The sequence below is a fragment of the Somniosus microcephalus genome, chromosome 3 (assembly GCF_052327205.1).
Source record: "Somniosus microcephalus isolate GS21.2 chromosome 3, FLI_Smic_1.0, whole genome shotgun sequence".
Taxonomy (NCBI): domain Eukaryota; kingdom Metazoa; phylum Chordata; class Chondrichthyes; order Squaliformes; family Somniosidae; genus Somniosus; species Somniosus microcephalus.
The window spans coordinates 213,005,365-213,149,543 of NC_140989.1; the positions used below are offsets into that span (position 1 = coordinate 213,005,365).

Here is a 144,179-nt window from a genome sequence, read left to right on the forward strand (position 1 = left end):
ACTGAGTGTCCAGACACAGCAATCACCAGACACACTGAGTGTCCAGACACAGCAATAACCAGACACACTGAGCGATTAGCCACAGCAATCACCAGACACGATGAGCATCTAGACACAGCAACCACCAGACACACTGAGCGTCTAGAAAACAGCAATCACAAGACACACTGAGCATCTGGACACAGCAACCACTAGACGCACGGAGCGTCTAGACACAGCAATCACCTGACACACTAAGCGCCCGGACACAGCAATCAGCAGAAACACTGAGTGTCTAGACACAGCAATCACAAGGCACACTGAGCGTGTAGACAAAGCAATCACCAGACACACTCAGCATCTGGACACAGCAATACCCAGGCACACTGAGCTTCTAGACACAGCAATCACTAGACACACTGAGTGCCCAGACACAACAATCACCAGACACACTGAGCGTCTAGACGCAGCAATCACCACAGACATTGAGCATCTAGAAACAGCAATCACCAGACACACCGAGCGTTTAGACACAGCAATCACCAGACACACTGAGCGTATAGACACAGCAATCACAATACACACTGAGCATCTAGACACAACAATCACCAGACACACCGACCATCTGGACAGATCGATCACAGGACACTATGAGTGTCTAGACACTGCAATCACCTGACATGCTGAGCGTCTGGACACAGCAATCACCAGACACACTGAGCATCTAGACACAGCAGTCATAAGACACAGAGCGCCCAGACACAGCAATCACAAGACACACTGAGCCTTTAGACACATCAAACACAAGACAAAATGAGACTCTAGACATAGCAATCACCAGACACACTGAGCGTCTAGACACAGCAATCACAAGACACACTGAGTGTCTAGACACAGCATTCAACAGACACACTGAGTGTCTAGACACAGCAATCACCAGACAAAACTGAGTGTCTACACACAGCAATCACCAGACACACTGAGCGTCTAGACACAACAATCACCAGACACACGGAGCGCCTGGACACAGCAATCACCAGACACACTGAGTGTCTAGACACATCAATCACAAGACACACTGACTGTCCAGGCATGGCAATGACAGGACTCACTGAGGGTCTAGACACAGCAATCATCTGACACATTCAGCATCTAGACACAGCAATCATCTGACACACTAAGCGCCTGGACACATCAATCACAAGACACACTGACTGTCTAGACACAGCAATGAAAAGGCACACCAAGGGTCTAGACACAGCAATCACCAGACACACTGAGTGTCTAGACCACAGCAATCACCAGACACACTGAGCGACTAGCCACAGCAATCACCAGACACACTGAGTGTCCAGACACAGCAATCACCAGACACACTGAGTGTCCAGACACAGCAATCACCAGACACACTGAGCATCTAGCCACAGCAATCACCAGACACACTGAGCGACTAGCCACAGCAATCACCTGACACACTGAGTGTCCAGACACAGCAATCACCAGACACACTGAGTGTCCAGACACAGCAATCACCAGACACACTGAGCGATTAGCCACAGCAATCACCAGACACAATGAGCATCTAGACACAGCAACCACCAGACACACTGAGCGTCTAGAAAACAGCAATCACAAGACACACTGAGCATCGGGACACAGCAATCACTAGACGCACTGAGCGTCTAGACACAGCAATCACCTGGCACAATAAGCGCCCGGACACAGCAATCAGCAGAAACACTGAGTGCCTAGACACAGCAATCACAAGGCACACTGAGCGTGTAGACAAAGCAATCACCAGACACACTCAGCATCTGGACACAGCAATAACCAAGCACACTGAGCTTCTAGACACAGCAATCACCAGACACACTGAGTGCCCAGACACAACAATCACCAGACACACTGAGCGTCTAGACGCAGCAATCACCACAGACATTGAGCATCTAGAAACAGCAATCACCAGACACACCGAGCGTTTAGACACAGCAATCACCAGACACACCAAGCGTTTAGACACAGCAATCACCAGACACACTGAGCATCTAGACACAACAATCACCAGACACACTGAGCATATAGACACAGCAATCACAATACACACTGAGCATCTGGACAGATCGATCACAGGGCACTATGAGTGTCTAGACACTGCAATCACCTGACATGCTGAGCGTCTGGACACAGCAATCACCAGACACACTGAGCATCTAGACACAGCAATCAGCAGACACACCAGGCGTCTAGACACAGCAATCACCAGACATACTGAGCATCTGCACACAGCAATCACCTGACACATCGAACATCTAGACACAGCAATCACAAGACACACTGAGTGTCTAGACACAGCAATGACAGGACACACTGAGCATCTAGACACAGCAATCACCAGACATACTGAGCGTCTAGACCACAGCAATCACCAGACACACTGAGCATCTAGACACGGCAATCACCAGACATACTGAGCATCTAGACATAGCAATCACCAGACATACTGAGTGTCTGGACAGAGCAATCACCAGACATACTGAGCGTCTAGACATAGCAAACACCAGACATACTGAGTGCCTGGACACAGCAATCACAAGACACACTGAGCATCTAGACACAGCAATCACCAGACACCTGAGCATCTAGACACAGCAATCACCAGACATGCTAAGCGTCTGGACACAGCAATCGCCTGTCACATCGAACATCTAGACACAGCAATCACAAGACACACTGAACGTCTAGACACAGCAATGACAGGACACACTGAGCATCTAGACACAGCAATCACAAGACACACTGAGCGTCTAGACCACAGCAATCACCAGACACACTGAGCATCTAGACACTGCAATCACCAGACACACTAAGCATCTAGACATAGCAATCACCAGACACACTAAGCATCTAGACACAGCAATCACCAGACACCTGAGCGTCTAGACACAGCAATCACCAGACACACTGAGCATCTGGACACAACAATCAGCAGCCACACTGAGCGTCTGGACACAACAATCAGCAGCCACACTGAGCATCTAGACACAGCAATCACCAGACACCTTGAGGTGCTAGACAGCAATCACAAGACAAACTGTGCGTCTAGACACAGCAATCTCCAGACACACTGAGCGTCTGGACACAACAATCACTAGACTCAATGAGCATCTAGTCACAGCAATCACAAGACACACCAAACATCGAGACACAGCAATCACCAGACACACTGAGTGGCTGGACACAGCAATTACAAGACACGCTGAAAGTCTAGACACAGCAATCACAAGACACACTGAGCGTCTGGACACAGCAATCAAAAGATACAGAGCGTCTGGACACAGCAATCACAAAACACACTGAGCATCTGGACATAGCAATCACCAGACACACTGAGCGTCTAAACTCAGCAATCACTATACACAGTGAGCGTCTAGACACAGCAATCACCAGACACACTGAGCGTATAGACACTGCAATCACCTGAGACGCTGAGCATCTGGACACAGCAATCACCAGACACACCGAGCATCTGGAAAGATCAATCAGAGGACACTATGAGTGCCTAGACACTGCAATCACCTGAGACGCTGAGCGTCTAGACACAGCAATCACCAGACACACTGAGCCTTTGCACACAGCAATCACCTGACACATCGAACATCTAGACACAGCAATCACAAGACACACTCAGCATCTAGACACAGCAATCACCAGACACACTGAGCGTCTTCACACAGCAATCACAAGATACACTGAGCGTCTAGACCACAGCAATCACTAGACACACTGAGCATCTAGACACTGCAATCACCAGACACACAGAGCGACTGGACATAGCAATCACCAGACATACTGAGTGTCTGCACAGAGCAATCACGAGACATACTGAGCGTCTAGACAAAGCAATCACCAGACACCTGAGTGTCTAGAAACAGCAATCACAAGACAGACTGAATGTCTAGACACGACAATCAGCAGCCACGCTGAGCTTCTAGACACAGCAATCACCAGACACCATGAGGTGCTAGACAGCAATCACAAGACACACTATGTGTCTAGACACAGCAATCACAAGACACACTGAGCATCTGGACACATCAATCACAAGACACACAGTGTCTAGACACAGCAATCACAAGACACACTGAGCGCCTAGACACTGCAATCACCGGACACACTGAGCGTTTGGACACAGCAATCACTAGACTCACTGAGCATCTAGGCACAGCAATCACAAGACACACCTGTTGTGTATGTAACCTGTTCCACCTTAAGAGAGCTTAAGCCTGTTCCACCTTAAGAGATGTACTACTTTCTCAGGCTGCTGTAGACGTAATACCGGGGGTGAACACACCGGTATATAAGCACTGTGCAGTAATCTTGTATTCAGTATAGTCCCTACCTCCAACCAGTAAAGACCTGTTTTTATTGTTACTCATTAGTCTGTTTTAATTAACTAAATAATTCACAGACTTAACACTGGCGACGAGTCAGGTTCTTACCCTGCGGCAGTTATTCCACGGCGGTTGAAGAGAGGTTTCAAACCTCACCACTCACCACCCCACTGGAAGTGACAGGCATTAGGACCCTGAAGCCTCCACCAGCTTGTGAACCGGAGTAGAAGACAGGACTGGGGAAGAGAGAGGTATAGGGCGATAGCGATCGGCAGATAAGGGCCGGGCCACTTTCAAGTGCGAGGCGCAGCCGGGCTATCGATCGCATCCGCTGATAAGGGCCACACTCGGGGGCTGAAGGGAGACGGCGTCGGGGGACGGGTGAAGACCGCCAAGCGCGGGAAAACCGCCATTTTGTGGGCGGAGGACGACGGCAAGAGCGGGAAGCCGCCATCTTTGATAACAAGTAAAGAAAATAAAATCTGAGAAATTGCAAATCTACAATGCCTAAACACGGGAATATTAGCACCTTTGATAGTGACCTCGAAGATTGGGCCATATATGTTGAAAGAGTAAAAAATTATTGTAAGGCCAATAAAATTCGTGACCAAGATAAAGCTCTAACATTATTAAATTTAATGGGTGCGAAGACATACGGGCAATTGAAACACCTGTTATCACCAGATGAACCGGCGGATAAGACGTTCGATGAGATTGTTACTGTCCTGAAAGATCATCTAAACCCCACGCCGCTGATGCTAGCGGAACGATTTAAATTTTACGACAGAAGGCAGCTACAGCATGAAAGCAATGCTGAATATTTGCTGGAATTGCGTAAATTAGCGAAATATTGCCAGTTTGGAACGGGACTGTCAGATGCACTTCGAGACAAATTTGTGTGTGGTTTATTTAAACAGGATACACAAAAGCGACTGCTCGAGGAGAATGAGCTGACGCTTGAGAAGGCGGTCACTATGGCAGCAGCACACGAAGCCGCAGCGAGAGGCACGGCAGTAATGCAGCTACGGTCACCGGAGCTCAGTGCACACAAATTGGGTGTGAGTTCTGGCAAATGTTATCGTTGTGGAAAGACAACGCATGATCAGAACCAGTGTTGGTTTAAAAACCAAGAATGTAGAACTTGTGGTAGGCTTGGACATATAGCTAGAGTATGCAGGTCAGCGAAGAAGACCAGCAACAAGAAGTCACCGCAAGGGAAATACGCAAAGGTACACAAGGTGGCCGAACAGGAGTCCGATTCAGACGCAAGCAGTATTGAACTGGCTAGCTTAAGGGTACTCAACGTTGGTAAGGGTGCAGACCTCCAGACAATTTGGGTTACTCTTCAGATAGAAGGAGTCCAAGTAAAAATGGAATTGGACACTGGATCGGCATTGTCGGTCATGAATAAGAAAGATTACAGAAGGTTATTCCAACATATTCCCCTACAGGATACGGAGATTATATTGACAACCTACACGGGGCAGAGAGTGTACCCCATCGGGACAATAAAGGTTGCAGTGGCCAACAAGGGCGAAGGAAGTCAAATAATGGACTTATATGTGCTACCGGAGGGAGGTCCACCACTACTAGGCCGGGAGTGGTTTAGAAACATAAATATGGACTGGCATTCGCTAAAAGCCATAAAGAGTGAGAACTCGGTGCAGATAATCAGCCCAGACTCTAGAACTGATGATGGTAAGACCAACCCATGTGCAAAAGACAAAGTTTCAGCACAGAATTCCACTGAGCAACAACAACATAGTTTAACAGAGAATTCTGAGTCTGTCAAGTCTACTGATATGCACATTCTTGAGGGACACTGGGCTCGAACTCAACTCCATTTCAAACTACAACAGCAATTAGAACAAATGATTCGCCGTTTTGAGCAAGAGATGAATGAAATAAAAAAGTTCTTTGTTACAGAGTGGGAGAATCTGGAAAAGTAAAAACAGAAGATGACCCATCTGAACCATTATCACCTCTACCAGATCACACACGTGGTCCCTCCGAACGGAGCCAAATCAGTTCGGAAGTTCAAGCTGTTAAATCCATGAAAGGACTATTGAATGAGTAACGTGAACCGACTACACCACAGAGATTGAATCTGTGAACTGTTTTCCGCAGAGACTGAATCTGTGATATGTTATGTTAAACATGAAGTTATATATGTATATATGTTATTACGTTATGTTAAATGGGGGGGATGACTATAAAGCTAAGAAGGGAGGAGTGTTGTGTATGTAACCTGTTCCACCTTAAGAGAGCTTAAGCCTGTTCCACCTTAAGAGATGTACTACTTTCTCAGGCTGCTGTAGACGTAATACCGGGGGTGAACACACCGGTATATAAGCACTGTGCAGTAATCTTGTATTCAGTATAGTCCCTGCCTCCAACCAGTAAAGACCTGTTTTTATTGTTACTCATTAGTCTGTTTTAATTAACTAAATAATTCACAGACTTAACAACACCAAACATCTAGACACAGCAATCACCAGACACACTGAGCGGCTGGACACAGTAATTACAAGACACGCTGAAAGTCGAGACACAGCAATCACAAGACACATTGAGCATCTGGACAATGCAATCAAAAGACACAGAGCGTCTGGACACAGCAATCACAAGACATGCTGAGCATCTAGACACATCAAACACAAGACACACTGAGAGTCTAGACACAGCAATCACCAGACACACTGAGCGTCTAGACACAGCAATCACAAGACACACTGAGTGGCCAGACACAGCATTCAACAGACACACTTAGCATCTGGACACAGCAATCACCAGACACACCGAGCATCTGGAAAGATCAATCATGAGTGTCTAGACACTGCAATCACCTGTCACGCTGAGCATCTGGACACAGCAATCACCAGACACACTGAGCATCTAGACACAGCAATCAGCAGACACACCGAGCGTCTAGACACAGCAATCACCAGACACACTGAGCGTTTGCACACAGCAATCACCTGACACATCGAACATCTAGACACCGCAATCACAAGATACACTCAGCATATAGACGCAGTAATCACCAGACACACTGAGCGTCTTCACACAGCAATCACAAGAAACACTGAGCGTCTAGACACAGCAATGACAGGACACACTGAGCATCTAGACACAGCAATCACCAGACACACTGAGCGTCTAGACCACAGCAATCACCAGACACACTGAGCATCTAGAAACTGTAATCACCAGACACACAGAGCGACTAGACATAGCAATCACCAGACATACTGAGTGTCTGGACAGAGCAATCATGAGACATACTGAGCGTCTAGACAAAGCAATCACCAGACATACTGAGTGTCTGGACACAGCAATCACAAGACACACTGAGCATCTAGACACAGCAATCACCAGACACCTGAGTGTCTAGACACAGCAATCACACGACACACTGAATGTCTAGACACAATCAGCAGACACACTGAGCGGCTGGACACAGCAATCACAAGACACACTGAGCATCTGGACAATGCAATCAAAAGACACAGAGCGTCTGGACACAGCAATCACCAGACACACTGAGCGTCTAGACACAGCAATCACAAGACACACTGAGTGGCTAGACACAGCATTCAACAGACACACTGAGTGTCTAGACACAGCAATCACCAGACAAACCAAGCATCTGGACAGATCAATCACAAGACACACTGAGCGTCTAGACATAGCAATCACCAGACACACAGAGCATCTAGACACAGCAATCAGCAAACACACTGAGCGTCTGCACACAGCAATCACCTGACACATCGAGCATCTAGACACAGCAATCACAAGACACACTGAGCATCTAGACAGAGCAATCATCTGACACACTGAGCGCCTGGACACAGCAATCACCAGACACACTGAGTGTCTAGACACAGCAATCACCAGACAATAGTGGTTAGCACTGTTGCCTCGCAGCGCCAGGGACCCGGGTTCAAATCCGGCCTCGGGTGACTGTCTGTGTGGAGTTTGCACATTCTCCCCGTGTTTGCGTGGGTTTCCCCCGGGTGCTCCGGTTTCCTCCCACAGTCCAAAGATGTGCGGGTTAGGTTGATTGGCTATGATAAAATTGACCCTTAGTGTTAGGGGGATTAAATACGGGGATAGGGTGGGATATGTGTTGGTGTAGGGGTTACGGGGATCGGGTGGGATATGTGTCGGTGCAGGCTCGATGGGCCGAAATGGCCTCTATCTGCATTGTGGGGTTTCTGTGATTTCTGTGAAAACTGAGTGTCTACACACAGCAATCACATGACACACTGAGCATCTAAACACAGCAATCACCAGACATACTGAGCGTCTAGAACACAGCAATCACCAGACACACTGAGCGTCTAGGCAACAATAATGACAGGACACACAGAGCATCTGGACATAGCAATCACTAGACACACTGAGCGTCTAGACAGGGCAATCACCAGACACACTGAGAGTCTAGACACAGCAATCACCAGACACACTGAGCGCCTGGACACAGCAATCACCAGACACACTGAGCATCTAGACACATCAATCAAAAGACACACTGACTGTCTGGACACAGCAATGACAGGACACACTGATGGTCTAGACCACAACAATGACAGGACCCACTGAGCATCTGGACATAGCAATCACTAGACACACTGAGCGTCTAGACAGAGCAATCACCAGACACACTGACCGTCTGGACACAGCAACCACCAGAAGCACTGAGTGACTAGACACAGCAATCACAAGACACACTGTGCGTGTAGATACAGCAATCACCAGACACACTGAGCATCTGGACATAGCAATCACGAGACACACTGAACGTCTAGACACAGCAATCACTAGACACAGTGAGCATCTAGATACAACAATCACCACAAACGCTGAGCATCAAGAAACAGCAATCACAAGACACACTGAGAATCTAGACACAGCAATCGCCACAGACACTGAGCGTCTAGACACAGCAATCACCAGACATACTGAGCATCTGGATACAGCAATCACCAGATAAACTGAGCGTCTAGACACAGCAATCACTAGACACACTGAGTGTCTAGGCACAACCATCACCAGACACACTGAGCGTCTGGACAAAGCAATCACCAGACACACTGAGCGTCAAGAAACAGCAATCACCAGACACACTGAATGCGTAGACACAGCAATCAACTGACACACTGAGCGTCCAGACAGAGCAATCACCAGACACACTGAACGTTTAGCCACAGCAATCACCAGACACAATGAGCATCTGGACACAGCAATCACCAGACACACTGAGCGTCTACACACAGCAATCACAAGACACACTGAGCGTCTAGACACAGCAATGACAGGACAAACTGAGTATCTAGACACAGCAATCACCAGGCACACTGAGTGTCTAGACCATAGCAATCACCAGACACACTGAGCATCTAGACACGGCAATCACCAGATACACTGAGCGACTAGACATAGCAATCACCAGACATACTGAGTGTCTGGACAGAGCAATCACCAGACATACTGAGCGTCTAGACATAGCAATCGCCAGACATACTGCGTGTCTGGACACAACAATCATCAGCCACACTGAGCTTCTAGACAGAGCAATCACCAGACACCTTGAGGTGCTAGACAGCAATCACAAGACACACTGTGTGTCTAGACACAGCAATCTCCAGACACACTGGGCGTCTGGACACAGCAATCACTAGATACAGTGAGCGTCTAGACACAACAGTCACCACAACATTGAGTGTCAAGAAACAGCAATCACAAGACACACTGAGCGTCTGGACACATCAATCACAAGACACACTGAGTGTCCAGACACAACAATCAACAGACACACTGTGCCTCTAGACACAGCAATCACCAGACACACCGACCATCTGGACAGATCGATCACAAGACACACTGAGCATCTAGACACAGCAATCACCTGACACACTGAGCGTTTGGACACAGCAATCACTAGACTCACTGAGCGTCTAGGCACAGCAATCACAAGACACACCAAGCATCTAGACACAGCAATCACCAGACACACTGAGCGGCTGGACACAGTAATTACAATACATGCTGAAAGTCTAGACACAGCAATCACAAGACACACTGAGCATCTGGACACAGCAATCATAAGACACAGAGCGCCCGGACACAGCAATCACAAGACACACTGAGCCTTTAGACACATCAAACACAAGACACAATGAGAATCTAGACATAGCAATCACCAGACACACTGAGTGTCTAGACACAGCATTCAACAGACACACTGAGCGTCTAGACGCAGCAATCACCAGACACACTGAGCATCAGGACAGGTCAATCACCAGACACACTGAGTGTCTAGACACAGCAATCACCAGACAAAACTGAGTGTCTACACACAGCAATCACCAGACACACTGAGCGTCTGGACACAGCAATCACCACAAAAACTGAGGGTCAAGAAACAGCAATCACAAGACACACTGAGAATCTAGACACAGCAATCACCACAGACACTGAGCGTCTAGACACAGCAATCACCAGAAACACCGAGCGTCTAGACACAGCAATCACCAGACACATTGAGCATCTAAACACAGCAATTACAAGACACACTGAGTGCCGAGACACAGCAATCACCAGAAACACCGAGTGACTAGACACAGCAATCACAAGGCACACTGAGCGTGTAGACAAAGCAATCACCAGACACACTCCACATCTAGAGCACAGCAATCACAAGGCACATTGTGCTTCTAGACACAACAATCACTAGACACACTGAGCGATTAGCCACAGCAATCACCAGACACAATGAGCATCAAGACACAGCAATCACAAGACACACTGAGTGTCCAGACACAGCAATGACAGGACACACTGAGCATCTAGACACAGCAATCACCAGACATACTGAGCGTCTAGACCACAGCAATCACCAGACACACTGAGCATCTAGACACGGCAATCACCAGACATACTGAGCATCTAGACATAGCAACCACCAGACATACTGAGTGTCTGGACAGAGCAATCACCAGACATACTGAACGTCTAGACATAGCAACCACCAGACATACTGAGTGTCTGGACACAGCAATCACAAGACACACTGAGCATCTAGACACAGCAATCACCAGACACCTGAGCGTCTAGACACAGCAATCACCAGACATGCTAAGCGTCTGGACACAGCAATCACCAGACACACTGAGCATCTAGACACAGCAATCACAAGACACACTGAGCATCTAGACACGGCAATCACCAGACATACTGAGCATCTAGACACAGCAATCGCCAGACATACTGAGTGTCTGGACAGAGCAATCATCAGACATACTGAGCATCTAGACATAGCAATCACCAGACATACTGATTGTCTGGACACAGCAATCACAAGACACACTGAGCATCTAGACACAGCAATCAGCAGACACACCGAGCATCTAGACACAGCAATCACCAGACATAATGAGCGTCTGCACACAGCAATCACCTAACACATCGAACATTTAGACACAACAATCACAAGACACACTGAACGTCTAGACACAGCAATGACAGGACACACTGAGCATCTAGACACAGCAATCACAAGACACACTGAGCGTCTAGACCACAGCAATCGCCAGACACACTGAGCATCTAGACACTGCAATCACCAGACACACTGAGCATCTAGACATAGCAATCACCAGACATACTGAGTGTCTGGACAGAGTAATCACCAGAAATACTGAGCGTCTAGACATAGCAATCACCAGACATACTGAGTGACTGGACACAGCAATCACAAGACACACTGAGCATCTAGACACAGCAATCACCAGACACCTGAGCGTCTAGACACAGCGATCACAAGACACACTGAATGCCTAGACACAGCAATCATCAGACACACTGAGCGTCTGGATACAACAATCAGCAGCTACACTGAACGTCTGGACACAACAATCAGCAGCCACACTGAGCATCTAGACACAGCAGTCACCAGACACCTTGAGGTGCCAGACAGCAATCACAAGACAAACTGTGCGTCTAGACACAGCAATCTCCAGACGCACTGAGCGTCTGGACACAACAATCACTAGACTCAATAAGCATCTAGTCACAGCAATCACAAGACACACCAAGCATCGAGAAACAGCAATCACCAGACACACTGAGCGGCTGGGCACAGCAATTACAAGACACGCTGAAAGTCTAGACACAGCAATCACAAGACACACTGAGCGTCTGGACACAGCAATCAAAAGAGACAGAGCGTCTGGACACAGCAATCACAAAACACACTGAGCATCTGGACATAGCAATCACCAAACACACTGAGCGTCTAAACTCAGCAATCACTATACACAGTGAGCGTCTAGACACAGCAATCACCAGACACACTGAGCGTATAGACACAGCAATCACCAGACACACTGAGCATCTAGACACAGCAATCACCAGACACACCGAGCATCTGGACAGATCAATCACAGGACACTATGAGTGTCTAGACACTGCAATCACCTGACACGCTGAGCATCTGGACACAGCAATCACCAGACACACTGAGCATCTAGACACAGCAATCACCAGACACACTGAGCCTTTGCACACAGCAATCACCTGACACATCGAACATCTAGACACAGCAATCACAAGACACACTCAGCATCTAGACACAGCAATCACCAGACACACTGAGCGTCTTCACACAGCAATCACAAGATACACTGAGCGTCTAGACCACAGCAATCACTAGACACACTGAGCATCTAGACACTGCAATCACCAGACACACAGAGCGACTAGACATAGCAATCACCAGACATACTGAGTGTCTGGACAGAGCAATCACGAGACATACTGAGCGTCTAGACAAAGCAATCACCAGACATACTGAGTGTCTGGACACAGCAATCACAAGACACACTGTGCATCTAGACACAACAATCACCAGACACCTGAGCTTCTAGACACAGCAATCACAAGACACACTGAATGTCTAGACACAGCAATCACCAGACACACCGAGCGTCTAGACACAGCAATCACCAGACACACTGAACATCTGGACACGACAATCAGCAGCCACGCTGAGCTTCTAGACACAGCAATCACCAGTCACCATGAGGTGCTAGACAGCAATCACAAGACACACTGAGCATCTGGACACATCAATCACAAGACACACTGAGTGTCACGACACAGCAATCACAAGACACACTGAGTGCCTAGACACTGCAATCACCGGACTCACTGAGCGTTTGGACACAGCAATCACTAGACTCACTGAGCATCTAGGCACAGCAATCACAAGACACACCAAACATCTAGACACAGCAATCACCAGACACCGTTAGCGGCTGGACACAGCAATTACAAGACACGCTGAAAGTCTAGACACAGCAATCACAAGACACACTGAGCATCTGGACAATGCAATCAAAAGACAGAGCGTCTAGACACAGCATTCACCAGACACACTGAGCGTCTAGACACATCAAACACAAGACACACTGAGTGGCTGGACACAGCATTCAACAGATACACTGAGCATCTAGACACAGCAATCACCAGACACACCGAGCATCTGGAAAGATCAATCACAGGACACTATGAGTGTCTAGACACTGCAATCACCTGACACGCTGAGCATCTGGACACAGCAATCAGCAGACACACCGAGCGTCTAAACACAGCAATCACCAGACACACTGAGCGTTTGCACACAGCAATCACCTGACACATCGAACATCTAGACACAGCAATCACAAGATACACTCAGCATATAGACGCAGCAATCACCAGACACACTGAGCGTCTTCACACAGCAATCACAAGACACACTGAGCGTCTGGACACAGCAATGACAGGACACACTGAGCATCTAGACACAGCAATCACCAGACACACTGAGCGTCTAGACCACAGCAATCACCAGATACACTGAGCATCTAGATACTGCAATCACCAGACACACAGAGCGACCAGACATAGCAATCTCCAGACATACTGAGTGTCTGGACAGAGCAATCACGAGACATACTGAGCGTCTAGACAAAGCAATCACCAGACATACTGAGTGTCTAGACACAGCAATCACAAGACACACTGAATGTCTAGACACAGCAATCACCAGACGCACCGAGCATCTAGACACAGCAATCACCAGACACACTGAACGTCTGGACACGACAATCAGCAGCCACGCTGAGCTTCTGGACACCAGACACCATGAGGTGCTAGACAGCAATCACAAGACACACTGTGTGTCTAGACACAGCAATCACAAGACACACTGAGCATCTGGACACATCAATCACAAGACACACTGAGTGCCTAGACACAGCAATCACCAGACACACTGAGTGTCTGGACACAGCAATCACCAGACACACTGAGCGTCTAGACACAGCAATCACCAGACACACCGAGCGTCTGGACACAGCAATCACCAGACACACTGAGATTCTAGACATAGCAATGAAAAGACACACCGAGCATCAAGACAGAGCAATCAACAGACACACTGAGCATCTAGACACAGCAATCACCGGATACACTGAGCGTTTAGACACAGCAATCACCAGGCACACTGAGCATCTAGACACATCAATCACCAGGCACACTGAGCATCTAGACACAGCAATCACCGGATACACTGAGCGTTTAGACACAGCAATCACTAGTCACACCGAGCGTCTGCACACAGCAATCACCTGAAACATCGAGCATGTAGACACAGCAATCACAAGACACACTGAGTGTCTAGACACATCAATCACAAGACACACTGACTGTCTAGACACAGCAATGACAGGACACACTGAGGGTCTAGACACAGCAATCAACAGACACACTGAGCATCTAGACCACAACAATGACAGGACACACAGAGCATCTGGACATAGCAATCACTAGACACACTGAGCGTCTAGACAGGGCAATCGCCAGACACACTGAGCGTCTAGACACAGCAATCACGAGACACACCGAGCGTCTGCACACAGCAATCACCTGACACATCGAGCATGTAGACACAGCAATCACCAGACACACTGAGCACCTGGAAACAGCAACCACCAGACACACTGAGCATCTAGACACATCAATCAAAAGACACACTGACTGTCTGGACACAGCAATGACAGGACACACTGATGGTCTAGACCACAACAATGACAGGACTCACTGAGCATCTGGACATAGCAATCACTAGACACACTGAGCGTCTAGACAGAGCAATCACCAGACACACTGACCGTCTGGACACAGCAACCACCAGAAGCACTGAGTGACTAGACACAGCAATCACAAGACACACTGAGCGTGTAGATACAGCAATCACCAGACACACTGAGCATCTGGACATAGCAATCACGAGACACACTGAGCGTCTAGACACAGCAATCACTAGACACAGTGAGCATCTAGATACAACAATCACCACAAACGCTGAGCGTCAAGAAACAGCAATCACAAGACACACTGAGAATCTAGACACAGCAATCGCCACAGACACTGAGCGTCTAGACACAGCAATCACCAGACACACTGAGCATCTGGATACAGCAATCACCAGATAAACTGAGCGTCTAGACACAGCAATCACTAGACACACTGAGTGTCTAGAAACAGCAATCACCAGACACACTGAGCGTCTGGACACAGCAATCACCAGACACACTGAGCTTCTAGATATAGCAATGAAAAGACACACCGAGCATCTAGACAGAGCAATCAACAGACACACTGAGCGTCTAGACACATCAATCACCAGGCACACCAAGCATCTAGATAAAGCAATGAAAGGACACACAGAGCGTCTAGCCACAACAATCACCAGACACACTGAGCATCTAGACACATCAATCACCAGGCACACTGAGCATCTAGACACAGCAATCACCTGACACACTGAGCATCAAGACACAGCAATCACCTGACACACTGAGCGTCTCGACACAGCAATCACCAGGCACACTGAGCATTTAGACACAGCAATCACCTGACACACTGAGCGTCTCGACACAGCAATCACCAGGCACACTGAGCATTTAGACACAGCAATCACCAGACACACTGAGCGTCGAGACCACAGCAATCACCAGACACACTGAGCATCTAGACACAGCAATCACTAGTCACACCGAGCGTCTGCACACAGCAATCACCTGAAACATCGAGCATGTAGACACAGCAATCACAAGACACACTGCCTGTCTAGACACAGCAATGACAGGACACACTGAGGGTCTAGACACAGCAATCAACAGACACACTGAGCGTCTAGACCACAACAATGACAGGACACACAGAGCATCTGGACATAGCAATCACTAGACACACTGAGCGTCTAGACAGGGCAATCACCAGACACACCGAGCGTCTGCACACAGCAATCACCTGACACATCGAGCACGTAGACACAGCAATCACAAGACACACTGAGCATCTAGACACATCAATCAAAAGACACACTGACTGTCTGGACACAGCAATGACAGGACACACTGATGGTCTAGACCACAACAATGACAGGACTCACTGAGCATCTGGACATAGCAATCACTAGACACACTGAGCGTCTAGACAGAGCAATCACCAGACACACTGACCGTCTGGACACAGCAACCACCAGAAGCACTGAGTGACTAGACACAGCAATCACAAGACACACTGAGCGTGTAGATACAGCAATCACCAGACACACTGAGCATCTGGACATAGCAATCACGAGACACACTGAGCGTCGAGACACAACAATCACCAGACACCTGAGCGTCTAGACACAGCCATCATAAGACACACTGAATGTCTAGACACAACAATCACCAGACACACCGAGTGTCTGGACACAGCAATCACCAGACACACTGAGCGCCTGGACAAAACAATCAGCAGCCACACTGAGCTTCTAGACACAGCAATCACCAGACACACTGAGTGTCTACACACAGCAATGATAAGACACACTAAGCATCTAGACAGAGCAATCACCTGACACACTGAGCGTCTAGACACAGCAATCACCAGAAACACTGAGTGTCCAGACACAGCAATCACAAGACATACTGAGCGTTTAGACACAGCAATCACCAGACACACTGAGCGTCTAGACCACAGCAATCACCAGATACACTGAGCATCTAGACACAGCAATCATCTGACACACTGAGCGCCTGGAAACAGCAACCACCAGACACACTGACTGTCTAGACACAGCAATGACAGGACACACTGAGGGTCTAGACACAGCAATCACCAGACACACTGACCGTCTAGACCACAACAATGACAGGACACACTGAGCATCTGGACATAGCAATCACTAGACACACTGAGTGTCTAGACAGAGCAATCACCAGACACACTGAACGTCTGGACACAGCAATCACAGGACACACTGAGAATCTAGACACAGCAATCACTACAGACACTGAGTGTCTAGACACAGCAATCACCAGACACACTGTGCGTCTAGACACAGCAATCACAGGACACACTGAGCGTCTAGACAGAGCAATCAACAGACACACTGAGAATCTAGATATGACAATCACCAGACACACTGAGCGTCTAGACACATCAATCACCAGGCACACCGAGCATCTAGATACAGCAATGACAGGACATAAGAACATAAGAACATAAGAAATAGGAGCAGGAGTAGGCCAATCGGCCCCTCGAGCCTGCTCCACCATTCAATAAGATCATGGCTGATCTGATCCTAACCGCCAATCCACTATCACAGAACCATCTCCTGAATCTAACAGAATTAGACACATGAAATAGGAGCAGGATCAGGCTACATGGCCCCTGGGCCCGCTCCGCTACCCACAGGGCCATGTCCGATCCGAACCTAGACTCATGTCCAAATTCCTGCCCGCTCCCCGTAACCCTTAATTCCCTTTACTTCTAGGAAACTGTCTATTTCTGTTTTAAATTTATGTAATGATGTAGCTTCTACAGTTTTTTGGGGCAGCATATTCCATGGACCTACCACCCTCTGAGTGAAGTACTTCCTCCTCATCTGAGTTTTGAAAGAGCAGCCCCTTATTCTAAGACTATGCCCCCTAGTTCTAGTTTCACCCATCATCGGGAACATCTTCCCCGGATCCACACGATCCAACCCCTTCACAATCTTATATGTTTCAATAAGATCGCCTCTCATTCTTCTGAACTCCAATGAGTAGAGTCCCAATCTACTCAACCTCTCCTCATATGTCCATCCCCTCATCCCCGGGATTAACCAAGTGAACCTTCTTTGTACTGACTCGAGAGCAAGTATGTCCTTTCTTAAGTATGGACACCAAAACTGTACGCAGTATTCCAGGTGCGGTCTCACCAATACCTTGTACAACTGAAGCAATACCTCCCTATTTTTATATTCTATCCCCCTAGCAATGAAAGCCAACATTCCATTGGCCTTCTTAATCACTTGCTGCACCTGCATACTAACCTTTTGAGTTTCGTGCACCAGGACCCCCAGATCCCTTTGTACTTCAGTACTTTCCAGTTTCTTGCCATTAAGATAATAACTTGCTCTACGATTTTTCCTGCCAAAGTGCATAACCTCACACTTTCCAGTATTGTATTCCATCTGCCAAATCTCTGCCCACTTACTTAGCCTGTCGATGTCCCCTTGCAGGTTTTTTATGTCCTCCTCACTCACTACTTTCCCTCCCATCTTAGTATCATCTGCAAACTTTGATATGTTACACTCGGTCACCTCCTCCAAATCGTTAATATAGATTGTAAAGAGTTGGGGACCCATCAGTGACCCCTGCGGAACACCACTAGTTACTGATTGCCAGTCTGAGAAGGAACCATTTATCCCAACTCTCGGCCTTCTGTTAGATAGCCAATCCTCTATCCATGCCAGAATATTACCCCCAATCCCGTGATTTTTTATCTTAAGCAATAATCTTTTGTGTGGCACCTTGTCAAATGCCTTTTGGAAGTCTAAATACACTACGTCCACTGGTTCCCCTTTATCCACCCTATACGTTACTTCCTCAAAGAACTCCAGCAAATTTGTCAAACATGTCTTCCCCTTCATAAAACCATGCTGACTTTGTCCTATTAAATTATGATTGTCCAAATGTCCTGTTACTGTCTCCTTAATAATGGACTCCAAAATTTGACCAACCACAGATGTTAGGCTAACCGGTCTATAGTTTCCAGCCTTCTGTCTACTGCCCTTTTTAAATAAGGGTGTTACATTAGCAGTTTTCCAGTCTGCCGGGACCTTTGCCGAGTCCAGGGAGTTTTGGAAAATTATTACCAATGCACCCACAATCTCTACCGCCACTTCCCTCAAGACCCTAGGATGTAAGCCATCAGGTCCAGGTGATTTATCCGCCTTGAGTCCCATTATTTTACCGAGTACCACTTCCTTAGTGATTTTGATCGTGTTTAGTTCCTCCCCCCCTTTAGCCCCCTGTTTGTCCAGTGTTGGGATATTCTTAGTGTCTTCTACTGTAAAGACTGATGTAAAATATTCATTCAGTGTTTTTGCCATCTCCATATTTCCCACCATTAATTTCCCGGTCTCATTCTCTAAGGGACCAACATTTACTTTAGCCACCCTTTTTCTTTTTATATAACTGTAAAAACTCTTACTATCTGTTTTTATATTTTTTGCTAATTTACTTTCATAATCTATCTTCCCTTTCTTAATCAATCTTTTTGTTATTTTTTGCTGTCTTTTAAAGTTTTCCCAATCCTCTATCCTCCCACTAGATTTGGCTACCTTATATGCCCTTGTTTTTAGTCGAATACTATCCTTAATTTCTTTACTTAGCCACGGATGGCTGTCTTTTCTTTTACACCCTTTTCTTCTCAGTGGAATATATATTTTTTGGAAGCAGTAAAATAACTCCGTAAATGTACACCACTGATCATGTATCGTCTTACCCTTTAATCTATTTTCCCAATCCACTCTACTCAATTCCGCTCTCATACCTTCATAGTCTCCTTTATTCAAGCTTAGCATGCTTGTTTGAGATCCAACCTTCTCACCTTCAAACAGCGCGTCTCGCCACAGCAATCACCAGACACACTGAGCGTCTAGACACTGCAATCACCAGGCACGCTGAGCGTTTAGCCACAGCAATCACAAGACACAATTAGCATCTAGACAAAGCAATCACCAGACACACTGAGCGTCTAGAAAACAGCAATCACCAGAAACACTGAGCATCTAGACACAGCAATCACTAGACAAACTGCGCATCGAGACACAGCAATCACCAGACACACTGAGCATCTGGACACAGCAATCACTAGGCAAACTGAGCATCGAGACACAGCAATCACCAGACACACTGAGCATCTGGACACAGCAATCACCACACTCACTGACTGTCTAGACACAGCAATCACGAGACACACTGTGTGTTTAGACACAACAATTACAAGAGACACTGAGTGCCTAGACACAGCAATCACCAGACACACTGAGGCCTAGAAATTCAGTTGGCTGCACCAGCCGTTAGCACCTTAGGAGGAGCAGATCTCGAGCGCTAGGCGCTTAGCGCCCGGGCGCAGCGCGATCTGCGCCTCGTCCCAACTTCAGTAGACATTTAGCGCCGGTGCAAAGTCATTGCGCGCACTCATCTGCGCGCGCAGATCATGACGTCATTTCGTCGTGCAACGCCCTTTGTGCGCCCAGAACCGGAACTTCACTCGCGCCGCCCCATTGTGCGCCGGGCGGCCCTAACGACTGTTGAGTGGAACGGTACACAGCCGAGGCGGGCCGTGGGCACTTACCCTGCACTATAAAGGGCAGCCATTTTGCAGCACTCACTCTTGTGCAACGGATTTTTGGAGCGAGACCAAGGAAGAGAGCTTACTGCTTTGGCCCAACACTGGGACAGGTATTTTTGGCTTCAGGCCAGAGCTTTGCAATTCTCTTTGCCTTCATTGAGATCTCAGTGTTTGCCAGCATATTATGGGGCTGCATTGGGTGCCAACGCTGAGTTCCAGCATTATGTCGGAAGGGCTTACAGACGCCGTGAGAGAGTGGCAGCCCTGGCTAGACGCAGAGGGGGCAACAGGCGTCGCCAAGGGAGGCCTTACCCACCCAGGGTATACCGCCAGCAGTTCTCCTATCTCAACATGTCTGCCGCGCAGTGTGTTAGGAGGCTGCAATTCAGAAGGGAGGTGGTTGCAGAGATCTGCCAGCTGCTTCACAGAGATCTGCGTCCACAGCTGAGGCGCAGGACGTCTCTGTCGGTGGCAGTGAAGGTGACGGTGGCTCTCAACTTCTATGCCACCGGCTCCTTCCAATCCGCTGCTGGGGACATCGCTAACATCTCCCAGTTCGCCGTGCATTGCTGCATCCGCCAGGTGACCAGTGCCCTTTTCAGAAGGAGACGTCAATTCATCTCCTTCCCCATGACCCTGGACAAGCAGCAGCGTGCAGTGGGATTTGCAAGAATAGCGGGCTTCCCCATGGTGCAGGGCGCCATTGACTGCACGCATGTGGCTTTGCGGGCACCTCTGGAGCATGCCGAGGATTACCGCAACCGGAAGGGCTACCATTCCCTCAACGTACAGCTGGTGTGTGACCACAGGCAGCGCATCCTAGCTGTCAATGCCCGCTTTCCAGGCAGCAGCCACGATGCCTTTATCCTGCGACAGACAACTGTGGCTGACATGTTCCAGGCACAGCCTCACCGAAGAGGATGGCTTATCGGGGACAAAGGCTATCCTTTGTGTACCTGGCTCATGACCCCGCTCCGCGCGCCCAGGACCCCTGCTGAAGAGGCATACAACGAGAGCCATCAAGCGACCAGGAACATCATCGAACAAACAATCGGCATCCTGAAGCAACGGTTCCGCTGTCTGGATCGCTCCGGTGGAGCCCTCCAGTATTCGCAGGAGTGAGTCTCCCAATTCGTCGTCGTTTGCTGCATGCTGCACAACCTGGCTATCCGCAGGACTCAGGCACTGCCACCTCACGATGGACCACCACCTCAGGAGGAGGAGCAGGAGGAGCATGAGGAGGAGGAGGAGTACCAGCCCAGGAGGGAGGCAGAAGGTCTAAGGGCCGCCCGTCGGCGGCTTATTGAACGTCACTTCTAGGCCCCCTGTCAGGGAATGGCTTGTGCCAATGAAGGAACATGATTGCAGCCGCTCCGCAAGCCCTCAGCCGGTTAAGGCAACAAACACTTCAAAGATCAAACATGGACAATCTGAATAAATAAAATGGTTTATTGTACAAACTCAGGGCCCTTCCCACATGAAAACCAAAAACAGACGAAACCCCCAAAAAACACTCACACACATGACTCACTCCCACAACCTGAGGAGGATTAACAAAAGATGTAAACAAAAATGGCCTTCATCCTCGGCCTTCACAAAACACCCATTCCAAAAAACAAAACATTTGGCCACACCCTCTACTTTGTGGCCCGTGAGGGCGATGCCTTCTGCAAACTTTGGCGGCCCCTGCACGCCCTGCTGCTCCTCCTCAAAGTGAGGCCAGTGGCTGCTGCAAGGCTGGGGGCAGGCTCCTGAGGGGCACATGTCGTGACGGCAGATGCCCTTGGGGGTCGGCCTAGACGAGGTCTGGCCCTCGAGGGACCGGCTGGTGAATGCTGCAGCTGTGGCTGGGCAGCATCAGTCGCTGCAGCAGCTTGTGGCAGCTCCACTGGGGGAGTGGCAGTGGTGGCTGGAGGAATGGGGACAAGCTGGCGGATGGCAGGCGCTCGCTGGTCGCCTGAGACACTGGCACTCGCCCGGGCCAGCACTGCAGCATGCGCAGCAATCTGCCGAGGGACAGACCGCTGTGCTGCTGCAGCGCGGCGGGTGCCCTGGCGATGCCTGGCTGACACAGCGAGTGTGGCAGCAGTGAGTGCCCGTGTTGCCCTGTTCTGTGACCGCATCAGAGCAGCCAGTGACTGCACGGCACCACTGATCACCTGGCCAGTCGCTGCCTGAGCTGCCCCGAATTCCGCCCGACTCGCTGCCTGATCTGCCCCGAATTCCGCCAAACTGGTGGCCTGTGAGGCCCCGAATTCGGTCACACTCCGAGACAGGGACTCAATGGCCTCAGGCATCCATGCCACTACCCCCATGAGCTGCGTGTGCCGGCGCTCCGAGTCCGCGGACATATCCTTGAGGAGGCGCAGCTCCTCGGCGGTGACCGTCTCCGGACTGGAGGCCGGACTCTCCCTCTGGGGAGAAGGCCGCCGAGCTGCCCGACCCTTCCTGCGTTGCTGGACGCCGCTGGGCCCAGCAATTGGACTCCCCTCCGACCCTTCCCCCCTCTGGGGAGAAGGCCGCTGAGCTTCCACCCCCCTCTCGCGTTTCTGCAGGCCGCTGGTCCCAGGAGCTACACTCCCCTCCGACACTTCCCCCAGGCTCCCCTCCAGGGAAGACGTGTCCCCTACATTGGCATGGCTTGCCGCGGCTGAGGGTTCCCCTGATGGGCCGCCTTCCTCTTCCTCCTCCTCCTCCTCCTCTTCTGAGGGGCTGTCACTGGCAACTTCAGGGACCTCCTCCTCACCATCTGAAAGCAGGAAGGCACAAGAGTAGCTTTAGAGTGAGGAGAGGGCGTCAGCGAGGGATGCATGAGTGGTGGCATTCAGCGCATTGGTCGGACAGTGGCAAAGGATGTAGATCTGATGTGCAAGTGGGACGAGAGAGGTCCAAAGGGTGATGTCCTTACCATTGGTGCCCAGAACAGGGTCGGCATCTCCAGATGCAACGGGGCCAATCACCCGGGCACCCATGATGCGCTCCACGCGCTATTGCAGCTCAGTGAGCTGCTGGATCTGGAGTCCGCTTCCCCCGGTCTCAGTCCGGCTCCTCTTATTATTGGCCAGCTTGGCCTGCAAGAGAAAGGACGGCCTCTAAGTACAGTGTGTAGCCCTGATCTTGTGTGCACTGCCTCTCATGCTGGAATAGCCTGGCCAGTGTGTAGCCCTGATCTTGTGTGGACTGCCTCCCATGGTGGAATAGCCTGGCCAGTGTGTTGCCCTGATCTTGTGTGCACTGCCTCCCATGGTCGAATAGCTTGGCCAGTGTGTTAAGTGCAGAATGTGCAATTGATGTTCATGACTGTCCCATAGCTGCTGCATGAGGGCTGGCCATTAGGGCTTTCAGGTCCCTTTGCCCATAATGTGAGGTGCACATGCAAGGATGAGGAGGACACTGGAAAGGGTACTCACCCTGACAATCCTGGCGAGGTCATTTAGCTTTTTGCGGCATTGTACAGAGCTCCTGGGGTCCTCACTGTTGGATGTCACCCTGGTGGCGACATGCCTCCAGGCTTTCCGGTAGACACGGGCCGCCGGCTTCTTCCCATTGTCCGGAAACAAGATATGGCGTCTCTTCTCCACAGCGCCAACCAGCACCCTCAGATCATGCTCTGAGAAGCGCTGCGCTCGTTCACGGGCCTTCTCCATCCTTTCAGGCGCTATTTAGGTCCAGCAGCAGTGTTCAGGCCTAGCTGGAGGGCTGCAGTGTCCAGGGCGTGGCAGCAGACCAACTCGACCCTTCCCCCTTAAGAGCTGGCCGGCGCCAGGGTGTCTGCTGTCAATCAAGAAATGACCGCACCTGCGCTGCGCCCGGCCTCGGCGGTAACGCTCAGCACCGCTGGCTTAGCGCCTAAAGAGAGTCGTGCATCGCCAGTTTTAGCGCTCGAGCAAACTCTTAGGGCGAAGCTACTGAATATCGGCGAAGTGGCCTCGACTTTGCGCCGGGCGCAAACTTTAGTGGCCGCCCGACTTTACCGCCCCAAAAGTGGCTATAATGAATTTCTAGGCCCGAGTGTCTGGACACAGCAATCACCAGACACACTGAGCGTCTAGACACAGCAATCACCTGACACACCGAGCGTCTGGACACAGCAATCACCAGATACACTGAGCTTCTAGACATAGCAATGAAAGGACACACCGAGCATCTAGACACAGCAATCACCAGACACACCGAGCATCTGGACACAACAATCACTAGACACACTGAGCATCTGGACACAGCAATCACAAGGTACACAGAGTGTTTAGACACATCAATCACCAGACACACTGAGCGTCTAGACACAGCAATCACAGGACACACTGAGCGTCTAGACAGAGCAATCAACAGACACACTGAGAATCTAGACATGACAATCACCAGACACACCGAGTGTCTAGACACATCAATAAACAGGCACACCAAGCATCTAGATACAGCAATGACAGGACACACAGAGCGTCTAGCCACAGCAATCACCAGACACACTGAGCATCTAGACACATCAATCACCAGGCACACTGAGAATCTAAACACAGCAATCACCTGACACACTGAGCGTCTAGACACAGCAATCACCAGACACACTGAGCGTCTAGACCACAGCAATCACCAGATAAACTGAGCGTCCAGGCACAGCAACCACCAGACATACAGAGCGTCAAGCCACAACAATCACCAGACACACTGAGCATGTAGACACAGCAATCATCTGACACACTGGGCACCTGAAAACAGCAACCACCAGGCACACTGAGCATCTAGACACATCAATCACAAGACACACTGACAGTCTAGACACAGCAATGACAGGACACACTGAGGGTCTAGACACAGCAATCACCAGACACACTCAGCATCTAGACCACAACAATGACAGGACACACTGAGCATCTGGACATAGCAATCACTAGACACACTGAGCGTCTAGACAGTGCAATCACCAGACACACTGAGCATCTGGAAACAGCAACCACCAGAAACACTGAGTGTCTAGACACAGCAATCACAAGACACACTGAGCGTGTAGACACAGCAATCACCAGACACACTAAGCATCTGGACATAGCAATCACCAGACACACTGAGCGTCTAGACACAGCAATCACTAGACACACTGAGCGCCTAGACACAGCAATCAACTGACACACTGAGCATACAGACAGAGCAATCACCAGACACACTGAGCGTCTAGACACTGCAATCACCAGACACACTGAGCGTTTAGCCACAGCAATCACCAGACACAATGAGCATCTAGACACAGCAATCACCAGACACACTGAGCGTCTGGACACAGCAATCACCACACACACTGAGCGTCTAGACACAGCAATCACTAGACACACTGTGCGTCTAGACACAACAATCACCAGACACACTGAGTGTCTGGACACAGCAATCACCACAAACACTGAGCGTCTAGACACATCAAACACCAGACACACTGAGCATCTAGACACAGCAATCACCAGACACACTGAGCGTCTAGAGACAGCAATCACCTGACACACTGAGTGTTTGACACAGCAATCACAAGACACACTGAGCGTCTAGACACAGCAATGACAGGACACAATGAGCATCTAGACCACAGCAATCACCAGACACACTGAGCATCTAGACCACAGCAATCACTAGACACACTGAGCATCTAGACACAACAATCGCCAGACACACTGAGCGTCTGGACACAGCAATCACCACAAACACTGAGGGTCAAGAAACAGCAATCACAAGACACACTGAGAATCTACACACATCAATCACCACAGACACTGAACGTCTAGGCACAGCAATCACCAGACACATTGAGCGTCTGGACACAGCAAACACAAGACACACTGAGTGCATAGACACAGCAATCACCAGACAAACTGAGTGCTTGGACACAGCAATCACCAGACACACTGAGCGTCTAAACACACCAATCACCAGACACACTGAGCGTCTAAACACACCAATCACCAGACACACTGAGCTTCTAGACATAGCAATGAAAAGACACACCGAGCATCTAGACACAACAATCACCAGACATACTGAGCGTCTAGACACAGCAATCAGAAGATACACTGAGTGTCTACACACAGCAATCACAAGACACACTCAGTGTCTAGACACAGCAATGATAGGACACACTGAGCGTCTAGACACAGCAATCACCAGACACAATGAGCATCTAGACAACAGCAATCACCAGACACACTAAGCGTCTGGACACAGCAATCACCAGACACACTGAGCGTCTGGACACAGCAATCACTAGAAACACCGAGTGTCTAGACACAACAATCACCAGAAACACTGAGCGTGTAGACACAGCAATTACCCGACACACTGAGCATCTGGACATAGCAATCACCAGACACACTGAGCGTCTAACACAGCAATCACTAGACACAGTGAGCGTCTAGACACAACAATCACCAAAAACACTGAGTGTCAATAAACAGCAATCACAAGACACACTGAGCATCTGCACACATCAATCACAAGACACACTGAGTGTCTAGACACAGCAAACACCAGACACACTGAGTGTCTAGACACAGCAATCGCCAGACACACCAAGCGTCTGGACACAGCAATCACCAGACACACTGAGTGTCTAGACACAGCAATCACAAGACACACTGAGCGTTTAGACACATCAATCACCAGACAGACTGAGTGTCTAGACCACAGAAATCAGCAGATAAACTGAGTGTCTGGACACAGCAATCACTAGACACATCGAGCATGTAGACACAGCAATCACAAGACACACTGAGCATCTCGACACAGCAATCATCTGACACACTCAGGGCCTGGACACAGCAATCACCAGACACACTGAGTGTCTAGACACATCAATCACAAGACACACTGACTATCTAGACACAGCAATGACAGGACACACTGAGGGTCTAGACAAAGCAATCACCAGGCACACTGAGCATCTGGACATAGCAATCACTAGACACACTGAGCGTCTAGACACAACAATCACCAGAAACACTGAGCGTGTAGACACAGCAATTACCCGACACACTGAGCATCTGCACACATCAATCACAAGACACACTGAGTGTCTAGACACAGCAAACACCAGACACACTGAGCGTTTAGACACAGCAATCACCCGACACACTGAGCGTGTAGACACAGCAATTACCCGACACACTGAGCATCTGGACATAGCAATCACCAGACACACTGAGCGTCTAACACAGCAATCACTAGACACAGTGAGCGTCTAGACACAACAATCACCACAAACACTGAGTGTCAAGAAACAGCAATCACAAGACACACTGAGCATCTGCACACATCAATCACAAGACACACTGAGTGTCTAGACACAGCAATCGCCAGACACACCGAGCGTCTGGACACAGCAATCACCAGACACACTGAGCTTCTAGACATAGCAATGAAAAGACACACTGAGTGTCTAGACACAGCAAACACCAGACACACTGAGTGTCTAGACACAGCAATCACCAGACACACCGAGCATCTAGACACAGCAATCATCAGACACATTGGGGGAGAAATTCAGTTGTGAGCGCCACTCGTTAGCACCTTAAGAGGGCGATAAGTGGGGCACTAACCAACTAGCGCCCGGGCGCGGCGAGCCCTACGCCTCTCGTGAAATTGAGCGGACATTTAGCGGCGGCGCTAAACCCTACCGCCCGCTCTCCTGTGCACGCAGATCTTGACATCATTCCAGAGTGCAACGCCCTTGGGGCACACTGGACAGGAAATTCAGTGGCGCCCCCCCTCCTTTCCGCCTGTTGCTACCTACGACTGGTTGACTGGAACGCTTCCCAGTCGCTGTGGGGCTGGGGGGGGTGCTATTTAAAGGGGGCTCTTCCTGTCTTCTGTGTGGTAGCCATTTTTGGACCACTCGTTCTGAGAGAGAGAGATTTGCTGAGAGACAAAGGGAGAAAGAGAGACTTCTGCATTGAGTCAATGCTGTCTGAGGTAGTTTTGGCTTCTGCAAATAACTTTGTGGTTGCTTTGCTTTTTCACCGGCATAACTTTGATTGCCCACATATTATGGGGGCTGCAATGGATGGGCACGTCGTGCTTCTTCATCACATTGAAAGGGCACAGAGACGCAGAGATAGAATGGCAATCATGGCCAGACGGAGGAGGGCCAACAGGCGTCGGTACAGGAGACCTTACCGTCCCAGGGTTTTTCGACAACAGTTCTCATACATCAATCTGTCTGAGGAGCAGTGTTTGCAAAGGCTGCGATTCAGCAAGAGGAGGTGGTCACTGAGCTCCGCCACCTCCTCCAGCCAGATTTGCAACCTCAACTGAGGAGCAGGCCGTCTCTGTCGGTGGCAGTGGCTCTCAAATTTTATGCCACCGGCTCCTTTCAATCTGCTACTGGGGACATTGCCAATATCTCCCAGTTCGCGGTGCATTGCTGCATCCGTCAAGTCACAAATGCCCTCTTTAAAAGGAGACGAGAGTACATCTCTTTCCCAATGACCCCCGACAAGCAGCAAGATCACGCAGCGGGCTTTGCAAGAATAGCGGGCTTCCCCATGGTGCAGAGCGCCATTGACTGCGCCCATGTGGCTTTGCGGGCGCTGCAAGAGAATGCCGAGGATTTCCGCAACCGAAAGGGCTACCATTCCTTGAGCGTCCAGTTGGTCTGTGACCACAGACAGCTGATACTCGCTGTCAATGCCCAATTTCCAGGCTGCAGCCACGATGCCTTCATCCTGCGCCAGACTTCTGTGGCAGACCTTTTCGAGGCCCCGCTTCACCCAGGAGGCTGGCTTCTCAGGGACAAGAGCTATCCTCTGTGCACCTGGCTGATGACCCTGCTCCGTTCGCCCAGTACCCCTGCAGAAGAACGATACAATGAGAGCCATCAAGCTACCAGGAACATCATTGAGCACACAATCGGCGTGCTCAAGCAATGGTTCCGCTGTCTGGACCACCCTGGAGGAGCCCTGCATTACTCGCCTGAGCGAGTCTCTCACTTCATTGTTGTCTGCTGCATGCTGCATAACCTGGCAATCCTCAGGACCCAGCCAATGCCAGCGGGCCTTGGAGCACCAGCAGAAGAGGAGGAGGAGGAGGAGGAGGAGGAGGAGCAGCAGCACCAAGACGGGAGGGAGGCACAAAGTGCAAGGGCCATCCGTCAAAGGCTTATCGCAAGTCGCTTCTAGGCCCCCTCTGAGGGAATGGCTTCTGCCGTTCAAAGAACCTGAATGGAACCATGCCGCAACCCCTAAGCCGGTCAAGGCAACAATGAGTGCAAAGGGCAAACATGCACATTTTGAATTAACACACTTCTTTATTAACAAAACTGTGTATCCTTCCCGCATGACAAAGTAATAGAAAGAAAGGCACAAAGAAACAGTCAATCACATAACTGGCTCTCACAACCTGGAGACAATGTCCAAAACAGTAACAAAGATATGACCACGATCCTCGGCCTTCAAAAAAACAATGAACCACATTTTGCCACACCTTCTACTTTTTGCCCTTCGAGGGTAATCTGCTTCCCTTGCGAAATTGCCCCCTTCCCACCCTGCAGCTCCTCCACAATGGGACCCCAGTGGCTGCAGCAAGGCTGGAGGAAGGCTGCTGAGTGTCGGAAACTGAGACTGCAGATGCCCTTGAGGGACGGCCTGGACCAGCTCTGGGCCTGGAGGGCCCGGCTGCTGACTGCTCCAACTCTGCATGGGCGGCAGCAGTCTGTCCTACAGGTGGTGGCAACTGCAGTGGAGAAGTGACAGTGCTGGCAGCAGGAATGCTGTCATCCTGAGAGAGGACAGCAACTCCCCTCTCGACCGACACACTGGCACTCCCATGGGGCAGCACTTCAGCATGCGCAGCAATCTGCGGGAGCACAGATTGCTGGCCTGCTGCGGCACGGTGAGAGCCCCGGGGAAATCTGCCCGATCCAGCAAGGGTGGCAGCAGTTTGTGCTCGCGTGGCCTCAATCTGCGTCTGCATAAGACCACCCACTGACTGCATTGCAGCACTTAGCATTTGCGTGGCAGATGCCTGTGCTGCACCAAAGTCCTGGACACTCCTTGCCAGTGACTCAATGGATTCGGGCATCCTTGCCACTGCAAAAACATAGAAACATAGAAGATAGGAGCAGGAGTAGGCCATTCGGCCCCTCAAGCCTGCTCCGCCATTCAATGCGATCATGGCTGATCATCCAAATTCAGTACCCGGTCCCTGCTTTCTCCCCATACCCCTTGATCCCTTTAGCCTTGAGAAATATATCCAACTCCTTCTTGAATATATTTAATGAATTGGCCTCTACTGCCTTCTGTGGTAGAGAATTCCACAGGTTCACCACTCTCTGGGTGAAGAAATTCCTCCTCATTTCTGTCCTAAATGGCCTACCCCTTATCCTTAGACTGTGACCCCTGGTTCTGGACTCCCCGACCATCGGGAACATCCTTCCAGCATCTAGTCTGTCTAGTCCTGTTAGAATTTTATAAGTTTCAATGAGATCCCCTCTCATTCTTCTAAACTCCAGCGAGTACAAGCCCGATCGATCCAATCTCTCCTCATACATCATTCCTGCCATCCCAGGTATCAGCCTGGTGAATCTTCGCTGAACTCTTTCCATGGCAAGAACATCCTTCCTCAGATTGAGCTCAGTGTGCCTTTGCTCCGCCTGGGCGCTCATTTCTGCGAGGAGCCGCACCTCTTCTGCGCTCACTGTAGCAGGACTGGAGGCCATACTCTCCCTCCGGGGAGAAGGCCCCCGAGCTTCCCTACCCCCCTCGCATTGCTGCAGTCCGCTGGGTCCTGGAGCTTCACCCTCATCAGACCATTCCCCCCTGCTCCCCTCCAGGGAAGGCTTGTCCCCAATATGGCCATGGGCTGCCTCGGCAGAGGGTTGCGCTGATGGTCCGGCTTCCTCTCCCTCCTCGCCTTCAGATTCACTCCCAGTGGCAGCTTGAGGGCCCGCCTCCTCACCTGGTGAGTCAGCATCTGAAAGCAGGGAGGTACAAGAGTGGCTTTAGCGTGAGGACAGGGTGGCAGCAAGGGAGGAATGAGTGCAACGATGTACTGATTTGGATCGAGAGTGTCAAAGGATGCTGTTGTGAGGAACAAGTGGAAGGAGAGAGGTCAAAAAGGTGATGACCTTACCATTGCTGGCCAGAACGGGGTCGGCGTCTCCAGTGGCGACGGGGCCAAGCATCCGGCTTGCCACAATCCGGTGGACTCACTGCTCTAGATCGGTCAGGGCTTGAAGGTGAGGCCGGCCTCCTGCGGTCCGTTGCTGCTGTCTCCTATTATGTGCCAGCTTGCCCTGCAAGAAAAAGGACGGGGTCTGAGTAAAGATGCAGCCATGATCTTGGCTGAAATGCCTCCCATGGTTGAATAGCCCGTACTGTGTGCAAAGTGCTGAATGTGCATGTGAGTTTCCTGAAAGGGCCAAAGGTGTTGGAGGCGTGCTGGGCATTGGGGCTTTCAAGACCCTTTGGCCATAAAGCGAGGTCGAGATGGAGGGGTGAAGAGGTTTCTGAAAAAGGCACTCACCCTGACGACCCGAGTGAGGTCGTTGAACTTCTTCCTGCATTGCACAGGGGTCCTAGGCACCATGCTGCTGGAGGTCACTCTGTGAGCCACCTCTCTCCAAGCTTTTCGGTACTCACTGGGCAGAGGCCTCCTGCCACTCTCCGGGTACAGGAGAGATCGCCTGTGCTCCACTGCGCCAACCAGAGCCTCCAAGGCCACCCTCGCTGAAACGCTGCGCTCGCTCCCAGGCCCTCTCCATGGTCCTTGGCTACAGGATTTGGCAACAGGTCTGTCCAAGCCGAGATTCAGGGCTCCGATGCGCAGGGTGCGGCTGCAAATCAAGATCAACCCTCCCCTTTAAGAGCTGACCGGCGCCAGCATGTCTGTGTGCAATCGCTAACTGACAGCACCTGTGCTGCGCCCGCCCTCTGAGTTAGCGCCTCGCTCCTCCGGCTTAGCGCCTTAAGAGAGTCGTGCAGCGCCTGATTTAGCGCTGCAATCGGCTCCAGGGGCGAGACAGACCAATATCGCAGTAGGTGGCGATAATTTGCTCCACTTTGCGCCCGGCCGAGAATTGCGCCCCAAATGAGGCGATACCGAATTTCTCCCCCATTGAGCATCTGGACACAGCAATCACAAGACACACTGAGTGCCTAGACACAGCAATCACCAGACAGACTGAGCGTCTAGACATAGCAATGAAAGGACACACCTGTAAAGTCTGTGGGTTGTGCAGTTAATAAATACACAGACTTCAGAAGTAACAAACAAACAGGTCTTTACTATTCGAAGGTCCGGGCGAATCTGCCCCAGCAATCCTGCCACAACACTTATATACTGGTGTGGTCACTATCGGTACTACAGTATACAGAAGCCAAACAAATAGTGCCACACCTAAAGTAGTTCTCTTAAAGGTGAACGTTAACATTCAATAGTTCCCTTAAAGGTAGACGGGTACATACACTACAATCCTCCCTTTTTAGCTTATTACTTACAGAGTCTCCGTTAAACATACATATCTTCAACTTCCTATAAACAAATTACAGATATAATCTCGGTGGAGTCAATGTCATATAAAACAATTTACAGATATAATCTCGGTGGGAACAGTTCACAGGTTCAGTCTCTGCGGAAACAGTTCATAGATTCAGTCTCTGATCTTGACTCGTTCCGAACAATATTTCTTTGGTGTAGCCGGTTCACCTGGCTAGCGTGGCTCCTCCATAGCCTTTTTCTTGACGTAACAGCTTGAACTTTCGTCCTGTTGAACCAGCAGTGCGGACTTTTACAACCAACTGGCTGTCTTGACATTTTCCAGTTTTTCAACTAATTTAGCTCCTTTCGTAGTGTCCCGCCTGAGATGGTAGAAGTGCTAATATTTTAGACAGTTATTATCTTCTGCTTCTTCTTTTTCTTTTCTGCCTTTTTGAAACTCTCGGAGCTCCTTTCTCGGCTGCCAGCTGTAGCGCCACCAACTCTCTATGTTCCTTAGACCTTAAGTGCTTCCTCCGGATTTCAGCACTTTGGGAGTTTTCATCACAAGCTGGGCAGACCACATCCTCGTAATATTCAGTGTCACTCAACAGGTCATGGTAATATTCGGGTTCGTCCTGAGTTAGGCCAGCGAGAGAGCCTTCTTCTTCCTCCTCACCCGTCTGGACGTTAGCTGACGGTGGTTCCTTCCCTAGACATCTTTCTTGAAAAGACTTCTTCATGCATTCATATTCATCCCGCTCTTCCTGGGTTGTCTGCCATTCCTTCACTACTGACCTCATTTGTGAGTTCAATACCTTCCCTTCCACCGGGGATTGCGGTATCAGGCTATTTAATCCTTCTACTGAAGCAGCTGTTTCAACATTCTTCTGTTCACATTGACGTGATTCAACGAACTCTTCATAGAGTAAACTGTAACACAAAATCTGTGTTGCCACCTCAGTTATTTCTGTAACTTTTGGGAGCTCCGAATTCCTTCCCTTTGCAGATTGAAGCTCGTGTTCCCATTGTGGAGTCTTGTCTCTCAGCATGTGAAGGAGTTGGCTGACCGTTAACTCTTCCGCGGGGACTCTGTGGATCAGAGTCTTCACCATTTCATCCACCTTTCCCTCCAATGCTTTCACCTTCCTTTCCTCTTGTACTTCGGTTTCAAGCGCTCGAAGAAGTTGCGCCTTGATGCTCCCAAGCTCATGTTCAGAGCCCATTCTTACAGTCTCTGTGTTTCTTACAGTTTCCTTCCCTTCCACTGAAAGGATTCCCAGTTGACTCTGCTCTTCAAGTCGTTGAACCTCGGTCATTGCCGCCTCATATTTGTCTTGGGTTTCCTCCAATATTTTTATGAGTTCTTGGACATCTTGTCTTTCATGTTCTGCCATGTCTTTCACTGCTAAATTCTCATCTATGGATGGAACTTTTACCTATGAGTCTGTCTTGGCCTTGAGCTCATCAAGAATTTCCTGCAGCCTTTGGACTTCTTGCTCATGTTCAACCTTTAGTTGTTCATATGCTTCTACTGAAACTAGCTTTTCGGAGGTTGCCGAGTTAATCCCCTCCAGAATTGTAGCCTGGGCCTGTTCATACTGTTCTTTCCACTTCTCACACTCTGCTTGTAAGGAGTCGTAGAGAAGAACTGGAATAAAATCCCGGCTTCCTGAAGATTCCTCTTCATTTGCTTCTTTCGCAATTTCCTGTTGGAGTTCAGCCAAGGCTGCTATGCTATCTGCCTCTTGAAGTCTCACTGCCATCAAATCTTCTTTATTCTTGCAGTCTATCTCAGTCATTTTCCCTTTATTTTCATTTAACTGAGTGATAAGCTCCTCTTGCAACATGGCCACATTATTCACATTAGGTAAAGAAGCGTTTCTCTTTTCCATGTCCAAGATTTTTTTCTGCATCTCTTTAAGTGCACACTGCGATTCAGCTTCTCTTAACCTTGCCTGCACTAGCTCCGTCTCCAATTGCAGAACAAAATCCTCAGTGTAGCGTGGTTTGCCTTTATGCTGTATCTCTAGATCATGCAAATATTCTAACTCCTGAACATCATAAGGGAGGTGTGATCGGTAATTGGTCACGATGGCTCTATGGTCGCTCTCTGCTTGAGCCAGCAGGTTCTGTTGTCTTTCCAGACTCTCCCATTCGGTGTCATAGAACTTTTTCATTGTTTTCATCTCTTGTACGAGACGGTAACTTAATTGTTCGAATTGTTGTAGTACTTTGAAATAACGTTGAGTTCGAGCTCGGTGTTCCTCCGTAATGCATATGTCTGTGACTTGAACAGACTCAGAATTCTCTGTCTTTATGCACGCCATCGTTTTTCCAACCTTAGTCAGTGAGTTCATGTTAACCTTGTTTTTCATATGTGGGCTGGACTTATCGTCTTCCGGCTCAGAGTCTGAGCTGCTTGTCTGCACCGAGTCCTCACTCGTCATTGCTTGTAGGTAGTGCCATTCCATGTCTATTTTCTTGATCCACTCCCGTCCTAGAAGTGGTGGTCCTCCCTCATGTAATACATACAAGTTCATTCTTGGGTGTTCTTTACCCCTATCTCTCACCTTGACTCTTATTTTTCCCATGGGGTATACTTTATGCCCCGTGTATGTCTGCAATACGAACTTGGTATCTCTTAAGGGTATGTGTGAGAATAGCCGGTGGTAATCCCCTCGATTTATGACTGATACAGCTGATCCAGTGTCCAACTCCATTTTCACTTGGACTCCAGCTATTTTTAGCATGACCCAGATAGTTTGTAGGTCAGCTTCCTTACTCACATGGTGGATACTCAGACTACCCAGCTCCTGGCCGTTTGGATCTGAGTCTGGATTCTGTTCGTCTGAACTCTTCTCAGCCCCCTTGTATACCTTGTTGTACTTTTCTTGTGATGGCTTCCTTTGGTTGTTGGTCTTCTTCCCTGACCGGCATACCTTAGCGATGTGACCCAGTTTGCCACATTTCCTACATTCTTGGTTCTTAAACCAGCATTGATTCTGGTCGTGTGTTGTCTTCCCACAACGATAGCATTTTGTTGTACTCGAGGTAATTTGGTCCACCCCGAGCGCCGCCGCCTTTAGTTGCATTTCCGCCGTTCCTTTCGCTGCGGCTTCGTGTGATGCGGCTATAAGGACAGCCCTGTCAAGTGTAAGGTCGTTCTCTTCTAGTAGGCGCTTTTGCATCCCTTCCTTGGACAATCCGCCTACGAACTTGTCTCGCAGTGCCTCTGTCAGATTCCCTCCGAACTGGCAGTATTTCGCTAGCCTACGCAGTTCGACCAAGTATTCTGCGTTGTTTTCATCTTTCCGTTGCGTTCTTGCATAGAATTTGAATCGTTCAGCCAACATCAACGGTGTGGGGTTCAAGTGGTCCTTCAGAACAACCACAATCTTTTCGAAAGACTGATCCGCCGGTTTAGCTGGTGCTAGTAAATCCTTCAAGAGCCCGTATGTCTTTGCGCCCATCGAGTTTAACAATGTTATCGCCTTGTCGTCTTCCTCTATTTTGTTGGCTTCACAATAGATCTCGATGCGTTCCACGTACGTGGCCCAGTCTTCTATCTCAGAATTAAAATCATTAATATTCCCTCGCTTAGGCATCTTTCTTCCCTTGGGAGCAGCACCAGTATTTCTTTAAGTATTCTTATTTATTTGTTTATTTCTAAGATGGCGGTTTTCCCGCGAATATGGCGGTTTCCCGCTCTTCCTTTCTCTCCCCGCCCACTTCAATGGCGGTATGTCAATCAAGATGGCGGTTTTCCCGCGAAAATGGCGGTTTCCCGCTCTTCCTTTCTCGCCCCGCCCACTTCAATGGCGGTTTCCCGCTTCTGGCGTCTTCTCCGCCTAATGGCGGCTTCCCGCGTTTCTTCCCGGTGGAAGGGGTACGCTTCCCCCCACAGCGGACAGGTTCAGCCGCTGGCTGGCTACCGCACAGCTCCCCTTACTCGGCTATGTCTTTTCCTCCCGCCTGCACGGTTCTACCGGCGCTGGGTACACCCCGTTAACGGAGGACAGTTCAGCCGCTGGACTGGCTCTCGCGCAGTCTCTCTCTCCATACCCGGCTCTGTCGCTCTCTCACCCGCACGTTCGGTGTTACCGGCCCTGGGTACCCCGTTGGTGGAGAACAGCTCAGCCGCTGGACTGGCTCTCGCGCAGTCTCTCACCCCGTTTTCGGCTGTGTCTCTCACCCACTCCCGCACGTTCGGTTTTGCCGGCTCTGAGTACCCCGTTGGTGGAGAACAGCTCAGCCGCTGGACTGGCTCCTCGCAGTCTCTCTCTCCGCACCCGGCTCTCACCTGCACGGTTCCCTTTCGCCTCCCCAGCCCTCTCGCAGACCGGTGTTTCCCTCCCCGGCTGCGGCTGGGTTTCTCTTCCCGCGCCTACTCGCAGGCTCAGCGCTTCGTGGCTGCGGTCGCTGCCCGGATTTTTCCCGCCGATCGCGGTCCGGCTGTCACCCGACGCCGTTGGACCCGACTTTTGGCCGGCACAGCTCCCCCTCGACCGAGGTCGAGTGCTCTGCCCTTATCCTCCGGATACTTCTACACCTTCCCCTACTCACAGTCTCTTCGGCCGCCTTGTTTCTTGCTGGTCGGCTCACTCCGCACCGTGGCAGAAGGGTAGTCAGTGCCTGTTGCTGATACAGCTTTTGTTGTTAGTCTTCCTGCTTTCTGTTGTTGCAGCCTCGTGTTTTCTTTTGGTAGCACAACGAGGGCGGTTGTCTCTCTTCGACGCTCTTCGTTGCTTTTGGTAATCTTGCCGCAGGGTACGATCGGACTCGTCACCACTGTAAAGTCTGTGGGTTGTGCAGTTAATAAATACACAGACTTCAGAAGTAACAAACAAACAGGTCTTTACTATTCGAAGGTCCGGGCGAATCTGCCCCAGCAATCCTGCCACAACACTTATATGCTGGTGTGGTTACTATCGGTATTACAGTATACAGAAGCCAAACAAATAGTGCCACACCTAAAGTAGTTCTCTTAAAGGTGAACGGTAACATTCAATAGTTCCCTTAAAGGTAGACAGGTACATACACTACAACACCGAATGTCTAGACACAGTAATCACCAGGCACACCGAGCATCTGGACACAACAATCACCAGACACACTGAGTGTCTGGACACAGCAATCACAAGATACACTGAGCGTTTAGACACAGCAATCACAGGACACGCTGAGCGTCTAGACAGAGCAATCAACAGACACACTGAGCATCTAGACACGACAATCCCCAGACACACTGAGCGTCTAGACACATCAATCACCAGGCACACCGAGCATCTAGAAACAGCAATCGCCTGACTCACAGAGCGTCTAGGCACAACAATCACCAGACACACTGAGCATCTAGACACATCAATCACCAGACACACTGAGCATCTAGACACAGCAATCACCTGACACACTGAGTGTCTACACACAGCAATCACAAGACACACTAAGCATCTAGACAGAGCAATGGCAGGACACACTGCGCGTCTAGACACAGCAATCACTAGACACACTGAGTGTCTAGACACAGCAATCACCAGACACACTGAGCGTCTGGACACAGCAATCACCAGAAACACTAAGCGTCTGGACACAGCAAACACCAGGCACACTGTGCGTCTAGACACAGCAATCACCAGACAGACTGAGCATCTGGACACAGCAATCACAAGACACGCTGAGTGCCTAGACACAGCAATCACCAGACACACTGAGTGTCTGGACACAGTGAGCGTCTAGACAAAACAATCACCACAAACACTGAGCATCAAGAAACAGCAATCACAAGACACACTGACAATCTAGACACAGCAATCACCAGACACACTGAGCTTCTAGACATAGCAATGAAAAGACACAGCAAGCGTCTAGACACAGCAATCACCAGACACACTGAGCATCTGGACACAACAATCACAAGACACACAGAGCGTCAGGGTAAGGGGCAGGAGATTTAGAGGGGATTTGAGGAGGAACTTTTTCACCCAGAGGGTGGTTGGAATGTGGAACTCAATGCCTGAAAGGGTGGTAGAGGCAGGAACCCTCACAACATTCAAGAAGCATTTGGATGAGCACTTGAAATGCCATTGCATACAAGGCTATGGACCAAATGCTGGAAAATGGGATTAGACTGGACAGGGATGGATGGGCGGCGCAGACACGATGGGCCGAAGGGCCTCTTTCTGTGCTGTAAAACTCTATGACTCTATGACAACAATCACCAGACACACTGAGCATCTAGCCAGCAAACAATAACTAAAAGATTAATTAAGAAAGGGAAGATAGATTATGAAAGTAAACTAGCAAAAAATATAAAAACAGATAGCAAGAGTTTCTACAGCTATATAAAAAGAAAAAGAGTGGCTAAAGTGAACATTGGTCCCTTAGAGGATGAGACCGGGAAACTAATGGTGGGGAACATGGAGATGGCAAAGACGCTGAACAAATATTTTGTATCAGTCTTTACAGTAGAGGACACTAAAAATGTCCCAACACTGGATAAACAGGGGGCAATGGGGGGGAGAGGAGCTAAACATGATTAAAATCACTAAGGAGATGGTTCTCGGTAAAATAATGGGACTTAAGGCGGATAAATCCCCCGGACCTGATGGCCTACATCCTAGGGTCTTGAGAGAAGTGGCGGTAGGGATTGTGGATGCATTGGTGATCATTTTCCAAAACTCTCTGGACTCAGGAAAGGTCCCGGCAGATTGGAAAACTGCTAATGTAACACTCTTATTTAAGAAGGGAAGTAGACAAAAAGCTGGAATCTATAGACCAGTTAGCCTAACATCTGTGGTTGGCAAAATGTTGGAGTCCATTATTAAGGAAACAGTAACAGAGCATTTGGATAAACATAATTTAATAGGACAGAGTCAGCATGGTTTTATGAAGGGGAAGTCATGTTTGACAAATTTGCTCGAATTCTTTGAGGACGTAACATACAGGGGATAAAATAAAGGGGAACCAGTGGATGTAGTGTATTTGGACTTCCAAAAGGCATTTGACAAGGTTCCACACAAAAGATTACTGATCAAGATAAAAAATCACGGGATTGGGGGTAATATACTGGCATGGGTGGAAGATTGGCTATCTAACAGAAAACAAAGAGTTGGGATAAATGGTTCGTGTTGTGTATGTAATATGTGTGCTACTTTGAACCTATGGACAGGACTGCACTACTTGTAGGGCGTAGTGATACGCAGTACCACTCCTGGCCATAGGGGTATAAATAGTACTGTGGGTACTGATCCCCCTCAGTTCCCGCCTGTGGGCATGAAGTAAAGACCTACGTATAGTCCCTACCTCCAACCAGTAAAGACCTGTTTTATTGTTACTGATTAAGTCTGAGTATTAATTACTTGAACAACTCACAGATTTAACACTGGCGACGAGTCTGATTCGGACCCTGCGGCAGTCACTCCACGGCAGCTTCGTCCACAGCCAGGACGTTGCAGAGAGGTTTCCACCCTCTCCACCCCACTGGAAGACATCCTGACCTCGGAGCCTCCATCGGCAACCGTCAGCTTCTTCTCCAGCTTGGTGGCGGGTAAGCCGTTGTCTGAGCCGGGCAGCGACGCGACAGGCAGTCGACCGAGTTGGCCGCACGAACGGGGCTGGGGGAGCTGGAGGAATAGGGCGCGAGAGCCGCTTCGAGCGGGAGGCGTTTCAACGGAGCGATCGCATCTCCTGATAAGAGCCGAGAGCCGCTTCGCGATCCAGCGATCGCATCCACTGATAAGGGCCGCACTCGGGCGATCGCGGCGAAGATAAGGGCCGCACTCAGGCGCTGAAGGGAGACGGCGTTGGGGGACGGGTGAAGACCGCCAAGCGCGGGAAAACCGCCATTTTGTGGGCGGAGGACGACGGCAAGAGCGGGAAGCCGCCATCTTGGATAGCAGTAAAAAAAAAATCTGAGAAATTGCAAATCTACAATGCCTAAACACGGGAATATTAGCACCTTTGATAGTGACCTCGAAGATTGGGCCATATATGTTGAAAGAGTAAAAAATTATTGTAAGGCCAATAAAATTCGTGACCAAGATAAAGCTCTAACATTATTAAATTTAATGGGTGCGAAGACATACGGGCAATTGAAACACCTGTTATCACCAGATGAACCGGCGGATAAGACGTTCGATGAGATTGTTACTGTCCTGAAAGATCATCTAAACCCCACGCCGCTGATGCTAGCGGAACGATTTAAATTTTATGACAGAAGGCAGCTACAGCATGAAAGCAATGCTGATTATTTGCTGGAATTGCGTAAATTAGCGAAATATTGCCAGTTTGGAACGGGACTGACAGAGGCACTTCGAGACAAATTTGTGTGTGGTTTATTTAAACAGGATACACAAAAGCGACTGCTCGAGGAGAATGAGCTGACGCTTGAGAAGGCGGTCACTATGGCAGCAGCACACGAAGCCGCAGCGAGAGGCACGGCAGTAATGCAGCTACGGTCACCGGAGCTCAGTGCACACAAATTGGGTGTGAGTTCTGGCAAATGTTATCGTTGTGGAAAGACAACGCATGATCAGAACCAGTGTTGGTTTAAAAACCAAGAATGTAGAACTTGTGGTAGGCTTGGACATATAGCTGGAGTATGCAGGTCAGGGAAGAAGACCAGCAACAAGAAGTCACCGCAAGGAAAATACGCAAAGGTACACAAGGTGACCGAACAGGAGTCCGATTCAGACGCTAGCAGTAATGAACTGGCTAGCTTAAGCTGTAATGAACTGGCTAGCTTAAGAGTACTCAACGCTGGTAAGGGTGCAGACCTCCAGACAATTTGGGTCACTCTTCAGATAGAAGGAGTCCAAGTAAAACTGGAATTGGACACTGGATCGGCATTGACGGTCATAAATAAGAAAGATTACGGAAAGTTATTCCAACATATTCCCCTACAGGATACGGGGATTATATTGAAAACATACACGGGGCAAAGAGTGTACCCCATCGGGAAAATAGAGGTTGCAGTGGTCCACAAGGGCGAAGACAGTCAAATAATGGACTTATATGTGATATCTGAAGGAGGTTCTCCACTACTAGGACGGGAGTGGATTAGGAAAATGAATATGGACTGGCATTTCCTACAAACAATAACGAGTGAGAACTCGGTGAAGATAGTCGGCCCAGACTCTGGAACGGATGATGGTAAGCCCAACTCAGGTGCAAAAGACAAAGTTTCAGCACAGAATTCCACTGAGCAACAACAACATAGTTTAACTGTGGATTCTGAGTCTGGCAAGTCTACTGATGTGCCCATTTCTGAGGGACACCGGGCTCGAACTCAACTCCATTTCAAACTACAACAGCAATTAGAATAAATGCTTCGCCGTTTTGAGCAAGAGTTGAATGCAACGAAAGAGTTCTTTGATATAGAGTTGGAGAATCTGGAAAGACAACAGAAGCAGCTGATGGAGAAAATGGAGCAGGAGCACACAAAACGTCTGATGTCAGAGGAGTTAACGGTCAGCCAACTCCTGCATATGCTGAAGGACAGGACTCTGAAATGGGAAAAACTTGAACACGAACTTCAATATTCAAACGAAAGGGGTTCGGAGCTCTCAAAGGTTATTGGAAGAGCTGAGGTGGCAACACAGACTGAGATGACTGCAACAGAGCAGCCCTTGGATGCCAAAAGTACGCTGACTCACGTCAACGTAGAACAACAGACCGCTGAAACAGCTGCTCCGGTAGAGGGATTGAATAGTCCGATCAATCAATCTCCAAAAGAAGTTGAAGTAGTAAAATCTCAAATGAGGTCATTAGTAAACGACTTGCTGAAAGCCCAGAAAAAGCTGGATGAAGAGGTACGCATGAAGAAGTCTCTTCAGGAAAGATGTCTGGACTTGGAACAAAAGCTGGCTAACGCCCAGCTGGGTATGGAGGAAATAGAAGACCCTCTCGCTGGCCTAGATCAGGATGACACCGAATATTACTATGTCCTGTCCTGCCCAACTTGTAACTTCGACTCCCACCATACAGAAATCATGGAGGAGCACCGAAAGTCTACGGAACATCGGGAGAAGGTGGCTCTACTACGGAAAAAGGAGGAAGAGAAGGAGGAACTGCGCATGCAGCTGGCAGCTGACAGTGGAGCCCAGAGAGTCTCCAAGAAGCAGAAAAGGAAAAGTCGAAACAGAAGATGACCCATCTGAATCATTATTACCTCTACCAGATCACACACGTGGTCCCTCCGAACGGAGCCAATTCAGTTCGGAAGTTCAAACTGTTAAATCCATGGAAGGACTATTGAATGAGTCACTCCAGCAACGTGAACCGACTACACCACAGAGATTGAATCTGTGAACTGTTTTCCGCAGAGACTGAATCTGTGATCTGTTTTGACATGAAGTTATCTATGTATCTATGTTATTCTGTTATGTAAACCTGAAGTTATATATGTATATATGTTATTACGTTATGTTAAATGGGGAGATGACTGTAAAGCTAGGAAGGGAGGAATGTTGTGTATGTAATATGTGTGCTACTTTGAACCTATGGACAGGACTGCACTACTTGTAGGGCGTAGTGATACGCAGTACCACTCCTGGCCATAGGGGTATAAATAGTACTGTGGGTACTGATCCCCCTCAGTTCCCGCCTTTGGGCATGAAGTAAAGACCTACGTATAGTCCCTACCTCCAACCAGTAAAGACCTGTTTTATTGTTACTGATTAAGTCTGAGTATTAATTACTTGAACAACTCACAGATTTAACAGTTCGTTCTCGGGCTGGCAATCAGTAACTAGTGGTGTTCCACAGGGGTCAGTGCTGGGACTCCAACTCTTTACAATCTATATTCACGATTTGGAGGAAGGGACTGAGTGCAACATATCCAAGTTTGCTGACGATACAAAGATGGGAGGGAAAGCAGTGAGTGAGGAGGACATAAAAAACCTGCAAAAGGACATAGACAGGCTAAGTGAGTGGGCAGAGATTTGGCAGATGAAATATAATATTGGAAAGTGTGAGGTTATGCATTTTGGCAGAAAAAATCAAACAGCAAGTTATTATCTAAATGGAGAGAAACTGCAAAGTGCTACAGTACAAAGGGATCTGGGGGTCCTGGTGCATGAAACACAAAAAGTTAGTATGCAGGTGCAGCAGGTGATCAGGAAGGCCAATGGAATCTTGGCTTTTATTGCAAGGGGGATGGAGTATAAACAGGGAAGTCTTGCTGCAGTTCTACAAGGTATTGATGAGGCCACACCTGGAATATTGTGTGCAGTTTTGGTTTCCATATTTAAGAAAAGATATACTTGCTCTCGAGGCGGTTCAGAGAAGGTTCACTCGGTTGATTCCGGAGATGAGGGGGTTGACGTATGAGGAAAGGTTGAGTAGGTTGGGCCTCTGCTCATTGGAGTTCAGAAGAATGAGAGGTGATCTTATCGAAACATATGAGATTGTGAGGGGGCTTGATCGGGTGGATGCGGTGAGGATGTTTCCATTGATGGGTGAGACTAGAACTAGTGGCATAATCTTAGAATAAGGGGCTGCCCTTTCAAAACTGAGATGAGGAGAAACTTCTTCACTCAGAGGGTAGTAAATCTATGGAATTTGCTACCCCAGAGAGCTGTGGAAGCTGCAACATTAAATAAATTTAAATCGGAGATAGACAGTTTCCTAGCAGATAAGGGAATTAGGGGTTACGGGGAGAGGGCAGGGAAGTGGACGTGAGTCTAGATTCGGATCAGCCATGATCCTATTGAATGGCGGAGCAGGCCCGAGGGGCCGTATGGCCTACTCCTGCTCCTACTTCTTATGTTCTTATGTAATCACCAGACACACTGAGCATCTAGACACAGCAATCACCTGACACACTGAGTGTTTACACACAGCAATCACAAGACACACTAGGCGCCTAGACACAGCAATGGCAGGCACACTGAGCGTCTAGACAGCAATCACCAGATACACTGAGAATCTAGACCACAGCAATCACCAGACACACTGAACGTTCTGGACACAGCAATCACTAGACACACTGAGTGCCTAGACACAACAATTACCAGACACACTGAGCGTCTGGACACAGCAATCACCACAAACACTGAGCGTCTAGACACAGCAATCACCAGACACACTGAGCGTCTGGACTCAGCAATAACAAGACACACTGAGTGTCTAGACACAGCAATCACCAGACACACTGAGTGTCTGGACACAGCAATCACCAGACACACATGGCGTCTAGACACAGCAATCAGCAGACACACCAAGCGTCTGGACACAGCAATCACCAGACACTGAGCTTCTAGACATAGCAATGAAAAGACACACTGAGCATCTCGACACAGCAATCACCAGACACACCGAGCATCTGGACACAACAATCACCAGACACACTGAGAGTCTAGACAGAGCAATCAACAGACACACTGAGCATCTAGACACAACAATCACCAGACACACTGAGTGTCTGGACACATCAATCACCAGGCACGCCGAGCATCTAGATACAGCAATCACCTGACACACAGAGCGTCTAGGCACAACAATCACCAGACACAGTGAGCATCTAGACAACAGGAATCACCTGACACACTGAGTGTCTAGAGACAGCAACCACCAGACACACTGAGCGTCTAGCCACAGCAATCACCAGAAACACTGACCATCTAGACACACAAATCACCAGCCACACCGAGAGTCTAGACACAACAATCACAAGACACACTGAGCATCTAGGCACAGCAATGACAAGACAAACTGTGCGTATAGACACAGCAATTTCCAGAGACACTGAGCGTCTGGACACAGCAACCACTAGACTCACCGAGCATCTAGGCACAGCAATCACAAGACACACCAAGCGTCTAGACACGGCAATCACAAGACACACTGAGCGTCTCGACACAGCAATCAAAAGACACACTGAGCGTCTGGACACAACAATCACTAAACGCACTGAGCTGCTGTACACAGCAATCACAAGACACACTGAGCGTTTAGACACAACAATCACCGGACACACTGAGCATCTAGACAGAGCAATCAACAGACACACTGAGCATCTAGACACAGCAATCACCTGACACACTGAGCGTCTAGCCACAGCAATCACCAGACACACTGAGCAACTAGACACAGCAATCACCAGACATACTGAGCTTGTGGACACAGCAATCACAAGACACACTGAGCATCTAGACACAGCAATCACCAGACACACCGAGCGTTTAGACACAACAATCACAAGACACACTGAGCATCTAGACACAGCAATGAAAAGACACACCGTGCGTCTGGACACAGCAGTCACCAGACACACCGACCGTCAGGACACAGCAATCATCTGACACCCTGAGCATCTGGACACAGCAATCACCAGACACACTGAGCGTCTAGACACAGCAATCACCAGACACACTGAGTGTCTAGACACAGCAAGCACAAGACACACTGATCATCTCGACACAGCAATCATCTGACAAACTGAGCGCCTGGACACAGCAATCACAAGACACACTGAGTGTCTAGACACAGCAAGCAGAAGACACACTGAGCATCTAGACAAAGCAATGACAGGAAACACTGAGCGTCTAGACACAGCAATGACAGGACACACTGAGCGTCTAGACACAGCAATCATCAGAAACAGTGAGCGTCTGGACACAGCAATCACCTGACACACTGAGCGTCTAGACAGAGCAATCACCAGACACACAGAACGTCTGGACAAAGCAATCACCAGAAACACTCAGTGTCTAGACACGGCAGTCACAAGACACACTGAGCGTGCAGACACATCAATCACCAGACACACTGAGCATCTGGACACAGCAATCACCAGACACATTGAGTGGCTAGACACAGCAATCACTAGACACACTGAGCATCTAGACGCAACAATCGCCAGAAACACTGAGCGTCTGGACACAGCAATCACCACAAACTCTGAGCATCAATAAACAGCAATCACAAGACACAATGAGTGTCTAGACACACCAATCACAAGACACACCAAGCGTCTAGACACAGCAATCACAAGACACACTGAGTGTCTAGACACACCAATCACAAGACACACTGAGCGTCTAGACACAGCAATCACAAGACACACTGAGCGTCTAGACACAGCAATCACCAGACACACTGAGTGTCTAGAAACAGCAATCACAAGACACACCGAGCTCCTAGACACAGCAATCTCCAGACACAGTGAGCGTCTAGACACAGCAATCACCAGATACACTGAGCGGCTGGACACAGCAATTACAAGACAAGCTGAAAGTCTAGACATAGCAATCAAAAGACACACTGAGCGTCTAGACACAACAATCACCAGACACACTGAGCATCTAGACACAGCAATCACAAGACAAACCGAGCATCTGGACACATCAATCACAACAAACACTGAGGCCTAGAAATTCACTATGGCCCCGCCAGCTGCCTAGCGCCCAAAAGTTAGCGCTGGGCGGGAAGCCTATAGCGATCGTCAGATATTCATTGTTAGCGCCCCAATTCGGAAGCGGGCACTATACCAGGGTGTGCCCGCCTCTGCTTGGTGCGCTGACACTGAATATCAGCGCTCTTGGCGCCGCTGCGCCAGGCGCTGCGCAGCGGCAGGCTGCGGTACTGCAGGCCTCCTCCTTCTCTTAAGGGGGAGCTGCCTGCAACGGGGAGATCGCCGCTGGATAGTGCCGGCAAATGAGCCCGGCACCACGGAGAAGTGCCGGGCTCGCGGAAAGCAGCCGGCAATGCCGCGGGGGGGGGGGGTGGGTGGAGGAGGCCGGGGAAGGAGGTGCGGGCAGGCGGCCGCCGCAAAAGCGGCCGGCCGCACCTTCCGCTTTAAAGCGCCCCACTAAGGCAGCAGGACGGCCCGGTTTTCTGGTCGCTGTTTGCGGCCGCTTCGGAGGAGGCGGCCGCAACTAAATATGGGGATCGGCGCGGTTTCGGGGCGGAACCGGGGCACTGCGCACACCGATGACGTCATCGGTGCCGGCACAGCGCTAACGGCTACCGCCGCCAATACCGCTGCGCTGAATATCTGCGCAAACTCATTTTTGGCGCAAAATCACCCTTTAGGCGTTAACTGGGCGCAAAGCTGGCAGCGCCTTAATGAATTTCTAGGCCTGAGTGTCTAAACACTGCAATCACCTGACACACTGAGCATCTGGACACAGCAATGAGCAGACACACTGAGCCTCTAGACACAGCAATCACCAGACACATCGAGCATCTAGACACAGCAATTACAAGACAAACTGAGCATCTAGACACAGCAATTATCTGACAAACTGAGCACCTGGACACAGCAATCACCAGACACACTGCGTGTCTAGACACAGCAATCACAAGACACACTGAGCATCTAGACACAGCAATGACAGGAGACACTGAGCGGCTAGACACAGCAATCACCAGACACACTGAGCGCCCAGACCACAGCTATCACCAGACACACTGAGCATCTAGACACAGCAATCACCAGACACATTGAGTGCCTAGACACAGCAATCAAAAGAAACACTGAGCATCTAGACACAGCAATCATCTGACACACTGAGCGTCTGGACACAGCAATCACCAGACACACTGAGCCTCTAGGCACAGCAATCATCTGACACCCTGAGCGTCTGGACACAGCAATCACCAGACACACTGAACGTCTAGACACAGCAATCACCAGACACACTGAGTGTCTAGACACAGCAAGCACAAGACACACTGATCATCTAGACACAGCAATCATCTGACAAACTAAGCGCCTGGACACAGCAATCACCAGACACACTGCGTGTCTAGACACAGCAATCACAAGACACACTGAGCATCTAGACACAGCAATGACAGGAGACACTGAGCGGCTAGACACAGCAATCACCAGACACACTGAGCGCCTAGACCACAGCAATCACCAGACACACTGAGCATCTAGACACAGCAATCACCAGACACACTGAACGTCTAGACACAGCAATCACCAGACACACTGAGTGTCTAGACACAGCAAGCACAAGACACACTGATCATCTAGACACAGCAATCATCTGACAAACTAAGCGCCTGGACACAGCAATCACCAGACACACTGCGTGTCTAGACACAGCAATCACAAGACACACTGAGCATCTAGACACAGCAATGACAGGAGACACTGAGCGGCTAGACACAGCAATCACCAGACACACTGAGCGCCTAGACCACAGCAATCACCAGACACACTGAGCATCTAGACACAGCAATCACCAGACACACTGAGTGTCTAGGCACAGCAATCATCTGACACCCTGAGCATCTGGACACAGCAATCACCAGACACACTGATCATCTCGACACAGCAATCATCTGATAAACTGAGCGCCTGGACACAGCAATCACCAGACACACTGAGTGTCTAGACACAGCAAGCAGAAGACACACTGAGCATCTAGACAAAGCAATGACAGGAAACACTGAGCGTCTAGACACAACAATGACAGGACACACTGAGCGTCTAGACACAGCAATCATCAGAAACAGTGGGCGTCTGGACACAGCAATCACCTGACACACTGAGCGCCGAGACAGAGCAATCACCAGACACACACAGCGTCTGGACACAGCAATCACCAGAAACACTCAGTGTCTAGACACGGCAGTCACAAGACACACTGAGCGTGCAGACACATCAATCACCAGACACACTGAGCATCTGGACACAGCAATCACCAGACACACTGAGTGGCTAGACACAGCAATCACTAGACACACTGAGCATCTAGACACAGCATTCACCACAGACACTGAGCGTCTGGACACAGCAATCACCAGACACACTGAGCGTACGGACACAGCAATCACAAGACACAATGAGTGTCCAGACACACCAATCACAACATAAACTGAGCGTCTGGACACAGCAATGACTAGACACACCGAGCGTCTAGATACAGAAATCACCAGACACACCGAGCGTCTAGACAGAGCAATCAAAAGACGCACTGAGCATCTAGACACAGCAATCACCAGACCACCAAGCATCTAGACAAAGCAATCACAATACACACTGAGCGTCTAGACACAGAAATCAACAGACACACTGAGCGTCTAGGCACAGCAATCACCAGACACACCGAGCATCTGGACACATCAATCACAAGACACACTGAGCATCTAGACACTGCAATCACCTGACACACTGACTGTCTGGACACAGCAATCACCAGACACACTGATCAACTAGACACAGCAATCAGCAGACACACTGAGCATTTAGGCATAGCAATCATCTGTCACACTGATCGTCTAGACACCGCAATCAGCAGACACACTGAGTGTCTAGACACACCAATCACAAGAAACACTGAGCGTCTAGACACAGCAATCACCAGACACACCGAGCATCTAGACACAGCAATCACCAGGCACACTGAGCGTCTAGGCACAGCAATCACAAGACGCACTGAGCATCTGGACACAGCAATCATCAGTAACACTGAGTGTCTAGACTTAGCAATCACCAGACACACTGAGCATCTGGGCACAGCAATCAGCAGACACACTGAGCATCTAGACACAGCAATCACCACAAACACTGAGCGTCAAGAAACCGCAATCACTAGACACGTTGTGCTTCTAGACACAGCAATCACCAGACACACTGCGCGTATGGACACAACAATCACAAGACACACCGAGCGTCTAGATACAGCAATCACCAGACACACCGAGCATCTAGACACAGCAATCACAAGACACACTGAGCGTCTAGACACAGCAATCACAAGACACACTGAGCATCTAGACATAACAATCAAAAGACACACTGAGCGCCTAGACACAGCAATCACCAGACACACCGAGCCTCTGGACGCATCAATCACAAGACACACTGAGCGTCAAGACACTGCAATCACCTGACACGCTGACAGTCTGGACACAGCAATCACCAGACACACTGATCAACCGGACACAGCAATCACCATACACACTGAGCATCTGGAAGCAGCAATCACCAGACACACTAAGCGTCCAGACACAGCAATCACCACAGACACTGAGCGTCCAGACACAACAATCACCAGACATACCGAGCGTCTAGGCACAGCAATCACCAGACACACCGAGCATCTGGACACATCAATCACAAGACACACTGAGCATCTAGACACTGCAATCACCTGACACACTGACTGTCTGGACACAGCAATCACCAGACACACTGATCAAATAGACACAGCAATCAGCAGACACACTGAGCATCTAGGCACAGCAATCATCTGTCACACTGAGTGTCTGGACACAGGAATCACCAGACACACTGATCGTCTAGACACCGCAATCAGCAGACACACTGAATGTCTAGACACAGAAATCACAAGACACACTGAGCGTCTCGACACAGCAATCACCACAAACTCTGAGCGTCAAGAAACAGCAATCACAAGGCACAATGAGTGTCTAGACACACCAATCACAAGACACACCAAGCGTCTAGACACAGCAATCACAAGACACACTGAGTGCCTAGACACACCAATCACAAGACACACTGAGCGTCTAGACACAGCGATCACCAGACACACCGAGCATCTAGACAGAGCAATTACCAGACACACTGAGCGTCTGGACATAGCAATCACAAGACACACTGAGCGTCTAGACAGAGCAATCAAAAGACGCACTGAGCGTCTAGACACAGAAATCAACAGACCCACTGAGCGTCTAGGCACAGCAATCACGAGACACATCGAGCATCTGGACACATCAATCACAGGACACACTGAGCGTCTAGACACGGCAATCACCTGACACACTGACAGTCTGGACACAGCAATCACCAGAAACACTGATCAACTAGACACAGCAATCACCAGACACACCGAGCGTCTAGACGCAGCAATCAATAGACAAACTGAGTGTCTAGACACAGTAATCACCAGACACACCATGCATCTGGACACAACAATCACCAGACACACTGAGCATCTGGACACAGCAATCACAAAACACACTGAGCGTTTAGACACAGCAATCACCAGACACACTGAGCGTTTGGACACAGCAATCACAAGACACACTGAGGGTCTAGACAGAGCAATCAAGAGACACACTGAGCATCTAGACACAGCAATCACCAGAAGCGCTGAGTGTCTAGACACAGCATTCAAAAGACACACTGAGCGTGTAGACACAGCAATCACCAGACACACTGAGCGTCTAGACACAGTAATCACCAGACACACTGAGCGTCTGCATACAGCAATCACAAGACACATCGAGAATCGAGACACAGCAATCAGCAGACACACTGATCATCTAGACACAGCAATCATCTGACACACTGAGCGTCTGGACACAGCAATCACCAGACACACTGAGCGTTTAGACACAGCAATCACCAGACACACTGAGCGTTTAGACACAGCAATCAACAGACACACTGAGTGTCTAGACACAGCAATCACAAGTTGCACTGAGCGTCTGGACACAGCAATGACAGGACACACTGAGCATCTAGACACAGCAATCACCAGACACACTGAGCGTCTGGACACAGCAATCACCAGTAACACTGAGTGTCTAGACGCAGCACTCACAAGACACACTGAGCATGTAGACACAGCAATCACCAGACACACTGAGCATCTGGACACAGCAATCACCAGGCACACTGAGTGGCTAGACACAGCAATCACTAGAAACACTGAGCACCTAGACACAACAATCGCCAGACACACTGATCGTCTGGACACAGCAATCACGACAAACTCTGAGCATCAAGAAACAGCAATCACAAGACACACTGAGAATCTAGACACAGCATTCACCACAGACACTGAGCGTCTAGACACAGCAATCACCAGACACACTGAGCGTACGGACACAGCAATCACAAGACACAATGAGTGTCTAAACACACCAATCACAACATACACTGAGCGTCTGGACACAGCAATGATTAGACACACCGAGCGTCTAGATACAGCAATCACCAGACACACTGAGCGTCTAGACACAGCAATCACAAGACACACTGAGCATATAGAGACAGCAATCACAAGACACACTGAGCGTCTAGACAGAGCAATCAAAAGACGCACTGAGCGTCTAGACACAGAAATCAACAGACACACTGAGCGTCTAGGCACACCAATCACCAGACACATCGAGCATCTGGACACATCAATCACAGGACACACTGACCGTCTGGACACAGCAATCGCCAGAAACACTGATCAAATGGACACAGCAATCACCAGACACACCGAGCATCTAGACGCAGCAATCACCAGACAAACTGAGTGTCTAGGCACAGCAATCACCAGACACACCGAGCATCTGGACACAACAATCACCAGACACACTTAGTATCTGGACACAGCAATCACAAAACACACTGAGCGTTTAGACCCAGCAATCACCAGACACACTGAGCGTCTAGACGCTGCAATCACAAGACACACTGAGGGTCTAGACAGAGCAATCAAGAGACACACTGAGCATCTAGACACGACAATCACCAGACACATTGAGCGTCTAGACACATCAATCACCAGGCACACCGAGCATCTAGGTACGGCAATCACCTGACATACAGAGCGTCTAGGCACAACAATCACCAGACACCTCAAGAATCTAGACATAGCAATCAGCAGTCACACTGAGCATCTAGGCACAGCAATCGTTGGACACACTGAGTGTCTGGACACAGGAATCACCAGACACACTGGGCCTCTAGACACCGCACTCACCAGACACACTGAGGGTCTAGACCTAGCAATGACAGGACACTCTGAGCGTCTAGACACAGCAATCACCAGACACACTGAGCATCTGGACACAGCAATCACTAGACACACTGAGCATCTAGACACAGCAATCATCAGACACACTGAGCATCTAGACACATCAATCACCAGACACACTGAGCGTCTAGACACAGCAATCACTAGACACACTGAGCGTCTAGGCACAGCAATCACCAGACACACTGAGTGTCAGGACACAGCAATCACCACAAACTCTGAGCGTCAAGAAACAGCAATCACAAGACACAACGAGTGTCTAGACACACCAATCACAAGACACACTGAGCGTCTGGACACAGCAATCAACAGACACACTGAGCGTCTAGATACAGCAATCACCAGACACACCGAGCGTCTAGACACACCAATCACCAGACACACCGAGCATCTAGACACAGCAATGACAGGGCACACTGAGCGACTAGGCACAGCAATCACCAGACACACTGAGCATCTAGACACAGCAATCACCAGACACACTGAGCGTCTGGACACAGCAATCACCAGAAACACTGAGTGTCTAGACACAGCAATCACAAGACACACTGAGCGTGTAGACTCAGCAATCACTAGACACACTGAGCGTCTAGACACAGCAATCACCACAAACTCTGAGCGTCAAGAAACAGCAATAACAAGACACGAGTGTTTAGACACACCAATCACAAGACACACTGAGCGTCTGGACACAGCAATCAACAGACACACTGAGCATGTGGACACAGCAATCACAAGACACAATGAGTGTCTAGACACACCAATCACAGCACACACTGAGCATCTGGACACAGCAATCACTCGACACACCGAGCGTCTAGATACAGCAATCACCAGACACACCGAGCGTCTAGACTCAGCAATCACTAGACACACTGAGCGTCTAGACACACCAATCACCAGACACACTGGGTGTCAGGACACAGCAATCACCACAAACTCTGAGCGTCAAGAAACAGCAATCACAAGACACAACGAGTGTCGAGACACACCAATCACAAGACACACTGAGCGTCTGGACACAGCAATCAACAGACACACTGAGCATCTGGACACAGCAATCACTAGACACACCGAGCGTCTAGATACAGCAATCACCAGACACACCGAGCGTCTAGACACAGCAATCACAAGACACACTGAGTGTCTAGACACACCAATCACAAGACACACTGAGCGTCTAGACACAGCAATCACCAGACACACCGAGCATCTAGACACAGCAATGACAGGACACACTGAGCGACTAGACACAGCAATCACCAGACACACTGAGCATCTAGACACACCAGTCACAAGAGACACTGAGTGTCTGGACACAGCAATCACCAGAAACACTGAGTGTTTGATGGGACAGTGTAGAGGGAGCTTTACTCAGTATCTAACCCGTGCTGTAACTGCCCTGGGAGTGTTTGATGGGATGGTGTAGAGTGAGCTTTACTCTGTATCTAATCCACACTCTGACACAAGCACTCTCAGTATCGCTCACACACAAACACTTTCATCATCATTCTGACACTCACTCAAACACACTCACTCAGACACACGCACACTCAAAATCACACATTCACTTACACATGAGACACTCAAGTCACAAGCACATACACATTTACACACAGACACTGACTCACATGCAAACTCACACATTCACAGTCACAAACATACACACACACACATGCAGACATATGCACACACAAAGTCACAAACACACACACACACACACATGTACACACACTCACTCACATGCATGCAATCTGTCTGACGTACAATCTGGTGCTGTGTCCAGGCGAGATCGACTAACTCGCTAGAGACTCGACGCACAGTTCTGTCCCAACTTACTGCTGGATTTCCATGCAGAAGTGCAGGTCATTGGCCAGGTAGTTGACAATGAGAGGCCGGTTGTGCACTATTCGCTTTCTCAGGTGGGGCACCTCGGAATCATCTCCATGATCACTCCCTCGGAACAAGAACGAGCTGGCCTGAGAGAGCACCGTGTTCATAACGCGGGAGGAGATCAGGTCTGGAAATAACACAGAAAGGCTTTAGCGGAAGGCAGGGCATCGGATCAGTTCACCTCAGAGAATGACATTCCCATTCCACCTGCAAGGACCCAATGTTGACTCAGGTCGAGGGCCTGCCCTACTTTCTGGCAGCCAGGACTTTGTTTAACTCACTATGCTTAGAATTGGTGTCAAGGCCTTGGAGAGGGTGCAGAGGAGGTTTACTAGAATGGTACCAGGGATGAGGGACTTCAGTTATGTGGAGAGACTGGAGAAACTGGGGTTGCCCGCACTAGAGCAGAGAAGGTTAAGGGAAGATTTAATAGAGGTGTTCAAAATCATGAAGGGTTTTGATAGAGTAAATAAGGAGAAACTGTTTCCACTGGCAGGGGGGTGAGTAACCAGAGCACACAGATTTAAAATAATTGGCAAAGAACCAGTGGGGAGATGAGGAGATTTTTTTTCGCAGCGATTTGTTATGATCTGGAATGCGCTGCCTGAAAGGACAGTGGAAGCAGATTCAATAGAAACTTTGAAAATGGAATTGGAAAAATACTTAAAAAAGGAAAATTTACAGTGTAATGTATATACCTTTAAGGGGGGAACTATCTTTTACAGCTCATGTATACTGCAGTACCGGCAGTGACCACACCTGTATATATCACTGAGTAGTAATCTGTACAGATCAGTTCCAAAGCGAGCCACGTTGAGTAAACACCTGTTGTACCGTTCTCCTGCAGTCTGGTGTCTTATTATGCACAGACACAACATTGGCGACGAGGCAAGTTCGAACCTACCTGCAACTCTGCATCACCTCCTGGGGATTCGTTCCTGGAGATCAGTGGATTGGAGGTCAAGGCCAGAGACTCGGGCGTCGACCACGGGCAACCGCCCAGTCATCCAGCAGAGACTCGAGAATTGCAGGGGAGGCTGTCGAGAGCCAGGCTTGGCTTTCCAGTCGAGGTGGTCCAGCGAAACGGGCTGGCAACAGGTAGTGCACAGACCCTTCCTGGACAGCGGCGGGCTAGAGCCCGACCGAGCGGCACAGCAAAGGGCCGAGCAGCATCGACAGGGGAGAGAGAGAGAGGGCAGAGCACACAGGGTGCAGCCGGTGTTCAGGGGCCGAGCAGCGGCTAAAAGAGGGAGAGAGAGACGCGGAGAAACCCGCGAGGCGCCGCCATTGCCACGAGGAAAGCCGAGAGCGGCGTTGGCAGCAGCGCAGGAGAAGCGCGCGAAGCCTACAGGGTGCCGCCATTGCAATGAGGACCGCCGAGAGCGGCGTTGGCAGCAGCGGGGGAGGAAGGAAAGCGCGGGAGACGCCATTTTAAGCCATTGGGAGACGCCATTTTAATCCACACCCAAAATGCCGAAGAGTGGCAGTATCACCGCATTTGACAATGAAGTCGAAGATTGGACTACATATGTCGAATGAATGGAGGTATACTGCAAGGCAAATGAGGTGTCAGATGACAAGAAAGCGTCGGTATTGTTAAATTTAATGGGTGCAAAGACGTATGGTTTATTACGGAATCTAGTAACCCCAACGAAGCCAATGGAAAAGAGTTTTGAAGACATAGTAACGATACTACAGGAACATTTAAACCCCACACCGCTGCTGATAGCAGAAAGATTCAAGTTTCACAAACGGAACCAGCATAAGGATGAAAGCAATGCTGATTATTTAACAGAACTGCGCAAACTATCGAAACACTGCCAGTTTGGAGCAGGACTGGCAGATACCTTAAGGGACAAGTTTGTGTGTGGGCTTCGAAGTGAAGGAACCCAGAAACGGCTTTTATCTGAAAAGGACCTTACGCTGGAAAAGGCTTTCAGCATTGCGGTATCATATGAAGCAGCAGCACGGGGCGCTGCAGAGATACAACAGAGACCGCAAGAATATGGCACAAACGAAATGTCATATGGAACAGAGAAGTGCTATCGCTGCGGCAGAACAACACACGACCAGAATGATTGCTGGTTCAAAGACCAAGTGTGCAGACAGTGTGGAAAAGTAGGACACATAGCACGAGTCTGCAGGTTGGGAAAGAAAACCAGCAATAAGAAACCTACCAAAGGAAAGTACAAGAAGGTACATAAGATGACCGAGAATATTTCAGACGAACAAAAGAGTGATAGCGACTCCGAAAGCAGGGGGCTGAGTTGTCTGAAACTACATAATGTGATCACAACGGAGGATCACCGAACCATTTGGGTCACTCTCAAGATAGCAGGAGTCCAGGTAAAGATGGAATTGGACACAGGATCAGCCCTAACAGTCATAAACCGACGGGACTACGAGCGGCTATTCTCACACATACCCTTGAGAGACACAAAAATTATTTTTAAGACATACATGGGGCAAAAAGTCTACCCCAAAGGAAAAATAAGGGTGACCGTTATATATAATGGTAAGGAAACACCAAAACTAGACCTGTATGTATTGCAAGATGGAGGACCACCATTACTGGGACGTGAATGGATCCGGATAATACAACTGGATTGGCATTCCATACAGGCACTGACTGTGGCTGACAAAAAGGATGACGACGTCACACCTGGGCGACTGTCAAAGATCCTAACGGATGCGAAAGAAGTGTTCCAGCAAGGACTCGGAACACTAAATGGCATGACAGCGACGATTAAAATTGAAGAAACCACAAGCCCAAAATTTCTTAAGGCCAGGCCGGTACCTTATGCAATCCACCCAGCCGTCGAAGCAGAGCTGGAGAGTCTGGAACGCTCAGGTGTACTGTCCAAGGTAGGCTGGAGCGAGTGGGCTACACCCATCGTCCCTGTGATGAAAAAGTCGTTGAGCAGCACGCCTGGGGAACCAAGGAAGGTTCGCATCTGTGGGGACTTTAAGGTAACAGTGAACCCAGTCCTTCACACCGTACAATATCCACTTCCGCGGATTGAAGATATTTTCACCTCGCTATCTGGAGGGAAACGCTTCACTAAGACTGATCTGGCCCAGGCGTATCTGCAAATGGAGGTAGAAGAAGCATCAAAAAAATACCTCACAATCAACACCCATAAAGGTCTCTACCAATACAACCGGCTGGTATTCGGGGTAGCATCAGCTCCGGCTATTTGGCAGAGGGCAATGGAACAAGCCCTGCAAGGGATCCCAGGGACCCAGTGTTATTTGGACGACATCCTGGTCACGGGCGAAAATGACAGTGATCACCTTGCCAACCTGGAGCAGGTGCTCACTAGATTGCAGGAATATGGGCTCCGAGCTAACCGCCCCAAATGCGAGTTTTTTAGAAAACAGATCTCGTATTGTGGCCACGTTATCGATAAAGAGGGGTTACATAAGTCCCCAGAGAAGATTGAGGCAGTAGTCAAGGCTCCAGCACCAGAAAATGTGTCACAACTGAGGTCGTTCCTCGGGCTGGTAAACTACTACCATAAGTTCTTGCCAAATTTGTCTACAATACTACACCCACTGAACACCCTACTGCAAACTGGGGTGCCATGGAAGTGGAGTGACGAATGTAGACGAGCTTTCCAGAAGAGCAAAACACTAATCACATTGAAAGAGGTATTGGCACATTACAACCCAGCATTACCAATTCGGTTGGCATGTGATGCATCACCCTATGGCATTGGAGCGGTGCTGTCGCACAAATTCTCGGATGGCTCAGAGAGGCCAATAGCCTTTGCGTCATGATCACTAACTTCAGCCGAGCGTAACTACGCCCAGATTGACAGGGAGGCCCTCAGCCTAGTGTGGGGAGTGAAAAAGTTCAATCACTATCTGCACGGGCAGGAATTCACCTTGCTGACTGATCACCAGCCTCTTGTCTCCATTTTTAATCCGAAGAAGGGCGTTCTGGTGATGACTGCGCAATGACTACAAAGATGGTCACTTTTTTTAGGGGCGCACCACTATGAGATTGAATATAAGGGCATGAAACAGCATGGAAATGCTGATGGGCTATCACGCCTGCCACTGCCTACTGCGGAGGAAGCACCAGCAGTGGATCCTGTCGAAATATTCCATTCGACTATAGTTGAATACCTACTGGTAACTAATGCTTGTATCGAAAAGGAGACCCAAAATGACCCGACACTGTCTCGGGTATATGATTTGACGGTGAAGGGATGGCCAGCACATGGCGACTCACTGTTGCCAGCATTCTCGACAAGGAGAGAACAGCTGTCAGTGTGCCGGGGGACCTTGATGTGTGGATCCCGAGTGGTAATTCCACCCAAGTTAAGGGATAGAGTGCTCAATGAGCTTCATGAGGGTCATCTGGGAGGGGTAAAAATGAAAAGCCTAGCCAGGGCTTATGTTTGGTGGCCGGGAATCGATAAACAAATCAAGGACCTGACCAAGAGTTGCTCAGGATGCCAGAAAGTCCAAAATGCACCACCACAGGCCCCTCTACACCCATGGGAGTGGCCCTCATCTCCATGGCAATGGGTGCATATTGATTTTGTTGGTCCATTCATGGACTCAATGTTTTTAATAGCTGTGGATGCACACTCGAAAGGGCCTGAGGTCATCAAAATGTCCTCCACCACCACGGAGAAAACTATTGCAGTCCTACGGACCATTTTTGCTAGGAATGGCTTGCCAGAACAGATTTGCTCCGACAACGGACCACAGTTTGTGTCCGAAGAGTTCCGGAGGTTCTTGAAAAAGAATGGGGTAAAGCATTACACATCCGACCCGTATCATCCAGCCACAAATGGATTGGCTGAGAGGTTCGTACAAACCTTTAAAAAGGCAATAAAGGCTATGTACAATGACAACATTCCGCTGCAGCACAAGGTGGACAATTTCCTGTTCGCCTACCGGAATGCGACACATGCAGTCACCAACCAGGCCCCAGCCATGATGTTCTTTAACCGAAGGTTAAGATCTCGCCTGGATTTGCTCAGACCAAACGTACGAAGAGATGTTGAGAGTAAGCAATTCCAGCACATCCATGAGAAGCCAACAACGAGCTTCAATGTAGGGCAACCAGTCTTGGCCCGCGACTACCGAACAGAAAAATGGCAGCCAGGAACGATATGCACACGGCAGGGCCCACTAATGTACACAGTGGACATTGGGGAGAGCATCGTGAGACGCCATGCTGACCAGATCCTAGAGTCACAGGAACAAGTCAACCCCATGCCTCGCCCATACGTACCTGTTGATGAACCCGACGTACAGGTCGCATCTACCCCAGAAACAGTAGCATCGGAAGCTGATGAACCAACCGATGACAGGGGGCCAGAATCGCCTCCGCGCCAAGAGCAAGACACTCGGGAAAGGCGCTATCCAGAAAGGAGCAGGAAGCCTCCCCAAAGACTGAATATATAAATAGACTATTTTCAGCTAATGTTGCATGTTAAAAGTGTTAATTGTAATTAATTTGATATTTAATTGTTAAATGAGTATTATGGTACTGTTAATCTAAAAAGGGAGTATTTGTAATGTATATACCTTTAAGGGAGGAACTATCTTTTACAGCTCATGTATACTGCAGTACCAGCAGTGACCACACCTGTATATAGCACTGAGTAGTAATCTGTACAGATCAGTTCCAGTGTGAGCCACGTTGAGTAAACATCTGTTGTACCGTTCTCCTGCAGTCTGTGTCTCATTATACACGGACACAACATATAGGGCTATGGGGAAAGAGGAGGGGGAGTGGGACAAATTGGATTGCTCTTTCAAAGAGCCGGCACAGGCACAATGTGCCGAATGGCCTCCTTCTGTGCTGTCTGATTCTATCATTGCTACATGTCTGTTCACTTGTGCACACAGTATGCTGGGGCTCTGCTGCTTCGTAACAAACTGCGTCACATCCAGTGATGTACAACGAATTAAATTGCTGGGGTTGTGGGGGGTGAAGTCGGGACACGTCGGCAAAATTCTGAAAGGTTTGAGACAGTGAAGAGCAAAGTATTGCTTCCACTGCTTGGTGCATCAGTAACAAGGTGGGCACAGACTCAGGATTATCACCAGCAGAACAAAGGATGGAGTTAGAAGAAATGTTTCCACACAGAGGGTTATTAGAACAGGGAATGCGTTACCACGAGTGGCTACTGATGCAGCGACGAGAGCAGCATTTAAAAAGGAATTGGTGAAGGATTTGAAAAGGAAGAACGTTAAGAGGAGATGGGGGAAAGGAGACGGCTCCAGTTGAAGGACTAGCACTAAGGCGATGGGCCAAAGAGCCTCGTTCTGTGCTGTCATTTAAGGTGTGAAGAAAGGCGCCCTCCCCGTTCCCCTCCTCTCAAGGCCCCGGCTGTCTGTGAACTTACTCTCCTGGTCGTTGTAGATTTCATCGTGCAGGTACTTCTCGAAGAGCTTGCGGAGTGACGGAGTCCTCATCATCCGGTGGAAGGTCATCGTCAACTTGATCAATGCCTGCAGCTCCTTCCACGCCCGGTTCTGAAAGCACCAGAGGAGGGTCGACACCAGTCAGTCACACACACACACACGCACGCACCGCCATGCAGCCACGAATATCAATCACCTCCCCTGGAGAACGGACTCTCGTCACCTCCACTCCTGCGCCAAATTCTCGCTCGTGTCCCGGTTAAACTGCAAACTAGACCCGCGTCCCCCGGGCATAGGAAACCTGTTGATCCTCCCCCTCCCCACTTTACCTGACCATTGGAAAATATGCCATTCCTTCTCTAACCTTTACTCCTCCTCCTCTGCCGCAGTTGGTTAAGCAAGTTGGGTTACAGGAAGAAAGAAAAACTTGTATTTATATAGCGCTTTCCAGCCAATTAAGTACTTTTGAAATGTTGTAATGTAGGAAATGCGGCAGCCAATTTGCACACAGCAAGATCACACAAACGACAATGTGGTAATGACCAGGTAATCTGTTTTAGCGGTGTTGGTTGAGGGATAAATATCGCCCAGGACACCAGGAAGAACTCCCCTGCTCTGCTTCGAATAGTTGGCGTGGGATCTTTTACACCATCTGAGAGAGCAGACAGGGCCTCTGTTTAGTGTTTCATCCAAAAAACAGCACCTCCAACAGTTCAGCACTCCCACGGGAGGAGGTGATGGAGTCCTGGTGCCCAGCTAACAGACTGTGTACGACAGTGAGGTTCTGGAAGTGCCATCAATGCAACTTAATGGGAGGAGAAACCCAGAATGAGTGTGCAATGAATGGAAAGATACTGAACATAAGAACATAAGAAATAGGAGCAGGAGTAGGCCAATTGGCCCCTCGAGCCTGCTCCGCCATTCAATAAGATCATGGCTGATCTGATCCTAACCGCCAATCCACTATGACAGGACTATCTCCTGAATCTAACAGCATTAGACACACGAAAACAGGAGCAGGATCAGGCTACACGGCCCCTGGGCCCGCTCCGCTACCCACAGGGCCATGACCTATCCGAATCTAGACTCATGTCCAAATTCCTGCCCGCTCCCCGTAACCCTTAATTCCCTTTTCTACTAGGAAACTGTCTATTTCTGTTTTAAATATATGTAATGATGTAGCTTCGACAGCTTTTTGGGGCAGCATATTCCATGGACCTACCACCCTCTGAGTGAAGTAGTTCCTCCTCATCTCAGTTTTGAAAGAGCAGCCCCTTATTCTAAGACTATGCCCCCTAGTTCTAGTTTCACCCATCATCTGGAACATCCTCCCTGCATCCACCCGATCCAACCCCTTCATAATCTTATATGTTTCAATAAGATCGCCTCTCATTCTTCTGAACTCCAATGAGTAGAGTCCCAATCTACTCAACCTCTCCTCATATGTCCATCCCCTCATCCCCGGGATTAATCGAGTGAACCTTCTTTGTACTGACTCGAGAGCAAGTATGTCCTTTCTTAAGTATGGACACCAAAACTGTATGCAGTATTCCAGGTGCGGTCTCACCAATACCTTGTACAACTGAAGCAATACCTCCCTATTTTTATATTCTATCCCCCTACCAATGAAAGCCAACATTCCATTGGCCTTCTTAATCACTTGCTGCACCTGCATACTAACCTTTTGAGTTTCGTGCACCAGGACCCCCAGATCCCTTTGTACTTCAGTACTTTCAAGTTTCTTGCCATTAAGATAATAACTTGCTCTACGATTTTTCCTGCCAAAGTGCATAACCTCACACTTTCCAGTATTGTATTCCATCTGCCAAATCTCTGCCCACTTACTTAGCCTGTCTATGTCCCCTTGCAGGTTTTTTATGTCCTCCTCACTCACTACTTTCCCTCCCATCTTAGTATCATCTGCAAACTTTGATGTGTTACACTCGGTCCCCTCCTCCAAATCGTTAATATAGATTGTAAAGAGTTGGGGACCCAGCACTGACCCCTGCGGAACACCACTGGTTACTGATTGCCAGTCTGAATATGAACCATTTATCCCAACTCTCTGCCTTCTGTTAGATAGCCAATCCTCTATCCATGCCAGAATATTACCCCCAATCCCGTGATTTTTTATCTTAAGCAATAATCTTTTGTGTGGCACCTTGTCAAATGCCTTTTAGAAGTCTAAATACACTACGTCCACTGGTTCACCTTTATCCACCCTATATGTTACTTCCTCAAAGAACTCCAGCAAATTTGTCAAACATGACTTCCCCTTCATAAAACCATGCTGACTTTGTCTTATTAAATTATGATTATCCAAATGTCCTGTTACTGTCTCCTTAATAATGGACTCCAAAATTTTACCTACCACAGATGTTAGGCTAACCGGTCTATAGTTTCCAGCCTTCTTTCTACTGCCCTTTTTAAATAAGGGTGTTACATTAGCAGTTTTCCAGTCTGCCGGGACCTTTGCTGAGTCCAGGGAGTTTTGGAAGATTATTACCAATGCATCCACAATCCCTGCCGCCACTTCCCTCAAAACCCTGGGATGTAAGCCATCAGGTCCAGGTGATAAATCCGCCTTGAGTCCCATTATTTTACCAAGTACTACTTCCTTAGTGATTTTAATCGTATTTAGCTCCTCCCCCCCTATAGCCCCCTGCTTGTCAAGTGTTGGGATATTCTTGGTGTCCTCTACTGTAAAGACTGATACAAAATATTCATTCAGTGTTTTTGCCATCTCCATATTTCCCACCATTAATTTCCCGGTCTCATCCTCTAAGGGACCAACATTTACTTTAGCCACCCTTTTTCTTTTTATATAACTATAAAAACTCTTACTATCTGTCTTTATATTTTTTGCTAATTTACTTTCATAATCTATCTTCCCTTTCTTAATCAATCTTTTTGTTATTTTTTGCTGTCTTTTAAAGTTTTCCCAATCCTCTATCCTCCTACTAGATTTGGCTACCTTATATGCCCTTGTTTTTAGTCTTATCCTTTAACCTATTTTCCCAATCCACTTTACTCAATTCCGCTCTCATACCTTCATAGTCTCCTTTATTCAAGCTTAGCACGCTTGTTTGAGATACAGCCTCCTCACCCTCTAACTGAATATGGAATTCAACCATGTTATGGTCACTCATTCCAAGGGGATCCTTTACTAGGACATTTTTAATTAATCCTGTCTCGTTACACAGGACTAGATCTAAGGTTGCTTGCCCCCTGGTTGGTTCAGTTACATACTGCTCAAGAAACCCATCCTTAATACACTCAATGAACTCATCCTCAAGGCAGCCCTGCCCAATTTGATTCGTCCAATTTATATGATAGTTAAAATCCCCCATAATTATAGATGTTCCCTTATTACAAGCCTCAACTATTTCCTGATTGATCCTCCGTCCAACCGAGTTGCGACTGTTCGGAGGTTTATATACTACACAAGGCTGTGGATGATCAGAGATATCTAGGGGTTCAAATAAATCATTTAGTGAAAGTGTCAATCCAGAGAGACAATGCCAAAGTCCCAACAGCATTTGGGGTTTTATAACTAGGGACATAGAATCATAGAATGGTTACAGCACGGAAGAACGCCATTCGGCCCATCGAGCCCATGCCGGCTCTCTGCAAGAGTACTTCATGTATCACTTCGCACTTTTCTGCATTAAATTTCATCTGCCACGTATCCACCCATTTCACCAGCCTGTCTATGTCCTCTTGAAGTCTACCACTATCCTCCTCACTGTTCACTATACTTCCAAGTTTTGTGTCATCTGCAAATTTTGAAATTGTGCCGTGTACACCCACAGCCAAGTCATTTATATCAAGAAAAGCAGTGGTCCTAGAACCAACCCCTGGGGAACACCACTGTATACCTTCCTCCAGTCTGAAAAACAACTGTTCACCACTACTCTCTGTTTCCTATCACAGAGCCAATTTTGTATCCATGCTACCACTGTCCCATTTATTCCATGGGCTTCAACTTTGCTGGCAAGCCTATAATGTGGCATTTTATCAAACGCCTTTTGGAAATCCATGTACACCACGTCAACCGCATTGCCCTCATCAACCCTCTCTGTTACCTCATCAAAAAACTCGATGAAGTTTGTTAGGTGTTGTGTCGGTACCTTTTTACCTAGACACAATTAGAACTCAGAACTCAGAGATTCAAACATGAAGTGCTTTATTCGAAGGGAAAGGGAAGTTCTGGAGAGTTCCGAACAAAGAGAGCTAAACTTAACCAAGAGAACACCCAACCATGTATCTGCTGTGACAACGCCACCACAGGTGGGAGGAGAACACACAATACATAACATATTCCTCCCCTCTTAAATGGAAGGTCCACATTATTCCTCAACAGGTAAGTTACTTTCAATGCACTCAACTAACCTAGGGTAGAGGTAGACTGCCTCAACCCCTGACTTTACCCTGGGGTTTATTCTGCCCCAGACTTGTGGGTAAGTCGCTAAGCCTACAGATCCAAGCGTCTTGGAGGTCGCCGCTCTCTGACAGGATACCGGTGGTCATCGCTGGCTTCCACAGCAGTAGGCATTGACACAGGCCTAGCTGAAGAAGGTGCCTGTATCAGTCGAAAGTCAGGAGTTTGCACAGGTGGAACAGTCTCTTTGACTTCCTGTGTTGGGGAAGAGCACTGTGGCAAAGGATGCTGGTTTGCGGTATCATCCGGAAACAGTTCAGGCCAACCAGCCGTTGGAGCCTCTGTGGCTGTCTCTGCTCCTAGCAACAGTTGATCTGTGTGTCTTCTCCAGACGACGTCCTCAGCAGTCTCAACCGTGTAAGACACAGGGCCCGTCTGCGCGATCACTGTAGCAGGAACCCATTTCGGTCCAGTGTTGTAGTTTCGAGCTAGGACGTGCTCTCCTGGATGAAACCGTCACTCCTTGGCTCTTTTCTCTCTCTTTTCAACTTGAGCTTGTTGTTGATGATGGACAACCTGCTCTGCCCTTGGAGGTTTGAGTAAGTCAAAACTTGTCCGCAACTGCCTCTTCATCATGAGCGAAGCGGGGGAAGTTTTGGTTGTGGCATGCGGCTCGTTCCTGTAGGACAACAGGAAGCTGTTCAGACGTTGGTGGATTGAGCCCTGACCTTGCGATGCCTTCAAGGCATGCTTCAAAGTTTGCACGAACCTTTCTGCCTGGCCGTTAATAGAGGGATGATAGGGCGCAGACCTGATGTGTTGGACACCATTCACATGCAGGATGGTTGCAAACTCCTGTGATACAAATTGTGGACCGTTGTCACTTACGAGTTGTTCCAGTGAGCCATAATGGCTGAACATCTCACCAAGTTTCTCAATTGTTTTCTCTGCTGTGGTAGACATCACAGCGACCTCCGGCCACTTGCTATGAGCGTCCACAACCACCATAAACATCTTCTCTTCGAAAGGATCGGCAAAGTCCACATGTACTCGCTGCCACACTTCTGCAGGCCAATCCCAGGGGTGTAGTGTTGCCAGCTGTGGAACATTCCGGACCCTTTGACATGGGGAACATGTTTTGGCTTTCTCCTCAATATTCCCATCGAGACCTGGTCACCAGAAGTAGCTTCTTGCCATTTCCTTCATCCGAACCATCCCACTGTGGCCTGTATGAAGTTGTTGCAGTATAGGTTCCCTCAGAGGTGGCGGAATGATGACACGGCGTCCCCAAAGAAGACAACCTGCCTGGATGGAGAGCTCATTTCTTTTTGAAACGTAAGGTTTCAAACTAGGAGAATCTCCTTTCGCTCTCCCTCGAATGACATCGTCCATTACCTCAGACAGGACTGGATCATTGCGGGTGTACCTTCGCACCTGAACTGCAGTGACAGGTGCTCCCTCCACTTGTCTAAAGTAGAAGATGTCTATCTGACGAGGCTCTGGGGGAGTAACAGGCAAGGGTAGCCTCGAGAGACCGTCTGTGTTGCCGTGCAAGTCTGATTTGCGATATTTGATATCGTATGTGTGTCCTGACAACAGTGAAGCCCACCTTTGCAACTGATGTAACGGCTTCAGCAATGTTGCTAAGTCTGGAATAAACTTCCCATAGTAGTTAAGTAGCCCCAGAAATTAACGTAACTGGCTCACATTCTGGGGTGCTGGGGCCTCCACGATCGCCTTGACTTTTGACGGTGCCTTATGCAGGCCAGTAGCATCAATCACATGCCCCAGGTACTCAACTGAAGACTGAAAGAATTCACATTTGTCTTTACGAACTCTGAGTCCGTACTCTTTCAGTCGTTGTAGTGTCGCATCCAAGTTCAGAAGATGATCCTCCTCATTTGTCCCAGTGACAAGGATGTCGTCCAGGTAACACTGGACTCCTGGCAGTCCACTCAAAATCTGATCCATTGCCCTTTGGAATAGAGCAGGGGCCGACATAATTCCAAATGGAAGGCGGCAGTACCTGTATAGCCCCTTGTGTGTCACAATTGTCAGCAGCTCCTTTGATTTGTCATTGACATGCATTTGTAGATAAGCCTGGCATAAGTCTATTTTGCCAAACTCTTGCCCTCCGGCCAGGCCCGTAAAAAGATCATCAATGAGGCGAAGAGGGTACTTTTCCGCAGACAGCACCGGGTTAATAGTCACTTTAAAATCCCCGCAGATTCGAACAGATCCATCCTTTTTCAGAACAGGAACAATGGGTGTGGCTCATTTGCTCACACTCACATGCTCCAGGACTCCATTCTCGACTAAGGCCTCCAAGTTAGCCTCAACTTTTGGCCTAATTGCATAGGGTTTTTAGATTTTTATTGTGATTTATTTACTCTTTGTACATTGTAAGAGGGACAAATGTTTCCAGAGGTATGAGAACAGAGGAGAATGGAGGGAGCATTATGTGCGGGTAGACGAGGAGACACCTGTTTAAATTTTGCTGCTATGGGTTTCCCTCCCTCCTCTATTTTTGATAGTATTCATGTGTGATTTTGTGTGTATTTTCTTTTTTTATTATTTTTATTGCAGTTTATTATGTGTGTCAGATTTTAACTCCAATGTATTGCCATCTATAGATGCTTAATGTACACTGTGGGTTTTCTGAAATGGGAAATGCATGTGTCGTGGGGTCATAGATAGGTAAATACAGGGGATGGTTTGATTATGGAGTCAGAAAATTTGGCTCACCCAGAATTATGATACTTCAAGCAAGTTATAGTATCATCAGGGGGGACTGTAGGATTCGCAAAATTGAACATTGTCCTATAAGGGTTTATTGGCAGAAAAGGCCTTAATTTTAAAGATGGCTTTAAAAGAAGCCCAGAAAAAGGGGCACACAAAATGGCCACCAGACCCCGTGACCAGCTTTTTGGGACATTTTAAAATGGTTCCTGCAGTCCACAGACAGCTTTTGTGGATTCAGCCCACAGTAAGTTCTGGAATGCAATTTTGGAGAATGCAAAACCAGACAGAACCCCATACATATGGATTGGATGCAGATCCAATCAGATCGGCCTGTAGATAAAGGCCATCAAAATCTTTACCCAGACAAAGGGAAACAGCTTCAAGTTCAAAGGGGGACATCAAGACCCATTAAAGACAATACCAGAGATGGCAGTTACCGGCCATCCCGAAAATACTTTAAACACAATGACTACCCCTCTGTGCTACAAGCCTGCCAAAATTTAAACAAAGACTAACCTTGATATGGCGGGAGATAAGGGCCTCCATGAGAAGTATAACTGGAGACCTGGGGTAGCCATTAGGAGTTCGAGTTTGGAGAGAGAGCAGTGCGGAAGAGCAAGAAGAGCATTGTAGAGATCATTTTCGAGAGATCGTTCAGGGGTCCGAAGAAGGTGCAGTTCGGTTAGGAGTTCGGGTTCAGTAGAGAGGCCATTCAGACTCGGAAGAAGACGACGATTCGGGAGACGATTGGGATCGGAGACGTTTTGAAGACTTTTCTAACTGGGACTGGTGAGCATGTTTCTGGCCCCTCATAATCTAATTTAGCTAGGTTTAGGGGGTGGGCATGTTAGGGGATAATTAACAATGAGTTGTTGTCCCTCGATGTTACGTGTGTTTCCCTATTTCATGGTGAACCATGAAAAGTAAAATATGCCTGTAGATATATTGGTTAGTACTGTATTATGATTTGTTTTTCCCTCCCATGTACCTTATTGGCTTACATTCAATTTTTCCTTTATGCAATAAAATTTCACTTCGTTTCATTAAACTTGGTCTGCAGAGTATTCTCTGCATTGCAGTTCCTGCCTCAAAGTCCAGTGTACAGAACCTAAGGGGTGCAAAAGAGCGAGAGGTCTCACCAGAGACAGAGACCAAGCAGAAAACCCCTTACAGGGTAGGTCGGGCTTTGTGAAACATCGGCTTGCTGTCAGGTTTAATGTCCAGTCTCACGCTGATCTTTTTCATGCTCCCAAGTTCCCCATTGAAGAGTTCTGCATGTTTGTTTAACACTGCAGTCAGACCTGACTCCCCTTTTGACATCATGCAGACTGCAGGCCCGTCCAGTGTGATTTTCTCTAGCCACGCACGTCCCAGTAGCGATGGGTAATTTTCCTTTACCACATATAGTGGCAGTTTTGCAGTCTGTCCGTTCAATTTAACTGTCACCTCAATGGCGCCTCTCATGGCCACAGGTTCGCCGGTATACGTCTTTAGCACAATGTTTGTTGGCTGAAGGGTAAGATGCTTTAGCATTTTGTTGCAGACAGTGTCTGAAACAAGGGACACAGCCGTGCCTGTGTCCACCTCCATCCGCACTGATTGTCCCTCCACCAGTGGTGACACCCAGTAGCCATTTGAACCACCTGCAACCATCAGTATGTGCACCTCTTCCTCCTCAGAGGTGTCGCTCCCCTCTGTTTTGCTTGTTCCATCATACTGCACTGAATGAACACTCTTTTTCCTCTCTTGTCCAAATACAGACATTTTGCTTCCATGCTTCCCAGCTCTATCTGTTCTTTTTTTTACCTCTACAGGCGCGTTCAATGTGACCCTTTTTGCCACAATTTCGGCATTCCAGCTCCGTACACCTGCAGCCATTAGCGTGATGGCCCATTTTCCCACAACGGTGACATGTGCCGTTCCGCGCACCTTTAGGCTCAGACAACACCTTGTGAACTCTCCCTGTTGAACTCAACTGGTGAGCCTCCTTTTCCGCTATCTCCATGGAGACACTAACTTCAATGGCCTTTTCAAGAGTAAGGTTGTCCTCAGTAAGAAGGCGCTTCTGTGTGGCTGCACTTTGCAGACCACACACGAGTCTGTCTCTAATGGTGTCATTCAGCACCTCCTTGAACTGGCAGTGTTCCGACAACCTTTTTAAAGCAGCAATAAACATCGTCACTGATTCCCCCTCCTCTTGATTCCGTTTGTGAAATCTAAATCTCTCAGCAATAACCAGAGGTTTTGGTGAAAAATGTGCTCCAAGAATTCCCACTAGTTGTTTATATGTTTTAGTTGCTGGCTTATCTGGCTGCACAAGGCTGCGAAGTAAATTGAATGTCTTCGGCCCCATTACACTCAAAAAGGTAGGCACGACCTTTTCGTTTGCCACCGCATTCGCCAAGACAAAATAGTCAAAACGTTCCGTATAAGCGCTCCATTGCTCCACATTTTCATAAAAATCACCGATGTTTCCTAATATAGTAGCCATCTCACGTTTCAAATTTAAATTTCTGTTTACTCACTGCACCCGTTAACGTACGCAGATTCATCCGCTCCTCATCGCCACTTTGTTGTGTCAGTACCTTTTTACCTAGGCACAATTAGAACTCAGAACTCAGAGAATCAAACATGAAGTGCTTTATTCGAAGGGAAAGGGAAGTTCTGGAGCGTTCCGAACAAAGAGTGCTAAACTTAACCAAGAGAACACCCAACCATGTATCTGCTGTGACAGCGCCACAACAGGTGGGAGGAGAACACACAATACATAACATTAGGGAATATATATTTTAATAACATAGATTTTAATAGGTTTAAACTAACATACATAGATTTTAATATGCTTAAACTAATTACCTAAAGTAACTTGAAAGCAACAGTAAAAAAAACCATATGGGCAGTCTTACTGTGTACATGCAAGTAAGCCAGTTTCACTTTCGGTCATCTGGTTTCACTTATTGTGCACGTGTAGAGCAGCAGGTTTCAATTGCTGAAGAGAACAAAGGAATGATAGACAGCACCAGAGATCCAATCACAGTGTAGCTACCGAGCCAATGGTAGTAAGGGGGAGGGTGCATTTGCTTACTGTGAGCTGTAATATAAAAGCAGCCATTTTAGACACATGCTGCATTACAACAAAGGAACTGGAACAGTGCCAAGATATGCTGCAATAAACTGATTACTGGAAACTGCCACCGGACTCAAAATTTTATTTGGAAGCATTCCATTAAAATTAAGTGATCTAACAAAGTTGGTTATACACGATTTGCCTTTAACAAATCCGTACTGGCTTTCCTTAATTAATCCACATCTATCCAAGTGACTCTTAATTTTGTCCCTGATTACTTTTTGTAAAAGCTTCCCCACTACCGAGGTTAAACTGACTGGCCTGTAGTTGCTGGGTTTATCTTTACACCCTTTTTTGAACAATGGTGTAACATTTGCAATTCTTCAGTCCTCTAGCACCAGCCCCGTATCTAAGGAGGATTGGAATATTATGGCCAGTACCTCTGCGATTTTCTCCCTCAATTCCCTCAGCATCCTAGGATGCATCCCATCCACTCCTGGTGATTTATTTACTTTAAGTACAGCTAGCCATTCTAATACCTCTTCTTTATCAATTTTATCCTATCAAGTGTCTCCACTACCTCCTCCTTCATGATGTCTATGGAACATCCTCTTCCTTGGTGAAGACAGATGCAAAGTACTTGTTTAGTACCTCAGCCATACCCTCTCCCTCCATGCATAGGTCTCCTTTTTGGTCCCTAATCGGCCCCACCCCTCCTCTTACTACCCGTTTACTATTTATATGTCTATAGAAGACTTTTGAATTCCCTTTTATGTTAGCTGCCAATCTATTCTCATACCCTCTCTTTGCCCCTCTTATTTTCTTTTTCACTTCTCTGACCTTTCTATATATAGGCTGATTCTCAGATGTATTTGCAACATGACATCTGTCATACGTGCGCTTATTCTGCTTCATCATATTCTCTATCTGTTTCATCATCCAGGGAGCCCTGATTTTAGTTGCCCTGCCTTTCCTCCTAGTGGGAATGTACCTCAACTGTACTTGAACTATTTCCTCTTTAAAGGCAGTCCATTGTTCCATTACAGCAGTTTTGCCTGCCAATCTTTGATTCCAGTTTACCCGGGCCAGATCCATTCTCATCCCACTGAAATTGGCCTTCCACCCCAGTTATACATTTTTACTTTAGATTGCTCCCTGTCCTTTTCCATAGCTAATCTAAACTTTATGATACTATGATCACTGTTCCCTAAATGTTCACCTACTAACACTTGCTCCACTTGACCTACCTCATTCTCCAGAACCAGATCCAGCAATGCCTCCTCTCTTGTCGGGCCGGAAACATACTGATCAAGAAAGTTCTCCTGCACACACTTCAGAAATTCTTCCCCCTCTCTGCCCTTCACATTATTACTATCCCAGTCTATATTAGGATAGTTGAAGTCCCCCATTATCACTACTCTATAGTTCTTGCATCTCTCTGTAATTTATCTGCAAATTTGCTCCTCCATATTTTTCCCACTAGTTGGTGGACTATAGAATACACCCAGTAGTGTAATGACACCTCTATTATTTCTTAACTCTAACCAAATAGATTCTGTCCTTGACCCCTCCAGGACATCCTCTCTCTCCAGCACTGTAACATTCTCCTTAACCAATACTGCCACCCCACCTCCTTTCTTTCCTTCCCTATCTTTCCTGAACACCCGATATCCAGGAATATTTAAAACCCATTCCTATCCTTTTTTGAGTCAGGTCTCCGTTATTGCCACAACATCATATTCCCATGTGGCTATTTGCACCTGCAGCTCACCAACCTTGTTTACTACGCATCGTGCGGTCACATACATGCACTATAAACCCATCTTAGACCATCCTGTGTTCTCTCTTAGTCTGACTGCACCTAATACCGTACTACTTCTTACTCTAGTGCTATCTGTCTCTCCCAATCCTTTGTGCCCTTTGTTTCTCCTTTCTAATGGTACATCCTGGTGCCCAACCCCCAGCCAAATTAGTTTAAACCCTCCCCAACAGCACTAGCAAAACCCCCCCTTGAGGACATAGAGTACAAGAGTAAAGAAATAATGATTAATCTATGCACAGTTGGAGGACTGTGTGCAGTTTTTGAACACCTATAATAGAAAGAATTTTAAAACCATAGAGAGCAAGCAGTGCCGATTCACCAGGATCATGCCAGCGATAGGGGGAAGTTATAGTTTCCTATCTGAACCTCCTCCTCCAGGTAGAGCCAAAGATGGACTGCCCCTTTAAGAAGCTGACTCTATACAGTTCCTCTGTCCCAAAGCAGCTAAACAGCTTAACAACTTTCCAGGTACTGGCAGCAACAATGCAGTCACATTAAGAGCCAGGAGGGCGACACTCCTCAGCTGATGTTAACTTTTCAGGCACCCCAGATGCATCATGGGGCGTAGCACTGACCCAAATATTTCCCAAGCCTTGCGTGCGTCAGTTGTACAGGCTCGGAGCGCTGCAAGTGCTTCTGGGACACGTTATTACGCACTGCCTGCGCCGCATGCTGTGTAGGCCTCAGGTCTCAGCATCCCATAATGCCCGATGCATGGGAGCACAATGGTGCCAAGGCCACATTAGCCGTCCCACAACTCCACAGGCACCACCGGCCACCTCTGTTACCCCGCAAAATTTCTAACCTAAGCTATTAGATCATGAGGATCATCGCAACCAGGTCCGATCCTAGTCCTCATCTGAGTTTCCAACAGGCGTCTCTGGACAGTGAATTGAGAAGGATGCCCAGCTGATCTTTGCACCTTGATGTGGAAGGACTGGAAACCCCCCCCCCCTCCGCCCCCGCTCCCCTAACCACTGCAGCCTCTGATCTGCTGATACAACTCAAACCAGGGATTAAGACCATAGACCCTCCGGGTCTGGACGGACACATAAGCACTCGAAGGGCAGTTCATTCTCCCACGGGGCAGTTAAAAGAGTCCATGGCCGACCAGCTCTGCTAATATGTGTCAGCCGTGGCTCAGTGTCATCGCACCAACGTTCTTCTCGATCTTCCTCGCTGCAATGCTCCATCTCACCCTCTGTAAGCTCCCCGCGGGAAACTGTTCAACTTCCATCGCCTCCAGTCCAGATCCAAGGTCGTCCCATCCTCTGTCATCGAATTATAGTATGCAGACGACACTTGCGTCTGCGCGCACTCGGAGGTCGAACTCCAAACCATCGTCAATACCTTCACCGAAGCATACGAGAACATGGGCCTTACATTAAACATCCGTAAGACAAAGGCCCTCTACCAACCTGCCCCCACCACACAGTACTGCCCCCCGATTATCAAAATCCATGACAAGGCCTTGGACAACATGAACCACTTTCCATACCTCAGGAGCCTACTGTCAACAAGGGCAGATATCGACGACGAAGTCCAACACCGCCTTTAGTGTGCCAATGCAGCCTTCGGTCGCCTGAGGAAGAGAGTGTTTGAAGACAAGGACCTCAAACCCAGCACCAAACAGAGCAGTAGTGATACCCGCCCTCCTGTATGCTTCAGAGACATGGATCGTGTACAGCAGGCACCTCAAAGCACTGGAGAGGAACCACCAATGCTGCCTCCGCAAGATCCTGCAAATCCATTGGCAGGATAGGCACACCAATGTCAGTGTTCGCGCTCAGGCCAACATCCCCAGCATCGAAGCTGTGACCACGCTCGATCAGCTCCGATGGATGGACCACATCGTCCGCATGCCTGATACGAGACTCCCAAAACAAGTGTTTTACTCGGAGCTCTGACACAGCAAGAGAGCCCCAGGTGGGCAGAGGAAACATTTCAAGGACACCCTCAAAGCCTCCTTGAAAAAATACAACATCCCCACTGACACCTGGGAATCCCTGGCCCAAGACTGCATAAATTGGAGGATAAACATCCGGGAAGGCACCACACACCTCGAGTCTCTTCGCCGGGAGCAAGCGGAAGCCAAGCGCAAACAGCGGAAGGAGCTTGTGAAGGAATAAGCCATATAACCTATTCAGGAAAAGAAACTATCTTATGAAAGAATTCTGGCCTTATTCGGAGCACGGAGCAGGGAGGTGAGGAGCCCAGTATAAAAGCCGGCGACCAGCGAGGCCCGAGACCAGTCGGAGCACGGAGCAGGGAGGTGAGGAGCCCGGTATAAAAACCGGCGACCAGCAAGGCCCGAGACCAGTCGGAGCACGGAGCAGGGAGGTGAGGAGCCCGGTATAAAAACCGGCGACCAGCGAGGCCCGAGACCAGTCGGAGCACGGAGCAGGGAGGTGAGGAGCCCGGTATAAAAACCGGCGACCAGCGAGGCCCGAGACCAGTCGGAGCACGGAGCAGGGAGGTGAGGAGCCCGGTATAAAAACCGGCGACCAGCGAGGCCCGAGACCAGTCGGAGCACGGAGCAGGGAGGTGAGGAGCCCGGTATAAAAACCGGCGACCAGCGAGGCCCGAGACCAGTCGGAGCACGGAGCAGGGAGGTGAGGAGCCCGGTATAAAAACCGGCGACCAGCGAGGCCCGAGACCAGTCGGAGCACGGAGCAGGGAGGTGAGGAGCCCGGTATAAAAACTGGCGACAAGCGAGGCCCGAGACCAGTCGGAGCACGGAGCAGGGAGGTGAGGAGCCCGGTATAAAAACCGGCGACCAGCGAGGCCCGAGACCAGTCGGAGCACGGAGCAGGGAGGTGAGGAGCCCGGTATAAAAACCGGCGACCAGCGAGGCCCGAGACCACTCGGAGCACGGAGCAGGGAGGTGAGGAGCCCGGCATAAAAACCGGCGACCAGCGAGGCCCGAGACCAGTCGGAGCACGGAGCAGGGAGGTGAGGAGCCCGGTATAAAAACCGGCGACCAGCGAGGCCCGAGACCATTCGGAGCACGGAGCAGGGAGGTGAGGAGCCCGGTATAAAAACCGGCGACCAGCGAGGCCCGAGACCAGTCGGAGCACGGAGCAGGGAGGTGAGGAGCCCGGTATAAAAACCGGCGACCAGCGAGGCCCGAGACCACTCGGAGCACGGAGCAGGGAGGTGAGGAGCCCGGTATAAAAACCGGCGACCAGCGAGGCCCGAGACCACTCGGAGCACGGAGCAGGAAGGTGAGGGGCGCGGTATAAAAACCGGCGACCAGTGAGGTCCGAGACCAGTCGGAGCACGGAGCAGGGAGGCGAGGAGCCCGGTATAAAAACCGGCGACCAGCGAGGCCCGAGACCAGTCGGAGCACGGAGCAGGGAGGTGAGGGGCCCGGTATAAAAACCGGCGACCAGCGAGGCCCGAGACCAGTCGGAGCACGGACCAGGGAGGTGAGGAGCCCAGTATAAAAACCGGCGACCAGCGAGGCCCGAGACCAGTCGGAGCACGGAGCAGGGAGGTGAGGAGCCCGGTATAAAAACCGGCGACCAGCGAGGCCCGAGACCAGTCGGAGCACGGAGCAGGGAGGTGAGGAGCCTGGTATAAAAACCGGCGACCAGCGAGGCTTACCAACTCAGCAGTGGGGAGAGAGGTAAAAAGTAATCAGAGTGTGACGTCACCAGGGAGCAGGTAAGTGATTGGTTGGTGAGTATTTCTCTTTTTTAAACTTTAACTCTGTAGTTTATAGTTACTAGGGTCTTTTCTGGGATAGCAGGGACTGTTGGTAGACTATACAAGCGCCTTAAAGATATCTTTAATTGGTGAAAGTAAATTAATTTAAATTAATTAAAGGGAAGGTCATGCCAGGAGAGCCCAACCCCGTGATATGCTCCTCTTGCTCTATGTGGGAATTCAGGGACACTGCCGGTGCCCCTGATGACCACGTGTGCCGGAGATGCATCCATCTGCAGCTACTAGCAGACCGCATTGAGGCGCTGGAGCTGCGGGTGGATGGGTTGTTGAGCATTCACGATGCTGAGAGGGTCGTGGATAACACGTTTAGTGAATTGGTCACACCGCAGGTAAGGGCTGCACAGGAAGATAGGAAATGGGTGACCACCAGGCGGAGCAATAGAAGCAGGCAGGTAGTGCAGGAGACCCCTGTGACCATTCCCCTCTCAAACAGGTATACCGATTTGGATACTGTTGAGGGGGATGACTCACCAGGGGAAGGCAGCAGCAGCCAACTTCCTGGCACTGGGGGTGCTCCTGCTGCCCAGGAAGGGAGGAAAAAGAGTGGGAGAGCAATAGTGGTAGGGGATTCTATAGTAAGGGGAACAGATAGGCGTATCTGTGGCCGTAGACGTGAATCCAGGATGGTTTGTTGCCTCCCTGGTGCCAGGGTCAAGGATGTCACTGAGCGGCTGCAGGGCATTCTGGAGGGGGAGGGTGAACAGCCAGAGGTCGTGGTCCACATTGGTACCAACGACATAGGTAAAAAGAGGGATGAGGTCCTGCAGCAAGAATTTAGGGATCTAGGTGGAAGATTAAAGAGCAGGACCTCAAAGGTTGTAATCTCTGGATTACTCCCGGTGCCACGTGCTAGTGAGTATAGGAATAGGAAGATAGAACAGATGAATGCGTGGCTAAAGGGATAGTGCAGGAGGGAGGGCTTTAGTTTCCTGGATCACTGGGTCTGCTTCTGGGAAAGGTGGGACTTGTACAAGTCGGACGGTTTACACCTGAACCAGAGGGGAACCAATATCCTTGCGGGGAGGTTTGCTAGCACTGCTGGGGGGGGTTTAAACTAACTTGGCAGGGGGATGGGATACAGAGTGGAGCTATAGTAGGGGGTGATTTACAGCCAAATACGGAGGAAAAAACAAGTCAGCTGGGAAGGCAGAGCAAATATGTGAAGGCAAAAGGGAATATGGCAGGGCTGGAAGGCATTTATTTTAATGCAAGGAGTCTTGCAAATAAGGTGGATGAACTGAAGTTGTTGTTGAACACATGGGAGTACGATATTGTTGCTATCACGGAGACATGGTTGAGGGAGGGTCAGGACTGGCAGCTCAATATTCCGGGGTATAGAATCTTCAGGCGAGACAGAGGGGGGTGTAAAAGGGGAGGGGGTGTTGCAATATTAATTAAGGAATCAATTACTGCTGTAAGGAGGGATGATATATTAGCAGGTTCCTCTAATGAGGCCATATGGGTCGAACTTAAAAACAAAAAGGGGGCAAGCACTTTGCTGGGAGTGTACTATAGGCCCCCAAACAGTCAGGGGGAGATAGAGGAACAGACATGTAGGTAAATCTCAGAGAAGTGCAAAAATAATAGGGTAATAATAGTGGGGGATTTCAACTTCCCCAATATTAATTGGGATAGTCAGAGTGTGAAAGGCTTAGAGGGTGCAGAATTCTTAAAGTGCATCCAGGAGAGCTTTTTGAACCAACATGTAGAAAGTCCTACAAGAGAGGGGGCAGTACTGGACCTAATTCTAGGGAATGTAGCCGGGCAAGTGGTGGAAGTGTCAGTAGGAGAGCATTTTGGTGACAGTGACCATAATTCGGTGAGATTTAAGGTGGTCATGGAAAAAGACAAAGACGGCCCGGAAATAAGGGTTCTAAATTGGGGAAAGGCCGATTTTAATATGATAAGGCAGGATCTGGCCAAAGTGGACTGGGAGCAGCTACTTATGGGAAAATCCACATGAAAACAGTGGGAGACTTTCAGAAGAGAAATAGAGAGAGTACAACGCCAACATGTTCCTGTAAAGGTCAAGGGTGGGACCAACAAGCAAAGGGAACCTTGGATGACAAGGGATATACAAAAATGCATTAGGAAAAAAAGGGGGGGCTTTTGGCAATTACAAAAGACTAAAGACGGAGGAAGCCCTAGAGGAGTATAAAAAGTGCAGGGGCATACTTAAAAGAGAAATTAGGAGGGCGAGGAGGGGCCATGAAATAACACTGGCGAGCAAAATAAAGGAAAATCCTAAGATGTTTTATAAGTATATTAAGGGCAAGAGGATAACCAGGGAAAGGGTAGGGCCCATTAGGGACCAAAGTGGCAATCTGTGTGTAGAGCCAGATGATGTAGGCGGGGTTTTAAATGAATTTTTTGCATCTGTGTTCACTATGGAGAAAGACGATGTAGACATAGAAATCGGGCAAGGGGACTGTGACATACTTGAACATATTAGCATCGAGAGGGAGGAGGTACTAGCGGTTTTAGTAGGCCAAAAAGTGGATAAATCCCCAGGCCCGGACGAGATGTATCCCAGGCTGTTGTGTGAGGCAAAGGAGGAGATTGCAGGGGCTCTGACACAAATTTTCAGAACCTCTCTGGCCACAGGGGATGTACCAGAGGACTGGAGAACAGCTAACGTAGTACCATTATTCAAGAAGGGTAGCAGGGATAAACCAGGGAATTACAGGCCAGTGAGCCTAACATCTGTGGTAGGGAAATTATTGGAAAAAATTCTGAGGGACAAAATTAGTCACCACTTGGAGAGGCAAGGATTAATCGGGGATAGTCAGCATGGCTTTGTCAAGGGTAAATCATGTCTGACCAATCTGATTGAATTTTCGAGGGGGTGACTAGGTGTGTGGATGAGGGAAATGCTGTGGATGTGGTTTACATGGACTTCAGTAAAGCTTTTGACAAAGTCCCGCATAGGAGACTGGTCAAGAAGGTAACAGCCCATGGGATCCAGGGTGCCTTGGCGCGTTGGATCCAAAACTGACTGAGTGGCAGGAGGCAGAGGGTGATGGTCGAAGGTTGCTTTTGTGACTGGAAGCCTGTGTCCAGTGGGGTACCTCAGGGATCGGTGCTGGGTCCCTTGCTGTTTGTGATCTACATAAATGATTTGGATGAGAATGTAAAAGGTATGATCAGTAAGTTTGCAGATGACACGAAAATTGGTGGGGTGGTAAATTGCGAGGAGGAAAGCCTCAGGCTACAGGACGATATAAACGGGTTGGTCAGATGGGCGGAAAAGTGGCAAATGGAATTTAACCCTGAAAAGTGCGAGGTGATGCATTTTGGACGGGCAAATAAGGCAAGGGAATACACAATGAGTGGTAGGACCCTAGGAAGTACAGAGGGTCAGAGGGACCTTGGTGTACATGTACATAGATCCCTGAAGGCAGTGGAACAGGTAGATAAGGTGGTTAAAAAGGCATATGGGATACTTGCCTTCATTAGCCGAGGCATAGAATATAAGAGCAGGGAGGTTATGATGGAGCTGTACAAAACGCTGGTGAGGCCACAGCTGGAGTACTATGTGCAGTTCTGGTCGCCTCACTATAGGAAGGATGTGATTGCTTTGGAGAGGGTGCAGAGAAGATTCACCAGGATGTTACCTGGGATGGAGCGCCTCAGCTATGAAGAAAGGCTAAACAGGCTGGGGTTGTTTTCCTTGGAGCAAAGAAGGCTGAGGGGGGACCTGATTGAGGTGTACAAAATGATGAGGGGCATAGATAGGGTAGATAAAGAGGAACTTTTCCCCTTAGTAGGGGGGTCAATAACAAGGGGGCATAGATTCAGGGTAAGGGGCAGGAGATTTAGAGGGGATTTGAGGAGGAACTTTTTCACCCAGAGGGTGGTTGGAATCTGGAACTCACTGCCTGAAAGGGTGGTAGAGGCAGGAACCCTCACAACATTCAAGAAGCATTTGGATGAGCACTTGAAATGCCATTGCATACAAGGCTATGGACCAAATGCTGGAAAATGGGATTAGACTGGACAGGGATTGATGGACGGCGCAGACACGATGGGCCGAAGGGCCTCTTTCTGTGCTGTAAAACTCTATGACTCTATGACTATTAAAACATGACAAACTCAGTTTAGAAATTTAGAAACCTAACTATGAAATAGCTATGAAAACTTTCTGGCTATTGAGATAAGACAGTTGTTGACCCTGAATAAATAACCTTATTGAAACAGAAGGCGAAGTGCTCCGACAGGTTGACCTTTTGGGAAAAAACAATGGCTCACCCTGGATAAGGTGTTCTAATTTACACTTCATAAAGAAGCACATAAGATAAGGAACATCTGCCCTCATAAAGATGACATAAAGTAAGGAACACCTGCCGTCACACCATTTTTATATGGTAAACTTAGAATACCTAGAGATGAGACAAGATTCTGGCTGAGGTGGCAGTAAGAGTTGCAGAGGTCAGCAGAAAAATGACTAGAGATAATTAGCTTGCATCAGCTGAAAACCTTAAAGGAAATACCACTGGAAAAGGGTATAAATATTGAACTCTCAAATGGGATAACAGACTCGCTTTAATCGGGCAAAGTGATTCTCGGCTTCAGAGGCAACTCTGTGGTCTCCAACTCTTTATACCTCAGGGATCAAAGATATTTGATATTGATGGATATCCTGAATAGAAACCTTTAAGAACAGTAATATTGTAGTGAAGTTAAGATTTAAAAGTAAGATTCTCAGTTAATAATAAGATAGCATTTCTTCTCTTTTTAGAATGGTTATTAATGGGCCAGAAATTCGGGTCCCCATGGGTGAGTGCGCGCTGGGTACTCACCCATAGGCCCAACGAAAGTGCCGGTTTCGTGCATGCACTGCGCATGCGCGGGAAACCGGAACTTCCGTTCCCTTAAAGGAAGGAGTTCACAGGTCAATTGCGTGCGCCGGAGTGGCTACCTCAAACTTTAGTTGAAAGTGAACGTTTGAGAAATACACCTGATCCGGGGTAGCCCTAAAGGGGCTAGGACTAGTAAATATCCCTTCAAGTGCACGTGTGGGAGAAATGGGTTTTGCTTCTGTGGTAAACCACTGTTATGCCTGCCTGTGTGGGTGTTTGTATTCCACTGTGTACATGTCTGTACATGCCTCGGCTGACTCCTCCCACGAGTCCAGGTATAAAGGTGACTGCTCCACAGTCCCTCTGTATTCTGGACTGGTCGACCACTCGAGGCACACCTTCATTCTCTTGTTAATAAAAGCCTGTTAGTTACTCGCTTAACCTCAGTCTTTTGAGTAATTAATAGCGCATCAATTTTATTAACAAGATTTTTTTATAATGGAGAAGATCCTCACACCAGCATGCCTGGACTTAGGCCATCGGGAGGCGGACGCATCCACCAAGTTTGCTCACTGGCTTAGGTGCTTTGAAAGATTCCCGATCGCCTCCGCTGCAATGGTCAAATCGGATGAGGACAAACTGGATGTCCTGACCTCCAAAGTGAACCACCGAGCGTACTCGGTCATCCAGGACGCGACCTCATACACGGCTGCTCTCAAGCTCCTCAAGGACCAGTACACGCGCCGAGTGAACGAGGTGTACGCCAGGCACCTCCTGGGGAGTCGTAAACAACAACCTGGGGAATTGACCGAGGAATACCTTCAGGCACTGTCTGTGCTTAGCCGGGCCTGTGGTTGTAAGGATGTAAAGGCCGCCGTGTACACAGAGGAACTTATCCGGGACGCTTTTGTAGCGGGCCACAGGTCCAATTACACCCGACAGCGACTGTTGGAGCAGAGTGACCTCAACCTCAACAAGGCCTCTGAACTCGCACTATCATTGGATGCAGCCTACCGGGGCATGGATGCCTACTCCTCTGCATCGTGGACGCCGCGGGGAACGACAGCCTGGGACACGGTAGGACCGTCTCATAGTGCCGTGCCACCCCAGCCACATCCCAGCAACGGCCCAACTACCGCAGCAGTGTCCCAAGGCCAGAAATGCTACTTCTGTGGCCAGGCCAAACACCCCAGAGCGCGCTGCCCGGCGAAAAATGCGATCTGCTCGGGCTGCGGGAAGAAGGGACACTACGCCAGCGTCTGCAGGGCCAAAGCCACCCCAAACCCCAGCAGCGCCGCATGTGGGCCGTGCGGGCCGCCATCTTGGGCCTCCCCAGCCATGTGCGAACCACCGGAACAGCAGCCATTTTGGACGCCTCCAGCCACATGGGGATCATGGACGCCGCCATCTTGGACGCCAGCCGGGACGCAGCAGGCCCCCAACACCGCCTCATCTGATACCCGCAGCGATACACCGACCCCTACGCTGGCCTCCGTTACGCTGGACCAAGCGAGACCGCACCAACTGGCCCGGTCCACAATGGACATTAAGGTAAATGGTCATGAAACAATCTGCCTTTTTGACTCTGGGAGCACGGAGAGCTTCATCCACCCCGACACGGTGCGGCGTTGCTCTCTCCCAGTCCTGCCTGCGCACCAGCGGATTTCTATGGCCTCCGAGTCCCAGTCGGCGGACATTGGCGGCTACTGCGTGGTGACACTCTTAGTAGATGGGACTGTGTACGATAATTTTAAACTTCTGGTCCTGCCCCACCTCTGCGCTGCCGTTCTACTGGGGTTAGATTTTCAGTGCCAACTTAAAAGTGTTACGATGGCGTACGGTGGACCCCTCCCCCCACTCACAGTCCGCAGCCAGCAGCTTCCAAACTGCCCGCCGCGCACCAGGTGCAACCTCTCCACACTCAGAGTCAGCCCCCCCCACTGTTTGCTAACCTCACCCCCGACTGTAAGCCCATCGCCACAAAGAGCAGGCGATACAGTGCCGGGGACAGGGTTTTCATTAAAACCGAAGTGGAGCGGCTCCTGAAGGAGGGGATTATTGAGGGCAGCACCAGCCCCTGGCGAGCCCAGGTTGTGGTCGTTAAGACCGGCGAGAAGCAGCGCCTGGTCATCGACTACAGCCAGACAATAAATCGCTACACCCTGCTGGACGCTTACCCACTCCCCCACATAGCTGATATGGTCAACCAGATCGCGCAGTACCGCGTCTTCTCGACCATTGACCTGAAATCAGCGTACCACCAGCTCCCTATCCGCCCTGAGGACCGCCAGTATACTGCCTTTGAGGCAAACGGCCGCCTCTATCACTTCCTTAGGGTTCCCTTTGGCGTCTTCCAAAGGGAGATGGACCGGATGGTCGATCAAAATGCGTTGCAGGCCACTTTCCCATATCTGGACAATGTGACCATCTGCGGCCATGACTTGCAGGACCATGACGCAAACCTCGAAAAATTCCTCTGCACCGCCCAACTCCTGAACCTGACGTATAACAAGGAGAAGTGCATATTCCGCACAACCCGCCTCGCCATCCTTGGCTGTGTTGTGGAACACGGAGTCATCGGTCCCGACCCCGACCGGATGCGTCCCCTTATGGAACTCCCACTGCCCCACTGCCTCAAGGCCCTGAAGAGGTGCCTAGGGTTTTTCTCCTATTACGCCCAGTGGGTCCCCTACTATGCGGACAAGGCCCGTCCACTGATCAAGTCCACCTCTTTTCCCTTGACGGCAGAGGCCCGCTTAGCCTTCCACCGTATGAAGGAAAACATTGCCAAAGCCACCATGCACGCAGTGGACGAATCCATCCCCTTCCAGGTGGAAAGCGACGCGTCCGACTTTGCCCTGGCCGCTACCCTTAATCAGGCGGGGAGACCCGTGGCCTTCTTTTCACGAACCCTCCAGGGCCCGGAGACCAGACATTCCGCTGTTGAGAAGGAGGCACAGGCTATTGTGGAGGCTGTGCGTCATTGGAGGCACTACCTGGCCGGAAAACGATTTACCCTGCTCACTGACCAGCGTTCAGTTGCTTTTATGTTTAACAACAAGCAGAGGGGCAAAATAAAAAACGACAAGATCTTGAGGTGGAGAATCGAACTTTCCACCTACAATTACGAGATCTTGTACCGGCCCGGGAAGCTCAATGAACCCCCGGATGCTCTATCGCGTGGCACCTGCGCCAGCGCGCAGATCGATAGACTGCGGGCCCTCCACAATGACCTCTGCCACCCGGGGGTCACCAGGTTCTTCCACTTCATCAAGGCCCGCAACCTGCCTTACTCCATTGAGGAGGTCAGGACCATGACCAGGAACTGCCAAGTCTGCGCTGAGTGCAAACCGCACTTTTATAGACCAGACAGGGCTCACCTGATAAAAGCCACTCGCCCCTTCGAGCGCCTGAGCGTTGATTTTAAAGGGCCTCTCCCCTCCTCCGACCGCAATGTGTACTTCCTCAACATTATTGATGAGTACTCCCGTTTCCCGTTCGCCATCCCCTGCCCGGACATGACCAGTGCCACGGTCATTAAATGTCTGAACGACCTCTTCAGCCTGTTCGGTTTCCCCAGCTATATCCATAGCGACCGGGGCTCATCGTTTATGAGCGACGAACTCCACCAGTACCTGCTCGCTAGGGGTATTGCCACAAGCAGGACCACCAGTTACAACCCCCGGGGGAACGGACAGGTGGAAAGAGAGGATGCGACAGTTTGGAAGGCCGCCCTGCTAGCCTTAAAGTCTAGGGGCCTTCCGACCTCCCGCTGGCAGGATGTGCTCCCCGATGCGCTTCACTCTATTCGGTCACTGCTCTGCACTGCCACTAACGCCACCCCTCATGAGAAAATGTTTGTCTTCCCAAGGAAGTCCACATCGGGGACATCGCTACCACCATGGCCGATGTCCCCAGGGCCGGTCCTACTGAGAAGACACGTGAGGACCCATAAAACAGACCCCCTGGTCGAGAGGGTCGACCTCCTCCACGCCAACCCCCAGTATGCTTACAGTGCATACCCGGACGGGCGGGAGGACACAGTCTCCATACGAGACCTCGCACCCTCGGGGGCCCCAGTAACCCACTACCCACTACCACCCCCCCCCACGATCCAATATCCAACCCCAGCAGACGGCACGCCTGGGCCCCGCGACCCGCTCGACACCCACGAGGACTACACACCAGTGCCCCAGCCTACGCGGGACTCGACGCCGGAAGCTTCACTACCCCTGCCGTCGCCACGTCGATCACAGCGGCAGACAAGACCTCCGGAGAGACTCCAATACACAAACTTTTAATACACTTCACCCCGCCAGACTCATTTTTAAACAAGGGGTGAATGTGGTAAACCACTGTTATACCTGCCTGTGTGGGTGTTTGTATTCCACTGTGTACATGTCTGTACATGCCTCGGCTGACTCCTCCCACGAGTCCAGGTATAAAGGTGACTGCTCCACAGTCCCTCTGTATTCTGGACTGGTTGACCACTCGAGGCACACCTTCATTCTCTTGTTAATAAAAGCCTGTTAGTTACTCGCTTAACCTCAGTCTTTTGAGTAATTAATAGCGCATCAGCTTCCTGGGACACTGGCACCAGTACTGGGGCAGGAGGGAGCTGTTCCATTGGGACGGGCTTCACTTGGCCAGTGCTGGGACTAGAGTCCTGGCGGATCATATAACTAGGGCTGTAGAGAGGGCTTTAAACTAACTAGTGAGGGGGGAGGTTCCTAGAGAGCAAATAATAAAAATGACAACAGAGAAGGTCATAGACTTAGGTAGCCGTGGGGAAATTAAAAACCAGAGCGTGTCAGGAAGGGGCAGAAGGTATGGAGTAAAAGGTAAAGTAATAAAAAGGGCAAAAGCAGGAACTAAGGCCTAGAAATTCAGTTTTGCCAGTTTTGGGGCGCTAACGTTAGCGCCCGCCCCCTTCGCCGAAATTCAGTTGCTTCGCCCTAAGAGGTTGCTGGAGCGCTAAAAGAGGCTTTACACGACTATCTTTAGGCGCTAAGCCGGCGGTGCAGAGGGATAGCGCCGAGGCGGGGCGCAGCGCGGGTGCGGTCATTTTTTGATTAACAGCAGACCCCGTGGCGCCGGCCAGCTCTTAAAGGGGGAAGGGACGATTTGGTCTGCTGCCACGCCCTGCACACTGCAGCTTTCAAACTAGGCCTCAACACTGCTGCTGAGGCCAAGGAGCCATGGCAACGCATGATAAGGCCCGTGAGCGTGCCCTGCGCTTCTCAGAGCGTGATCTGGATATCATGCTGACAGCATTGGAGAAGAGGCGCAGGATCTTGTTCCCAGACAATGGCAGGAATCCCACCCACCGCGTCTACACCAAAGCCTGGAGGGAGATCGCCACCAGGGTGTCGTCCTACGGCGATGCCCCCAGGGACAAGGTGCAATGTCGGAAGAAATACAATGACCTGACCAGGATTGTCAGGGTGAGTACCCTTTCCACTCTCCTCCTCATTCTTGCATGTACACCTGACATGATGGGCAAAGGGACCTGAAAGGCCTAATGGGCAGCCCTCAGCCAGCAGCTTTGGGACAGTCATGAGCATCAATTGCACATTCTGCACTTTACACACTGGCCAAGCTATTCCACCATGGGAGGCAGTGCACACTAGATCAGGGCTACACTCTGGCCAAGCTATTCCACCATGGGAGGCAGTGCACACTACGTCATGGCTACACACCGTACTTAGAGCTCGTCCTTTCTCTTGCAGGCTAAACTTGCGAATAATCGCAAGCGCCGCGACATCACCGGGGGAGGCCGCGCCAAGTTCCAGAAGCTCACTCCCCTGGAGGAGCGCGTGAGTGGCCTCATGGGAGGCCGCGTGATTGTGCCCAGAGCGTGCGGAGAAGCCGACCCTCCACTGCCCGGCAATGGTAAGGACCTCGCCTTTTGGCCCTCTCTCGTCACACTTGCGCATCCGAGCTACCTCCTTTGCCACTGTGCCACCAATGCGCTGAATGCCACCAGTCATGACTCCCTCGCTGATGCCCTCTCCTTACTCTGAAGCTACTCTTGTGCCTTCCTGCTTTCAGCTGGTGACGAAGAGCTCCCTGAAGCTGCCAGTGACAGCCCCTCCGAACAGGAGGAGGAGGAGGAAGAACAACCCGGACCATCAGGGGAGGACTCAGGTCCCACAGCAGAGGGCGAAGTGTTGGACACGCCTTCCCTGGACGAGAGCCTGGAGCAACTTTCGGAGGGGAGTGCAGCTGCTGGGACCAGTGGCGTCCAGCCACCCAGGAGGGCTGCGGGTGGGCCGCGGCCTTCCCCCCAGAGGGGGGAAGGATCGGAGGGGAGTGCAGTTGCTGCGGACATTCGGCGCCAGCAACGTGCCAAGGGTCGCCTAGCTCGGACCCCTGCTCCCCAGCGGGAGAGTCCCGCCTCCAGTCCGGCCACCTTCACCTCGGAGGAGGTGCGCCAGCTAGACCAAATGGCCGAGGATTCGGACCGCCGCCACACAGAGCTCATGCAGGTGGTGGGACGGATGCCTGAGGCCATCGAGTCGCTGGCGACCAGTGTGCGGGAGTTTGGGGCATCAAATGCCGAGAGTGGCCGGATGATGATGGAGGTCGTGGAACAGATGCCTCTGGCGATGGAGTCGCTGGCTGATGCCGTCAAGTCAGTGGCGGATGTGATGCGGGCGCAGACCAGGGCAACAGGGGCACTCACTGCTGCCACACGCGCTGCCTCAGCCAGGCATCGCCAGGACACCCGCCGCGCTGCAGCAGCACAGCGATCCGCCCTTCGGCTGATTGGTGCGGATCGTGCAGTGCGTGCCCAGGCGAGTGCCAGCGTGCGACATCACCAGCCAGCGCCTCCAATACACCAGCTTGCCCACATTGCGCCATCCGTCGCTGCCACTCCCCCAGTGGAGCGTCAACGGCAAGCGGCTGGAGCTGATGGTGGCCATGCACATGTGCGCCAATCAACAGCCGGCCCCTCGAGGCCCAAAGCCCGTGTAGGCCGCCCCCACAAGGCCATCTGGTGGAAGGACATCTGACCCTCAGGCGCCTTCCCCCAGCCTCGCAGCAGCCACTGGGCAGAGCTTGCGGAGGAGCAGCAGGCCGGGCAGGGGCGCCAAAAGGCTGGACAAGGTCTCGCCCTCGCGGGCCACTAAGTAGAGAGTGTGGCCAGCTTTCATTTTATATGGCGGTGGACATCTTTATTTTGCCCATGGTTGTTTTGTTTATGGGTATGTTTTTGGCGTTAAGGCCGAGGTTGAGGCCTGGTTTGTTCAAATGTGGAGTTACTCCTCCCCAGGTTGTGGGAGTGAGTCGTTTGTTGCACTTTTTGTGGGGGCCGTTGATTGTTTTTGGGATTCATGTGGGAAGGGGTTTCATTTTTGTCAAATATAAATTTATCTTTATTCAGACAGTGTCCATGGTTGTTCTTGTTAGTCTTTGTTGCCTTCGCCGGCTGAGGGCTTGTGGAGCGGCTGCAATCATCTTGCTTCATGGCCACAAGGCATTCCCTGACAGGGGGCTTAGAAGTTACGTTCAATAAGCTGGCGACGGACGGCCCTTGGACCTTGTCGCTCCCTCCTGGGAACGTACTCCTCCTCCTCCTCCTCCTGCTCCTCCTCCTGAGGTGGTGGTCCAACGTCAGGTGGCAGTGCCTGAATCCTGCGGAGAGCCAGGTTGTGTAGCATGCAGCAAACTACGACAAATTGGGAGACCCGTTGTGGCGAATACTGCAGCGATCCGCCGGAACGATCAAGGCAGCGGAACCACTGCTTGAGGACCCCAATAGTTTGCTCGATGATGTTTCTGCTCCTTTGATGGCTCTCGTTGTATGCCTCTTCAGCAGCGGTCCTGGGCGCGCGGAGCGGGGTCATGAGCCAGGTACACAAAGGATAGCCTTTGTCCCCGAGTAGCCATCCTCTTGGGGGAGGCTGTGCCTCGAACATGTCATGCACAGTACTCTGCCGCAGGATAAAGGCATCGTGGCAGCTGCCTGAAAAGCAGGCATTGACAGCCAGGATGCGCTGCTTGTGGTCACACACCAGCTGCACATTGAGAGAATGGTAGCCCTTCCGGTTGCGATACTGCTCGCCATGCTCCAGAGGTGCCCGCAAAGCCACATGCGTACAGTCAATGGCGCCCTGCACCAAGGGGAAGGCCGCGAGTCTAGCAAATCCCACTGCACGCTGATGCTGGCTCTCCAGGGCCATGGGGAAGGAGATGAATTGGCGTCTCCTTCTGAAAAGGGCATCGGTCACCTGGCGGATGCAGCGATGCACGCCAAACTGGGATATGTTCGCTATGTCCCCAACAGCAGATTGGAAGGAGCCGGTGGCATAGAAGTTCAATGCCACCATCACCCTCACTTCCACCGACAGAGACGTCCTGCACCTGAGCTTTGGACGCAGATCTCTGCGAAGCAGGTGGCAGATCTCTGCAACCACCTCCTTTCGGAATCTCAGCCTTCTTACACATCGCGCGCCACTCATGGTGAGGTAGGAGCGCTGCTGGCGGTATACCCTGACTGGGTAAGGCCTATGTTGCCGACGCCTGTTGCCCCCTCTGCCTCTAGCCAGGGCTGCCCCTCTGACCCCGCGTCTGCGAGCCCTACGCACATGGCGCTGAAACTCCGCATTGGCACCCCATGCAGCCCCCATCAAATGCTGGCAAACAGTCAAATTTCCAACAGGGCACTTGCAGCGCTTTGGCCTGAGTCCAAAAATACCTGAGCTATTGCTGCACGACACCAGTTAGCTCTCCTCCTTGTTGTGTGTCCAGAAATCCGTTGCACAAGAGTGTTTGCTGCAAAATGGCTGCCCTTTATACTGCAGGGTACGTGCCCTTTAATTTGCGCTCCCCGGGGCCCGCGTCGGCTGTGTTGCGTTCCATTTTACAAACGCTCTGGCCGCCAGCCGCACAATGGGGCGGTCCGACTGAAGTTTGGAATCGGGGCGCGCAAAGGGCGTTGCACGAGGATGTGACGTCATTTTCTGCGCACGCAGCCGGGCGGGCGCTAAACTTTACGCCGGCGCTAAGGGTCCACTTAATTTGGGGCGAGGCGCAAACTGCGCTGCGCCCGGGCGCTACACGCATAGCGCCCGAAATTCACTTCTCTTAAGGCGCTAACTGCTGGCGCAGCCAACTGAATTTCTAGGCCTAAGTGTCACAAAACATATTTGAAAGTTCTCTATCTGAATGCACGTAGCATTCGTAACAAAATAGACGAGTTAATGGCACAAATAACTACATATGGGTATGATCTTGTGGCCATTACAGAAACATGGCTGCAGGGTGACAATGCCTGGGAATTAAACATACCAGGTTATTTAACGATCAGGAAGGCCAGGCAGGAAGGAAGGGGAGGTGGGGTGGCTATGTTAATAAAGGAAGGAATCATTGTAATACAGAGAAATGATATTGGGTCAAAAGATCAGGATAATGAAACAGTTTGGGTGGAGGTAAGGAATAATAAGGGGAATAAAAAACTAGTGGGCGTAGTCTATAGGCCTCCGAACAGCTGCAACTATGTTGGACGGAGTATCAATCAGGAAATAGTTGAGGCATGTAATAAGGGAACATCTATAATTATGGGGGATTTTAACTATCATATTAATTGGACAAATCAAATTGGGCAGGGCTGCCTTGAGGATGAGTTCATTGAGTGTATTAGGGATGGGTTTCTTGAGCAGTATGTAACTGAACCGACCAGGGGGCAAGCAACCTTAGATCTGGTCCTGTGTAACGAGACAGGATTAATTAAAAATGTCCTAGTAAAGGATCCCCTTGGAATGAGTGACCATAACATGGTTGAATTCCATATTCAATTAGAGGGTGAGAAGGTTGGATCTCAAACAAGCGTGCTAAGCTTGAATAAAGGAGACTATGAAGGTATGAGAGCGGAATTGAGTAGAGTGGATTGGGAAATAGATTAAAGGATAAGACGATACATGATCAGTGGTGTACATTTAAGGAGTTATTTTACAACTTCCAAAAAAAAAATATTCCACTGAGAAGAAAAGGGTGCAAAAGAAAAGACAGCCATCTGTGGCTAAGTAAAGAAATTAAGGATAGTATTCGACTAAAAACAAGGGCATATAAGGTAGCCAAATCTAGTGGGAGGATAGAGGATTGGGAAAACTTTAAAAGACAGCAAAAAATAACAAAAAGATTGATTAAGAAAGGGAAGATAGATTATGAAAGTAAATTAGCAAAAAATATAAAAACAGATAGTAAGAGTTTTTATTGTTATATAAAAAGAAAAAGGGTGGCTAAAGTAAATGTTGGTCCCTTAGAGGATGAGACCGGGAAATTAATGGTGGGAAATATGGAGATGGCAAAAACACTGAATGAATATTTTGTATCAGTCTTTACATTAGAAGACACTAAGAATACCCCAACACTGGACAAACAGGGGGCTATGGGGGGGAGGAGCTAAACACGATCAAAATCACTAAGGAAGTGGTACTCGGTAAAATAATGGGACTCAAGGCGGGTAAATCACCTGGACCTGATGGCTTACATCCTAGGGTCTGAGGGTAGTGGCGGTAGGGATTGTGGATGCATTGGTAATAATTTTCCAAAACTCCCTGGACTCAGCAAAGGTCCCGGCAGACTGGAAAACTGCTAATGTAACACCCTTATTTAAAAAGGGCAGTAGACAGAAGGCTGGAAACTATAGACCGGTTAGACTAACATCTGTGGTAGGTAAAATTTTGGAGTCCATTATTAAGGAGACAGTAACAGGGCATTTGGATAATCATCGTTTAATAGGACAAAGTCAGCATGGTTTTATGAAGGGGAAGTCATGTTTGACAAATTTGCTGGAGTTCTTTGAGGAAGTAACATATAGGGTGGATAAAGGTGAACCAGTGGACGTAGTGTATTTAGACTTCCAAAAGGCATTTGACAAGGTGCCACACAAAAGATTATTGCTTAAGATAAAAAATCACGGGATTGGAGGTAATATTCTGGCATGGATAGAGGATTGGCTATCTAACAGAAAGCAGAGAGTTGGGATAAATGGTTCATTCTCAGAATGGCAATCAGTAACTAGTGGTGTTCCACAGGGGTCGGTGCTAGGTCCCCAACTCTTTACAATCTATATTAACGATTTGGAGGAGGGGACCGAGTGTAACATATCAAAGTTTGCAGATGATACTAAGATGGGAGGGAAAGCAGTGAGTGAGGAGGACATAAAAAACCTGCAAGGGGACATAGACAGGCTAAGTAAGTGGGCAGAGATTTGGCAGATGGAATACAATACTGGAAAGTGTGAGGTTATCCACTTTGGCAGGAAAAATCGTAGAGCAAGTTATTATCTTAATGGCAAGAAACTTGAAAGTACTGAAGTACAAAGGGATCTGGGGGTCCTGGTGCACAAAACTCAAAAGGTTAGTATGCAGGTGCAGCAAGTGATTAAGAAGGCCAATGGAATGTTGGCTTTCATTGCTAGGGGGATAGAATATAAAAATAGGGAGGTATTGCTTCAGTTGTACAAGGTATTGGTAAGACCGCACCTGGAATACTGCATACAGTTTTGGTGTCCATACTTAAGAAAAGACATACTTGCTTTCGAGTCAGTACAAAGAAGGTTCACTCGGTTAATCCCGGGGATGAGGGGATGGACATATGAGGAGAGGTTGAGTAGATTGGGACTCTACTCATTGGAGTTCAGAAGAATGAGAGGCGATCTTATTGAAACATATAAGATTGTGAAGGGGTTGGATCGGGTGGATGCGGGGAGGATGTTCCCGATGATGGGTGAAACTAGAACTAGGGGGCATAGTCTTAGAATAAGGGGCTGCTCTTTCAAAACTGAGATGAGGAGGAACTACTTCACTCAGAGGGTGGTAGGTCCATGGAATATGCTGCACCAAAAAGCTGCAGAAGCTACATCATTAAATAAATTTAAAACAGAAATAGACAGTTTCCTAGAAGTAAAGGGAATTAAGGGTTACGGGGAGTGGGCAGGAATTTGGACATGAGTCTAGGTTCGGATCGGACATGGCCCTGTGGGTAGCGGAGCGGGCCCAGGGGCCGTGTAGCCTGATCCTGCTCCTATTTCGTGTGTCTAATTCTGTTAGATTCAGGAGATGGTTCTGTGATAGTAGATTGGCGGTTAGGATCAGATCAGCTATGATCTTATTAAATGGCGGAGCAGGCTCGAGGGGCCGATTGGCCTACTCCTGCTCCTATTTCTTATGTTCTTATGTTCAACCCAAGCACCCCACCCAGCCGCCCCTTCAACCACCGTCTGCCCCACCTGTGACAGAGACTGTCGGTCCCGCATTGGACTCATCAGTCACCTGAGAACTCATTTTTAGTGTGGAAGCAAGTCATCCTCGGTTCCGAGGGACTGCCTAAGAGAGAAGAGGTAGCACTCTCGCCTCTGTGTCAGAACATTGTGGGTTCAAGCCCCACTCCAGAGACTTGAGCACAGAATCCAGGCCGGCACTCCAGTGTCAGTACTGAGGGAGTGCTGCTCTGTCGGAGGTGCCGTCTTTTGGATGAGACGTTAAACCAGGGCCCCGTCTCCCTTCTCAGGTGGATGCAAAAGATCCCATGGAACTATTTTGAAAAAGAGTAGGGGCGTCCTCCCTGGTGTCTTGGCCAATATTTATCTCTCAACCAACATCACTGAAACAGATTATTATCACATTGCTGTCTGTGGGAGCTTGCTGTGCACAAGTTGGCTGCCATGGTGCCTACATTACAACAGTGACTACACTTCAAAAGTACTTCATTGGCTGTAAAAACGCTTTGGGACGTCCTGAGGTCGTGAAAGGCCTCAGGATGTCCCAAATTCAAGTTACGAAATGCGGGTTACAAGAGTTACTCACCGCCCGACTTATGGTCTGGAGCATCCTCAGGGCCACCATAGATTCCACTTTCTCTTCAGGTTCCTCTGGGTAAGTTTTCAGGTAGACATGAAACCTGCACCAAGGAGAAGAACTAAAGAGAATAAGATATCCCCTCCAGACCACGCCTCCATCCCAAATATAATCCCACCACCCACCCACCCTTCCCCCTCCAAGTTCAGTCAAAGTTGCCTCCCCGCAACCCCCCCTAACCCACAATGAGTAACTATTGTGAAGCTCCGTGCAGAGCACTACACAGTGACCAGCTTTCCCAAATGTTGCTGATGTGTCTTGTCCATTTGGATCCAGTCCAGCAAGTCTGACGGACCATTACATCACTCAGCGCATGCCACATTCTCCCTTGCCACTGCTCCCAATATCCATTCCCTCCACCACCGGCGCACTGTGGCTGCAGTGAGTACGACCTGCACAATGTCCTGCAGCAACTCATCAAGGTTCTTTGGAGAGGACCTCCCTCCCCTGTGACCTCCCCCACCCAGTAAGACAAGGGCAGCAATATCTTGGGAACATCCTCACCTTCAAGGTCCCCTCCAAGTCACACAGCATCCCAGCTTGGGCATATATCATGCTTTGTTATTTGTCGCTGTGTCAGGATCCTGGAACTCCCTACCTAACTCCCATCTTAGGGCCAATCAATATAAAATAGTCACTAATAAATGCAATTGGGAAATCAATAGAAACTTCTCTACCCAAAGAGTGGTTAGAATGTGGATCTCGCAACAAGTGCAAGGAGCTCATGAACTTCTTTGTCACTAGGATTGAGGCCATCTGCTTCACTCCCTTCTCCTAGCCCACTGTGCCAAACTTCTCCTAAGGTTCCTCCCTGTCCTAGCCCTGAACTTGTATCTTTCTCGAGTTTCTATCCTGTCTCTCCTCATGCCCTCTCTGAACTCACCTTGTCCTTGAGACCCACCTCCGACTCCCTCAACCCTATTCCCACCAAACTGCTGACCACCCAACTTCCCCTTCTGGCCCCTATGTTAGCCGATATTGTTAATGGTTCTCACTCCTCAGGTACTGTCCCACACCCCTTCAAATCTGCCATCATCACCCTCCACCTCAAAAAACCTTTGACCCCTCATCCCTGGAAACTACTGCCCCATCGCCAACCTTCTTTTTCTCTCCAGATTCCTTGAACATGTTATGGCCTCCTAAATCCATGGCCATCTTTCCCGGAGCTTCATGTTTGAACCTCTCCAATCGGGTTTCTGCCCCTGCCACAGTACTGAAATGGCCCTTATCAAAGACACAAATGACATCCCCTGTGACTGTGACCATGGTGCACTATCCCTCCTCATCCTACTCGACCTATCTGCAGTCTATGTTGACCACACCATGCTCCTCCAATGCCTCTCCTCCGTTGTCCAGCTGGGTGGGACTGCACTCGCCTGGTTCCATTCCTATCTATCTAGTCGTAGCCAGAGAATCACCTGCAGTGGCTTCACTTCCCGCAGCCGCCCTTGTATCATTACTTGGTTCTATCCTTGGCCCCCTCCGATTTCTCATCTACATAATAAACTTGTTAGCAAAAGTAAAGCCCATGGGATTAAAGGGACAGTGGCAGTGTGGATATAAAATTGGCTAAGGGATAGAAAGCAGAGAGTACTGCTGAACGGTTGTTTTTCAGGCTGGAGGGAAGTATACAGTGTGTTCCCCAGGGGTTGGTGTTGGGACCACTGCTCTTTTTGATACATGTTAATGACATGGACTTAAGTATATAGGGCATAATTTCATAGTTTGCAGATGATAAGAAACTTAGAAATGTAGTAAACAATGAGGAGGATAGTAACAGACTTCAGGAGGACAGAGACAGACTGGTAAAATGGTACGTAGATGGTAGATGACATTTAATGCAGAGAAGTGTGAAATTATATATTTTGGTACAATGAAGAGAGGTAATATGAACTAAATGGTACAATATTAAAGAAGGTGCAGGAACAGAGAGACCTGGGGGTGTATGCACACAAATCTTTGAAGGTGACAGGACAAGTTGAGAAGGCTGTTCAAAAAGCATGTAGGATCCTGGGCTTTATTATTAATATAGGCATAGAGTACAAAAGCAAGGAAGTTATGCGAAACCTTTATAAAACACTGGTTGGGCCTCATCACGGGCATGATTCCTTCTGTGCAGTATAATTCTATCATTCTACGAATTACAGCTGTTAATTTTACCAAAGTGCAAAAATGCATCACCTCATGCTTACAATGACTTGTGTCTGCCACTTCTTAGCCCATTCCCCCATCTTATCAACAGCCCTTTGCAGCTTGATTTGGTCATAGAATCATAGAATCATAGAATCATAGAAAGTTACAGCACGGAAGGAGGCCATTTCGGCCCATCGTGTCCGCGCTGGCCAACAAACAGCTATCCAACCTAATCCCACTTCCCAGCTCTTGGTCCGTAGCCCTGCAGGTTAGAGCATCCCAAGTGCACATCCAGGTACTTTTTAAATGTGGTTCAGGTTCCTGCCTCTACCACCCTTTCTGGCAGAGAGTTCCAGACCCCCACAACCCTCTGAGTGAAGAAATGTCCCCTCAAATCCCCTCTAAACCTTCCACCAGTTACTTTAAATCTGTGCCCCCTGGTTTTTAACCCCTCTGTTAAGGGAAATAGGTCCTTTCTATCCACTTTATCTAGGCCCCCCATAATTCTATACACCTCAATAAGGTCTCCTCTCAGCCTCCTCTGTTCCAAGGAAAACAGACCCAGCCTATCCAGTCTTTTCTCATAGCTAAGATTGTCTACTCCCGGCAACATCCTTGTAAATCTCCTCTGTACTCTCTCTAGTGCAATCACATCTTTCCTGGTCTTCTAAAGAATTTTACTATCATCTGCACATTTTGACACCACTCCCTCTAGGTCTTTATCTAAATCATTGAGAGACACTGTGAACAGAAGTGGCCCCAGAACAGATCCCTGTTGGACACCACTACCCACTTCCAACCATTCTGAAAACCTGTCAACTCCTACTCTGTTTCTCCTTTCCAACCAATTTTGAATCCAGTTTGCTATCCTCCCTCTAATTCCATCACCCCTGTGCTCTCTGACCTACATTGGCTCCTGGTTCACCAATTCCTCAATTTTAAAATCCTCATCCTTATGATCACATCCCTCCATGGCTTTTACACGTCAAACTATTTGTAGGTAAACCTAAGATGGCAAACCTGCAATACTGACCAGTTCTGCTCCAATGACTTTTGAACTTCTGACTGAGCATGTAACAGCATGCTCATGGTAACCGGGTCACCGTTGTCAATCGCATCCAGAATCTCTCTGATAATCGGTGTGTTACACTGGAATAATTCCTCTGTGGGAGGGGGAGAGAGACACAGGAAGGAGACGGAAATGAATCAATCCCTGCAGCCATCAACCGTTCCTCCACTCTAATCCCCTTCCGCAGGTGCCCGGTTGGCTCCCGACATCGAGCGTGTTTTGTTTTGCAGAGACCGATTTCTCGACTGCCTCTCCCAGCATTGAGCCTCACCCATCGGTTGCTCGGCACCGAGCGGAACGGTAAACTGCGGGCAGCCCTCCTGTGACTTCCCGGTGCAGGCAGGGAGGCTCCTCACCGGGAGGACACGTGCTCCAGCAAAGCTGTACGGAACCGAGCGAGGCCACACACCACAGTGTCCGATTGTAAGGTTATGCACCAATGTTTATTGTTTCCCTGGTCTCGCCACGCAAACATTGACACCCAACACCGAGAGACATGGACAGCGCGGGAAGGTGAGCAGAAACCAGGCTCCCTTGAAGGCTCGTTCAGTAAAGACACTGTCCAGTGTGAAACTGAGCCATACAGTCCAGTGGAGGCCCAGGCTTCATCCCTGCTCAGTGCCGAACAGGCCTGGATGGAGCAATGGACAGCCCAGGCCCTCCTGGGATACGGAAGGGGGAAAACTCGGCCCGTCAGCTCCTCGTCACTCCCCACCCAGGCACGCCTGCCGGAGTCCGTGGTTGCAGTGTCAACCAAAGTCAAGATCGGCTCGGCTACGATGTCCTTCACGGCCGAACAGCTCGTGGACACTTAGGGGGCCAAACTCGGCGGCGTGCCAATGCCAGTGGACCTGAGCTCTCAGGACAACTCAAAACTTTCAGGTGAGGAGGGAAGGAGACGAGCGAGGGACTGAGTGATAACACACTGCTTGCAGCTCCCAGCAGCATCAACGGCCAACTAAAAATCAGAAACCTCCTGTGATTTACTGCTCGAGTATCAACTCAGCACTTAGATGTTAGTTATAAATTCCTTCAGCTTGTATCTGTTGTTCTATACATAAACCACCCAAACCCCTCGATTAGATTCCAGTCTGTAACTCACTCCCCGGGTATCTGTTATTCTATATATAAACCACCCGAACCCCTCGATTAGATTCCAGTCTGTAACTCACTCCCCGGGTATCTGTTATTCTATATATAAACCACCCGAACCCCTCGATTAGATTCCAGCCTGTAACTCACTCCCAGGTATCTGTTATTCTGTAGGAATGGCTAGATTCCTAACTAAAGGACTGAGGTCGAGTCAGTCTATCAAACAAACGATGTTTAATACTATTCAACAGAGTTTAACACGAAAACACAGGAGAACTAAATTACAGGTCTGTACTCTTTGCTGGCTCCATGAGGACTGCCTAGGGCGGCTCCCCAACCTGACGTCATGACGTCATCACGTTTTCCCGCCGCTGGAGGATCACATGATCAACGTGATGACATCATCGCGTTGGGTCTCATTCTTAAAGGGACCGCACTATGTACATGCAATAATATGAACAAAGATACAGATTCATTCTGTAGCTAATAATTTGTTAAAGATAATTATGTACATTAGATCAGAGTCCCCTGGTGGCTCTGCCACATGCGCCCCCCCAGAATTGTCTTCAACAGTAAAAGTCAATCAACTAGGAGGTCTGACAAGCCTGTCAGTGCGACTCCTGTATTCTTGGAGTGGACGTTGTTGAACAGCGGGCGGGCTGGCAGATGGAAGCCTTCGGTCTGGCGTGGATGTAGCAGGAGGTCGACCACGTCGTGGTGGCTGTGCGGTCTCTACTGGCCGGCCGATGTCCAGGTGTGCCGGTTTGAGACGGTCAATGGATATGTGGTCGGGTTTACCACCGATGTCTACAGAGAAACTCTTGTTGCCTGTCTCCAGTACGCGAAAAGGGCCTGTGTAAGGGACCTTGAGCGGATCCCTATGGGCATCATGACGAATGAATACAAATTCAGCATTCTTTAGCTCCGCTGGTACGTGTGAAGATGGAAGGCCGTGATGCGAAGCTGGGATAGGCGCAAAAGCCTTGGCTGTTTCCCGGTGGTTGCTGAGTTGGTCGGCTGCGGACCACGGCTCAGTTGGAAGCGGCAGGAAATCTCCCGGTACGCGGAGTGGCTGGCCGTACACGAGCTCCGCGGCGGACGATTGCAGGTCCTCTTTGGGTGCCGTGCGAAGACCCAACATGACCCACGGAAGCTTATCCACCCATCCGGTGCCTTGGAGGCTGGCCCTCAGCGATGCCTTTAACGATCTGTGGAAACGTTCGCACAAACCGTTTGCCTGCGGGTGATAGGCCGTGGTGCAGTGAAGCTTGGTGCCAAGACCCTGGGCCACAGCGTTCCAGAGCTCGGAAGAGAACTGTGGACCGCGGTCTGAAGAAATGTCCGCCGGAACGCCGAAACGTGCGACCCACGAGGAGAGGAATGCTCTGGCGACATCAGCGGACGTAGTAGATGCCAAAGGAACTGCCTCTGGCCATCTAGTAGTACGACCGACCATGATGAGGATGTGTGTGAACCCCTGTGACGGTGGAAGCGGCCCGACGAGGTCAACGTTGACATGGTCGAATCGCCGTTCTGGTACTGCGAATGTGGCCAATGGGGCCTTGACGTGGCGTTGCACCTTAGACTTTTGACAGACGACGCAGGTGTTAGCCCAGTCGCGGATATCCTTACGCATTCCTCTCCAAACGAACTTAGCCGACATTAATTTTTGAGATGCCTTCACGCCAGGATGCGAAAGCCCATGTATGGCGTCCAAAACTTTGCGGCGCCAGGCAATTGGAACGATCGGGCGGGGATCTCCCATGGAGACATCGCAGAGTAACGAGGTGCCTGCAGTGTGGAATTGCACATCGACCGGTTGGAGGCTAGAGGTGTCAGTGCGATACGCCTGTGTTTCAGGGTCGGATGCCTGATCGGTAGCCATGAGGGCATAATCGATGCCCAGCTGGACCGCCCGTACGGTCGCGCGAGAAAGGCAATCAGCTACCAAGTTGTCCTTGCAAGCTACGTGTTGGATGTCTGTCGTGAATTCTGAAATGAAAGTTAGCTGTCACTGCTGTCGAGCCGACCACGGTTCGGCGGTCTTGGCCATGGTGAAGGTCAGTGGTTTGTGATCTACAAATGCAGTGAAGGGACATCCTTCTAACAAAAAACGGAAATGGCGGATAGCCAGGAACAGCGCCAGCAACTCCCGGTCGAAAGTGCTGTATTTGCGTTCATTGCGCCGGAGTTGGCGGCTGAAAAACGCCAGTGGTTGCCACGTCCCGTTGACCCACTGTTCCTGTACGGCGCCTATGGCATAGTCGGAAGCGTCGGTGGTAAGGGCAATGGTGGCACCTGGCAGAGGGTGCGCTAACATATAGTTGCATTGGCTAGAGCGGTTTTTGTGTTGTCGAAAGCGTTGTCCATTTTGACCGTACAGGCTATTGTATCCTTTCCGGCCTTGCCTTTGAGGGCCTCGTAGAGGGGCTGCATGAGTCGTGCTGCCTTAGATACAAAGCGGTGGTAGAAATTCACCATGCCCAGGAATTCTTGACGAGCCTTGGTGGACTGTGGCCTTGGGAATGCCGTAATTGCTTCGACCTCTGACTGCAGTGGAATTGCGCCCTCCGAAGTAATGCGGTGGCCCAAGAAGTCAATCTGCTGTAGGCCGAACTGACACTTGGCCGGGTTGATTATGAGGCCATGTTGGCTGAGGCGCCGAAAGAGGGTGCGCAGATGGCAGACGTGTCCCTCTTTGGTAGAGGTGGCTATCAGGATGTCGTCAAGGTAGACAAATAAAAACCTAAGATCCCGCAGGACCGAGTCCATTAGTCGCTGAAAAGCCTGTGCAGCGTTCTTGAGCCCAAATGGCATCCGTAGAAACTCGAACAGTCCAAAGGGAGTGATGACTGCAGTTTTCTGGATGTCCTGCGGGTGTACGGGAACTTGGTGGTAGCCACGGACGAGGTCAACCTTGGAGAAGATTGAGTTTCCCGCCAAATGGGCGGAGAAATCCTGGATATGCGGGATCGGGTACCGATCGGGAGTAGTGGCATCATTAAGGCGTCGGTAGTCCCCGCATGGCCACCATCCACCGCCGGGCTTCGGGACAATGTGGAGAGGTGAGGACCAGGGACTATTTGACCGGCGAATAATCCCCAGCCGTTCCATCGTGGCAAACTCTGCCTTCGCAGCCGCGAGCTTGCCGGGTTCCAGGCGCCGAGCTCGTGCGTAAACTGGAGAGCCAGTCGTAGTAATGTAGTGCTCGACACCATGCTTAGTGGCCGAGGAGGAGATAGTGGGCCTGGTCAGCTCCGGGAATTCACCTAATAGGCGAGTGAACTCGTCCGGCGAGGGCAACGCGCAGGAGACAGTGTGCGACGTTGCAGAACTGCGGAAGCAAGGGATGGAGTGGAAGGTGGCCGCGTTGACCAATCGACGATTTCTTACATCCACCAAGAGGCTGTTGGCGCATAAGAAATCCGCGCCAAGGATGGCTTGCGAAACCTTGGCTGTGATGAATTCCCACTGAAACCGTTGCCCGCCGAAGCACACCTGGACCTGCCGTTTGCCAAAGGAACGAATGGCCCCACCATTAGCTGCCTCGAGGGAGAGGCCGTGCCTCCCAGACTGAATATCAAGTGCTGAGGCAGGAAGGATGCTACACTGCGCCCCGGTGTCGCATAAAAAGCGCCGTCCCGAGAGGGAATCTGTAATGTAGAGGAGCTTCCCGGAATTGCCAATCGCCATCGTGGCCGCGGAACATCCCTCAAACTCGGTCCTCCTTTTCTGGAGTTGCTGCTGGTGTTGATGTTGGTTTTTTTTTTTAGGCGCGAAACTGCAGGGAGGGCGGCAGCCTCTCGCTTTCACGCCGAAACGGGCGTGGTAAAAGCACAAGCCGGGGGATGGAGGTGTCGGGGCGGCGTTCGCGGGGGAGGGGTGCCTCGTGGCGGCGCAGGATGGCTGCGTGACCGCATAAATCGTATCTGCTTCTGCAGCAAGTGCTGCGCAATCTGTGGCTTCCGATCTGGCGAGGGCAGCCTGAACCTGCTCGGGTAGTTGACTCAGGAATAACTCCCGAAAGAGGAAACATTGTGGTTCGGAGCCAAGGAGCGTGAGCATCTGGCTCATTAACTGAGATGGCTTGGAATCGCCAAGCCCGGGCATAGCGAGCAGTTGGCGGGCACGCTCCGCCTTCGTGAGCCCGAAGACCTGTATTAACCGCCCTTTAAGAGTATTGTACTTGCTGTCAACCAGGGGGTTTTCGAGCAGGCTGATGATCCATGAGGCCGTGGAGCTGTCGAGTGCGGAGACCACGTAAAGGTAACGGGTCTGATCTGCAACGATGTTTCGGAGTTAGAATTGTGCTTCTGCTTGTACGAACCAGGAGGCCGCCTGTTGTTCCCAAAACTGTGGGAGCTTCAAAGCCACGGAGTTCGCTTCCATGTTTCGTCGCGCTTTGCTTCTTCCGCGAAAATTGTTCACGAAAATTCGGGGTCACCACTGTAGGAATGGCTAGATTCCTAACTAAAGGATTGAGGTCGAGTCAGTCTATCAAACAAATGATGTTTAATACTAATCAACAAAGTTTAACACGAAAACACAGGAGAACTAAATTACAGGTCTGTACTCTTTGCTGGCTCCATGAGGACTGGCTAGGGCGGCTCCCCAACCTGACTTCATCTCGTCATCACGTTTTCCCGCCACTGGAGGATCACGTGATCAACGTGATGACGTCATCGCATTTGGTCCCATTCTTAAAGGGACCGCGCTATGTACATGCAATAATATGAACAAAGATACAGATTCATTCTGTAGCTAATAATTTGTTAAAGATAATTATGTACATTAGATCAGAGTCCCCTGGTGGCTCTGCCACAATTCTATATATAAACCCCCCGAAACCCTCGATTAGATTCCAGCCTGTAAACTCACTCCTGGGTATCTGTTATTCTATATATAAACCCCCCCGAAACCATCGATTAGATTCCAGCCTGTAAACTCACTCCCGGGTATCTGTTATTCTATATATAAACCACCCGAACCCCCCGATTAGATTCCAGCCTGTAACTCACTCCCAGGTATCTGTTATTCTATATATAAACCACCCGAACAATCGATTAGATTCCAGCCAGTAACTAACTCCTAGGTATCGGTTATTCTATATATAAACCACCTGAACAATCGATTCGATTCCAGCCTGTAACTCACTCCCGTGTATCTGTTATTCTATATATAAACCCCCCGAACCCCTCGATTAGATTCCAGCCTGTAATTAGATTCCAGCCTGTAACTCACTCCCGGGTATCTGTTATTCTATATATAAACCCCCCGAACCCCTCGATTAGATTCCAGCATGTAACTCACTGCCGGGTATCTGCAATTGCTTTTTGTGACCTGTCCCATGCTGGGGAAGGTTAGATGGGGTTACTCTGGCTGGAGCGAGTTGCCGTGCTAAAGGTTCTGCACCCACCTGGGTTGATGTTCCTGTTGAAGAACTTGCCAATGATCCAATTGATCTTGAGTTTTCTCTCCTTCTCAGTGCGCAAGTTGTGGAGATTCTCCACCGCCTGCCAGAAGAGCAGCGGAGACTCCGCATCATAGGCCTCCAGCAACCTCTGGAAGAAGAGCATGTCTGTACGGCTCATCATCACATCCACCAGGCTCCTGCCAAGACACACAGCAAGTCAGAGGTCAAAGGCCCCTCAAACTCCACTCCAACCCTTGAGACCATCACCAATGCCATTGGTGGGTTCAATCTGTGCCAGGCCAAGCGAACGGGTACAAATGTAATTGGTAAATAATTGTGCTTAGTCAGAAGGAGGTGGTCAGCACTGGAAATGCAGCATCCATTCAGGGCAGGTAGAGCATGGGTTAGATACAGAGTACAGCTCCCGCTACAATCTCCCATCAAACACTCCCAGGGCAGGTACAGCATGTGTTAGATAAAGAGTAATGCTCCCTCTACACTGTCCTATCAAAGACTCCCAGGGTAGGTACAGCACGGGTTAGATACAGAGTAAAGCTCCCTCTACACTGTCCCATCAAACACTCCCAGGGCAGGTACAGCACGGATTAGATACAGAGTAAAGCTCCCTCTACACTGTCCCATCAAACACTCCCAGGGCAGGTATAGCACGGGTTAGATACAGAGTAAAACTCCCTGCATCATGGTGCAATAGTGCAGTAGAAGAATGTCCCATTATGTCCAAGTACAATATTTCCATTTCTTGTGTCAGCCTAACTGCTGCCTCTAAGAAAGTTTGCCACGGATTCATCACTCATTCGGAACTGGCCTTTCACACAGATTGCTCGGAGACATCAGTCCTAGCACAGTGAGGTGACTGTACCTGAACCCAGAATTCAAGGCGCGAGATCAGCCTCTCACCGACCGCATCATCTGCACTCCACAGGCGATGGGTTTGGAGCCTATTTCGAGCAACGGCAAGAATGGATCTCCCGAGGGTGCGGAGCCGTGGCCCAGCCGTAGGCCCAGCCCTAGGCACAACCCCCGGTGTGAGTCGAATCCTGAGTGGCCAAGCCCAAGGCCCAGCCCCAGGCCCAGGGCCAAATCCAAGGCACATCCCCCCCAGTGTGGGTCGAATCCTGAGTGGCCAAGCCCAAGGCCCAGCACCAGGCCCAGCCCCAGGCCCTCTTCCTGCCCCCCAGCCCCCAGTGTGAATCCAATCCTGTGTGTCCCAGGCCCAGTCGAATCCAGAGTGTCCCAGACACAGACCCTCCACCCACCCCAGTCTGAGATGAATCCTGAGGGAGCAGAGACCAGGGCCAGGCACAGGCCTGCCCCCCACCCCCGATGTGAATTTAATCTCGAGTGAGCGGAGCCCAGGGCCAGGCCCACAGTGAGGCAGCCTTACTTAGGAATTGCTTTGGATCTGGTTATGATGTTCTTCCCATCTCTCATGTATCTCAGGTTCAGCTTTGTCCACAGTTTGTCTCGTAAGGCCTCTCTGTTTATCAGACCTGTGATTAAAATGACAGAGATTGATAGATTTTATTAGGTAAGGGTATTAAGGGTTACAGAACCAAGGCGAGTACATAGAGTTGTGATACAGCTCAGAAACTAAACAAGGGTTGCCTTGCGTGGAGGATTCAGGCACTTTGATGGTGTTCAGCAACCCCCCAGCTCCCACCACCTCTGCTGATGCAGGCCGGGCTCTCATCCCACTGCAAGCCCTCCAGTCAACCTCAACCGCCCGGTCGTTCCGCGAGCGCGAGCCCAGGTGTAGGTGGTTATTCGACCACGGAGGGCAGCACAGTCGCCACCTCCCCGCCTGATGCCCACACACAGCACAGGTGGGTGGGGGTTGAGGGTGGTCACTGGTGAGTGATCAGGATCCCCTCTCACAGCTGGGTTTCCCCTTTACACTAAAGCAAGGATACGGAGGCCAGTTGCAGCAGCCCTGGGCTGAGATCAGCTCGTGGACTTAGGATGTTACTGTCCTTGGGATCTGGCAGGGCTCAGTACCAATGCGGGTCAGTGCCAGTTACTGTCATGGGTGAGCCGGGTTGTGTACTGTTGCTGTTTAACTAAACTCTGGATCATTAGTCCAGGCCTCTGGATTACTAGCCCAGTGAAATTGCCACTATGCTACCATTCCCACTGTAGTGCACTGTTTAAACAGACTCTGTTTGCTGTAATGTGCTGTTTAAATAGACTTTGCTTTCTGTAGTGCACTGTTGAAATAGACTGTTTGCTGTAAACTGCTTAAATAGAGTCTGTTTGCTGTTTTGTTCTGTTTAAATAGACTGTTAGCTATAATGCACTATTTAAATAGACTCTGTTTGCCATTCTGCGTTGTTTAAATAGACTCTGTTTGCTGTTTTGTTCTGTTTAAATAGACTGTTAGCTGTAGTGCGCTATTTAAATCGACTCTGTTTGCTGTTTGTCCTGCTTTATATTCTGCCTCCAGCTCATTGGCTGAACCAGTTGTGTCAATACTGATCAAAAACTGTCGATTGGTTAAAAGTGAAAAGATTGGTGTATGGTGGGGTCAGAGGTGATAAACTGATACATCTTAAGGTCTTTCAGCCATTTGTGGTACTGGCCAGTGAATTGCTATTAATGGTGTCTGCCCCATACGTACCCAGCAGAGCAATTTTCTTGTAATATCGGTGAAAGTTCTTGCTCAGCTCCTCAATGGCCAGCTTCGGGTACTTGAGTGCTAGTTCCTCAAAGGTCATGTCCTTGATGTCTGTGGTGAGGGTCGGGGGATGGGAGAGAGAAACCAAAGAGGAAACACGAGGTCAGTGCCAGGGGCCAATATCAATGATTCGCCTCAATAGCTGACAGACATAAGCACCGTATTGAAATAGTAGTGGATCCATGCCAAACAAATGGCTCATTTACAAACCCCCTGGAACATAGGAACAGGAGGAGGCTATTCAGCCTCTCGAGCCTGTTCCACCATTCAATTGGATCATGGCTGATCTGTACCTCAGCTCTATATTACATTCCTTACCCAACAAAAATCTTGCAATCTCAGTCTTGAAAGCTGCAATTCTCCCAGCATCCACAGCCTTTTGGAGGAGAAAGTTCCACATTTCCACTACCGTGGGCTCAAAACAGCATCACACTGGGATATCAGTTAAGTGTGCACTGGATAATGATCAGGAACAGGGACGCCGGATATGGATTGAGAGCAGGGACTCTGGATAAGGATCGAGAGCAGGAGGTCCTGGATAATGATCAGGAGCAGGCACTCCGGATAATGATCAGAATCAGGGCCTCCAGATAATGCCCAGGAGCAGGCACTCCGGATAATGATCAGGATCCTAGTTGTAGTCCTCTGACTAAGAGCAGTTACCTCAGCTCAGGTCCAGGATAGAATGCACTCCTGTTGGTCTGGAGGGCTGACGACCACAGCACACAAGGAGTGTGTCCACTCACCCTTTAGGATTTGTTCCCGTCTAGTCATTCCTGACCTCAGGAATGTTTTTATATGAACATAGGAACAGGAGTAGGCCATTTAACCCCTCAAACCTGTTCCACCATTTAATGAGATGAAGGCTGATCTGTGACCTAACTCCATATATCCGCCTTTGCCTGATATCTCTTAATACCTTTGGTTAACAGACTTAAAATTAACAATTGATCGAGCATCAATAGCCGTTTACAGAAGAGAGTTCCAAACTTCTACCAGCCTTTGTGTGTAGAAGTGTTTCCTAATTAGTTGAGGCCCCAGCACAGATCGCTGCGGGACACCATTGGTCACAACCTGACAATTAGAGTAACTACACATTATCCCTACTCTCTGTCTCCTGCCGCTCAGCCAATTTCCTAACCAGGTCAATAATTTGCCTTCAATTCCATGGGCTTCACCCTTAGTTAACAGTCTCTTATGAGGGACTTTATCAAATGCCTTCTGGAAGTCCATATAAATAACATCCATACACATTCCCCTGTCATCTACTTTAGTCACCTCCTCAAAAAATTCAATCAGGTTTGTCAGGCATGACCTACCTTTTACAAATCCATGCTGGCTCTCTCTGATCAGCTGAAGTTTTGCGAGCTGTTCAGTCACCCTATCCTTAATTATAGACTCTAGCAATTTCCCACAACAGATGTTAGGCTAACTGGTCTATAATTTCCTAGTTTCCCCCCTCTCGCCATTTAGTAAAAGCGGCGTGACATGTTTCCTGAATCAAGCGAACTTTGGAAGATTATAGTTAGGGCATCTGCAATGTTCTCACCTACTTCCTTTAAAACCCTGGGATGGAAACCATCTGGTCCTGGGGATTTGTCACTCCTTAGTGCCATTATTTTCTTCATTATTGTTAATTTGCTTACGTTAATTTTATTGAGTCCCTGTCCCTGATTCAATATTAGTTTCCTTGGGATTTCCGGCATGCCATCCTCTTCTACTGTAAATACTGACGCAAAATTATTATTCAACATGTCTGCCATTTCCATATTGTCATTGACAATATCACTGTTAATTTTTTAAGGGGCCAACATTGCTCCTGATCACCATCTTTTTCCTAATATAATTGTAAAAATGTTTTGTGTTTTATAATGGATGTTCTGAACAGGTTTTTTTATGCAGTAGCAATGTTTGTGAGGGCTGAGTTATAAACTGCATTGTTTTCTAATTAATCCCTCTTCTGTATCCAAATAAGGCAAAATTAATGGACTGAATCTCAATCTCAAGCTGATAACAAGTGACCCGCCCGATTCCTGCCCTCATATCATTCTCCAACCTGTTGTTTGTGCTGTTACAGAGAAGCAGCTCCCAGCAGCTCGGGGTTTAAACATCTCAAGGCCCTCGGCCTGGAATCGAGGAGTCAGCTGGGGGTGGCAACCCATACTGGAGTTCCTCACCTACATGGCCATACATGGCCTCAACAGTGTCTTCATAGGCTATTCAGTCATGGAGAGCATCACAGCGAAGCAGAACCTGTCCACCCCTGCACACACACACACATATATACAAACACATTTATACACGCACACACATATATACAAACATATTTACACACCCACACACATATATACAAACAAATTTACACACACACATATATACAAACATATTTACAGATGCACACACATATATACAAACATATTAACACATGCACACACGTAAATACAAACATATTTACAAACATATATACATATACACACATATTTACACACGCACACATATTTATACAAACACACTTACACACGCGCACACATTTTTACAAACATCTTTACACACGCACACACATATCTACAAAGATATTTGCACATGCACATACATGTACAAACATAATTACACAGGCACACACATACATACAAACATATTTACACAGGCACACACATATATACAAACATATTTACATAGGCACACACATATATACAAACATATTTACACATGTGCACACATATCTACAAACATTTACACGCACACACATATATACAAACATATTTACAGATGCACATACATATACAAACATATTTACACAGGCACACACATATATACAAACATATTCACATAGTCACACACATATATACAAACATATTTACACACACTCACATATATACAAACATATTTAAACAGGCACACACATATATACAAACACATTTACACACGCACATACATATACAAACATATTTACACACACACACACATATATACAAACATTTTTACACAGGCACACACATATACAAACATATTTACAGAGACACACACTTATACAAACATATTTACACAGGAACACACATATATACAAACATATTTAAACAGGCACACATATAAACAAACATATTTACACACACACACATATATATACAAACATATTTACGCATGTACACACACATACAAACATATTTACACAAACACCCATATATACAAACATATTTGGTCCTGGTCCCTCAACACCTCCTCTCTGGTGAAGAAGGCCCAGCAGCGCCTATATTTCTTAAGGAGGCTGAAGGGATGTAATCTGTCACCCCTGATCCTCTCTAACTTTTACCGCTGCACTATAGAGAGCATCCTGACAAACTGTATCACAGTACGGTATGGCAGCTGTAGCTACTATGACCAGAAAGCCCTGCAGCGGGTAGTCAAAACTGCCCAACGCATTACCAGCACCCGGCTACCGACCATAGAGCACATATACCAGAAACGCTGTCTATTGAGGTCACGGTCCATCATCAAAGACCCTACCCACCCCAGCCACAGTCTGTTCGCCCTCCTACCATCTGGGAGATGCTACAGATGCATTCGCACCCGTACGACCAGATTTAGGAACAGCTTCTTTCCCAGGGCTGTCATCCTACTGAACTCCACAAATAAACTCTAAAGCCTGCACATCTGCCAATGCACTTTATTATGGTCATATTTATGTTAATATACTACAAGCCAAATGTATGTTGAATGTTTAAATGTCTTAATCCAAATGTACACTCTCGGGAGCCGCAAGCCTACATTTCGTTGTACTGCACATGTGCACTAACAATGACAATAAAAGTTGATTTGATTTTGATATTTGCACAGGCACACACGTAAATACAAACATATTTGCACACACACACACATATATAACATATTTACACCCGCACACACATATATACAAACATATTTACACACGCACACACATATATAAAACATATTTACACAGGCACACACATATATACAAAATATTTACATATACGGAAACACATATATACAAACATATTTACACAGGCACACACATATATCCAAACATATTTACACAGGCACACACATAAATACAAACATATTTACACACGCACACACATATATGCCAACATATTTAAACATGCACACACATATATACAAACATATTTACACAAACACACACATATACAAACATATTTACACATGCACACACATATATACAAAGATATTTACACACACACACACAAACATATTTACACAGACACACACATATATACAAACATATTTACACACGCACGCACATATATAAACACATTTACACAGGCACACACATATATACAAACATATTTACACACACATGCACATATATACAAACATATTTACACACGCGGACATATATACAAACATATATACACAGGCACACACATATATACAAACATATTTACACACGCATGCACATATATAAAAACATATTTACACATGCACACACATATATACAAACATATTTACACACCCACGCGCATATATACAGACATATTTACACACGCACGCACATACGAAGGAAGACACAAAAAACCTCCCTGGGATATCGGGAAAAATAGGGACATTGGCAAAGGAGGAACTGACGCAAATCAATATCTCTAAGGATATGGTGTTAAGGAAGCTAAAGGGATTGAAGGTGGACAAATCCCCAGGGCCTGATAACATGCATCCTAGGGTACTGAAGGAGGTGGCCCTAGAGATAGCGGATGCACTAAGGATGATTTTTCAGAATTCATTAGACTCGGGAACAGTGCCGATGGATTGGAGGGTAGCTAACGTTACCCCACTATTCAAAAAGGGGGGTAGGGAAAAAGCAGGTAATTACAGACCTGTAAGCCTTACATCAGTTGTGGGCAAAATGCTGGAGTCCATCATTAAGGATGAAATAGCGGAGCACTTAGCAAATGGGGACAGGATAGGACAGAGTCAACATGGATTTACAAAGGGTAAATCGTGCTTGACTAATCTATTGGAATTTTTTGAGGGAGTAACTGGTAGAATAGATGGGGGAGAGCCAGTAGATGTGGTGTACCTGGACTTCCAAAAGGCCTTCGATAAGGTCCCACATAAAAGATTAGCATGGAAAATTGAGGCTCATGGGATAAAGGGGAAAGTTTTGGCGTGGATAGGGAACTGGCTGTCAGATAGAAAACAGAGAGTTGGAATAAACGGCTCATTTTCTGAATGGCAGGCAGTAACAAGTGGGGTACCACAGGGATCTGTCCTGGGCCCCCAGCTGTTCACAATTTACATTAATGACCTGGATCAGGGAGTCGGATGCAGCATTTCCAAATTTGCAGACGACACTAAACTAGGAGGTGGGGTGGGCTCAGAGGAAGAGACCAGGAAGCTCCAGAGCGATTTGGACAGACTGGGCGATTGGGCGGATAAATGGCAGATGCACTATAATGTGGACAAGTGCGAAGTTATCCACCTTGGGTGCAGGAACGGGAGGGCAAATTATTATTTAAATGGCAATAGATTGGGAGAGGGGGAAGTACAGAGAGACCTGGGTGTTCTTGTACACCAGTCACTGAAGGCGAGCATGCAGGTGCAACAGGCGGTCAAGAAGGCAAACGGTATGCTGGCCTTCATAGCAAAAGGGTTAGAATACAGGAACAGGGATACCTTGCTGCAGCTGTACAGGGCACTGGTGAGACCACACCTCGAGTACTGTGTACAGTTTTGGTCGCCTCATCTGAGGAAGGATGTTCTTGCCATGGAGGGGGTGCAGCGGCGATTCACCAGGCTGATACCAGGAATGGCGGGAATGACCTATGAGGAGAGACTATGTAGTTTAGGGATGTACACACTGGAGTTTAGAAGATTGAGAGGGGACCTCATAGAAGTGTATAAAATTCTGACAGGTCTAGACAGACTGGATGCAGAAGGAATGTTTCCCTTGGCGGGTGAGAACAGAACTAGAGGACATAATTTAAGGATAAGGGCTAAACCATTTAGGACAGAGATGAGGGGGAATTTCTTCACTCAGAGAGTGGTGAACCTGTGGAACTCATTGCCACAGAGGGCAGTGTACGCCAGCTCATTAAATATATTTAAGAGGGAATTAGATATATTTCTACGGGCAAAAGGGGTTAAGGGTTACGGAGAGAAGGCGGGGACGGGATACTGAATTAAAGGATCAGCCATGATCTCATTAAATGGCGGAGCAGGCACGAAGGGCCGAATGGCCTACTCCTGCTCCTATCTTCTATGTATCTATGTATATACAAACATATTTACACACGCACAGACATGTATACAAACATATTTACACAGGCACACACATGTATACAAACATATTTACACAGGCACACACATATACAAACATATTTACACACCCACACACATATTTACAAACATATTTACACAAGCACGCACATATATACAAACATATTTACACTCACACATACATATATACAAACATATTTACACACACACATACATATATACAAACATATTTACACATGCACGCACATATATACAAACACATTTACACACGCACATACATATATACAAACATATTCACATACGTACACACACATATACAAACATTTGTACACATGCGCACAAATATATACAAACATACTTACACACACACACATATATACAAACATATTTACACACGCGCACACACATATATACCAACATATTTACACATGCACACACATATATACAAACATATTTACACAGGCACACACATATATACAAACATATTTACATACGCACACACATATATACAAATATATTTACACACACACACACACATATACAAACATATTTACACAGGCACACACACATATATAAACATATTTACACAGGCACACAGATATACACAAACATATTTACACATGCACACACATAAATACAAACATATTTACACACACGCAGACTTATATACAAACATATTTACACACGTACACACATATGTACAAACATATTTACTCAGGCACACACATATATACAAACATATTTACACAGGCACACACATATATACAAACATATTTAAACATGTACACACATATATACAAGCATATTTACACACACATACATATATAAATATATTTACACAGGCACACATACCTATACAAACATATTTACACACGCACACACATATATACAAATATATTTACACACACACATATTCAAACATATTTACACAGGCACACAGATATATACAAACATATTTACACATGCACGCACATAAATACAAACATATTTACACACACGCAGACATATATAAACATATGTACACGCACACATATACACAAACATATTTACACACGCATACATATATACAAACATATTTACACATGCACACACATATATACAAACATATTTACACACACACACATATATACAAACATATTTACACACACACATATATATAAACATATTTACACATGCATGCACATATATACAAACATATTTACACAGGCACAGACATACATACAAACATATTTACACACACACCCATATATACAAACATATTTACACACGCACAGACATATATACAAACATATTTACACACACACACACATATATACAAACATATTTACACAGGCACAAACATATTTACACACCCACACACATATATACAAACATATTTACACATGCACGCGCATATATACAAACACATTTACACACCCACATACATATATACAAACATATTTACACAGGCACACACATATGTACAAACATAGTTACACACACACACATATATACAAACATCTTTACACAGGCACACATATATACAAACATATTTACACAGGCACACACATATATACAAACATAGTTACACACACACACACATATATACAAACATCTTTACACAGGCACACATATATACAAACATATTAACACACACACAGATATATACAAACATATATACACAGGCACACACATATATACAAACATATTTACACACGCACACACATATATACAAACATATTTACACAGGCACACACATCTATACAAACATATTTACACACGCACACACATATATACAAACATATTTACAGAGGCACACACATATATACCAACATATGTACAAACACACACACATATGTACAAACATATTTACACACAAACACACATATATACAAACATATTTACACAGATGTAAGAAGTCACACAACATCAGGTTATAGTCCAACAGCCTTATTTGAAATCACAAGCTTTCAGAGCACTGCTCCTTCGTCAGGTGAAGTGGAGAGATGCATATAGGCACAGCTTATATAGTCAGAGAATAATGCCAGATGATTACAGGTAATCTTTCTAACTGCCCTTTATCACACCTCGGCAGAGAGATAATCACAGCAATCAAAGGTGGGAATGGTGTCCAAAGAGGTCAGTCAGGAAAACATTACATCAAAGAACAATGAGGTGGGGTCAAATGTTGCAGATGCTGGGGTCTGTATGAAAAACAAAAAAGAAACAAAAAACTATTTTTTTGCTGGAAATCACAGCAGGTCCGGCCGCATCTGTGTAGAGAGAACAAGCCAACGACGACTCGAGTCTGGATGACACTATGTCAGGTGGGGTTCTGTGGTAAACCACTGTTATGCCTGCCTGTGTGGGTGTTTGTATTCCACTGTGTACATGTCTGTACATGCCTCGGCTGACTCCTCCCACGAGTCCAGGTATAAAGGTGACTGCTCCACAGTCCCTCTGTATTCTGGACTGGTCGACCACTCGAGGCACACCTTCATTCTCTTGTTAATAAAAGCCTGTTAGTTACTCGCTTAACCTCAGTCTTTTGAGTAATTGATAGCGCATCAATTTTATTAACAAGATTTTTTTATAATGGAGAAGATCTTCACACCAGCATGCCTGGACTTAGACCATCGGGAGGCGGACGCATCCACCAAGTTTGCTCACTGGCTTAGGTGCTTTGAAAGATTCCTGATCACCTCCGCTGCAACGGTCAAATCGGATGAGGACAAACTGGATGTCCTGACCTCCAAAGTGAACCACCGAGCGTACTCGGTCATCCAGGACGTGACCTCGTACACGGCTGCTCTCAAGCTCCTCAAGGGCCAGTACACGCGCCCAGTGAACGAGGTGTACGCCAGGCACCTCCTGGGGAGTCGTAAACAACAACCTGGGGAATCGACCGAGGAATACCTTCAGGCACTGTCTGTGCTTGGCCGGGCCTGTGGTTGTAAGGATGTAAAGGCCGCCGTGTACACAGAGGAACTTATCCGGGACGCTTTTGTAGCGGGCCACAGGTCCAATTACACCCGACAGTGACTGTTGGAGCAGAGTGACCTCAACCTCAACAAGGCCTCTGAACTCGCACTATCATTGGACGCAGCCTACCGGGGCATGGATGCCTACTCCTCTGCACCATGGACGCCGCGGGGAACGACAGCCTGGGACACGGTAGGACCGTCTCATAGTGCCGTGCCACCCCAGCCACATCCCAGCAACGGCCCAACTACCGCAGCAGTGTCCCAAGGCCAGAAATGCTACTTCTGTGGCCAGGCCAAACACCCCAGAGCGCGCTGCCTGGCAAAAAATGCGATCTGCTCGGGCTGCGGGAAGAAGGGACACTACGCCAGCGTCTGCAGGGCCAAAGCCACCCTGAACCCCAGCAGCGCCGCGTGTGGGCCGTGCGGGCCGCCATCTTGGGCCTCCCCAGCCATGTGCAAACCACCGGAACAGCAGCCATTTTGGACACCTCCAGCAGCATGGGGATCATGGACGCCGCCATCTTGGACGCCAGCCGGGACGCAGCAGGCCCCCAACACCGCCTCATCTGATACCCGCAGCGACACACTGACCCCTACGCTGGCCTCCGTTACGCTGGACCAAGCGAGACCGCACCAACTGGCCCGGTCCACAATGGACATTAAGGTAAATGGTCATGAAACAACCTGCCTTTTTGACTCTGGGAGCACGGAGAGCTTCATCCACCCCGACACGGTGCGGCGTTGCTCTCTCCCAGTCCTGCCTGTGCACCAGCGGATTTCTATGGCCTCCAAGTCCCAGTCGGCGGACATTGGCGGCTACTGCGTGGTGACACTCTTAGTAGACGGGACTGTGTACGATAATTTTAAACTTCTGGTCCTGCCCCACCTCTGCGCTGCCGTTCTACTGGGGTTAGATTTTCAGTGCCACCTTAAAAGTGTTACGATGGCGTACGGTGGACCCCTCCCCCCACTCACAGTCCACAGCCAGCAGCTTCCAAACTGCCCGCCGCGCACCAGGTGCAACCTCTCCACACTCAGAGTCACCCCCCCCCCACTGTTTGCTAACCTCACCCCCGACTGTAAGCCCATCGCCACAAAGAGCAGGCGATACAGTGCCGGGGACAGGGTTTTCATTAAAACCGAAGTGGAGCGGCTCCTGAAGGAGGGGATTATTGAGGGCAGCACCAGCCCCTGGCGAGCCCAGGTTGTGGTCGTTAAGACCGGCGAGAAGCAGCGCCTGGTCATCGACTACAGCCAGACAATAAATCGCTACACCCTGCTGGACGCTTACCCACTCCCCCGCATAGCTGATATGGTCAACCAGATCGCGCAGTACCGCGTCTTCTCGACCATTGACCTGAAATCAACGTACCACCAGCTCCCTATCCGCCCTGAGGACCGCCAGTATACTGCCTTTGAGGCAAACGGCCACCTCTATCACTTCCTTAGGGTTCCCTTTGGCGTCTTCCAAAGGGAGATGGACCGGATGGTCGATCAAAATGCGTTGCAGGCCACTTTCCCATATCTGGACAATGTGACCATCTGCGGCCATGACTTGCAGGACCATGACGCAAACCTCGAAAAATTCCTCTGCACCGCCCAACTCCTGAACCTGACATATAACAAGGAGAAGTGCATATTCCGCACAACCCGCCTCGCCATCCTTGGCTGTGTTGTGGAACACGGGCCTAGAATTTCGCTATCGCCGCGCCAGGTGTTTAGTGCCCGAAATTTAGCGCTCGCCTGGATTCCCGTAGCGCCAGCCTGAAATTCAGTTGCAGCGCCCCAAGAGGGAGGCGGGCGCTATTGCAGGGTTTGGCCGCCTCACTTGGGGCGCTGAAAGTCAGTTTCAGGCGTCCAGCTGCCGCTGCGCCACCCGATGCGGTGCGGCAGGCTGGGGTACTGCAGGCCTCCTCCTTCTCTTAAGGAGGAGCTGCCTGCAGCCGTGAGATCGCCGCTGGATTCCCCCGGCAAATGAGCCCGGCACCACGGAGAAGTGCCGGGCTCGCGGGGGTCAGACACCAATGCCGCGGGGGGGTGGTATGGGAGTCCGGGGAGGAAGGAGCGGCCAAGCGGCCGCCGGTAAAGCGGACGGCCGCACCTCCACCTTTACGCCCCGGCCTCTCGGAGCTGCAAGGCCCCATTTTACAAACGCTCCTTGCGCCCGCTACGGGTGAGGCGGCGGCAAGTGAATTTGGGCGTTGGGCCGGCATCGCGTTGAAACCGGGGCGCTGCGCACACCGATGAGGTAATCGGTGCTGGCGCAGCTCTACCGGCTAACGCCACCATTTGCGCTACACTGAATTCCAGGCTACCAACAGCGCCGGCGCTAAAGACCTCTTTAGGCGCTAAGTGGGCGCTAACACCACTGAATTTCTAGGCCACGGAGTCATCGGTCCCGACCCCGACCGGATGCGTCCCCTTATGGAACTCCCACTGCCCCACTGCCTCAAGGCCCTGAAGAGGTGCCTAGGGTTTTTCTCCTATTACGCCCAGTGGGTCCCCTACTATGCGGACAAGGCCCGTCCGCTGATCAAGTCCACCTCTTTTCCCTTGACGGCAGAGGCCCGCTTAGCCTTCCACCGTATCAAGGAAGACATTGCCAAAGCCACCATGCACGCAGTGGACGAATCCATCCCCTTCCAGGTGGAAAGCGACGCGTCCGACTTTGCCCTGGCCGCTACCCTTAATCAGGCGGGGAGACCCGTGGCCTTCTTTTCACGAACCCTCCAGGGCCCGGAGACCAGACACTCCGCTGTTGAGGAGGTGGTCCAGGCTATTGTGGAGGCTGTGCGTCATTGGAGGCACTACCTGGCCGGAAAACGATTTACCCTGCTCACTGACCAGCGTTCAGTTGCTTTTATGTTTAACAACAAGCAGAGGGGCATAATCAAAAACGACAAGATCTTGAGGTGGAGAATCGAACTTTCCACCTACAATTACGAGATCTTGTACTGGCCCGGGAAGCTCAATGAACCCCCGGATGCTCTATCGCGTGGCACCTGCGCCAGCGCGCAGATCGATAGACTGCGGGCCCTCCACAATGACCTCTGCCACCCGGGGGTCACCAGGTTCTTCCACTTCATCAAGGCCCGCAACCTGCCTTACTCCATTGAGGAGGTCAGGACCATGACCAGGAACTGCCAAGTCTGCGCTGAGTGCAAACCGCACTTTTATAGACCAGACAGGGCTCACCTGATAAAAGCCACTCGCCCCTTTGAGCACCTGAGCGTTGATTTTAAAGGGCCTCTCCCCTCCTCCGACCGCAATGTGTACTTCCTCAACATTATTGATGAGTACTCCCGTTTCCCGTTCGCCATCCCCTGCCCGGACATGACCAGTGCCACGGTCATTAAATGTCTGAACGACCTCTTCACCCTGTTCGGTTTCCCCAGCTATATCCATAGCGACCGGGGCTCATCGTTTATGAGCGACGAACTCCGCCAGTACCTGCTCGCTAGGGGTATTGCCACAAGCAGGACCACCAGTTACAACCCCCGGGGGAACGGACAGGTGGAAAGAGAGAATGCGACAGTCTGGAAGGCCGCCCTGCTAGCCTTAAAGTCTAGGGGCCTTCCGACCTCCCGCTGGCAGGATGTGCTCCCCGATGCGCTCCACTCTATTCGGTCACTGCTCTGCACTGCCACTAACGCCACCCCTCATGAGAAAATGTTTGTCTTCCCAAGGAAGTCCACATCGGGGACATCGCTACCACCATGGCTGACGTCCCCAGGGCCGGTCCTACTGAGAAGACACGTGAGGACCCATAAAACGGACCCCCTGGTCGAGCGGGTCGACCTCCTCCACGCCAACCCCCAGTATGCTTACATTGCGTACCCGGACGGGCGGGGGGACACAGTCTCCATACGAGACCTTGCACCCTCAGGGGCCCCAGTAACCCACTACCCACTACCACCACCCCCCCACGATCCAATATCCAACCCCAGCAGACGGCACGCCTGGGCCCCGCGACCCGCTCGACACCGAGGACTACACACCAGTGCCCCAGCCTACGCGGGACTCGACGCCGGAAGCTTCACTACCCCTGCCGTTGCCACGTCGATCACAGCGGCAGACAAGACCTCCGGAGAGACTCCAATACACAAACTTTTAATACACTTCACCCCGCCAGACTCATTTTTAAACAAGGGGTGAATGTGGTAAACCACTGTTATACCTGCCTGTGTGGGTGTTTGTATTCCACTGTGTACATGTCTGTACATGCCTTGGCTGACTCCTCCCACGAGTCCAGGTATAAAGGTGACTGCTCCACAGTCCCTCTGTATTCTGGACTGGTCGACCACTCGAGGCACACCTTCATTCTCTTGTTAATAAAAGCCTGTTAGTTACTCGCTTAACCTCAGTCTTTTGAGTAATTGATAGCGCATCAGGTTACATGTAGCGTGACATGAACCCAAGATCCCGGTTGAGGCCGTCCTCATGAGTGCGGAACTTGGCTATCAGTTTCTGCTCAACGATTTTGCGTTGTCATGTGTCTCGAAGGCCGCCTTGGAGAATGCTTACCCGAAGATTGGAGGCTGAATGTCCTTGACTGCTGAAGTGTTTCCCGACTGGGAGGGAACACTCCTGCCTGGCGATTGTTGTGCGGTGTCCGTTCATCTGTTGTCGCAGTGTCTGCATGGTTTCGCCGATGTACCATGCTCCGGGGCATCTTTTCCTGCAACGTTTGAGGTAGACAACGTTGGCCGAGTCACATGAGTATGTACCATGTACCTGGTGGGTGGTGTCCTCACGTGCGATGATGGTATCTGTGTTGATGATCTGGCATGTCTTGCAGTGGTTGCCGTGGCAGGGTTGCGTGGTGTCGTGGTCGCTGTTCTCCTGAAAGCTGGGTAATTTGCTGCGAACGATGGCCTGTTTGAGGTTAGGCGGCTGTTTGAAGGCGAGTAGTGGAGGCGTGGGGATGGCCTTAGCACACATGCATATATCCAAACATATTTACACAGAAACACGCATATACAAACATATTTACACACACAAAACTATATATATATACAAAACATATTTACACACGCACACACATATATACAAACATATTTACACAGGCACGCACATATATACAAACATATTTACACAGGCACGCACATATATACAAACATATTTACACAGGCACACACAAATATACAAACATATTTACACAGGCACACACATATATAACATAGTTACACACGCACACACATATATACAAACATATTTACACACGCACACACATATACAAACATATTTACACAGGCACGCACATATATACAAACATATTTACACAGGCACACATATATACAAACATATTTACACAGGCACAAGCATATCTACAAACATATTTACACATGCACACACATATATACAAACATATTTACACAGGCACACACTTAAATACAAACATATTTACACACGCACACACATATATAACAACATAGTTACACGCACACATATATACAAACATATTTACACACGCACACACATATATACAAACATATTTACACACGCACACACATATACAAACATATTTACACAGGCACGCACATATATACAAACATATTTACACAGGCACACACATATGTACAAACATATTTACACAGGCACACACATATCTACAAACATATTTACACATGCAAACACATATATACAAACATATTTACACAGGCACACACTTAAATACAAACATATTTACACAGGCACACACATATATAACATAGTTACACACGCACACACATATATACAAACATATTTACACATGCACACACATATATACAAACATATTTACACACATACACACATATATACATGCATATTTGCACACGCTCGCACATATATACAAACATATTTACACACGCACATACATATATACAAAGATATTTACAGAGGCACACACATATATACGACTATATTTACACACGCATGCACATATATACAAACATTTACACACGCACACACATATACATAAACATATTTACACAGGCACACACATATATACAAACATATTTACACACACACAAACATATATACAAACATATTTACACAGGCACACACATAAATACAAACATATTTACACACGCATGCACATAGATACAAACATTTACACATGCACACATATACATAAACATATTTACATACGCACACACATATATACAAACATATTTACACACGCACGCACATATATACAAACATATTTAAATATGCACACACATATATACAAACATATTTACACACATATACTATCATATTTACAAAGGCACACACACACATACAAACATATTTACACACGCACATACATATACACAAACATACTTACACATGCACATATATACAAACACATTTACACAGGCACACACATATATACAAACATATTTCCACACGCAAACACATATATACAAACACATTTACACATGCACACACATATATACAAACATACATCCACAAGCACACTCATATATACAAACATATTTACACAGACACACAGATATATACAAACATATTTACACAGGCACACACATATATACAAACATATTTACACACGCACACACATATACAACCATATTTACACACGCACACACATATATACTGTTGTCTGAACGCATTCAAGCATAGAACCAGGCAGACAGGCTCATAACTACGATGTTCTTTTTATTCTGTAAAAATGGCTGACTCCGTTTTTCCAGGGTAATTCCCATAATGCAATGCACATTACATTACCATATTTACTGGTGTCAAACTCGCACATTACATTACCGTATTGACTGGTGTCAAACTCGCAATCAATACACGACATCCCCCTTTTCCTTGGAAACAAACTTGCAGTTTACAAACTGTTGCTTGCAATAACACTGCATAACTTATTTGATTTATAAACTTTTTACAAACTTGTGTCTTACCACACAACTAAATAATTCCCAGGTTTAAACATTTAACTTCACCCATGCAGTTCTCACACAGTTTATGGTGTGACATAATCAGACAGTCTTTGGGGTTTTCTTTTAACCCTTTGAGGTCTGGCTGTCTTGGGTATGTCTGACATGTTGGTGTCAGTGGGTATTGCCTGTGACACAGTGGTATGTGTGTCAGGGTCTACTATACTGTCCTCAGTCCCTTGTGTTTCCTCCTGCTCATGGAGTGTCTCCTTTGGTCCATTGGTTCTGTATTTCTTCACAAACGTAGTGTTTCTCGAGTAGCGTGCTCTGTCTGGAGATTCTACTACTACTTGACTCCCTGTTTTATTCAAAACTTTGTGCGGTGTGGCATTAAAAGGAGTGGTGAACTTGTCCACTTTGTCCTGCCGTACCAGCACCGTGTCGCCAACTTCCACCTCTGAGTATTGTGTTCTCTGCTGTTCATCTGCGTACAGTTTGGACTTGCCTTTTTGTTCTGCGTCCCGGTCACATACTTCCATGTCTGCGCGCGACTCTGTGATGTCTGGCAGCTTTCCTCTCATTTTCCGTTTAAAGAGCAGCTTTGCCGGGCTCTTTCCTGTCGTGGCATGGTCAATGCTCCTGTACACAGTCACATATTTTCTAAGTTCACGTTTCCAATCTAGTCCTTCTGACTGAGCAATTCTGATTCTCTTCATTAGCGATGCATTCTGGCGCTCGACTTCTCCATTAGCCTGAGCCCATTTTGCTGTCGTTTTCAGGTGTTTGATCCCGTTGTTTTCACAGTATTCTTTGAATAATTCAGATCTGAATTGGGGACCATTATCAGATTTGCAGATGATTGGCAAACCATGACGGCTGAAGATTGACTCTAAACTATCAATAACCTTCTCTGTTGTTGTGGAGGTAATGATGTCGTATTCTTAGTAGCGACTATAATAATCAACTACCACAAGAATGGAGTGGTTGGATGGCAAGGGTCCCAGTAAGTCTATAGCTACATCCTGCCAGGGGCCCTCCGGTAATGGTGTTGGTCTCAATGGTTCAGGTGGGTCGGGTCTGGCTGCTATCTGACAGCCGTGGCACGCTTTACAGTGTTTTTCAGCTGCCTTGTCCATGCCAGGCCACCAAACCTTAGTTCTGAGATGTTGCTTTGTTCCAACTATTCCCAAGTGTCCTTCATGTGCTAACACCAGCGCTCATGCATGTAACACTGTGGGTAGCACGATGTGTGTTCCCCGAAGAACTAGGTACCCCACTACGCACAGCTCGTTTGCAATTGCTGCATAAGCTTTACAGTTCTCAAAATGTCCGTTTGTAATTGCCTTCCGTACCTCAATCAGCTCTGGGTCGGTAGCAGAGGCTTCCTCCACCTCTCTAGTAGTGAGTGCTTTTGGTGTCGCACTCACAGCTACAAATCTCACGTATTCATCTGAGCCATGAGAATGTCTCTCCTGTTTTGCTGTCTCCCCCAGCAATCATGACAGTGGGTCTGCAATGTTTTGATGCCTGGAATGTGTATCACCTTAAAATTGTACGGCTGTAATCTAAGTACCCATCTCTCTATACGGGCACAGGGTTTAGAGTGTGGGCCGTATATCACTTGTAATGGCTTATGGTCAGTTACCAAGTTAAATTTTCGGCCATACACATATGGATGCAGCCTCTCACAAGCCCATACAAGAGCTAAGGCCTCTCTCTCTGTTTGAGAGTATTTCCTCTCACAGTCTGTTAAACTACGACTTACATAGCATATTGGCACCCCTTATCCCTGTTGGTCCTGAACTAGTACTGCGTCTAAACCTACAGGACTGGCATCTGCTATCACCTTGGTTGGTGCGTCCTTATCAAAATATGCTAAAGTGCCGGCTCTGGCTAACTCTTCCTTGAGTGCACTGAATGACTGTCTCTGTTGTGATCCGAATTTAAATGGTGTGTCCTTTCTCGTCAGGCGACGCAGTGGCTCTGATAGTGTTGCAAACTGCGGGATGAATCTGCTACTGTACCCAACGAGTCCCAAGAAACTCCTCACCTCTGTAGCATTCTCTGGTTCCCGAGCTTCTGCCACCGCTCGCACTCTCTCTGCTGTTGGTCCGATGCCCTTTTCAGACAACAGGATTCCCATGAAAATCAATTGGTCCATGTTGAATTGGCACTTCTCTGAGTTTAGTGTCAGTTCACTTTCCATTAGTCTGGTCATGACAGCGTGCAGGTGTCTGTCGTGCGTTTCCTGGTTGTGTCGTCTGAGATGTTTTCAACACCCTCTATTCCAGCTATGGCATTAGCTATCTCGTGCTGATATTGCTCACTAGCTGAAGATACACCGAATATCAGCCTCTTGTACCTGTATACTCCGTTATGTACTGCAAACGTTGTGATTTCTCATGACTCAGGGGTCAGTTCTAGCTGGTGATAACCCCATTTCAGGTCTAGCTTACTAAACACTGTCGAGCCGTTCATACCTTGGAGTATCTCATCAATGGTGGGGATTGGCTATCGTTCCCTCACTATTGCCTGGTTTGCTCGTCTCATGTCTAGGCATAACCTTACATCCTTATCCGCTTTTGGTACAATAACCACAGGATTTACCCATGGGGTGGGACCAGTTACAGGTTCGATAATGTCCATGTCCCTCAATTGTTTTATTTTGGCTTCTACTGCCCCCCTTAAGTTGAATGGTATGCGCCTGAGTGGCTGGGCCACAGGCTTCACTTGTGGGTCGATATACAAACTGATCTGTTTTGTGTTCAGCCTTCCTACTCCCTGGAACACCTTTGGATACCGCTGTTCTAGTAGCTGTCTTACATCTACCACAGCTGAGACATCTGCGCCTATTTTTAAAACTCCCAGTTTCATGGCTGTCTCCCTTCCTAGCAACGGCTCTCCATGGCCTTTAACCACAATGAACTCTGCCTGCTCAGTTCTCTTACCTATTGTAATCCCACATGTGAATACACCTTTAACTGACAGTGGTCGGCTAGAAGCATAAGAGGATAACTTTCTCTCTGTCTTAGGGACATGTGACTGACACTTAATGTGTTCTGACTTTACTCCTTCCCATGTATTCTCATCTATCACATTATTAGTTACACCCGAATCAATTAACATTCTCAGGTTTACTCCCCCCACACAAAAGGTAAGTCTCTCTGTCACGTTATTTCTAGTAACAGCAAATGCAAAGTTATTTTGTTCCTCTACATTGTTCACACTGTGTTTCTTTGTACCCTTTGTGCGGCATACTTTGGAGAAATTATCCTTTCCCTTGCACTTATGACACGTTTGTCCGCGTGCTGGGCATTTCGGATCTCTGCCCATGTGGTCTGTGTGTCCACATCTATAACATTTCCTTTCGTTCCTATCACCATTTCCCTTTGGTTTCTCTATCGAGCTTTTCGCATAATATCCTCTTTTCTGTGTAACACGACAAACTGCCTTCCCTGACCATGACATGGCTGACATCTGCTCCTCGACGTTTTCACATTGTGAGGCCAATTGTAACGTGTGGGTGAGCGTTAGACCATGCCCTTCCTCTAGCAATTTCCTCTGCACATAGGCTGACGTGCACCTACTCAGGATAGCGTCTCTTATTTGATTATCTGCATCCCCCCCAAAAGCACAGTCTTTAGCAGCCTGCCGCAAGCGAGTAGCAAATTGTTGCACAGTCTCACCTACCTTCTGGGACAACTTATGAAAAGTCTGTCTAGCAAATGCTGCGTTGACCTGGGGCACGAAGTAGTGATTCAAAGCACTAACCGCCGCCGTGTAGTCTGCTGGTTCTCCTGTGTCCGGTAGAGTCGAAAAGATATCCTGGACATCTGGTCCTGCTAGGTGTAGAAGTAGAGCTCTTCTCCTCTGCTTTGTGGCAGCTGTAGAGGTATCGTCGATAATGAGTCCTTTGCCGTCGGCATAAAGCTCAAAACACATTAACCACCTTGTCCATCTTGGACCCAACGTGGCTGGCTCGGCGAAGCATGCAAAATTTTGAATGCCAGTCTTCTCCATCCTAGCTAACTAAAACACTTGGGTAACTACTTATCTAAAATGATTCCTTTCGTTATCCTCATCGCCAATGTTGCATGAACGCATTCAAGCATAGAACCAGGCAGACAGGCTCATAACTACGATGTTCTCTTTATTCTGTAAAAATGGCTGACTCCGTTTTTCCCGGGTAATTCCCATAATGCAATGCACATTACATTACCATATTTACTGGTGTCAAACTCGCACATTACATTATCGTATTGACTGGTGTCAAACTCGCAATCAATACACGACATATACCAACATACTTCCACACGCATACACATATATACAAACATATTTACACAGGCACACACATATATACAAACATATTTACACATGCACACACATATGTACAAACATATTTGCACAGGCACACACATATATACAAACATATTTACACACACACACACATACACATATATACAAACATATTTACACACGCACATACATATATACAAACATATTTACACACACACGCACATGCGGGCGTGCACTTACTAGGCGGTCTCACTCCTGGGGAATTCATCCCCTCCTTGGTCCACAGGCCCTGAGGCCATTTTCAAGGGCCCCACCACTGCCCAAGCGGAGATCAATTAATTCAACAGCGACCACAGATTAAAGTAGGGCAACTCTCCCTGATGTGTATGATTCAGTGCCTCGCCACACGGTGTGTTTGAACCCTGAAGGGGCAGGGCAGGGGGTGGGGGGTGGGCGGGGGTGCGTGCGGGGAGTTGGGTGTTCTGATGATCGTTAGAAGGGGGCATCAGAGGCCCTGATCAGGAAAGGATTCAGGTGCTAGTTTTATACGGGTGCCATGTCCGTGTCACTGGATCATCAATCACAGTCCTGTGAGCCTCGTGGGAAAACCAGCTCAAACACAGCCACGGTGTGGCACAGCTGATGTCCGCTGTTCCTGATGTGGCAAGCGTGCAAACCTTCCCAGCACAACCATGCGTCATCTGCCATACAATACACCAGAGGAGCCTGTTCCAGGCAATGTGCTGCCACTACAAGTCACTACAAGGCTCCTGGTTCCTCTGTGATAGCAAGCAGAGCAAAACAAAGTAAAGCTTCCATCTTGACCCATCTCAATAGGACACACCTTCAAAATTAAAGCCAGGGACTAATTCTGTGATCAGACCCAGTCTTAAGCTACAGGTGCAAGCCAAGGTCAAAGCCCAGGCTTCGGTCAAAACCCAGGTTTGGGTGTGGGCCCAGGCCAAGGGAGAAGACCAGGGCCGATCCTTCACACCTTCTCTGGACCCTGTAGATACACTAGGCTGCAGGGTTGGATAAATATAGCATAAACGTCAGTTTGAGGATCAAAACTAGTTTCCTCAAAACACACAGCTGAGAGTAAAGGTACTCAGATTAAGTTAGCATCAGGGAGTGGGATTTAGAAATCATTTTCTTTGACGAAATCGTGCCAATGAATGAATCCGTGCTGTCAAACTGCTGCAGGATTCACTTGGTCTACAAAGGCAGACTCTGCAGGGGGCGCAGTGAAAGCTGCCACTGTGATACCGAGCCTGCCTCGACACACTGACAGTCAGTGAACGGAGCCTGGTAAGGAACACACCAGAGACTGTGTGAAAGGGGGCATAAGACACCTTGCGTTTATTGAACTGTTCCAATAGGAAAACCCTTCAACCAGCTTGTTGTAGAGTCAGGTGGCCCATCAAACGTAACCACCGCTTCCCCAGTCACTGGGACTGGACTCATGTCTCCATCTTAGACCCTTCCTCGCTAGTTGGAGGCTCTGTTGACTTTCCTCCTATAAAAATAAATGATTAAAATGGCTTCAGTTTCTGGAGGCTCTGTCCTTGCTACTTTTGCACTATCGTTGCTTAGCTAAAGCTATCAGCCACGACTCAGTGGGTAGTACTCTCTCTCCTCTGAATCAGAAGGTCATGACACTCTAGAGACTTGAGCACAAAATCCAGGCTGACGTTCCCAGTGCAGTACCGAGGGAGTGCTGCACTGTCGGAGGTGCCGTCTTTCGGATGAGACTTTAAACCGAGGCCCCCGTCTGTTCTCTCAGGTGGACGTAAACGACCCCGTGGCACTACTGGAAAAAGAGCAGGGGAGTCCTGGCCAATAGTTATCCCTCAACCAACACCACTAAAACAGATTGGCCTAGAAATTCAGTATAGCCACGTTTGGGGCGCTACAGCCGGGCGGCTGCTAAAGTTTGCGCCCGGCGCAACTTAGCGCCACCTTCGCCGATATTCAGTTGCATCGCCCCAAGAGGTTGCTGCTGCATTAAAACAGGCGATGCATGACTATCATTAGGCGCTAAGCCGGCGGTCCGGGGCGATACCCCCGAGGGCGGGCGCAGCGCAGGTGCGGCAAGTTGCTGATTGAAGGCAGACACTCTGGCGCCGGTCAGTTCTTAAAGGGGGAGGGTGGATTTGTTTGGCTGCCACGCCCTGCACACTGCAGCCCTGAAGCAAGGCCTGACCACTGCTGCTTGATCTGTTCAACGCCCAGGACAATGGAGAAGGCCAGGGAGAGAGCGCAGCGCTTCAGCGAGGGTGACCTGAGGGTGCTGGTTGGCGCAGTGGAGCGCAGGCACCATGTTCTGTTCCCTGAAGGTGGCAGGAGGCCGCTGCCCAGCGCCTATCGGAAAGCCTGGAGGGAGGTGTCAAACAGGGTGACCTCCAACAGCGTGGTTGCCAGGGCTCCTGTACAATGCCGAAAAAAGTTCAACGACCTCACTCGGGTTGTCAGGGTGAGTACCTTTTCCAGTGTCCTCCTCATCCCTGCATGTGCACCTCAGGTTATGGGCAAAGGGACCTGAAAGCCCTAATGCCCAGCCCTCATCCAGCAGCTATGGGACTGTCATGAAAATCACTTGCACATTCAGGACTTTACACACTGTCAGGGCTATTCCACCATGGGAGGCAGTGCAGACAAGATCAGGGCTTCACACTGTCAGGGCTAGTCCACCATGGGAGGCAGTGCAGACAAGATCAGGGCTTCACACTGTCAGAGCTAGTCCACCATGGGAGGCAGTGCAGACAAGATCAGGGCTTCACACTGTCAGAGCTAGTCCACCATGGGAGGCAGTGCAGACAAGATCAGGTCTTCACACTGTCAGGGCTAGTCCACCATGGGAGGCAGTGCAGACAAGATCAGGGCTTGACACTGTCAGGGCTAGTCCACCATGGGAGCCATTGCAGACAAGATCGGGACTTCACACTGTCAGGGCTAGTCCACCATGGGAGGCAGTGCAGACAAGATCAGGGCTTCACACTGTACTTAGAGGCCATCCTTTCTCTTGCAGGGCAAGCTGGCACACAACCGAAGGCAGCAGCGTCAGACCGGGGGAGGCCATCCTGACCTCAAACAGCTCTCCGACCTGAAGCAGCGTGTGGAGCGCATCATGTCAGGCCGGCTGATTGGCCCCGTCGCCAGTGGAGATGCCGACCCTGTTGTGGGCCCCAATGGTAAGGGCATCACCTTTTTGACCTCTCTCTTTCCACTTGCGCCTCAGAACAGCATCCTTTGCCACTGTCGGACCAATGCAGTGCATAGCAGCACTCATGCCTCCCTCGCTGCTGCCCTGTCCTCACTCTAAAGCAACTCTTGTGCCTCCCTGCTTTCAGATGGTGACTCGCCAGGTGAGGAGGCGGCCCCTCAAGCTGGCACTGTGTCCGAGTCAGACATAGAGGAGGAGGAAGAGGAAGCCAGACCATCAGGGACACCCTCAGCCGAGGCAGCCCATGGCCATGATGGTGACACGTCTTCCCTGGAGGGGAGCAGGGGGGAAGTTTCGGAGGAGAGTGATGCTCCGGGGGACCAGCGGGCTGCAGCAACGCGGGAGGGGTGGGGAAGCTCGGCGGCCTTCTCCCCGGAGGGTGAGTGTGGCCTCCAGTCCTGCTACGGTGAGCGCAGAGGAGGTGCGGATCCTAGCGGAAATGGGCGCCCAGGCTGAGCGCAGGCACACTGAGCTCATGGCTGCAGTGGCAAGGATGCCTGACTCCATAGAGTCACTGTCAAGGAGTGTGCAGGAATTCGGGGCAGCACAGGCCAGGAGTCTGCAACAATTCAGTGCAGCACAGGCCAGGAGTCTGCAGGACTTTGCGGCAGCACAGGCTAGGAGTCAGCAGGACTTCGCTGCATCACAGGCGGCTTCTAGCCAAGTGCTCAGTCGTGCCGTGCATTCACTGGCTGGTGTCATGCAGACACAGACCAGGGCCACACGGGCACTAACTGCTGCCACCCTCGCTGGATCGGCCAGGCATCGCCAGGGCACTCGCCGCGCCGCAGCAGCCCAGCAGTCTGTGCTTCAGCAGATTGCTGCGCATGCTGCAGTGCTGGCCCGTGCGAGTGCCAATGTATCAGCCGACCAGGGAGTACCTGTGATCTGTCAGATTGGCAGCATTCCTGCAGCCAAAACTGTCACTCCTCCATTGCAGCTGCCACCAGCCACTGGACAGACTGCTGCCGCCCAAGCAGAGTTGGAGCAGTCAGCAGCCGGCCCCTCCAGGCCCAGAGCTGGTCCAGGCCGACCCCCAAGGGCATCTGCTGTCTCACCATCTGACTCTCAGCAGCCTTCCCCCAGCCTTGCTGCAGCCACTGGGGTCCCATTGAGGAGAAGCTGCAGGGCGGGTAGGGGCCAGTCACGGATGCGAAACGCATCACCCTCGCAGGGGAAAAAGTAGAAGGTGTGGCCAAATGTTTTGTGTTACTTGTAAAGGCCGAGACTGGTCTATTTGTGTTTTTGGAAAGGCCGAGACTGGTCTATTTGTGTTTTTGGAAAGGTCGAGACTGGTCTATTTGTTTTACTTGTAAAGGCCGAGACTGGTCTATTTGTGTTTTTGGAAAGGCCGAGACTGGTCTATTTGTGTTTTTGGAAAGGCCGAGACTGGTCTATTTGTTTTACTTGTAAAGGCCGAGACTGGTCTATTTGTGTTTTTGGGGGGGGTTTCTCTCCATTAGTTTGTTATGTGGGAAGGGCACAGAGGTATCATAGTAATAAATTTTCTTAAATCGCACTGTCCATGCTTTCTTTTGGAAGTCCTGGTTGCCCTGCTCGGCTGAGGGCTTGTGGAGTGGCTACATTCATCTTCTGCCATTGGCACAAGCCATTCCCTGAGAGGGGGCCTAGAACCGACGTGCAATAAGCCGCCGACGGGCGGCCCTTGCACTTTCTGCCTCCCTCCTGTGCTGGTCCTCCTCCTCCTCCTCCTCCTCCTCCTCTGGTGGTCCTCCAATGTCTGGTGGCAGTGGCTGAGTCCTGCGGATAGCCAGGTTGTGCAGCATGCAGCACAAGGCAATGAAATGGGAGACTCGCTCAGGCGAGTACTGTAGGGCTCCTCCGGAACGATCCAGACAGCGGAACCGTTGCTTCAGGATGCCGATTGTTTGCTCAATGTTGTTCCTGGTTGCTTGATGGCTGTCATTGTATCCCTCTTCAGCAGGGGTGCTGGGCGCACGGAGCGGGGTCATCAGCCAGGTGCACAAAGGATAGCCTTTGTCCCCGAGAAGCCATCCTCGTGGGTGAGGCTGGGCCTCGAACATGTCTGCCACAGAAGTCTGGCGCAGGATGAAGGCATCGTGGCTGCTGCCTGGAAAGCAGGCATTGACAGCTAGGATGAGCTGCCTGTGGTCACACACCAACTGCACGTTGAGCGAATGGTAGCCCTTCCGGTTGCGGTAATCCTCAGCATTCTCTAGAGGTGCCCGCAAAGCCACATGCGTGCAGTCAATGGCGCCTTGCACCATGGGGAAGCCCGCTAATGCTGCAAAGCCCATTGCACGCTGTTGCTGCTTGTCAACGGTCATGGAGAAGGAGATGAACTGACGTCTCCTTCTGAAAAGGGCATTGGTCACCTGGCGGATGCAGCAATGTACCGCAAACTGGAAGATGTTGGAAATGTCCCCAGTAGCGGATTGGAAGGAGCCGGTGGCATAGAAGTTGAGAGACACCGTCACCTTCACTGCCACCGACAGAGACGTCCTGCTCCTCAGCTGTGGCTGCAGATCTCCACAAAGCAGGTGGCAGATCTCAGTGACCACCGCCCTTCTGAATCATAGCCTCCGAACACACTGCTCCTCAGACATGTTCAGATATGAGAACTGCTGGCGGTATACCCTGGGTGGGTAAGGCCTCCTTTGCCGATGCCTGTTGCCCCTTCTCCGTCTGGCCATGACTGGCACTCTCTCACGGCGTCTTTGAGCCCTTTGAATGCAATGGAGAAGCCCAACGTTTCCACCCACTGCAGCCCCCATTATATGTTTCCAATCAATGCTATGGCTCTGAAGTTAAAGACAAGTGCAAAGCTGTGGCCTGAAGCCACAAGTACCTGTGCGAGTGTTGAGCCAAACCAGAAACCTCTCTACCTTTGTCTCTCTCCAAAGATCCGTCTCTCACAAAGAAGGAGTGGTGCAAAATGGCTGCCATTTATACTGCAGGAGGAGTGCCCTTTAATTAGCGCCCCCCATGCCCCGCAGCAACTGGGAACCGTTCCCCTCTACCAGTCGCTAGGGGCGCCAGGCGCACAATAGGCCGGCGCCACTGAATTTCCGGTTTGGGGCACACAAAGGGCGTTGCACCATGAAATGACGTCAGGATATGCGCGCGCAAAGGCTTTGCGCTGCCGCTAAATCTTAACTGAAGTTCACGAGAGGCGCAGATCGCGCTGCGCCCGGGCGCTAGCCACTTAGCACCCCACATCTCCTCCTCCTAAGGCGCTATCGGCTGGTGCAAACCACTGAATTTCTAGGCCATTATCTGGTTATCTGGTCATTTATCACATTGCTGTTTGTGGGAATTTGCTGTGTGCAAATTGGCAGCTACGTTTCCTACATTACAACAGTGACTACACTTCAAAAAATAGTTCATTGGCTACAAAGCGCTTTGGGACATCCTGAGGTGGGAAAGGTGGGAAATAAAAGCAAGTCTTTCGTTTTTCCACTAACTGCTTGAAAAAAGTGCTACAAAGACAGCAATTAAACGGGAGCTTATCTCTCACTATGCTCAGTGCAAAGAGTTAACAAGTTGACATGCCCAATGATCCACTTAAGAAGAAAAACCCCAAAGTACATCAGCTCAAACTCCAGACCAGGTGTCAGCTCCTAGCAAAGTGGGGAAGGTCCAGATCGAGCTTAACAGGAATGTCTCTGTCCCAGGGTATCACGTGACTCCATGGGGAGAGTTAGGGTGCAGAACTTACACCATGTGAAGACGCGACAGACTGGATAGACCAGCAGATCCTTCCCTGTCATTTTATGTATGTTCACATGGTCAGACTGACTGTTCCAACATTGGGAGGGCCAGATTGTGTTCTATTGCTCCAATAGCTGCCAAATCCAGCACAGGGTTCAACTTAAAGTCGCAGGTTTAGTTCGGCAACAGACTGCATGATTTCAATCCAAGAGCGCATGAAATTACTACAAACAGAGGGTCTGGACCCGAGCTGAAGATTTCTTTTCAATCTGGAAACAAGGGGGGGGAAATTTGGTTGGTTACACCACCCATTAGCGCCTAAAGAGGTCGAGAAGTGGGGCGCTAACCAACTAGTGCCCGGGCGCAGCGAACCCTGCGCCTCTTCCCAAATTGAGCGGACATTTAGCGCCGGCGCTAAACCGTTGCGCCCGCTCACCGGCGCTCGCAGATCGTGACGTCATTTCATTGTGCAATGCCCTTGGGGTGCCCCGGACCGGAAATTCAGTGGCGCCCCCCTCCGTTCTGCCTGGCGCTAACAAGGACAGGTTACCTTGAACGTTTCCCAGTCGCTGTCGGGCTGGGGGGCGCTATTTAAAGGGGACTCTTCCTGGATTGTTAGTGGTAGCCATTTTTGGACCACACCTTCTGTGAGAGAGAGAGAGAGTTGCACAGAGAGAAACGGAGAGCCATTTCTGCAGTGAGCCAGCACTGGCTGAGGAACGTTAACCTTCTGAACATTACTTTGCAGTTGTTAAGCTTCTCAACCGGCATAACTTTCAGTGCGCACTTACTATGGGGGCTGCATTGGATGGGAATGTCGTCCTTCTCAATCATATTGACAGGGCACAGAGACGCAGGGATAGAGTGGCAGGCATGGCCAGATGGAGGAGGGCTTACAGATGTCGGCACACGAGACCTTACGCTGCCAGGGTTTTCCGCCAACATTTTTCGTATATCAACATGTCGGAGGAGCAGTGTTTCCGAAGGCTGCGCTTCAGTAAGGAGGTGGTCACTGAGCTCTGCCACCTGCTTCAGCCAGATCTGCAACCTCAACTAAGGTGCAGGACATCTCTGTCGGTGGCTGTGAAGATCACTGTGGCTCTAAACTTCTATGCCAGTGGCTCCTTTCAGGCCGCTGCTGGGGACATTGCCAACATCTCACAGTTCGCGGTGCATTGCTGCATCCGTCAATTGACTAATGCCCTCTTTAAAAGGAGACGGCAGTACATCTCCTTCCCAATGATCCCGGACAAGCAGCGAGAGTGCGCAGAGGGCTTCGCAAGGATAGCGGGCTTCCCCATGGTGCAGGGCGCCATTGACTGCATGCATGTGGCTTTGCGGGCGTCTCTAGAGAATGCGGAGGATTTCCGCAACCGAAAGAGGTTCCATTCTTTGAATGTGCAGCTGGTCTGTGACCGCCGACAGCTGATACTCGCTGTCAATGCCCACTTTCCAGGCAGCAGCCACAACGCCTTCATCCTGCGCCAGACTTCTGTGGCAGACCTTTTCGAAGCCCCGGCTCACCCAGGAGGCTGGCTTCTCGTGGACAAGGGCTATCCTCTGTGCCCCTGGCTGATGACCCCGCTCCGTTCGCCCAGCACCCCTACTGAAGAACTTTACAATGAGAGCGACCAGGAACATCATTGAGCACACAATCGGTGTGCTGAAGCAACGGTTCCGCTGTCTGGACCATTCCGAAGGAGCCCTTCAGTACTCACCTGAGCGAGTCTCCCACTTCGTGGTTGTGTGTTGCATGCTGCATAACCTGGCAATCCTCAGGACCCAGCCAATGCCACCAGACATTGAAGCACCAGCAGAGGAGGAGGAGGAGGAGGAGGAGCACCAAGACGGGAGGGAGGCACAAACTGCAAGGGCTGTCCATCAGAGGCTTATGGCAAGTCGCTTCTAGGCCCCTGTGAGGGAATGCTTTCTGCCATTCCAAGAACATGAATGGAACCGTTCTGCTACCCCTAAGCCGGTCAAGGCAAAAATTAGTGCAAAGAACAGACATGGACATTGTGAATAAATAAATTTCTTTATTTAACAAAATGTGTATCCTTCCTGCATGACAAAGCAATGGAAACAAATAGCAAAACAAACAGACTGCCACATAACTGTCTCTCACACCCTGGAGACAATGTCCAAAACATAACCAATGTTCAGGCCAGCATCCTCGGCCTTGAATGAAAGAAATAACATAATTTAGCAGCACCTTCTACTTTTTGCCCCTCGATGGTGATCCCTTGCGGAATTGCCCCCTTCCCGCCCTGCAGCTCCTCTGTAATGGGACCCCAGTGGCTGCAGCAAGGCTGGGGGAGGCCTGCTGACATTCTCTGGGTAGAGCACAGATCGCCTGCACTCCACCACGCCAACCAGAGCATCCAATGCCCCCTCGCTGAAGCGCTACGCTCTCTCCCTGGCCCTCTCCATATTGATGCAGTTGTCGACGCCACAGGTAGGTTACCGCCGAGTTTGAGGCCTACGAGGTGCAGGGTGCGGCTGGAGATGATAATCGATCCGCCCCTTTAAGAGCTGGCCGGCGCCAGCGTGTCTGGCTGAAATCGATAATTGACAGCACCTGCGTTGCGCCCGCCCGCGGAGAAATTGCGTTGCGCCGCCGGGCTAGCGCCTTAAGACTATCGTGCAGTGCCCGATTTAGCGCCGCAATCACCTTCAGGGTTGCAGCTACCCAATATCGCTCGAGGTGGCGATAAATTGCGCCTGGCACTAAACTTTGCGCACCGCCAATACTAGCACCCCAAACGGGGCGATGCCGAATTTCTCCCCCAAGGAGTTTATTGTAAACCCAGTCACATTGTTTTGCTTTGAAGAGTTTGAAAATGAACTGTGAGACAAGAGTCGAACAGACCTAATTAGTAATAGAAATGATGATGAGCCTCAGAGAAGCCCATGACTGGGTAAAATTGTGAAAACCTTTTGATTTACTTTTTGAATAAAAGACATATGTGTAGTGTATGTGCCTTTAAGTCAGAACTACTTTTACAGCTCCTGTATACTGTAGTACCGGCAGTGACCACACCGGTATATAAGCTTTGCGTCAAGAAGGTAAGAGCCCATGGGATCCAGGGTGCCTTGGCACGTTGGATCCTAAACTGGCTGAGTGGCAGGAGGCAGAGGGTGATGGTCGAAGGTTGCTTTTGTGACTGGAAGCCTGTGTCCAGTGGGGTACCTCAGGGATCGGTGCTGGGTCCCTTGCTGTTTGTGATCTACATAAATGATTTGGATGAGAATGTAAAAGGTATGATCAGTAAGTCCGCAGATGACACGAAAATTGGTGGGGTGGTAAATTGCGAGGAGGAAAGCCTCAGGCTACAGGACGATATAAACGGGTTGGTCAGATGGGCGGAAAAGTGGCAAATGGAATTTAACCCTGAAAAGTGCGAGGTGATGCATTTTGGATGGACAAATAAGGCAAGGGAATACACAATGAGTGGTAGGACCCTAGGAAGTACAGAGGGTCAGAGGGACCTTGGTGTACATGTACATAGATCCCTGAAGGCAGCGGAACAGGTAGATAAGGTGGTTAAAAAGGCATATGGGATACTTGCCTTCATTAGCCGAGGCACAGAATATAAGAGCAGGGAGGTTATGATGGAGCTGTACAAAACGCTGGTAAGGCCACAGCTGGAGTACTGTGTGCAGTTCTGGTCGCCTCACTATAGGAAGGATGTGATTGCTTTGGAGAGGGTGCAGAGAAGATTCACCAGGATGTTACCTGGGATGGAGTGCCTCAGCTATGAAGAAAGACTAAACAGCCTGGGGCTGTTTTCCTTGGAGCAAAGAAGGCTGAGGGGGGACCTGATTGAGGTGTACAAAATGATGAGGGGCATAGATAGGGTAGATAAAGAGGAACTTTTCCCCTTAGTAGGGGGGTCAATAACAAGGGGGCATAGATTCAAGGTAAGGGGCAGGAGGTTTAGAGGGGATTTGAGGAGGAACTTTTTCACCCAGAGGGTGGTTGGAGTCTGGAACTCACTGCCTGAGAGGGTGGTAGAGGCAGGAACCCTCACAACATTCAAGAAGCATTTGGATGAGCACTTGAAATGCCATTGCATACAAGGCTATGGACCAAATGCTGGAAAATGGGATTAGATTGGACAGGGCTTGATGGACGGCGCAGACACGATGGGCCAAAGGGTCTCTTTCTGTGCTGTATAACTCTATGACTCCAGTAAAGACCTGTTATTTGTTAATGTACAGCATCCGTGTGATTATTTAATAATAGCATATCCACTGAACCACGGATCCAACAGTGGCGACGAGTGTCGATTCGAATCTACCTGCAACATAAAAAAAAATAGTCGAGGCCAGGAACACGGGCATCGAACACGAGCAACCGCCCAGCAGTCAGGCAGAGATCCAACTTCGCAGGGGAGGCTGTGGAGAGCCAGGCTTGGTTCCCCAGCCACAACGAGCAGTAAGAGACCGACGACAGGTCCAGCGCAGGCCCTTCCCGAGCAGCGGCGGCTGGAGCCGACCGACGGCGGAGAGAAAGCCGAGCAGCGTCGACGGGGTAAGGGAGAAGAAGGAAGAGCGTGGGAGGCGCCATTTTTAGAAGCCGCAACGGAGAAGAAGGGCGAGCGCGGGAAGGAAGGAAAGCGCGGGAGACGCCATTTTGTGCCAGCGGAGAAGAAGGGGAAGTGCGGGAGGCGCCATTTGTGACAGTTAACTCACACCCAAGGATGCCGAAGAGTGGCAGTATCTCTACGTTCGACAATGAAGTCGAAGATTGGGCGACATATGTGGAACGTATTGAGGTGTACTGCAGGGCGAATGAAGTGCCAGATGCTAATAAAGCACTGGTTCTGTTAAATTCCATGGGTGCAAAAACTTATGGGTTACTGTGAAATCTAATAACCCCAGAGAAGCCGGTAAACAAGAATTTTGAAAGCATAGTAGAAATCCTACGGGACAACTTAAACCCCACACCGCTGCTGATAGCAGAACGATTTAAGTTCCATAAAAGGAACCAACACAAAGACGAAAGCAATGCTGAGTACCTAACGGAACTGCGCAAGCTATTGAAACACTGCCAGTTTGGAGCGGGACTAGCAGACACGTTAAGGGACAAGTTTGTGTGTGGGCTACAAAGTGAAGGAACCCAGAAACGGCTTCTATCAGAAAAGGACCTTACGCTGGACAAAGCTTTCAGTATGGCAGTATCACACGAAGCAGCCGCAAGGGGCGCTGCAGAGATACAATGGAGACCGCAAGAATACAGCACCAATGAAATGTCCTATGGAACAGGGAAGTGCCATCGCTGCAGCAGAACAACACATGGCCAGAAAGATTGTTGGTTCAAGGACCAAGTGTGCAGACAGTGTGGGAAAGCAGGACACATAGCAAGAGTCTGCAGGTCTGGGAAGAAAACCAACAGTAAGAAATCTCCACAGGAGAAGTACAAAAAGGTACACCAGGTGATGGACAGTGGTTCAGACGAACGGAAAAGTGACACAGACTCCGGAAGCAAGGAGCTGGGTTGTCTGAAACTACATAAGGTAACCGAAATGGAGGATCACCAGACTATCTGGGTTACACTCAAGATAGACGGAGTCCAAGTGGAAATGGAATTGGACACAGGGTCAGCTCTAAGAGTCATAAATCAAAGAGACTACAAGCGGCTATTTTCACACATACCCTTGAAAGCTACAGAGATTGTCTTGAAGACGTATACGGGGCAAAAAGTCTACCCCAAAGGAAAAATAAGGGTGAAAGTGACATATAAAGGCCAGGAAATACCTAAAATGGATATATATGTATTGCCAAATGGAGGACCACCACTGCTAGGACGTGAATGGATCCGGAAGATACAATTAGATTGGCATTCCATACAGGCACTGAAGCTTGAGGCCAAAAAGGATGACGACGTCATACCTGGACGACTGTCAAAAATGCTAACTGACGCAAAAGAAGTGTTCCAGGAGGGACTAGGAACACTAAAAGGAATAACAGCAACGATTAAAATAGAGGAAAATGCAAGCCCAAAGTTTCTGAAGGCCAGACCAGTGCCTTATGCGATCAGACCAGCTGTTGAAGCAGAGCTGGAAGGGTTGGAACGTTCAGGAGTACTGTCCAAAGTGGACTGGAGCGAGTGGGCTACACCCATCGTTCCTGTAATGAAGAGGTCGTTGAGTAATACGCCTGGGGAACCAAAGAAGGTCCGCATTTGTGGGGATTTTAAGGTGACAGTGAACCCAGTCCTTCACACGGTGCAATATCCGCTTCCACGAATTGAGGATATTTTCACCTCGCTATCTGGTGGTAAACGCTTCACCAAAATTGATCTAGCCCAGGCGTACTTGCAAATGGAGGTAGAAGAAGCTTCGATACATTACCTTACGATCAACACTCATAAAGGTCTCTATCAATACAACCGGCTGGTGTTTGGAGTAGCCTCGGCTCCGGCTATTTGGCAAAGGGCGATGGATCAAGTCCTGCAAGGGATTCCAGGGACCCAGTGTTATTTGGACGACATCTTGGTCACGGGCGAAAATGACGGTGATCACCTCGCCAACTTGGAGAAGGTGCTCACCAGATTAAAGGAGTATGGGCTACGAGCTAATCGCCACAAGTGCGAGTTTTTCCAGAAACAGGTCTCGTATTATGGCCACGTCATCGATGAAGAGGGGTTACATAAGTCCCCTGACAAGATTGAGGCAGTCGTCAAGGCTCCAGCACCGGAAAATGTGTCACAACTGAGGTCGTTCCTCGGGCTGGTAAACTACTACCACAAGTTCTTACCAAATTTGTCTACGGTATTACACCCGCTGAACACCCTACTGCAAACAGGGGTACCACGGAAGTGGGATGACGAATGTGGGTGAGCTTTCCAGAAGTGTAAAGAATTGATCACATCAAAAGAGGTGTTGGCCCATTTCAACCCAGCACTACCAATTCATTTGGCATGTGATGCATCACCCTACGGTATTGGAGTGGTGCTGTCGCACAAATTCCCAGACGGGTTGGAGAGGCCAGTAGCCTTTGCGTCTCAGTCACTAACCTCAGCCGAGCGCAACTATGCCCAGATTGACAGGGAGGCCCTCAGCCTAGTATGGGGAGTAAAAAAATTCAACCACTATCTGCATGGGCAGAAGTTCACCTTGCTGACTGACCACCAACCACTTGTCTCCATCTTTAATCCTAAGAAGGGCGTTCCAGTGATGACTGCACAGCGGTTATAAAGATGGTCCCTGTTTCTAGGGGCGAATCAATATGAAATAGAATATAAAGGCACGAAACAGCATGGGAACGCTGATGGGCTATCGCGCCTGCCACTGCCTCCTGTGGAGGAAGCATCAGCAGTGGACCCTTTCGAGATATTTTATTCGTCAATAATTGAACGATTGCCAGTAACAAATGCGGATATAGAGAAGGAGACCCGCAATGATCCGACGCTGTCACGGGTATATGAATTGACGGTGAGGGGATGGCCAACACATGGCGACTCACTGTTGCCAGCATTCTCATCCAGAAGAGAACAGCTGTCAGTATGCCAGGGGACAGTAATGTGTGGATCCAGAGTGGTGATTCCACCCAAGTTAAGGGAGAGAGTGCTAAATGAACTACATGAAGGTCATCTGGAGGGAGTGAAAATGAAAAGCCTTGCTAGGGCTTATGTGTGGTGGCCAGGAATCGATCAGCAAATCGAAGACCTAACTAAGAGCTGCTTAGGATGCCAGGAGGTCCAAAATGCACCACCACATGCCCCTCTACACCCATGGGAGTGGCCCTCCTCTCCATGGCAACGGGTGCATATTGATTTCGCTGGTCCATTCATGGACTCAATATTCTTAATAGCAGTGGATGCTCATTCAAAGTGGCCTGAGGTGATAAAAATGTTTTCAACCACTACAGAGAAAATGATTGCAGTCCTACGGACCATATTTGCCAGAAACGGGTTGCCAGAGCAGATTTGCTCTGTTAATGGACCACAGTTTGTGTCCGACGAGTTCCAAAAATTCATGAAAAGGAATGGGGTAAGGCATTACACATCCGCCCCGTATCATCCAGCCACAAATGGATTGGCTGAGAGGTTCGTACAAACCTTTAAGAAGGCGATAAAGGCCATGTGCGACGATGAAATTCCACTGCAGCATAAGATGGACAATTTCTTATTAGCCTACCGAAACGCGACGCATGCAGTTACCAACCAGACCCCGGCCATGATGTTCTTTAACCGAAGGTTGAGATCTCGTCTGGACTTGCTCAGACCAAATGTGCGAAGAAATGTTGAGGACAAACAATTCCAGCACATCAATGAGAAGCCGACAAGGAGCTTCAATGTAGGGCAACCAGTCTTCGCCCGTGACTATCGAACAGAGAAATGGCAACCCGGAACGATATGTACAAGGCAGGGGCCATTAATGTACACAGTGGATGTCGGGGAGAACATTGTGAGACGCCACGTCGATCAGATTTTAGCGTCACAGGAAGGCGTCAACCCCATGTCTCGAGTACCTGGGGATGAACCCGACATACCGGTCGC

The 144,179-nt window shown here is 49.1% G+C and overlaps 1 protein-coding gene across 1 annotated transcript; it reads right to left on the bottom strand.

Moving 5' to 3' along the window:
- Window positions 1–56,127: 56,127 nt before the first annotated feature.
- LOC147121707 (uncharacterized) lies at window positions 56,128–108,426 on the bottom strand. The gene is made up of 5 exons (XM_085977988.1): window positions 108,324–108,426; window positions 107,094–107,199; window positions 95,931–96,024; window positions 62,557–62,686; window positions 56,128–56,312 (listed from the first exon to the last, which is right to left on the bottom strand). Exons 1-5 carry the CDS (start codon window positions 108,418–108,420, stop codon window positions 56,128–56,130), a joined length of 612 nt encoding a protein of 203 aa, XP_085834114.1. The 5' UTR covers window positions 108,421–108,426.
- Window positions 108,427–144,179: the final 35,753 nt, after the last annotated feature.

Coding starts and splice junctions, on each gene's coding strand:
- LOC147121707 (XM_085977988.1), bottom strand. CDS start 108,420: ATGACCTTTGAGGAACTAGCACTCAAGTACCCGAAGCTGGCCATTGAG. Junction 107,200..108,323: donor CAAGAAAATTGCTCTGCTGG/GTACGTATGGGG, acceptor TTTTAATCACAG/GTCTGATAAACAGAGAGGCC. Junction 96,025..107,093: donor AGATCCAAAGCAATTCCTAA/GTAAGGCTGCCT, acceptor TCCTTGGTGCAG/GTTTCATGTCTACCTGAAAA.